This window comes from Nipponia nippon, unplaced genomic scaffold (assembly GCF_047370975.1).
Source record: "Nipponia nippon isolate SJK-2023a ecotype South Korea unplaced genomic scaffold, ASM4737097v1 scaffold_28, whole genome shotgun sequence".
NCBI lineage: Eukaryota > Metazoa > Chordata > Aves > Pelecaniformes > Threskiornithidae > Nipponia > Nipponia nippon.
Genome location: NW_028262345.1, coordinates 4,405,730 through 4,536,534, shown reverse-complemented (window position 1 = coordinate 4,536,534; position 130,805 = coordinate 4,405,730). Strand labels below are relative to the sequence as shown.

At 58.8% G+C, this 130,805-nt stretch overlaps 5 protein-coding genes across 13 annotated transcripts in view; 4 read left to right on the top strand and 1 right to left on the bottom strand.

Moving 5' to 3' along the window:
- Positions 1-8,542, top strand: part of TBCEL (tubulin folding cofactor E like) — a 24,300-nt gene extending 15,758 nt beyond the window's left edge. For 4 of the 7 annotated variants that reach the window (XM_087763592.1, XM_087763595.1, XM_087763596.1 and 1 more), the window contains exon 9: positions 4,067-8,542. In XM_087763592.1, coding sequence (XP_087619718.1) covers positions 4,067-4,385 — 319 coding nt within the window. In that variant the 3' untranslated portion in view covers positions 4,386-8,542. The remainder of the gene's footprint in view (positions 1-4,066) is intronic. The other 3 variants (XM_087763597.1, XM_087763600.1, XM_087763599.1) reach the window with 2 other exon arrangements.
- A 2,886-nt stretch (positions 8,543-11,428) lies between these two features.
- On the top strand, positions 11,429-40,558 carry TECTA (tectorin alpha). The gene is made up of 24 exons (XM_087763605.1): positions 11,429-11,534; positions 13,063-13,127; positions 15,567-15,700; positions 17,028-17,315; positions 21,333-21,470; positions 22,374-22,539; positions 25,000-25,412; positions 25,712-26,282; positions 26,830-27,422; positions 27,765-28,338; positions 29,556-30,166; positions 30,406-30,967; positions 32,369-32,568; positions 34,126-34,509; positions 34,829-35,115; positions 35,201-35,481; positions 35,633-35,743; positions 36,059-36,261; positions 36,983-37,146; positions 37,268-37,516; positions 37,818-37,980; positions 38,282-38,369; positions 39,061-39,177; positions 39,631-40,558. Exons 1-24 carry the CDS (start codon positions 11,443-11,445, stop codon positions 39,729-39,731), a joined length of 6,555 nt encoding a protein of 2,184 aa, XP_087619731.1. The 5' UTR covers positions 11,429-11,442; the 3' UTR covers positions 39,732-40,558.
- Positions 40,559-55,375: 14,817 nt separating this feature from the next.
- SC5D (sterol-C5-desaturase) lies at positions 55,376-62,474 on the top strand. Of its 3 annotated transcripts, none has more exons than XM_087763601.1 (5): positions 55,376-55,938; positions 58,922-59,139; positions 60,172-60,304; positions 60,733-60,833; positions 61,140-62,474. In XM_087763601.1, the coding sequence occupies exons 1-5, from the start codon at positions 55,929-55,931 to the stop codon at positions 61,563-61,565; spliced, it is 888 nt and encodes a 295-aa protein (XP_087619727.1). In that variant the 5' UTR covers positions 55,376-55,928; the 3' UTR covers positions 61,566-62,474. The 3 variants fall into 3 exon arrangements, with proteins under 3 accessions (XP_087619727.1, XP_087619728.1, XP_087619730.1); XM_087763602.1 differs by lacking the exon at positions 55,376-55,938 and adding an exon at positions 57,952-58,045; XM_087763604.1 differs by lacking the exon at positions 55,376-55,938 and adding an exon at positions 57,954-58,049.
- A 12,821-nt stretch (positions 62,475-75,295) lies between these two features.
- SORL1 (sortilin related receptor 1) lies at positions 75,296-128,574 on the top strand. The gene is made up of 48 exons (XM_087763236.1): positions 75,296-75,487; positions 86,036-86,152; positions 86,461-86,586; positions 87,127-87,288; positions 88,691-88,758; positions 89,090-89,270; positions 91,265-91,366; positions 92,327-92,496; positions 92,664-92,856; positions 93,047-93,164; positions 93,703-93,776; positions 95,495-95,583; positions 95,690-95,868; positions 97,266-97,452; positions 98,543-98,671; positions 98,912-98,997; positions 100,707-100,879; positions 101,106-101,237; positions 101,764-101,855; positions 102,651-102,897; positions 103,381-103,519; positions 104,201-104,374; positions 104,550-104,663; positions 105,205-105,327; positions 105,993-106,112; positions 108,577-108,702; positions 108,925-109,032; positions 109,504-109,635; positions 109,891-110,022; positions 110,746-110,880; positions 111,263-111,418; positions 112,004-112,153; positions 112,574-112,702; positions 114,199-114,325; positions 114,886-115,055; positions 115,641-115,753; positions 116,088-116,192; positions 117,139-117,211; positions 118,355-118,437; positions 118,723-118,819; positions 119,418-119,602; positions 120,082-120,201; positions 120,303-120,467; positions 121,358-121,532; positions 122,079-122,185; positions 122,876-123,068; positions 123,187-123,399; positions 123,766-128,574. Exons 1-48 carry the CDS (start codon positions 75,296-75,298, stop codon positions 123,831-123,833), a joined length of 6,549 nt encoding a protein of 2,182 aa, XP_087619362.1. The 3' UTR covers positions 123,834-128,574.
- On the bottom strand, positions 77,392-85,759 carry LOC148054994 (uncharacterized). Its single transcript, XM_087763232.1, has 6 exons — positions 85,740-85,759; positions 85,534-85,636; positions 83,393-83,464; positions 82,652-82,737; positions 78,939-79,062; positions 77,392-78,170 (listed from the first exon to the last, which is right to left on the bottom strand). Exons 1-6 carry the CDS (start codon positions 85,757-85,759, stop codon positions 77,724-77,726), a joined length of 852 nt encoding a protein of 283 aa, XP_087619358.1. The 3' UTR covers positions 77,392-77,723.
- Positions 128,575-130,805: the final 2,231 nt, after the last annotated feature.

Here is a 130,805-nt window from a genome sequence, read left to right as displayed (position 1 = left end):
CTGATTCATGTGTTTGTGGCTCTAGAAGGGGAGAATAGCAGGGCAGCTGCGCCCAACAGCTGCAGCAGAGTCCTACCCTTTGGCAAACAGGGCTTGGGCTGACCTGGAAGAACAGCTGGGAGAAGGCAAGGCAGCCCCTCACACTGAAAGTGGTGTATTTGTTTGCAGACTGGGAGGGGAACCAAGATGCGAGTAGCCCTTTGGTCCTGGTGGAATGGGTGTGCCACCCTGAGCTCAGGAGGAAGGGTTTGTGCACGGGAGAGAAGGTAAATAAATAGCTGGCAGGCTCTGAATCTTTTCCTGCTAGACTTGTGTCTCTGGGTGTTGTGGTGACAGGTGCCTTGCGTGTCCAGGACCCATACGTTGCTGAGGAGCAGACAGTGGGGTATAGCTTCAGGCACGCGTGATGCTACTGTTTGGACGTGGACTCTGGGAGCAGGCTGTGTGCACCCACGTAGTTACACAGTACCACACACAACTAGGGTCAGTTTCCAGGTGGGAGCTTGTGTAAGAAATTGCTAATATCTCACCCATCCAAAAAAGCTAGGCTGACCTCGACCAACATGCTAGCCTAATGCTATTTTGGTAAGATATAGGAGAATTACCTCCTGCTCTGATTTCTTAACCTTTAAACGCTGTTACTGCCCTTTTCATGGTCAATGGGCTCTTTGTCTGAATCCCTTCATCTGTGCGGTGTTTCCAAGAGGCTTGTGCAGCTGCTGGAGGGGGTTGTTCTGTTCTGGAGGAGTTGGGAGCTGCTCCAGACTATTTTCTAATGAGACTGCAGATGGCTGAGAGCGTCCCTAGTGCCGAGGGCCGGGTTTCAGTTCCTGGACCTGTACGCAGCAGCCCTTGTAGGAAGGGAAAAACCTGGCATTCTTTGCAGAGGGATTCTGTGCGTGTTTGTTGCTAAAGCTTCCTCTTCTTTGCTCCCAGATCTGGTGTGGTCTCTCTGAAGGTGGATTGTAATTAGAATCTAAGCAGGACACACGCACGTTGTTGCTGGGGGTACGGCATCTGCATTGCAGTGCTGCCTGAGCAGAGGAAGAAGACACACTTGGGCACGGAAAACTTACGAGTGTTAGCGGCCCCCCTCAAGACTGTCGAGGTGCAGCATGCGATAAGCGAACAGCACGCTCTCTCACGGCAAACCCCCCTGCTTGCATTGCGTGTCTTCACGGGCTGCAGCTCGCAGGGATCAGAAGGGGAGGGAAACGGACAGAATAATTTGACTCTCTGGATGTTGCGGGTTAGAAAGGAGCACCGAGCATACAATCCGATATTGGCTGTCTTCTTGAGTGACATCTTCGTGTCTGTGGGTTTTTAATGAGTCCTCTGCTTGTCTGGTCTGCTGTTTATCTGCAGAGTATCACAGACACTTTTAGCCAGGCTCAGTTCTTCAGCATCGTCTTCTCTGGCAGCCAGCGTCTGCCGGGATGATCATAAAAGTCTCCAGGGTGCCTATTATCGGGGTACAAAAGAACCATATGAGCAGTGCGCTTTCGTCTTTATTGATTTGAGGGAAGCCAGTCATTCAGACTCCTAACTTCCTTTGCAGGCTGCAGCTAGCATACAAGGAGCAGGCTGCAAAGCTTGTTCTGCCTTTCCTCGACATGAGAAAGGTTAAGACAATATTGCCTGACCCTCTGCGTATTTACAGCACACGTTTGGGTAACCTTCGCCCACTCGTGGTACTCCTCTCTCTCAGCTTGCTTGGAATTTGTCCCCTTCTTTATACTCTTCCCACCATCAGCCCTGTTCGCTGCAGTTTCCCTTAGTGCAGGAATCGTGGCAGTAATTCTGGTTGGCACGTGAGAAATGGTTGCTGGTCTGCAGCGGAAACTGTGCCGCAAAGAAATCCTCCCCATCGGCGACACGTTGGCTAGTGCTCGCTCTTACCACGGGCAGTAGCCCGGTGGGTAAAATATGGGGAGTGCATTGTCTCCTCTCAGCACTAATGGCTTTTCCATATAAATAGGCCTGATCCTATCAACCAGGTGACTGTGAGAGCAGGACTTTGGACACTGTGCCCTGGCGAAGGCTCATTTTGTCTGTGAGACTGGGGAAGATCCTAGTGCGTTGTGGCCCTTACCTTGTTTCCCGGCAGACAGAGGGTCTGCTGTTCTCCAGGAACACTCCTGCCTTCAGCAGGACTCCCTGGGGTCACCCGGCCTGCCAGGTCCCATCATCTCTCGACAGGGGCTGTGACACAGCACCGATCGCATTCAGCTCAGACTCGGATCAGGAACAAAGAGAGCTTTCTGTATGGCCCATAGTGGAGGGCCTCTGAAACGTTACCTTTTATCGGCAGCTCTCGGTCTTTGTTATTTCAGTCACATTGTGTTTTGTGTTGCTGTTTTGCCTCTTTCCCAGCCAGGCAGGGGAGACGCAGCCTCACCCGATCAGAGCGATACCTGCTGAAGGCGGCGGGAGGGTGAGACGGGCTTTCCATTGCAGGGGATGGCTCCCCTGGACGGACCTTGTGAAGGACAGTCGGAGAACTTGGCTCCAAGGAGAATGTGACGGTGGAGTGAGTGGCTCTGCTAGTAAAATTCCCGTGTTATTTTAGAGTAGGTGCGAACGATCAGTTGGCAAGAAGTCCCCTGTTTGTTGTCAGCTTCCGAACCGTGCGGCAGCTCACCTTGATTTGGTGATCTTGGTGATCCCGTGCTGAGTGGAGCGCAACGTTTGGGACCTAGCTGGTCTCTTGGAAAGCAGCAGGAATGTCTGAAAATCGGTCAGGCCGGGAAGCCTGGGGTACTGGGAATCTAGACTGAGGGCCATATCCTTTGTGCGAGGACTAGCTTGGTTCTGGCACTCTTTAGTGAAGTGTTTTCACTGGAGCAGGAGGCGTAGAGTCTTGTGAGTGTAGCATACTGTCTTTCTTCCAAATCACACTGCAGCCACGGCTGGGGTTTCTGAAATTGTAGGAGCCCAGCAGAGAGTTTCGCTGCTCGGTTTAGCTCAGGAAGCTGTTTTGAGACCAGTCAACTCGAACATCTCAGCTTGGTGATAATTTCACCTGCCTTAGTTAGATGCCTCCTCCCTAGCCAGACGCTCACTCGAGTTCATGTTGGTGCCACGTGTAAAATGCACATGCCCCCACGTGCAGCTTGGCAACTGTGAGACAAGGTGACTGGAGTGGGTGGGCTTTCTGGGTTTTAGTTTCGCCTTTTCAGCATCTTGCCTGAGAAACACTGTGTGCTCTGTGAAGTGTCGTGCTGGCAGGGGAGAAAACAGGACTGGTACCACCCAGATTTATTCCTAATGGATGTCTGTGCAGGTCATGAGACTCGAATTGGGGTGAATGTTGTCTCACGGGAGGAATATTCAGCTCCCCGAAGTATGAGAGATTTGGTGGCAAATAGAGAAGAAAGCTGGGGTTTTCCTTTAGTCACTGCTGGGCGGGAGGCTTGTATGGAGAGAGGCATGGACTTAAGGGCTTTGAATGCTAGCACAGCAATGTTCTTTACTCACGGGAGCCTCACCCGTGCTTCCCACCGTGAGCGAAGCGCCAGTTAAACCGAGAGATGTTTTGGAAGAATCATAGAATCGTTGAGGTTGGAAAGGACCCTTAAGATCATCGAGTTAGCCATAAACCGTTAACTCGATAGGTTAACACAGTTAACCTATCGCTGCCAAGTCCACCACTAAACCATGTCCTCAAGCGCCACGTCTACCCGTCTTTTAAATACCTCCAGAGTCCAGAGACTCAACCCCTTCCCTGGGCAGCCTGTGCCAATGCCTGAAAAGAGCCGTATGCCAGCTAGTCACTGACATGGGGGATGAGGACAGCTCGTTGCTGCCTGGGCTCTGGTTTTAGCTCTCATCAAATAGTTCTGGGCTTTAGATGAATCGCGCCTCAGAATCTGCGCTTACCTTCTTGGCATCTGGTCACCATACTCTCCGTGCAGATCTTCCTTTATACTTCGTGCCTTGTAGCGTCCTTGGACGATTGCAGCTAAAGTGGGGTAGTATCATAATGTGAAACAGAAACTGACTTGTGAAACCTGCACTGGCCGTACGAGCAGCTGTACGGTAACTCTGGACTTGTTTAATTTTTCAGGTATCACGAGCTGGTCACGAAGTACGGGAAGCTGGAGCCCTTGGCAGTCGTGGACCTTCGGCCACAGAGCAGCGTGAAGGTGGAGGTTCACTTCCAGGATAAGGTGGAAGAGATGTCGATCCGTCTCGATCAGACTGTGGCAGAATTGAAGAAGCACTTAAAAACTGTAGTGCAGTTGTCAACAAGCAACATGCTGCTCTTCTACCTGGACCAGGAAGCTCCCTTTGGTCCCGAGGAGATGAAATACAGCTCGCGAGCACTGCATTCTTACGGCATTCGGGATGGAGATAAAATTTATGTGGAGCCCAGAATGAAATAGCCTCTTTTGACCTTGTGAGTGCACGCACGTGCACGCATCTGCCCCCACACATGCATTAAGGAGTTTTTGCAAGGTTTTTATTTCGGTCGGTTGGTTGAGGTTTGGTTGTGTTTCTGTAGCAGGTAATTTTGTAGCCCGGAGGGAGTGCCCTGATCTGAGAACCATGCCCACCATCCACTGCAGGTGACCTTGAGGTGACAATTGACTTCAGTGCGTGTGTTTCAGTGTGTGCAATACCTTGATGTTTTCTTCGATGCTCCGGTATACTCGTGATTTGGCATGAATGGTCAGTTGTTCAAGCTAAAGAATGCTAGGGCCCGTAAGGGAGAAGACAGCTCGGTGCAGGATTTGATCTGATTTTTTTCTTTTTCTAAATTTTTGGGTTTTTGGCTCCACCAGAGCGCCCTTTGGCCTAGCTATCTGACTGTGGCTCGAGCTTGCTGAAGTATTTTTTTGCAGCTGGGTGCTGTCTCAGCCTTTTGTTGTGCTCGAGATAACTGAAAAGATCTAAAACAGTATTCCGCTTGATTCTGAGCTCAGGTATTTAGCGCACCCACTTTACTCCACTGGCTTGGTTTGTATGAGTGCGCAAAATGGGGGAGAGAAGGAGACCCTATTAGAAAGAAACAATGTATTTTCAAAAAGCACGCTCTGTATCCACACTGTCCTAATCGGATTTTTGGGGGAATAAAAAAACTTTGATTTTTGTACCCATCTCGGACAGTGTCTGCAACCTGTAGCACTGGCAGTCTGGAGGCAGAGAGACCCTTGCCGTGTGCGTTGCAAAGTGAATTTTGGAAGGCGGTGGATGGGCGTTGCATCAGAAGGGCTTTTAGAGTAACAGGTCAAAAAGGGGTTGAAGAGCAGATTCCTGCGTTGGCCATGATTCATCCCCGCGATGCTGAAGAGATCCTCCAGTATGCACTTAACCTCGTACCAGTTGGTACTGAAAGTGGAATGGCAAAAAATTCCTCTCTTGGGAGAGAGTAAGAGTAAAGTTGAAGTTTGTTGCTGTTGCACCAGAAATGAAACCCCGCACTTTCCCTGGGGGCCCCTGGCTGTGCAGTCCCTGCTTAGGGTCCGAACTAGGAGAATGTGTTGGCTCGGGTTAGCTTCTAGAAGATGAGTAACAAAGCAACTAGACTCACGTTTATTGTAAAGCAGGTTTTCGCTATCTATATTGGTTCCCCCCTCCCCCCCACCTCACAGGCATTGCGTGCTGCTGCTTAAAGTAGTCCCCGTTTTCTACTGCAGAGCAGATTCCCCTCTTGTGCGATGAAATCCTCCTTCCTTTATATCTCTTGTTTCGCTTTTCTGTGTCCCCCTGACAAGGTGAAGACTTTTCAAATTACCTAGTTATAAGTAGCTGCATAAAAGGTTTTGAAGCTGTGCAGCGAGGGCTCTAGTTACACGTGAACTTCTGACCTTAATTTTGAAACGCTCCCTTATTCCCACGTGCACTTTCTTTCCCATGATGCGTTTGTGCACATCACCGAGCTCCTTTTATATTCTTGGAGTTGTGTATTTCTCTTCATATTTTACCTAGGTCATGGGGTGGGGGGTAGGATGGGGAGGGAACAAAGTATTATCTCATAGTCTTCAGGTTCAGGATGCGGGGACCGTTCGGAGGGGAGTAGTTCCGCATCCAGAGGAATGAATAAAAATGGGAGGATTTAAGACAAGTTAATAATTTGTGCCTCATCCCCCTGCCAAAAATGTCAATCTCCTGGCCCCGTCGAGATGAGCAATAGGAAACGGAGCAAGACTCGCCGTAGGTAGCGTAGAGGCCGCGGCACGTAGCTGCGGAGCCGTGGTACCGGTAAAACAAAAGAGTGGGGAGATGGCGGCAGTGTAACATAAGATAACGCTTTTATAAGCTAGAGCTTTACTGAAGATGTATTTTCCATTTGGGCAGAGAAAGGCATTTGCTGCCTTATAGCAGAAATCTTAAGACAACACTTCTGTATGATATATACATACATACGCATAGGAAAAGTTGTGTTTAATAAGATATTTTGTTATAAAACAAAGTTTTATGAAGATATGGTTGTTTAATATTAGAAGCCTATTTCTCCCCTTGACCTCCAGTTCAAGTAGGTTATCCCTCAGTTGCTGCAGTGTCAGAGGTAAGCGACCGACAGGGATGCAAAAGTATCTCTGACCTAACTCTATAGAGCGGTAATTGCCTATGTGGGTATATTTATGGCATTGTAACTGGTATTAATGAGATGCTGTAATTATTGACCAACTTCCTCAGCACAATTCAATGTCTCAGTTTTGGAGAAGGAAATAAACAAAGACCATTAAAGAATTGAATGGGATGGTAAAGAAGACCCACGTATGTGCTTGTAAGTTTGTTCGCCCACAGAAGGTTAGCCTGTCCGCGGAGGGAACGGTGCTGTCTCCGCGCCGGCTCAGAACTGTCAGTAAATTGTGCTTTTGTGTACGGCGGACCCGGTGGGAACTGGAAGATGGAAAAAGAGAACACCTACTGGCGTACGAGGTCGACAAGGGCCGTCTAGCTGCCGGGGATTTGGTGCTAACACCAAAACCGGCTTCCCCAGTCTGTTCAGGTCAGCAAAAGTCACGGTACGAATATTGCCTCCTTGCCACTTTGTTAGGGGAAGGTTGTTTCTGGACGACGTTCTCAAGCCATTCACCTTCTGCGCAGCTAGGAGAGCACTCGTGGGGTGGAAACCAGAAATCTTGGTTGGCTTCCCAAGGAGAAGGAGTCACGTCTGAAACCCGGGGACAGTTTATGCGTCCAGAGGATTGACTTTGACGAGTAGGGCCAAATGGCGCGCAACCAATGCAGCAAAATGTCCCAAGCTGGCTCGCTTTCCTTTTGTAATATCTTTTGGGAAAGGGTCTCGTATGTGTGCCATGTTACCGCTGAACAGGGGACTGTGTCTTGGGGAGAGAGGGGAGGGCTCTGAGCGAGAGAGGGGGTTTGGGGCCAACGGTGGGTGCCGAGAATCCGGGAGGGTCCCGAGAGGGTGGACGGCGTGATTTAAATCAATGCAATGTCACGAGGGGCTGTGTCCTGGTGTGGTCGGCCTATAGCCGCGTTAGCAAAAGGTCCCTTGTTCTGTCACGTTCCTCTGAGAAAACGAAATAGATTTGCAAGCTTCTCTAGCTTTTGTGTCCTTCTATCCGAGGGCTACTTTTGTCAAGAACTGTTTTGTTGTTCATGCTAGTTCATGCATAAAAGTCTGCCGCGGGCAGTCTATGCAGTGGGAAAAGCACCTGGTTCGGAAGGAATTAGGTGACAGCTATATACCAAAGTCTCGCACGGCTCTGTGTATTGAGATTAGATGCTGTGCCGTTGTGTTTTTGGATACGTTCCTGTTGAATATCCATGTTTTGACCAGATGTTTCGGGCGGATCGCCTCACTGGCGATGTTATGAATATGCATGGCGTGGTGACTGTCCTCTGCTCCCTCGGTGGGCTTTATATCCCCTTTTACTGGGAGTTGCCTACATCCTGGTGGCAGAGGCTACAGCGTGGCTCGCAGTGGCTCGGAGCAGCTGGGAGGAACTGCGCCTAATGGCGCTCATCGCTTCTGGGGAGAGGCTCTCGGTTCGCCCTCGCCTGCTCGGGTCTGTAATCCGAAGAAGGCGATGCGGCGGCTTTCCCTCCGTCGGTTGCCAGTTTTGCTTGTGAATGAGATTCTGTAGGTTCGGTTCACGTGCGGATTTGAAAATGCAAACGAGGTGCTGAAAGCAGCCCGGAGGCTAAAGTATGTATTCCTGGCAGCTGTGCCTCCCTCATTTGAATGTGGCGCTTCCACAGGCAGTAGAGAGACGCCTTCCCCAGAGCAACGTTAGAGGGGCTTTAGCCATCTCGGGCCTTTGCCTCTGTGATTGCTTTTCTGCAGTTACCGGAAACTTCAAATATAATTTGAACGTGAAGGTCTGGTCTTGCTCCCTATTAACGATGCATCCATATGTAATTCTAAAGAAAAAGGAAGAACTGTAAGTCCGTCTCGTTTTTTTTATTCTGGTTTCTCTCATGGGGAATATACTTTCCCGCTCCCACAATTTGCCTTCGGTTTGCTCACAGACTTAGCGATGGAATTCAGGCCAAATAGGTAATTGGTTTGGATCAGTTCAATAAACTTATGTAAGTTTTTACACGAGAGAAGTGTCGTGAGTTTTGCACTTTTGTGTTCCCTGAAGCAAAACGATTCCCTCCGTCTCACCCGCATGCTTAACAGGCACCTTTGGGAGAGTGAAAGCTGCTGAGATTTTTTGTTCTGCTGACTGTTTGTGCCCGCTGTGTGCCCGGCGAGCTCGGGCACAGCCACCTCGCTCGTGCGAGATGCCGCTTGGCGAAAGGAGAAGTCGCAGTGCTGGAAGACCTAGTCCTCCTCTGGACTGCATGTCTCCGTGGTGGTGATTCATCTCCGCTTCCAGGTGAGGAACAAGGCTCCAGCTTGCCCTCCGTTACTTGCTCCGTGTCCTCGGTGGGACCGGCCTCGGGGTTAAAACGAGTCTCACCCTTAAGGAAAGGCTTCTAGTTACTGATGGGGAGGGCAGTACGGCCCACTAAAGCAGCAGTCATGGGCTTAGCCCACACTGGCCTGCACCGAACGCCCCTGGGGAGAGGCAGGAGGAGGAAGGTGCCCCTCCGGATGGGACGCAGCTCCTGGGCAGACCCCTCGCCAGGGCATCCTTCCTGAGCTGGGTCCCTGAAGTGGGAATGCAACAAGGCGCTGCCTGCGGTTGCTCTGCCGAGCTCAGGCAGACGGAGACCTTGTCTCATCTTTTAATGCTTGCTTTTTCCTGAGGTTGGGCATGGGAAGGAAGTTTTCTGCTAGAAGGGAGAAAAAAAAAAAAAAAAAAAAAAAAGTGGTTGGTTGTTCGGCTCCGATCTGCTCAGCACTGCGTGATGGGAGCATCCCCTGCCAAAAGAAAATAGCCTAGAAGACAAAGTCTTCCCCAAAGAGACAGTGAAACCTAATCAAACTTCATAAGTGTAGACTTGCCCAGGACAAACAGGACCAGAATATTAAACTGCCCAAGGAGCAGAGGGAAACCTATTTTCACCAGTTTTCTCTGTCTTACCAGAGAAGAGTCAATTGATTTTCCTGTGGCTGGTAATGTTTAAAATTTGTATGGGAGGGAAAGGAAGAGCCAGGGAACGTGGAGTGGCAGGCTGGAAGTAATCTGCCCCTGGAATATCAGCCAGTACTTCATAATAATCCCCTTGCCCTCCTAAAGTAGTTGTTGGCTTAGAAAAGGGAAAAAATAACTTTAAAAAAAAAAAAAAAAAGCAAGCTTCCTACTAGCAAGGCCATGCTTGGAAGATGAAGAGAAAGCAAACTCTGGGATTTGCTGTGGAGGCGGTGTACTGCCTGGTGCCCTCAGGTACTAAAAGAAACTGCTGAGGTAAGATATGGCACTTTGGGAGTGAACTTACTAAACACACTTCTAGGAGCACCCAGGGTCCTGGGAAAAAAGTCTGGGCTTCTAGGTGCTTCGGGCTTGGCTGCTGGCATTCCTGTTCCCCCTCCGTTCCTGATGAAGGGTGGGGAGCAGGTGTACGGGGAGCGCAGGAGGGATACCTACCTCCTAGTAGGGCAAACAGGCAGTAGAAGGCCCCCACCCAGAAAGTCAGGAGGGAAAATCCTTCTTCTGCCAAGGTTGTGCTGTGTGGTTATGTCCGTGAGAACACGGCTGGTTTCCCACGATGGACTGGTGGGGCTGGAGCACCGCCTGCCTTAACGGAGCCTAAATGCAGGCTGTAAAAGTCAGCTCGCTGACAGGGTTCTGCGGACTGCAGCCTTCACCCCTCGGCCGCTATTCTGCCTCTCTCTTCCTCTCTCATCCAACATTGATGTGAACAAAATTAAAGCAGAGATCTTCTTCTCTCAGGCTACAGATCGAGCTCAGAGGAAGAGTGTGCTTCCTGTCATGCAGTTTGAGGCTTACAGCTTGCAAACCTTTAGCAGGTACCGCTCTCCGGGGCTAGCGGCGGTCCCGCACACCATCAGCAAGGGTGTGCGAGAGCCTCCCGATCAACACGGATGGAAACACTCACCGCCGAGTGCCGAGGAACAGTAAGCATCCCTCGTACTTGCTCAGCTCAGGTGGCCAGTTATGTCCCTCAAGGTAGCCGTGTATCTAGCAAAGCCCCCGGGCTTGCAGAGACTTGCTGTCGTTAGAGGTGGAGGGCAGGGGAGATGGAGATAAAGGCTGGGCTGTGGGTGCCTGGAAGAGAAGGGGGATACTGCCCAGAGAGGACCTCAGCGGCAAACTTCCCCGGCTGCTGCGGGCACTTGCAGGTGTGCCGTGCAGCCCAGGCACCAGAGGCAGGGAAAATCCCTGTGGGAATTGCAGGTTGTATGAGTGAAAACGGTAATAATGCTCACAGCAGTCCTCCAGTGAAACACCTCGCCGGCTCGAGTAAAAACACTCGTCAGTCCTTCCGGAGAGGGTGGAAAGGGGAACAGCAGTGAAACCCTCTCCAGCGGATTTGGAGAGCGCATGCTGCACTGGGTAAGTTTTTCCTCTTCCACCTGTAAAAGCAGAAGTAAGTCGCGTTACAGAAACTAAAGCACGACTTGGATGGAAAAGTAACTCCCTGGAAACTTTGGGGCACTGCCTTTCAACGGTGCTTTAAGCCTAGCACTCTTTAATGCTAATCCTGTAACATTATATAGATGGGGCTTTTTTTTCACTTAGACAAAGGAGGAAGGGGCTCAATTCTTTTGAGCTGGCTTTTTGTTTGTTTTTTTTTTTTTTTTTCCTTCAGCAAAAAGCGATGCTGAGCAGCACAGCCACGAGTCCAGCTCCAGCTCACTGACATTTCCATCTGAATCCACCTGAAGGGGGTGAGCTTTTGGGGAAGAAAGAGGCTTCTCTCCCTCTCCAGGCCAGAGTCTGATCTCCAGATTAGCTTGCTGGTTATCAATAGAGGCAACAGTTGTGATTGCAACTCAACACTCCTGCAGCCCTGGAACAGCACTGAAGGAAACGGACTTTTCAATTGCAAGAGCAAGGGGACTGAGACATCGTTTCAGTCATCAGCAATAATTGGCAAAGGAGGACCGGCATGCGTTCTCCATTGACACAGGATTTCTCCCTGGTCTACCAAGATCGGTCTAAAATTTCAGACCCGATTTGCTCCTCTAGTCTACGAAACAGGTTGGTAATTTTTTTTCCATACCTAAGAAATTGTAATTTCAAATGTGATATGTGAAGTAATGCATTCTTTATTGTCTGTCGTGTGTCCCAAGCGGTGCTGGTCTCAGTCTTGGTTTTGGACTGCCATAGTCTCCACTAGTCATTGTCTGTCTGGTCTCTGCTAATGAAGCCGCAGCAACTCAGATTTATGATCTATACAAAATTCTGTTGTCCTCCTTTCATCTTTCCAGGATAGGGAATGTGGTAAAACTTTTCCTTGGTGGAATGAATTTTGCTCGATGGAGACCACAGTTGCTGGAAGCAGGCTGCGGGCAGCGCTGATACGAGTGGCGCTCTGAGGAGCGGTGACCTTTCCTTCCACCGGGTTTTGCACTTTCCGAGCTCCCCGTAATGGGAGTAAAGTGGAAGTGAGGTGGGACAGACGATGGTGTGTTCCCCGCTGTAGTCCTGCGCTCTATGCGTTATGCATGCGTGTGGGTATACTTAGAAGGAGTTGGATCTGTTGGTCCTCGTACACTATAGACACAGATCTATAGGGAGAACATGAAGAGATGCAGCGTTTCGTAGCCGCTGTGGCCATGCAATTGAAATGCATGGGATGTATAAAGCTGAGAAGGTAGAGAGGCTGGTATCGACACTAAGGCTATATGTAATGCATAGATATAGTTTGCGTCCGAAGCTGATCGCGTACTCCTCCGGCGGGCGCACGCACGCTGGGAGCGCATGATACCTTCCCGGGAGCTCTACGTGAGCCGTGCCTGTGTGTAATGACCAGAAGCGACAGGCGAAGAAATCAAAGCAGGTGTTTTAGCGATACTTTCTATTGGATTAATAATGAGTAACAAATTGCATTAGGCACAGAAGGAATTAAAGCTGGCACAGGATTTCGCTTTCAGTTTCCCAGCCCCGTATCTGCTTCTCTCTCTAACATTGATTCCTGTACAGCAAGGAGTTGCCCAGCTGTGTCAATGTTTGTGCTTCTTCCACACTCGACAAAACCAGAAAGCGATCGTTGGGTTCGCAGCCAGCGCAAAGGATTAGTCGAAGCGCTGTCTGAAGCCCCCTAACTGTGAGAGCACACCGCAGCTCTGCATCGGCTCTCACGTTTGGAGCGGTGCGAAGCTGTTCCCCTTGAAGTCAGGCAGAAGCGTCCTCATGCTAAGCACATCAAGGAGGAATGGCTTTTGAACGATCGGGACAATAGGCGGCGCATGGAGAGCCAGGGCTATTTACAACTTCCAAACGCTGTGTGAAATTAGCAGCAGGTCTTCTGTGTGGTTATGGGCTTACTGTGACAGTACCTGCAGGGCACTTTGTTATCTCCGGGGAATTCTCATTACGCCACTTAACGGAGTGGGCGCTTCGGGTCTGCCTGGCGGATGAGGGACCTCCATCTCGGAAACCTCTGTGTGTCAGCAGGGGTTGGGCAGCTTCGGGAAGCGACAGGGCTCGGCGTCACCTGGGGTTTGCGCAAGGATGCAGTTTCCTACCGATGTGATGCGTGTCCATGTGTCTTTCCTTTCTGTAGGATGAACAAGCGATCGTTTCTCGGAACCTGGGTGGCCCTTTTGGTGATGACTGTGTGGCAGCAAGGTGAGTATCTCCCGCTCGGGCGCTGATGCTCGTCAACTGTGCTGGGAAAGCGGTCACCTCGGAGCAGCGCTGTGCCCAGAGACCCCAGAATTACCGGAGGGCTTGGAAAACACACCCAGCCCCTTGGCTGGAGCAAGGGCAAGAACCAGGGTGAACTACTTATTTCCAACGGGGAGGGAGGGACCACCAGTTTTAAGGGTAAGTGCTAAGTGGGGAGATTGGTGCGCCTTTGTGGGTAAGCTCAGGTGCCAATTTTGCACAAGCGGCAGTTTGCGTCGCGGGAGATGGATCGGCAGCCTGCGCAAATGGCCCTTGCTTCATTGAGAGCAATGAAGCGATGATCGTTTACATTGAACGAGGAGCTGGCATGCTCTGCTCAATACCAAGCTGCCAAAGCCAGTAGGATACACGGGCCACAGAAGCTGTTGAGCTCAGTGAGCGTTTTACGTATGCATGCGTATATCATCTATATGGCTGTGTGTGTGCACATGGGGCATTCCAGAGGTTGCGATGGTCTTGCCAGTCGCTACGGAAGGGGAGTATGAAACATTTCTGGTGTTAGGACTGCTGAGCAGGCTGACCAACCTACATCCAGTAAAGGGCAAATTGGGTGAGCGATAGCCAAGTGTCACGGTTTGTGGGTGGTGAGGTTCCCCTGGGGTGCTTGCAGAGGACATCTGACAGCAGACGTGAAGGTGCCTCTGCTGGGGTCACAGAGCTGCAGTCTGTGGCGAGAAGCCTGTCCCCGCGCTCACACCCTGGTTTTCATAGTGCGTTTTGTTTTGTGAAGAGGTGGTGTTCACGTCTGGGCTGGATGAGGCCCCGAGCAACCTGCTCTGACCTGCTCAGGGGTCAGCCCTGCTTTGGGCAGGAGGTGAGACCAGCTGGCAGCCGGCGACCCCCTCTGAGCCATGGTTTTCTATGATGTTGAAAAGCACAGGAGCAGCTCCCGAGCCTCGTGGGGTAATTAATCTTCGTCATGTTTCAATTCGAAGAAGGGCAAGCGGAGCTGGTAGGGGCAGGAAAAAGCCACTGTAGTTTGGTAATGTGGCAGATCTGTGCTGCATGGCACACAGAGGTGTGGCCGGCTCGAGGACCTCTAGCAAGGGAGCCTCGAGCTGGGAAGTCAGGCAATCTGGAAGCTGTTTCCCTGGGCAGCTGCTGAGTTGCCGTCAGGCTGAGGACAGCTCAGGCAGAAGCTGTGACTCTCTTTCCTTATGTGGGAAATGAGGCCACCGGTTCACCCGTGGGAAATGCCGCTGGGGCAAAAATCACGATCAGCGGGGCCCGCTGAGCTGCTTGGCTAGATGATATGATGCATGCAAAGGTAAGGTAGTGTCACAGTAGTAGTGCTAAAGAAGTTGGCATTGAGAAGTTTTTGCTGAGGTTCCTATTTAAAGAAGAAGTAAAATCCGTGTCTCATAGCTGTGCCTCAGCTGTAATAACTCGTCAGGTGTGTAACAGCTGTGAAACAACTTGTTTTACTACCTGGCAGCCAGGAGTTTTTGTGCGGCTCTTCAGATATATCTGTGAAACCAGGCTTGTGGCTCGGACACCGTCACGCGCCGCCTCCCTTTATGTCCGGCAGGGCACTCGGGCCACACGTGTGCCTTAAGAAGTCGGGACACCAGCAGGGTTAGGCCAGGCTTCCCCTTGTCTCCTTTCTCCCTGAGGGAAGCTGGACCAGTTGAGCCTGTGAAGAGGGGTCAGCTGGCAACCCCCTCTGCTCCCAGGCAGTTTTGAGCAGGGAGCATCCTCAGGGTGGCTAGGAGAAAGCATCCCCCGGCTTGGGCAACACCGGGAGTCCCTCCTGCATCCGTATCGGCGGGGCACAGAGCAAGCTGTCCTTGGCTGGGGCCCCCCTGAACAGCGCAGGGTAGGGCCTAGGAAATAAAAGCATGTCTTGAATCCGGGCGAACAGAGCCGGGATTGTTCAGAGCCCGGTGGCTCATGTCGGCCAAGATTGAATGTCGCGAGGACAGGGCACTGCTTTTCTACATCAAAGAGGGGAGGAGGGGGAAGAAAACCCAGCAAAGTCCCCATTTGCTCTGTGAGGAGCCACACCAGTAGCTAACTGGAAGAAATGGGGGATGAGATGACAGCAGGGGCTGGAAGGACGTGTGCTCTAGGGCCGGAAGTGCCCACTCACGGCTCAAGCCGATGGAAAATGGATTTTAGTCTGGTAAAAAGTGGCAGGCTTGTGTTGAAACATGTCGTAACCGTCTTCTGAAATATTTTTAGGAGACACAATTATGTTCACCAGCCGTGCCTTTTAGCAGGAGACTTAATTTTGCCAGGTAAGGGCAAGGCAGCGATTTTGCGCCTCGCAGGAGGTCAACTTTTGGTGACAGGCAAACCTGGGGCCCCTGCCGTGGCCCCTCTGAAGTCAGGAATGGTCCTGACATTGCTGTAAGGACTCTCTCCTCCCTCTCCTTGCAGCTCACGCCACGGCGAGTCTGTACCCATTCTGGCAGAATGACACGAAAACGCCCAAAGTTGACGATGGAAGCTCTCCCGAAATCAAGATCTCTGTTCCATTCATCTTTTTTGGAGCCCCCTACAGAAGCATTTATGTAAGCGGAGCAGCAGACCTTCCCTTTTTTCTTTTCCCTGCTATTAGCGGCCGCATTTTAAATGCGCGCTCCTCATCGTCAGGAATCAGAAGATTTATTAGCACCTACCTGACAAGTTCTTAGATTTCATGAACTGGTAGGTTTTATGATTAAGAAAGTCAAAGGTATATTTAATGGGCTAATGTTCATGGGGAAGGAATATAAAAGGCAATAAATTGTCTTTGTAGGTGATTAAATAGTACAGCAAAGCTAAGGCCCTGACAGAAGGAACATCATTCCTGTTACATGACAAGAAACAAGAACATGCAGAGACCGGCAGGGGAAAAAAAAAGGGCAACTGGTTGGGCCCATATGTAGGTGCCCGAGACAAGGACAGGCTGCCGCTCTTTTCAGATGATGGCACAGCAAAAGCCTGGTGAAGGGGACACCGGCTCCTCCGGGCTGGGCTAAGAGAGGGTTCACCTGAGCGCATCAAAACAGTGCCTTAGAGGGGGGCCCAAGTCAGCGTGACCGCATGCCAGATCCCAAGCGGGTCCATGTTTTGTGGCGAGCTGGTCTCTGCGGGTATGCCCGGTCCAAAGCGGGATGTAAACCTGCCAGTCCCGCAGGCTCAGAAGAGAGGCAAAGACTCAGTTGTTCCCCTGCCTGAGCGGCTCGTATTTGTACATTGCAATACCGGGAAAGCAGTAATCCCGAGGAGGTTTCGAATCCTTGTGTGGTAGGAGATTTCAGTATCTGGGACAGCAGGGCGACTTGTTCTCCAAGCTTGGCAAAAATAATTGTTGTTTTTGGGAGCATCTTCAGCAGACTCTGGGGAAGCTGCCCTTGGCACCACGCGTCACGCTCCTCTTGGGGAGCCCCAGGATCTGTCGCAGATGACAAAGCCCAAGGCAGCAGGCCTGATGCTTTAGCCTTTTTGCCCAGGAGCCCTCGTGCCGTGGAGCCACCCGTGTCGTACGACTGGGTCTCTCCGTGCTGCAGAGCTGCTCTGCAACAGCTGGGTAAAGCCGGGGCCCCAAGGCAGGGTCCCTGCCGAGCCGGGTGCCATCCCGCTCTGACGGGTGCCTCTCCTGCGGTGTCCCATAGAAGCCCGGTTTTGCAGACTTCTCAGGGTTTTGTCCTGCTTGGGGCTTCCTGCACTCAGCCTTTGGCCACCACCGGTAGGATAAAGTTGTATCTCTGCCTAGACGGTCAGGCTGTTTCACCGGGTGTTATGATTATAAGCCACCTTCTGCCAAAAGTTGCTCACCCCACATATTCTGATAAACCAGCAGCTTTCTGCTACCTGCAAAGGCTTGCTCTAACCAAAGCGGGTCTCTTTGTGCAGGTCAACAACAACGGCGTGATCTCCTTCAACGCGCTCGTCAGCCAATTCACGCCAGAAGCCTTCCCCCTGACGGACGGACGGGCCTTCGTCGCGCCCTTCTGGGCGGACGTGCACAACGGCATCCGGGGAGAAATCTACTACAGGGAGAGCACGGACACTGGGCTGCTGAGGAGAGCCTCCAAAGACATCCGCAAGTACTTCAAAGACATGTCCTCTTTCTCTGCCATCTGGATCTTCATCGTCACCTGGGAGGAAGTCACTTTCTACGGGGGAAGCAGCACGACTCCGGTAGGAGCGATCAGCTGTGCATCTTGACGGGTGGTGTTTGATGGCCGAGTGTACGCCTGTATATATATATAACTGTTCTGGCCTTTGTGCGTAAAACTGAGTGAGTCACTTTGTCTTCTCACTCCTCAGTTCCCTTTCGGGCAGAGGAGCACCACGGTCCTTTTGCTGTCTCCTGCGGGAGCCGTACGAGCCTTGCTCCCTGCTCTTAAATCTCCAGGGAAAGCATCGCCTCTTTTTGGTGTTCAGAGGCAACGTGCCTAGACAAGGCTCCGATGCCAGTTAGGAGTTTTTGGCTCAATCAGACTGTGGTTATTTTTTGTTAGATACAAATGCAGATTTCTTTTTTCCTTTGTGCCATGATACGCAACCTTCGCTTCACCCGTGCTGCCGCAGTGACAAAACAGAGCTATTTGTGCGAGGGCTACAGGCACCTCGGAAGAAAGGTCTTTATAAAGGAGCCAGAGTTTTGGCATTGAACAGTAGCTCCGTCACGATACAAACCACTCGAATCTCCCGCCCACTCCTGTGCAGTCGGTTTGTAAGGAGCGATTCTGTTTGAAGGCACGTTATCGTGGCAGTAACGGGGCCAGGGTGTTGGGCGGGTCCCAGAAGTACCCTGTAGCAGCTGGCCAGGTACCGACAGCGGCCCGACTGCGTGCGGGGCGTCTTAGCGTGCCGAAGTGCGTGCGCTCAGGGCGTGCGCGTAGAGCAGGCTTTTCCCGAGGCTGTGACACAGTGAGCGGTGCCCAGGGATGGAGCAGAGAATAAGGGGCATGCCAAAGCGGGCATGCGCTTGCCTCTTGTCCTGAAGCAAGACTGGAGGGCAGCCTCCTGCTGACCCCGACGTGCTGGATCAGGTCTGTCCACTACAGGGGTCCAGGATAAACTGGTCCCGCACTCAGCCCCAGGGAGAGGGAGTGGGGCTTCCTAACACAGGGGAAGGAGAGCACAAGGCAGTGGGGTTACAGAAGGAATGGGTGGTGGAGGTGGATGGGAAGCCCTTCATTGTCTGGGTGGCCAGCCATAATCTTCTGCTCCATGCTCCCTTCTTCTCCTTGTCACCCTCTTGAGGCGGGGTTTTGCAACTCGCCCTTCCCTCCCCACCGCTCACATCTACCCAGATGGCAATGCAAGTCTGCTTGGTTTTGCACCCGGAGCTCGCCTTGTGAGGCCACGGCAGCTTTGAAATGAAGCTAAGGTCCTTATTTGCTCCTTGCCTCCGCGAGAAGGGAGGGCTGCTCTGGCAGAAAAGGCCCTAGTTCAGGAATCTGTGGTAAATTAAATGATGGAAGTAGCGCGTGCTCTGAGGAGTTGGAAACAGGAAAGAGAAAATGGGAGCTTTAATTTGTATTTATTTGGCAAAAAACCCTTTTCCTTGCAAACTGTGATGGCTTTTTCTGTGGCAGAGGCTGAAACGTGCTCTCCGCAGCATGAATCCAAGAGGGAGGTGAGGGCACCTCGTAGAAAAGGGTTGAGCGGCTGCTCTGAAATCCTGTGCGGATATTGAGATAGGAAGGGGAAAACCTCAGGGAATACTGATAGCATCTTTGCGATGACAGCTGCCCCGTCTGCATGGGGAGACGGATCCAGACTGACCAGAGAGTCACACCAGCGGCTCGGCCGTAGTAGCTCTGTTGTATTTCCAAAAAAGTGCGAGTTGTATCTCAGAGGATGGGCATGCAATATTTTTCAGGCGTTGTTGCTGGTAAGGCCTGAGCAGAAGCTTGGGGCGCAGATAGCGAGCGAGGGATCCCCGCTGTTGTTTGGGGAAAAGGTTGTTTAGGATTAGCCTGCGTACTGTGAGTGCCAAAAGCTGGCTTCTTCTGTCTCGAGGAGCTGGCTCTGATAAACAGTTCAGCTCTTTTCCATTTGTTAGAGAGACTCGAGATTTAATGCATATTTTTTGCCAGTCCTGGTAGCGCTTGCAGAAAAAAAAATGCATATATATATATTTGCAGACAGCAAGCCATATAGAGATTCGTGTATTGCCTGAAGAATTACATTTGCAACACAATGCAATTTATTTTGTTGTAGAACAGCCTTCCTGTTCAATAGCGGCCGGGGCTCCGGGTTGGCACACGGAATAGCACAATGCAACTTAAGCAGGAAATTCATCGCAATGCAGAAAAGCTGCAGAAAACAATTTTGCAAATGCGGCCTCGGGGATGCTGCCGTTACTGTCTCTCGATGACGCCCGAGCAAATGGGTTCAGTTTCCGAGAGCCTTGTTAGATGGCTAGGGTGCTTGATGCGTGTTTGGCCGTGAGTGCCAAACAGGGAAACGTTTGTGGTTCATGGAAGTGCTCCTAATGAGGAGCGCCAGCCATCCGAAACCTCCTGGTACCAGCTCAGCTCCCGCCACCCTCCAAGAGGTACCTGGCCGGAGCGGGGTTTTTTACTCCATTGAAGAGCCCTTGCGGTGCTATCGAAGTGATGTTGCCTTTATGTTTTAGCGCCTTCTGATCTCACAGTCATGGGGAAAGACTTGGCAAAGGTGAGCAAGTGTGCCGAGGAGGCGAAGAGGAAACCAGAGGTGGGAGGCAGAATCCCAGGGAAAGGATGCAGGAGTGGAAACGGTGGCTTCCCGTTAGCTTGCTCTCCCACTTGTCCCGGTGTGAACTGTGCCATTTGCAGCTGCCGTGAGGCAGCTCTGCCCGCACCTCTCGCTCTCCCTGACAGCTCGAACAGGCTGCTTCGCCTCCGTGTCCAAGATTTCTCATGGCAGGAGCCTAACGTGCCTTGGAAGTGACTTCCCGTGTGGCACGCGAGTAGCGAGCGCAGCCGTGGGGTCCCCTCCTCGATCTTCAGGCGTCGGTGCTCACCTCAGCGCCAATAATCAAACAACGGGGTTTGCTGTAAGGCAATGTGAAGTGGTGCACAGTGACCCCCAGCCCCTCAGTGCTCTGGAGGCTTCCCTTCGTCCAGCAGCACATGTGAACTGTTGTTAACATGAAGCAGCTCAGCTCTCGCTGGCGGGGAAAGACCTAGCGCTTCCTAGCGTGAGATGATTCGATCGATGCGCTTTCCCATATGTCTTGATAATTCTTTTTGTGTCTGTAGTCTCCTTCACAGTTTCAAGTGCTCAGGTAGCTGGGCTCCTAGCATTGGTCTTGAATAAATAAAAGAGGGGCAGCCCAAGTTTTGTCCTCCACTGAAATCCTGCTCGCTCAGAGGCAGGAAGAGCAGTCGTTTATCACGGCACGGTCCTGGCGCAGAGCGATCTAGGACGGGCAAGGACGGGAAGGACAGGAAAATGCAGAAATCCGAGAGAAGCGATTGATTGTTAGCTCCCAGTGGTGACCTCTGCCGCTGGATGTGCACGGAGAGAAGGGGATATTTCAAGGGAAGAGGCTTTTTCTGTCTTTCTGTGCAACCGTGAAAGGGAAGAGCTCGGGGCTATGCCGCCCTCGCCGGCTCGCAAAGCACGCCCTTCTCGCGTGGGGCCCGGGCTGGCAGTCACGTGAATGTGTCTGGAGTTTGGGGGGCTGGAAATGCAGAGTCATTTCAAGTGAAAGAAAGAACGCGAGCAAGCGGATTGAGCAGGTACGAGGGGATTTGGCAGCCAAGCAAAGCGCATAATACGCACGGTTGACTTGGATGTAATCCACCGTTAACGGTATTGTAGGATATGAATGCAGAAGGGAAGCGGGTAAGGTAATGCGGCGAGGAATAAAGCTAAGATAGGGTAATGGAAGATAACAGGTCATAACAACCCAAATTCTGCCTATCGCTTTTTCCCCACGAGCTTATTCTCATGCTGCCATCTATTGGCGTTAAATTGGATCGGAGACGGTCTTGTCGTCCTAACAGGTGGAGGGTAGCAGCGGGGATGGGAGCTGGCGGAATCGTGGCAGCGAGGGCGAGCGTATTTCGGGTCTCGTTTGGCTTCTGCCGCTCTTCACCGCGAGGCTTCCGTGTCTCGACGGGCCAGAGACGAACGTGACAGAAGGGGCAGGCAGAAACTGAGATATTGAGAAAAGCGGTAGCCCCTTGTGAATGTGCTAATGGTTTTCAACAGGTAAACACTTTCCAAGCTGTTCTGATCACAGACGGAGTGTCATCTTTTGCCCTATTTAACTACCACGAAATCAGCTGGACCACGGGGACAGCCAGCGGAGGGGACCCCCTGACTGGTCTCGGCGGGGTGATGGCCCAGGTGAGGCTCTCGCTCCCATAGCCCCATCTCTGTCAAGCTCTCAGATGGTTGCCCATAGCTTGCTCGTGCCACTCGGTCCCTCAACATCCCCAGCATTGGCCTTGCAAGCCCACTGCCGGGCACGGTGGGACAGCACCCCAAAAGTTGGTGTCAGCAGCGGTGCCACGGCCGGCCCATCTGCGCGAGGGGGACGAGGTTCCCTGCCTAGATATATCCCAAAGGCTGCAGGTGTTAAAGCTGACTTATCTGCTGGGCTCTGGAGGCCCCCGTGCCCAATCGTGCCTTGACATCCAGTCTGTTTGGGAGGCAGACAAGTTGGGCCTGTTCACAGGTTTAGGGCTTGTGTTTAACAAGCGACCTAGATACGTGGCCTTTGGGTTTGCCCCTAAGCAACCCCACGCACACCCTGAGGACCCAAGCGGAGCGGTATAAACTAGGTGATGTTAGTCTGCGCTAAGACTGTGGGTGGTTTCTGTCCTGCTCTAGCACCAAGCCCTTTCTCTTAGATGGTCCCAGCGCACGTCTGTAGGTCAGGAGGGCTCAGATTCAGCTTCCAGGACTGGCGCAAGGGAATCGGCGGAGCAGCGGAAGGGGAGCCTCCCTCTGTCGCTTCCTCACTTCAGATCGGCCACTCAATACGTATACCTGTAATCTATATGTACATAGATACATATGTACATAAACATACAGAAATGTGTAAATATACATCCATACTGCTTGTAGCACCTGTTGAGCTTGTCACTCACATCCAAAGTACCTGAAAACTGAAATCCCTGAAAAGAGACTTTAAAACTAAAGAAGATATGCGCATAAGTTATAACGGGGGCCAGAGAAGTGTGGAAATGCAGCATCGCTTTCCCGTAGCAACGATGTGTGATGAAAGTTGCTCTCTGTCTGTTTTAGGCTGGCTTCAACGGCGGAAATATCACCAACTTCTTTAGCATCCCAGGCTCCAGAACCCCAGACATAGTCAATATCGAAGAAACGACCAACGTTAATGTCCCCGGGCGCTGGGCTTTCAAAATAGATGGCAGAGAAATAGATCCGGCCAACGGCTGCAGCCTGAGAGGTAAGGGGGAAACGGCATTGTTTTTTTTTCAAGGTTTGGGGTGCAGCGTAGCAAAAGGTGACGCTGCTGGGACGCTGGTGGAGAGGTGCCTGACTGCTCGGGGCTGCTGCGCGGTTTGTCTTTTTGCCAAGGCGTTCCCTCGAGCTGCAGCTGAGGGGACAGAAACAGGCGAGCAGGGTTTGGGCCCCGTGCGTGTTTCTGAGTTGCTGCCGGCAGCGCAGAGTCATCATCTGACTTCCAGCGATCGGTGTCAGTCTGCCCAAGACTAAAGGGCAACGCCTTGAAGAGTGGACGGGGAGGTTTGTCATTGTTTGGCACGTCTTGTTCAGTGGGAGAGCATCCTCGGCAGCGTATGCGAAGAAGCCGTCGTCAGCCATTGTTCTCCCGTTGTCCCAGCTGCCATTGCCTCTCCCAGGGGGATGTCGGGATGCTCAGGGATGGCCGGTCCCGGCTCACAAGGAGTATTTGCTGCAAATTCTCAGTGCGGACACAGCCTGACTTGGCAGCTCAGAGAAAACCGAGAGGGGCCCATAAACACTTGGGAATCTTCTCTGCTTTTGGTGTTGCTTTCAACCACCGGTGAGCAAAACTGTCATCTGTGCTAGGTTTTTTTCCTTCCTGGGATTTAGTAGCATGGTGTTGGTGTAAGCCTCTGTTTCTGCGGCCCAGAAGCAGAACCCTAACCCGAAGTCTAGGGTGGATGGGACTCAAGTATTTCACCGGAATCGAGCGTCACCGAGCCGTCATCTGGATTCTTTTCTGCAACGCTGGTGGCGGCAACGGGAAAGACCCGCAGAGGGCGATTTCCTCTTGCCCCCAGACTGGGAAAGCTGCTGGCATGGTTCTGTTTCCCCTGTTTCCGCAGGAGGAATAGTGGGTTTTCTGGGCCGGACAAATGCCTTGCCCCCCTGCACCAGTTACAGTGTCTGCACACGTGTCACCAACAGTGTGGGGATAGAAAGGGATTAATAAATGCACACAGCGACTGCACAGGGACTCTACTGCAGAGAGATTATTGCATTACCATTTGACAAATAAAACTGTCGGGACCGTCTGCTGTGCTGCGGGAGTCTTTCTAGCAAGAGAGAATTGTCACCGATGGATGCTGGACATGTCACTGCTCTGAGACACGTGGCTTCTTTATGTCCCGGTTTAGGGCTGTACCAAAGACAGCTCGCGAGACCCCGAGGCTCTTGCAACCCCAGCGGACGTTTTGGGTCCAACCGCTCCAGCCGCTGACCCCAGGAAGAAAGGCTGGACTTTGCAAAGGGGCTGAAAGCCAGTCTCAGCTTTGCAGGTGACGAGAGCAGCGTGGGTAGGCCCCGCCACCGGATTCGGGTTTCACGGTGGACAGCCGGTTGCCCTCAACGAGAGGAGGTGCAGCGCGAGGCGTCGGAGGCGCGGGGGCCTGCCGTGCCTAACGGCGCTCACGTGCCAAATTCCCTGCACCAGGGCGGTTGGCGCGGGAGCCCTCACCAGTGGGTCTGGCTAAGAGGAGATGTTGTTTGTTGCATGGAAATGGAAGATGGCTTTTTTTGTAGGAGGCAGGGAAGCGAACAAAAAGTTTAGGAGAGGTAAATTCAGGCGGCGCGCACGGCAGAAGCCACACGCGTGAGAAGTGTGAAAGACGGCCATATGGAGGAGAGGGAAACTCTCATGGGTATTTGCCACCCTTGTTCTCCCGTCTTCTCTCTGCCTCTCATGCCTCTCACCAGACAAACCTGCCTCTCTTTACAGTACCGCCATGTAACAAGTCTGCTCAGTCTATTGCTGTGTGATCACTCATCGTTTCCTGTCGTCGCTGGTGTATGGTGTGGAAGTTACTTATCAACAGCTCTTTGGTTTCATAACTGCTATGAGCGCTTTCTGAATGGGAGAGAACTGCCTCTGGGCCGCCGACGGCAGAGCCGCTCTTTGACCGGCAAAGTTATGTCAACGGCGGAATTACGGAGACGGCGACAAAGCTGAAGGAAGGCGCGAGTACAGCGACAGCACTAGAAATGGCCTCCAGAAGGCCATTTTTTTTTACCAGTGGACTTTTCCTTGGAGAAAAGAGCGCAAACGGCTCTTGCGTCCTGCAATACTGAAGCAGAACGAGGGCGGCGGGTGTCCAAAATGGAAGGAATAGCCTTCAAGTTAGCCAGCCTGCACGGTGCGGCACTGACCCCGCAGTCGTGACAGTGCTCGCGCCATCCCACGGACTTATGGCACGGGTAGGACTCGAAGGGGACGCACCGTATCTTGAAAACGAAGCTCGCGATGGCAGCGCTTTGCTGAGCGGCTCTTGCCGGGAGTCTGCGCCAAGAAAGCAGCCGAGAAGCCCGGCAGCAGGACGCCTTGGTGGCGGTCTCGATCGTAGGGCTGGCAGACCCCTCCGAGGACTGACACGGTGCAGTTAGAGCGTGTTCCTCTGCTTAGAGAGCTAACGTAGCGTGGGTTTTTCCCTTTCTGTCTTTCTAGGACAATTTCTCCGTCGAGGGGAGATCTTCTGGAGCAATGCTAACTGCACCACCAAGTGCCGCTGCCTGGACTTCAACAACGAGATCTTCTGCCAGGAGATGGCTTGCGGCCCCTTTGAAGCGTGCGAGCCGAAGACCAAGTTCTTCCAGTGCGTGCCGGTGGAGAGCAGCACCTGTGTGGTGTTCGGAGATCCACATTACCACACCTTCGACGGCTTCCTCTTTCACTTCCAGGGTTCCTGCTCCTACCTCCTCGCCAGGCAGTGCTGGCCAGGCTCCCAGCTGCCCTACTTCAACGTGGAGGCCAAGAACGAGAACCGAGGCGGCTCCTCCGTCTCCTGGCTGAGGGATATTTTTGTGGAGGTCTACTCGCACAAGATCGTCCTCCCCAAAGGCAGCTTTGGGAAAGCGAAGGTAAGAGCCCCGCTGAAAGGGGAGAACTTGCCGGGTTCGCTCCTCCGAGGCGGCGGCGAGACCGCGACAGCAGCCCGGGGACCGTAGAACGGCACTTCTGGGCCCCGCGCGTCCCTCGGGGAACGGGCACGGGTGACGGGCGTGGCAGCAAATGCCTGTGGCTTACCGACGGCTGTCCTTCTGTGCACGTCCCTAACCCTGAGACCCTGTAACGAGGCTGTACGGCTCCTGTCTGCGTCCCAGTGTGAGGGCTCTGCTATTTTGTGCGCCGGCTCAGTCGTCTGGTGTTATTCCCGCAGGTAGATGACTTGGTGGTGTCCCTACCCATCTCTCTGGAGCTAGGCGCAATAAAAGTCTACCAAAGCGGCTTGTCCACAGCCCTGGAGACCGACTTTGGCCTGCTGGTGACCTACGACGGAAAACACTACGCCTCCGTGTCCGTTCCGGCCACGTACATCAACGCCACGTGCGGTCTGTGCGGGAATTACAATAGAGACCCTGAGGACGATACCCTCCGCTCGGACGGGAGGTTGGCTGCGTCCGTGCCGGACCTGGGCGAGAGCTGGCGAGTGCCGCACCCCGAGCGGAAATGCTCGCCTGGCTGCTTGGAGAACTGTAGCCTCTGCGACGCCGCCACCGAGTCTCTCTATTTTACCTCTGAATACTGCGGCTTCATCAACAAGAGCGGCGGGCCGCTGTGGGAGTGCGGCGCCGTCCTGGACCCCACCGCCTTCGTCCACAGCTGCGTCTACGACCTCTGCGGCGCGCGGGACAATGGCACCGGCCTGTGCCAAGCCATCCAGGCGTACGCCACGGTGTGCCAGGCCCTGGGCATCTCGGTGGGAGAGTGGCGCGCTCAGGTGGGATGCGGTAAGTGTTTGCCTGCTCCTGCCGGGAGCCTTCCCCTCTGGAGGAGGGCAGCGATTTCAGGGGTCTGCCCGTGTGCCCAGCAGCGCGTGAGACGAGGGGGGAGAAATCCAGGGCGAGAGCCGATCGGTCCCTCCTCTCCGCGGCATCGGACTCTTGTGCCTGCGAAAGGGCGGCACGAGTCAGGCGCGAGGCGGGAGCTTCGCACTGCTCCGCAGACGGTCGGCTGCTGTGATGAGAGACGGAGGCTGGACCAGAACGGAGCCTGGCTGATGGCACGCTTCTTGGCCCCCCCCTCCTCTCTTGTGGCATTAAAGAGCTGAGGGTGGCTCGATGGCTCTGGGGCTGTTTTGGAGAAGCTATGGCTTGCACGAGCGGAATGGCTGGGGGAGGCACGGGAGGGAAATGGAGGGGCCAGTTCTACCATCAGGCGGGGCTCCCGGGTCACTCTGTGTTGTCTCTGTTGTGGGTCAATGGGAAAGAGGTAATCGGCCCCAAACCGTGCCGTAATACGGTCCTCCTGCCGTTTGTCTTCCCGCTGCACCCACAGCGACGGCCGTGCGGTGCCCGGAGCTCAGCCGCTACTCGGTGTGCACCAGCAGCTGCCCCGCCACGTGTTCGGACCTCGCAGCCCCATTGGCCTGCTCCTTCCCGTGCGCCGAGGGCTGCGAGTGCAACGAGGGCCACGTCCTCAGCCAGGACCGCTGCGTCCCCATCCAGAAGTGCGGCTGCGATGTGGATGGCCGGTATTACGCCATCGGGGAGTCGTTCTGGGCGTCGGCGGACTGCACGGTGGAGTGCGAGTGTGAGGACGGCGGGGAGGCCAGGTGCTTTAACACCACCTGCCCCGAAGGAGAGGTCTGTGCCATTGAGAACGGCTACCGGGGCTGCTACCCCAAGCGAGAGAGCCTGTGTCTGGTGGGACAGAACCAGGTGCTGCGGACGTTTGACGGTGTCGCCTTCCCCTATCCGCTGGAGCACTCCTACACGCTGCTCAAAACCTGCCCGGAGAGACCGGACTTCATCGAGGTGGACATCAGCCAAAAGAAGCCCGGATCCGCTCCCAACGGGCCACGCGTCGTGCGGATCCAGGCGGTGGGCCAAGAGGTGAAGATAGGAGGCGCCAGCCTGTCTGAGATCAAGGTAAAGGTGCTGCCGCCAGGGCGGCCCACCCCGGGGCGGGAGGCGGCGGCTCGCGCCATGATCTAATGTCCCTTTGGAGAAGGGCTCGCGGGTCCGCGGCCCCGGATCGTTCCCCCAGGTCAGGTCCTCAAGCGCTACGGCAGCACTTGGAGGAAGCCCGTGTGGATGACCGCTGGGCAGAGGCCCTTTAGGTGCCTGCGAAGTTGTTGTCGGGCCTTGGAGGGTGGGGTCCAGGTCAGGAAGCGTCGAGCGTACTCAGCGTGGCGCGGCCAGCAGACGGGAAGGGCCGTGCAAAGTCGCGTCGCCCTTCCTGAAGCGTCTCGATCCGCTCGTTGCTTGTAGGTGAACGGTTACGACGTGGAGCTGCCCTACTTCCACCCTTCTGGCCGCCTGGAAATCTACCGTAGCGACAACAGCACTGTGATGGAGTCGGAGGGGCTCCTGGCTATCGGCTACTACGATTCGGGCCTCCTGGAGATCCGCCTCTCCACCGTCTACTTCAGCTGCACCGGGGGCCTGTGCGGCTTCTTCAACGGCAACGCCAGCGATGAGTTCTGCCTGCCCAAGGGCAAGTGCACGGACAACCTGGAGCTCTTCCTGGAGAGCTGGACCACGTTCGACGAGATCTGCAACGGGGAGTGCGGGGACCTCCTCAAGGCTTGCAACAACGACTCGGAGCTGCTCAAGTCCTACAGGAGCCGCTCCAACTGCGGCATCATCAACGACCCCACCAACAGCTCCTTCCTGGAGTGCCACAGCGTGGTCAACGTCTCGGCCTACTACAGGACGTGCCTCTTCCGCCTGTGCCAGAGCGGGGGCAACCGGTCGGAGCTGTGCGACTCGGTGGCGCGCTATGCCGGCGCCTGCAAGAACGCCGAGGTGGACGTCGGTCAGTGGAGGAGCCTCAGTTTTTGCCGTGAGTCCGCCAAAGCTTTTAAGTACCCGGGATGGGCAGAAGGGGACGTAGGCACCGCCGACCTCGGGCAGAGTCTTCTTGTCAGGGGCTTGCGGGTGTGCAGAGGTAGAGCAGCTTTTCTCAAGAGATGCTGAAAAGTACGGGCTCTCTTTCCCCCCACCCCTCTCATCTCTGGTGGGTGGCCCTTACCCACAGGGTACTCCTCCGTGGCTGAGCCGGAAGACGCTCAATAGCGGAAGGGCCGTTAGGGCGGGAGGTCCTGACCCGATGGCGCTTACGGCGGCATTAGATGTCCAGAGTCATATGAAGGGGTAGCGGCGGAGGTGCCTAAACGCTGGCAATCTGGGACAGTTTTCCTAGTCTCTTCCCTCCCGGCGAACCAAAGGTCGGCTTTGCCGTCGAAAGAGCTACGCCCGGTAGAGCCTTCTGCCGCGAGGGAGGCCAGCGCGGACAAAGCGCTCTTCCGCGCAGCGTTACGGAAGGGAAAGGGGAATGGCGGTAGGAACGCAACGTCTCCCGAGCCTGAAGGCGAGGCAGCGCCGCCCCACGTACCGACGGTAGTTTCTAAGCGGCGCTCGTGCCGGCGGGGACAGACTTTCCAGGGAGGCGATTTCAGGGTGGCTTTTCAGGAGGCATCGGGAGTTTTACGATGCGGTGTAGGAGCATTCTAGAGCCGCAGATGGTGTCTGACAGAGCTGTATGCCACCACCAGGGGATAATTTGAATAACGCTTGTTTTTAGCTGTCGCTATAAACTTGCCGTCGATGGGAAAACATTCGTAATTCAGAAGCGAATGTGAAGAATCCCCAGCGTGGAAGTACGTGGCAGGGAAGCGGCCCCCGTCTCCGCCACGGAGGTTTGAGGGAGGCGTCCTCTCGGGAAGGGGGGAGCAGCGCATCCTCTCGGTTCTGGGCGGCGGCCCGAGGCCAAGCCCTGGCCTCGTACCCTCCGTAATAGCAGGAAGAGGTGTCGCTCAGACCGCAGTGGGACAGAGCTGTAATGTGAGGAGGGCGATGGCTGAGAGGAGAAGGGCTTGCAAAAGGGACGGGAAGAGCCGGTGGCCGGCGAAGCGCCGGGACCGTTTCCCCTGTTGATTTTTTTCCCCCTGAATCGGTCGCCGCTCACCCCGTTCCCACCTTTGGCCTGTTCCCCCACCCCGCGCTGCCCCGGGGCTGCCGGAGCTGGGAACTCACGCTCCGTGTTTGTCGGCCCTGCAGCTCTCGCCTGCCCAGAGAACAGCCATTTTGAGGAGTGCATGAGCTGCGTGGAGACCTGCGAGACCCTGGCCGCGGGCCCCGTCTGCGCAGACGCCTGTGCGGAGGGCTGCCGGTGCGACGAGGGCTTCGCCCTCCGCGGCACCCGCTGCGTTCCCCGCGGTGAGTGCGGCTGCAACTTTGAGGGGCACCAGCTGGCCACCAACCAGACCTTCTGGATGGACATTGCCTGCCACTTCCTCTGCTACTGCAACGGCTCCGACAACAGCGTGTACTGCGAGAACGTCTCCTGCAAGGACGACGAGTACTGCCTGGAGGAGAATGGCCTCTACTACTGCCACGTCCGCACCGACGCCTCCTGCATCGTCTCTGGCTACGGACACTACCTGACTTTCGACGGCTACTCTTTCGACTTCCAGAGCAGCTGCGCCTTGGTCCTGTGCACCACGATCGCTCGGCCGAGGGCGGAGCGCTCAGACACTTTCCCGGCGTTCACCGTCACAGCCAAGAACGAGGATCGGGACACCTCTCTGGCCCTGTGGGTGAAACAAGTCGAGGTGGAGGTCTTCAATTACAAAATCGTCATCCACCGTGCCTACAAATATACCGTGCTGGTGAGTGCAGGGCCATGAGGGCCGGGGTTATGTCTCCCTGCCACAGCTCCCAAACGACGGAGCGACTCCCTAGGCATGAGGCCTTGCGGCTCGCAAGGTTTTCCGGGGCTTCGGGAAGGCCAGCGCTCGGGCTCGTGCCTAGGGTGCCGCCAGGCGCCGGCTTTTGGAGGGGACTTTCGCGTCGGCTGCCTTGTTTTGGATGTCGGGGCGATGCCCCTAAGATGTTTCTTTCCCCGTAGATCAACGACGAGCGTCTCTACCTGCCCTTGAAGCTGGGCCAGGGCAAAGTGAACATCTTTGCCTTTGGCTTTCACGTCGTGGTTGAGACTGACTTTGGGCTGAAGGTGGTGTACGACTGGAAGACCTTCCTCTCCGTCACCGTCCCGCGCAGCTTCCAGAACCTGACTTACGGCCTCTGTGGCCGCTACAACGGCAACCCTGAGGACGACCTGGTGGCAGCGGGCGGCACGCTGGCCGCCGGCGTCGCCGACTTCGTCCAGAGCTGGGCGAAGCGGGACGCGTTCTGCCGCGTGGGCTGCGGCGACCGCTGCCCTGCCTGCGGGAAGGTGGAAGGCTTCTGGAAACCCCAGCAGCTCTGCAGCCTCATCCCGAGCCAAAGCGGCGTCTTTGCCAAGTGCCACAGCAAGATCAGCCCCGGCTTCTTCTACAAGAACTGCCTCTTCGACACATGCGTCGACAGGGGAGCCATGCAAACGGCCTGCAGCTGGCTGCAGAATTACGCCAGCACGTGCCAAACGCAGGGCGTCGCCATTACCGGCTGGAGGAACTTCACCTCGTGCTGTAAGTGCCGCCCTGTCTCTGGGCCCTCCTTCTTCCCTAGAGGTGCTTTCCGGGGCCGTCCACCGTAGCCGTAGCACTTGCCGGAGCTCACCCCGTAGCGATGCGGTAAAGCGCCACACGGAGCGCCAGAGGGGAGCCTATGACCTCCGGGCCATCGACCCGGACCAGTCCCGGGTCCCCACGGTCAGCGCCCGGGGACGGCCCCGCTGGGTATCCCCTCCTCCCTGCAGGGGAGTAAGGGGGCAGTCGACGGAGCGGAGAGCTAAAGCGGCACGGTAAGCGTGCACGTAGCCGCCGCCGAGCGTGCTGGACCGACCTGTACGCGGACCAGGGAAGGGGAGGCCGGCAGCCCGGCGGCCGGTCCCTCCCGTGCTTGCCGCGTGGGGCGAGGGTGCGGGACCGGGCCTGGGGCGCTATGTTCTCTTGGAGTCGTCACGAACTGCGTGCGGCATAGCGGGAGCAGGGATGGAAAGGGGGAAGCCTCGAGGTCAGAAGGTACTAGCCGTCCCTCTGTTGTTCAGCAGGAACTGTATTAGTCAGCCTCAAAGCCAGGAGTACGTGTTTGCTCTAATGAAGCAGCACGCTCTTGTCAATAAGATTACGATGCGACGTTCAATTAGACTCCTGAGGATGGGGGCCGTGAGCCTCTCTGGCAGCTGATCTATTTGGCAAATCAGATAGGAAGTAAATTGTCGTAGCTAACAAGACTGAAAATTAAAGTAATGTTGTTCTTTCCTCTAATGAGGAAACTCGTGGCTCAGGAGGCACCACTGTCACACAGGGCAGGGGCAGCGAGGCCACCGGCTGGCACCCCGCATGCCGGGTCCGAAACGGTCCCTGCCGAGCCGGTGGGGCGCGGGGAGAGGCGGCCTGGCCGGGTGTGAGCAGCAGCCCTCGCAGGCTTCACGCTCTGACAGACCGGCAAAACCACGTTTCCCAAAACGTGTCCCCACGCGGAGAGTGTGGAGGCTCCGTACGCCGCCCGAAAGGCCCCGGGGCCAGCACGAGCATCCCTCCCGGAGGGGGATGTTAATCTGGTGTCAGGGAGTAGGCTTGTTTGCGGGAGAGCAGAGAGCACGGGGAAAGGGCTCTCGGGAAACTGGCATGCAGGGGCTCAGAGACAGCGGTGAGTAACGGAGAAGCGTTGCTCAACTCGGACGGGGCAGCTGGCAAGCGGCGCAGGACAGAGGGACGGAGGCTGCCTTGTCCCTTCGGTTGCGTGCCTGGGAGCTCTGGGTCCCTCCCCGGGCCACGCGGTCCACGGTAGCCACTTCGGCAGGGGAGTGTAGCTGCCCAGGGACACCAGCGGCGGGGATTACGGCCCCGCGTGTGGCTGGCCGCCGGGTCGGTTTTGTCTGGGGAGCTAATCTGTATCCGTTTTGTCCTCTGGCAACGTCGCAGCCGTCAGCTGTCCGCCCAACAGCCACTACGAGAGCTGCGTGTCCCTGTGCCAGCCCCGATGCGCCGCCATCCGGCTGAAGAGCGACTGCAGCCACTACTGCGTGGAGGGATGCCAGTGCGACCCCGGGTACGTCCTCAATGGCAAGAGCTGCATCCTTCCCCACAGCTGCGGCTGCTACTCGGACGGCAAATACTACGAGGTATGCAGCTCACGTCCTTCTCTCGACCTTTCTCCCGCTCTCTCTCTGATATTCCCGGGCAGCATCGCGTGCCCCGAGCGGAGACGGTGGTCGGGCCAAGCCGGTACCGGGTGTCGCGCCGGGTCCGTTTGCCAGGGCGGCAGGGTCGGAGACTCGGTCAGAGAGAGTGCTCTGCAGGACCTGGAGACGGGTCCTCTCATTCGTCAAAGTCATACGTGCTTGCTGGTCCACGGCCGTGCTCGGGGATCTCTCTGAAGTCTGGCGTGTTTGCGCCGAGCGAGAGCGGGCGGGGAACCAGGGGCAGAACGGGCAGACGCGCGTTGAGCGGAGGCGGAGAGAGGCGACGCGGGCTCCGTAGCGAAGCCCCGGCGACGGCCCGTGGGGTGTTTGCTGGCGTTTGCTGGGGCCAAGCTGTCCTGCGGTCTCCCAAGTCCTCCTCTGAGCTGCAGAGCCGATTACTGTCTCTCCTGCTGGAGGACTCCTTGCATCACGGCCGGGGTCCAGCTCCGATCCGAATACCGGCGTGCGCTCGGGTCAGGCGGCTTACACGTTGGGGGCGCCTCTCGCGCGCATGTCTGGTTTCCAGCCCGAGTCTCGCATGGCCGCTCTTTCGGAGCTCCGTAGAGCAAGGTGTAGAGCAAGGAAGCCTCAATCCAAGGGCTCCGCGGGAATTATAGCTCCCGGAAGAGTGGAAAGGTGGAGGCGGTAAGACTCCGCAAGGCGAGAACCCGCTACTGTGCTGGTGATGGAACCGCCCGCGGTTGTCGGCGAGGGTAGGGGTGACGCAGCGGCAGCACCGGGCTCTCGTGACTCCAGGGGTACCGAGGGTAGAGAGGAGAGGGACGTCCTCCCACGGTGTGCGGCGTAGCGAGTCTTGCTGTGTGACAAAATCATCGCGTGGTTGTTGGGTGAGGGTGACTCGGGTGTTTGGCAGGGATTGGGGGGGGGAGAGGCGGGAAGCAAGGGCAGTGCCTGGGGAGACGGCCTTTGGTGAGCGTCAAAGCGCGCTACCGTATGACCACGTAGTGCTAGGTATTCCGTACGAGACGGGCTTACCGTTTCACATGAAGGTGACTTAGTTGTAGGTATTGGATGTTACTCGGGAGTTTGATTCGGCAGGGCGTCGCGCTGGCGGCGCTGCTCGTATTACAGTGGATTGTGGTTTGTGTCGGTGAAACGGGTCAGCATAAGGTGTCTTTGCCAAGCCCCGCACCCGTAACAAGCCAGTATTGTGGTTCTGTTGTGCGGGGACCCTAGCAGACGGGCTGGCGGACGGCAGGGCACAAGAAAGGGGTCAAGGAGGTACTTAGCGCCCCGTGGTTTTAGCGTGGGTACGAGAGGCGAGGGGGTTGCGTTGGCAGCGGAAACGTGCGGCTTCCTCGTGCCCGCGGAGATGTCGCAAGGTAGGCGCGAGCTGCCGGCCGGTTCTTTGTGCCTTTTGCCTCCGTCCTCGGTGCCCGCTCTGGCTTGCCGTGTAGCGGAAGGGCGCAAACGGTGGCCCGAGCGACCGCAGAGGGGAGGGCCGCCCTCCAGGCCAGCGAAGGGTCCCTCTTTTAGCCCAAGCAGCTCTTCTGGAATGGGGACTGCACCCGCCGGTGCCGCTGCTTCCGGCGCAACCTCATCCAGTGCGACCCGCGGCACTGCAAGTCGGACGAGGAATGTGCCCTGCGCAACGGTGTCCGCGGCTGCTTCAGCACCAGGAGCTCCTTCTGCCTGGCGGCGGGCGGCGGGGTCTTCCGCACCTTCGACGGGGCCTTCCTCCGCTTCCCTGCCAACTGCGCCTTCGTCCTCTCCACCATCTGCCAGAAGCTGCCCGACTTCTCCTTCCAGCTCATCATCAACTTTGACAAGTGGTCCTCGCCCAACCTCACCATCATCTCCCCTGTGTACTTCTACATCAACGAGGAGCAGATCCTCATCAGCGACAGGAATACTGTCAAGGTAAGGTCCCGTCAGGGGCATCCGCCCTCTCCGGAGAGGGGCCGCGGGCCGGGCGGCCGGCCGCCGAGCGGCGGAGGATGGCGTGCGGGGCCGCGCCACGGTCTCCGCGCGGGCGCCGGAAGGCTCCGTCCCGGTGGCTTTGCGTCCCGGTTGAGGCAGCTCTACGGGTCCGTCCTGTGTCGGGCTTTGCGGAGGGAGGCCGGCCCCGGCCAAAGACAAGGTGGTGCGTGTTCACGGCTGGGATATTGGGAGGCAGTCGCAGAGCCATTGGCGGGAGGGGACGGGAGGGACGGCAGCCCCGTGTCCTTTCCCGCGCCAGGTGAACGGCAGCCATGTGAACGTTCCCTTCGTCACGGGGCTCTCCACGAAGATCTTCAGCCAGGAGGGCTTCCTGGTCATCGACTCCAGCCCCGACATCCAGATCCGCTACAACGGCTTCAACGTCATCAAGATCACCATCGGGGAGCGGCTGCAGAACAAGGTGTGCGGCCTCTGCGGCAACTTCAACGGCGACCGGACGGACGACTACGCCACGCTGCGGGGCAAGCCGGCGGTCAGCAGCGTGGTGCTGGCGCAGAGCTGGAAGACCAATGGCATGCAGAAGAGGTGAGCGGTCGGATGGCCCTTCCCCGCCGGGCGGGAGCCGGGCCGTCCACGACGGGGGCCCCCGTGACACGTCCGCCGCCCACAGCTGCAACGAGCTGCAGTACTCGCAGTACGCCGCCTCCTGCGACAACGTCCAGATCCAGGAGCTGCAGAGCGACAGCTACTGCCTGAAGCTGACGGACATGAAAGGCTTCTTCCAGCCCTGCTACGGCCTCCTGGACCCCCTGCCTTTTTACGAGTCCTGCTTTCTGGACGGCTGCTACAACCGCAAGAAGGTCCAGCTGTGTGGCTCGCTGGCCGCCTACGGCGAGGCTTGCCGCACCTTTGGCATCCTGGGCACCGAGTGGATTGAGAAGGAGAACTGCTGTAAGAGAGCCGGCGGCCGTCCGGGTCGAGAGGAGCCGTGTCCCACCGGGACAGGGGGACAGGGGGCGGGGGCGGCCCACGGCGGTCGTAGGCGCCCGCCCTGCGGTCTGAGGATAAAGATCGTGTTTGCGCTCCGTCTTGTGCCGTTTAGCAGGAGTGGTGGAAGATCCCTGCGTGGGTGCCGGCTGCCCCAACCGCAGCTGCGAGGTGGACAACGGCGGCGAGCTGTGCGGCTGTATGGAGCCTCCCCCCTACGGGAACAGTGAGTGCCCCGGTCGGCGCAGGCGCGCGTCGGGCCGCGGGACCGCCGGGGCTTAGGGAAGGGAGGCGCCGAGGGCCGGGACTTCTGCCGAGACGGGGTTTCGCGACCGTGCGTGGTTTGGGACGGGAGCAGGTTTTCTGGAGCGCGCGTTACGGGCGTCTCCGACTCGGGAGCGCTTTGGGCAGCGGCGACGTTGGATGGGCAAGGAGCGCTGCAGGAGACGAGCCCGGCCCGTTTCTGGCGGCGGGGAGGAGGGCCGGGCGGGCCGGCGGCGCCATTGGCGGTGATCCGAAGCCGTCTCGTCTTCTCCTCTAGCCACCCGTGACATCATCGACGCGGAGGTGACCTGCAAAGCCGCCCAAATGGAGGTGTCCATCTCGAAGTGCAAGCTGTTCCAGCTGGGCTTTGAGCGCGAGGGGGTGCGGGTCAACGATCGCCGCTGCCCTGGCATCGAAGGGGAGGACTTCATCTCCTTCCAGATCAACAACACCAAGGGCAACTGCGGCAACGTGGTGCAGGCGAGCCGGGGCACGGGGCGCGCGAGGCCGGGAGCGAAGGCCGGGCTGTTTGTCTCGGGCGTCTTTGTCGCGCACGCGACCTCGAGGGCGGAGGAGGCGGGGGGAGCGCGCCTTTGAGAGATGGCTCGATGGAGCGAAAGGGACCCGAGCGTTATCCAGAGCCCGGGATGCACGAGCAGCTCCGACCGTCGATCGGGGCGGCTTGCGGTCGGGCAGTAGGTCGCAAGCAGGCTTTGCGTGACGCGAAGTCGCCGTCACCCCGCCGACCGGCGTCCCGGCCCAGAGCGTGCAGGAAGGGGCGGAGGAGTAGCCGAGAGGCCGAGGAGAGCGGTCTGCGTATCGCGAGCCGTCGCGCACGCAAGGATCTCGTCGGTGTGGGGCGTGTCGACGCGGTGCGGCTTGCTCCCAGCCGGGCAGTCTTCCTCCGCGGCGGTGGCCTGGCTGGACGTCGGGGCGAGGGAGCGTTTTGGCGTGAGGGATGCTTGGGAGGTGCTTTCACGGGACGGGGGTCGGGGAAGACAGAGGCGGGTCTCGTGGAGTAAGGATGCTGCCCTGCAGTTCCTAGCCCTGCCGTACCGTACCGTTGTCGGGCCGGAGGCGGCGGAGGGGCGGCGGGGCCCTCGGTGTCACGCACGCAGCTCGTTTAGGGGCCGAGGCATCCGTTCGGAGCAAAGGAGCGGAGATGGCCGGTCTCGAGCGACGCTCGGCGTTCCTTCTGCAGTCGAACAGCACGCACATAGTGTACAAGAACACGGTGTGGATCGAGAGCGCGAACAACACGGGCAACATCATCACCCGGGACCGGACCATCAACGTGGAGTTTTCCTGCGCCTACGAGTTGGACATCAAGATCTCCCTAGATTCGGTCGTGCGGCCGATGCTCAGGTAGGAGCTGGGGCGAGACGCGCGGGCCCGGGAGCACGCGGAGGGGGTCTGAAGCGAGGCGCCGAGTCGGGGGTTCGTAGCCTTTCCTCTGACTGAGCTGGTACGGTTTTGTCATCGTTAGCGTGATTAACCTGACGGTGCCGACGCAGGAAGGGAGCTTCACGACCAAGATGGCCCTGTACAAGAACTCGTCCTACAAGCACCCCTACCGGCAGGGCGAGGTGGTGCTCACCACCCGGGACGTGCTCTACGTGGGGGTCTTTGTCGTCGGGGCCGATTCCGACCACTTGATCCTGATGCTGAACAAGTGCTACGCGACCCCCTCGCGGGACAGCAACGACAAGCTGCGCTACTTCATCATTGAAGGGGGGTGAGCGACCGCGGGCCGGGAGGTCCCGCGTGCCCCGTCGTTTCTCGTGGCGTCCGTCGGGGAAGGCGCTCGACGGGGTGGCGGCGGCAGTCGGAGCGGGCGACTTTCGGTCCGGGAGACGGTCGACCCAGATCCGGAAAGGGTGGGGAACGGGGCAGCCGCCGTTGGTAGCAGGAGTCGGTTTGCCAAGCGTAGAGGCGGCCGGAGGCCGCACGTGTGACGGAGTCCCGGCCGCAGCGAGAAGCGGCCTTCGTCGCGTCGCCGACGGCAGGGCCGGGGTGAGCGTCAGTGCTTTGCGCAGGTGCCAAAACATGAAGGACAACACCATTGGCGTAGAGGAGAACGGGGTCTCGTTGACGTGTCGCTTCCACGTCACCGTCTTCAAGTTCATCGGGGACTATGACGAAGTTCACCTCCACTGTGCCGTCTCACTCTGCGATTCAGAGAAATACTCCTGCAAAATAGTAAGTGGGGCAAAAGGCGAGGGACGGGTGGCTCGCTTTGCGGGGCTCCGGTGGAGCGCGGCGAGCCCGGCCGACCTAGCGTCGGAAAGGCGGCCGGAGACGGAGCCCGGGGGCGAGGCCGGGAGGCTCGCGTGTCCCTCTAGGTGCTGGGAGGAGCCCCGCCACGGGCAGGCCGCCCGGGGACCCGTGCTCTCGCAGCCCGGTTGCAGGGTCCCTTTGGGAGCCTGCCCCGTCGGAGGGGGCACGGAGGGGGCCCGGGCAGCGGCCGAGAGTGACGGAGGCAGCCTTTATCCTCGTGTAGAACTGCCCTCAGCACACGAGGATGGCCGGCGTGTTCGCCGAGGAGCCCCGGGAGCAGATCCTGTCGGTGGGGCCTATTAGGAGGAAGCGTAAGTGCGCGTGGCCCCGAGGAAGGCAGCGGGGGTTCGTCTGCCATCCGGGTCGAGCCCGGCGGCCTGCCGCGGGGCGCCGCCCGGGCGCAGCGGGATCGAGCCGGGGGCGCCGGGGCGAGGGAGCGTGCGTGCGTGCGTCCTGCGGGGAGAGGCCGTTCCTTTGAGCAGGAATCGGGACGAGCACACGAGCGCGCTCGGCACGGGGTTTGCTGCCGGGACGCGAGGGCTGAGGGTGCTGGGGCACCGGTTGGGGGGGGGGGGTGGGGGTGGGTGCGGGCCGCGTCGGGGGTCCGTGTCGCTCGGGGACGCGCGTTCCTAGGGGTCCGCGGGAGACGGCGCGAGGGCGGGGCGGGCGGCGGGAGCCCGGGGTGGCGCGGGGTTCTTTGTTTCTGGCCGCGTGGCCCCATGCTGAGGGGGCTCCTCTTTGTCTTCCTGAAAGGCCCCCTGGAGGGCCGCGAGTGTCAGACTAGGCGCTGCGTCGGGGCGACGGGGCACGACAGGAGCCTCGCTGGGTCCGAGCGTCGTCCCCGTGCCACGTGAGGGCGTGCCCGGCAGGGAATGGGTGCGCTCTCGTGGGCCCCGTCGTTGCAGCGGGGAGCGTGGGAGTGCGGGTCTCGGGCAGCCGAGGATGGGGGTCTCGGGGTCTGGGACGATCGCTGAGGTGTCCTCCTTTGCTCTCCGTGCCCAGGATCGGACTGGTGCGAGGACAACGGAGGCTGCGAGCAGATCTGCACGAGCCGGGTGGACGGACCTTTGTGCAGCTGTGTGACGGGGACGCTGCAAGGGGACGGCAAGAGCTGCAGGGGCAAGTTCCGGGGCTGGTGCGGGACGATCACGGCGAGCGTAGCGGGGGGGTTCGCGCGCCCGAGCCGAGGAGCCGTGGGGGCGAGCGGTGCGGTGAAGGCGGCTGGACCGTGCGGCGTGTCGCAGATAAGAGGGAGGCGGAGGGCAGGAAGCCGGGTGCGGGCCGTTCCAGGGGCCCGAGGTGCCTGGCGACGTGGCATCCGAGGGCCGCGAGGCCAAGGATGGCGGACTCGGAAGAACTGGCAGGCAGGCAGGCAGGCAGGTAGTTGCAAGGGCGGCGATGGCGTATAGCGTAGCGCGGGGTCGCGGCAGGGTAGGGTAGAGCCCACGGGTAGGGTAAGGGGCGTGGGGGGAGGGGGGATCAGCGATGAGATGGGGCGCCCGGGAGGGCGCGGGACCGGCGCGGTGTGCGCCGGGGCCGTGGCTCACGCGGGTCTCGTTGTTGTGTCGGCAGCCTCCAGCTCTTCGGGGGAGCACCGTGCCCGAGCGGCCCTTCTGGTGGCGGCCCAGCTGTGCCTGTGGCTGCGCATGGCTCTGCGGGACCCGACCTCGTAGGTGCGGCTCCGCCGCCCAGCCGAGTACTGTTCTCGCGTCAGCCTGAGTCTTTGTAGGGTAGGAGACGGCACCCCCCCCAGCGGCCAGGCTGCCGCCGACCCGTCGTGATGCGCAGCGGCAAGAGAGGGACTCGACCGGAGAGAGACTGGACACGGACTCGGCCGCGAAGGGGGCGCGTGGCAGGCGCCGTGATGGAGAAGCAGAGCAGGACGTTTGCCGGCATCGATGCGGGACTTGGGGTTGTTTTTTGCAGGTTTCTGGCGTCGGTGTGGGACGCAGGGGTTGTTTTTTTTTTTGCAGGTTTCCACCATCGATGGGGGACTTGGGGTAGGGTTTTTTCTTGCAGCTTGCCATCACCGATGGGGGACTCGAGGGGTTTTTTTTGCAGCTGTTTCCCAGGCTTTCCCTGGCAGGCTCGTAGCACGTGCTGGAGGTAGCCTGCACCCCGGGTGCAGTGTCCTCGCATGGCCGGCCGCGGGTCTCCACCGTCCTCGGGAGCTGCTGTCGGCGCCTGGCGAGCGCACGGACTCGGTCAGAGGTAGGTGTCGCGGCGCGGGTCACGGGCCAGAGCGGCGTGTCGTCGGATGTCGTGATGCCTCGGGAGCGCGTCACCCCCCGGCTCTCTGGAGCGGAGGCGTTGTTGAGGCACGCGGCCGAGGGCCGAGCGCATCCCTGGGGTCCAGGAAACCCAGTAGTGCGTGGCGGTGGCGGGAAGCTGGTCCTGATGTTTGGAAAGAGGTGCTTTCCGGCAGGCAGGAGCGAGAGCCCGGGAAAGGAGGGGCACAATTTCCTCCCGCGTTTGCGTGGTGCGCCACGGCCGAGTTGTTTGTGTGGGCGAGAGCAGGGTTGGGGTCTGTGGGCGTGGGGCGGCGGTGGGGTGCCCGGCAGGAGAGTCGAGAGTGGCCTCGGGTGCCGGTGGGTGGGGGGGGCCGTCGGTGTCGTGTCTTGTGTTTGTACTCTGTGAAAAGGCTGCGCGGGAATAAAAAGCGTTGTAATCCTTTGGAAGCGGCGCAGTCCCGTGCGACGGCGGCGAGGATGGGGCGCGGCAGGTGGGGCCGGGAGGACACTGGGGCTGGGGCGAGTCTCTGGGAGGGGCGGGGAGCGGGGGTTTCTAGGTGCCGGACGAGGGCCGTGTGTAGGGGCGAGAGGCAGCCGGCGGGAAGCCCGGGAGGGAGGGGTCTCGCGAGGGGAGCGGGAGCAGTTGCGAGGGGTGGCGGCGGCGTGACGTAGCGGAGCGGGTCTGGCACGGGAGCCTGCCCGGCGAGGGCCCTTTCTGCCAGGGCCCGCACGGGGATGGAGCGGGGGGCTCGAGAGGAGCGCCGGAGGAACGGGAAGCATCGGCCAGCCCCCAGATCTATGATAGTATTGGTATTGGCGAGGCTCGGGGGAACGAGTCCCTTGACTGGAGCGCCAGGCTGGAGGGCTACAGGCTGCTCCGGAGCGATAGGCAGGGCAGGCAAGGCGGTGGTGTCGCGCTGTAGGGAAGGGAGAGGTTTGAGCGTGCAGTCCTCGTGGCTAGCGGTGATGCGGTTGAGAGGAGGGAGGGGTAGGAGGATGGCAGAGAGAGGAGTTGTGGTAGTGAGCATCTCCTATGGATTGCCCGGCCAGGAGGGTAGCGCCGAGGAGCGATTGCGGCCGGAGAGCTGCCCGGCAGAAAAGGACCCGGGGGCGCCGGTCGACAGCCAGCGGAGTAGGAGCCGGCAGCACGCCCGGGTGGCTGAGAAGGCCAAGGGCATCCTGGCTCATGTAGGGAGCAGCGTGGCCGGCAGGACCAGAGAGGCGATTGCGCCCCCATACTCGGCGCTGGCGAGGCCGTGCCTCGAGTACTGCGTAGAGTTTTGGGAGGAGCGGCGGAGGGAGCTGGGGTTGTTTAGCCTGGAGAAGGGGAGGCTGAGGGGAGACCTTATCGCTCTCCGCAACGGCCTGAGAGGAGGCCGCAGCCAAGGCGGGGGGGGGGGGGGGGGGGGGGGTGGTCTCTTCTCCCCAGTAACGCGCGATGGCACGAGAGGAAAGGACTTTGAGCTGCGCCAGGGGAAGCTTAGGTTGCGTATTAGGAAAACCCGTTTTACCAAAAGGGCGGTCAGGCATTGGCTCAGGCTGCCCAGGGAAGGGGTTGAGTCCCCGCCCCTGGAGGCATTCAAAAGACGGGCAGATGTGGTGCTTAGGGACAGGGTTTAGCGGCGGCCTTGGCAGTGCTGGGTTAAGGGTTGCACTCGATGACCTGAAGGGTCTTTTCCCACCGTGACGATTCTAAGATGAGGTGCTGCAGCGTGGCCAGAGAAGGGCAACGAGGCAGGGGAAGGGTGTAGAGCACAAGGCTGAAGAGGAGCGGCCGAGGGAGCTGGGGGTGCTCAGCCCGGAGAAGAGGAGGCTGAGGGGAGACCCGCTTGCTCTCTGCAACTGCCGGAGAGGAGGCTGGAGCCAAGGCGGGGTCGGTCTCTTCTCCCAAGCGACCGGCGGTAGGATGAGAGGGAATTGGCCGCGAGCTGCGCCAGGGGAAGCGTAGCTTGGACGTCAGGGAAAAAAAACCTCTTCACCGAAAGGGTGGTCAGGCATTGGCTCAGGCTGCCCAGGACAGTGGTGGCGTCCCCATCCCTGGAGGGATTTGAAGGACAGGTAGATGTGGTGCCTGGGGACATGGTTGAGCGGTGGACCGGGCAGTGCTGGGTGAACGGTTGGACTCGATGAGCTTAAGGGTCTTTTCCGCCCCTAACGATGCTAGGAGTCTGTGACTGTAGGCGAAGCGGTCGGTCCAAGGAGGCAGTTATCCTGCCGTATTTGGCGTCGGCGTGGCCTCGCCTCGTGGGCGGCGCGCGGGTCTGGGCTCCGCCATTGAAGCGGGACGCGACGCTCGTCGAGCGCCTCCAGAGGCGGCGAGGGTGGCGGAGCTGGTGAAAGGGCCGGCAGGCGCCTCCTAGAAGGAGCGGCCAAGGACTTTGGGCTCGTCTGGTGCGGAGGGAAGGAGGCTGCGGGCGACCGGCTTGCTCTCGACAGCTTCCGGAGGGGAGGAAGCGGAGAGGGAGGCATCGCTCTCTTCCCCCCGGTATCCGGCGGTAGGACACGCAGGAAGGGGTCAGTCGGCGTCAGGGGAGGCGTAGACTGGACGTTAGGGAGCTCGTCTGTACCGAGAGGGCGGTCGAACGTTGCGGCCCGCTTCCTAGAGAGGGTGTCCCGGCTCTGTGGCCGTCAGCGTTGAACAGGCATCGGGTCCGTGTCCTGAGCGATGTGCCTTGGGTTTCGGTTGGCCCCGAACGGGTCGGGCGATGGGAACGCGAGAGCGTTGTTGGGCCCTTCCAAGTGCAATACTCTCCTCTAGTCTCTTCTGTGTCTCAGGAGAGGGTGTGGGTGCTCTCGGAGAAGGCTCCCGGTGAGGAGCGCCTGGCTGCCGCGGGGCTCCGGCGGGACGGGGGGCGAGTTGGAATGCGATGTCGGGGCACGAGCGGGGTCGCGGTGCTGGCCGCAGGCCGCCCCGGGGTGGCGCGCACGCCCGGCAGGGGACGGCGGTCTTGCGGACCGCCTCCGGCTGGCACGGAGGCGGCAGGGGAGCGGCGTTGGACCGAGGGAGTCGGCGGGGCAGGGGACGGGCGCGTGTCGGTTGGCAGAGGGTCTCGGAGGGAGGCCGGGCAGCGTGGGAGGTGGGTGTGGTGCGGGAAGTCTGGGTGGTCGTGTGCTGCCAGCTGGGTCCCAGCGTGTGGCTGAGGGGCGCGTAAGGGTGGAGGGTGCGTGGCAGGGGCGGAGGGGGTAGGAGATGTGGGGGTGCAGGGTGTTGGAGGGGATTGTTGCGGGGTGGAGAGCGGTGCTCGTGCCGAGAGGTGCACGGGTGCTGCGACAGGCAGGTGAGGGCTGAGGGGTCTCTCTCTGCTAGAAGGGACTGTGGGTTGGAAGGGAGAGGCAGAAAGGGAGGGTGGTGGGTGGATGTTGTTTGGGGGGGGGTTGTCTGCCTGCCTCCCTGCCTGTCTGTCCTGTTTCTTGGGGTGGTGGGGGCTGGGGCCGGTTGTCTCGCGGTGGCCGTCTTGGGATGTGGCGTGCCTGTTGGCGGGGGGAGGGGGGGGTGGATAGGGAAGGCGGGTAGCCGTGTTAGGGGAGGTGGCGCGCGGTCACAGGGCTGAGGCGGTAGGGGCAGGGGAGCGGTGTGCCTGGTCTGAGAGGTGGTTGGAGGGGGCGTTGCTGCCTGTGGGCTGCAAAGGTAGCATAGAGGTGGGGGGAGGCGGGTTGTGTCGCTCGAGCAGGGAGCTGGGGCGGGCGGTGGCGGTGGGAGCAGCGCGGTCCTTTGGTGGGGCTTGCAGGGAGGAGGTTTTGGGGGGAAGGGGCTTCAGGGCTGGTGTCGACGGCGGCTGTGTGCGGTGGGCAGGGGCAGCGGCTCGGAGGTGGGGGCTGCGTTTGGCATGTGTGGCGGCAAGCGTCGAGGGGGCTGTTGGGGTGGCCGGTGCAGGGGAAGGTCGTCTGGTGGCACGGGGCTGACGGGTGGGTGTCTGCCTGCAGCTGATGTGTTGCAGAGGCCTAGGTGCATGTAAGGGAAGTGCTGTCTGGCGAGGCGGGGAATGGGGGGGGGGGGGGGGGGGGGCGTGCTGACTGGCTGGGAGCGTGAGCAAGGCAGGCAGAGGTGCGGGGTCTGGCGCTGTGAGATAGGTAGGGATGTAGGGGAGAAGGTGTGGAGGAGGTTGGGGTCCTGGGGACGGGAGGAGGGCAGCTGATTCCCTTGCCTTGAGAGAAGGGGTGGGTAGTGGGGTGGCGTGGACTGTTGAGGGGGTGCCTGTTGTTGGAGGGGAGGCGTGAGTGTCCCGGACTGTGGCGGTAGGCGAGGTTGGAGGCGGGATGAGGCCGGTCCCTGTACCTCGGTCAGGGTGCCGAGACGGCTGTGGGGGGTGTGCGTGAAGCAGGGCCAGGGGCAGCGGGAGGAGCTGTGCGGTCAGCGCGTGGTGGAGGTAGACGGGGGACATCGTAGCTCTCTTTGGGAGAGCGGCAGCGGTGTTGGCACGGGGAGGTGCATGCCAGGCGACGGGGTGGGGATCAGCGCCCGGGAGGGCTTTGAGGGCCGTGACGGGCGATCTGGTAGCGTGCGAGGGAGCAAGGTGGAGAGCGGTTTGGCGGCGGCGGTTCAGAGGTGGTGTTCCTCTCGGTGGGTGAGTCTGTAGAGGGGAGAGGAGGTGCCGGTGGGGTGCAGGCAAGGTCCATGGGACCACGGGGAATGGTTGTAGGGGCAGCGGCGTGGCGGCTAGCGTGAGGTTGGCTCTCTGGAGGGAGTGGGGTGCAGAGGGGCTTGGCAGTCAGGGGCCATGCTGTGGGAGGCAAAAGTGCTGTGTCGGGCAGGGAGCGGGGGGGGGCGGGGGGCGTGGTGCGGGGAGGTGTCGTCCCAGGGGTGCGGGGGGGGCGCAGGGCCTCCTGTCTAGAAGGGCGCGTGGCCTCGGGGACCGTGGTGTGGGGATGCGGAAGAGTCTCTCAACCGGAGGTGGGGGTGTGTAGGCTGCAGGGGTGTTTGTGAGGGCTAGGGCGGGCCTATCTTGGGGTGTGCCGAACTGGGCGGAAGCGGTAGGAGGTGGGTGCCCTCGGAGAGGCCGGTGGCTGCCTGGGTGGGCAATATGGCTTGGGGGGGGGGGGGGCAGGCGGGTGCCTGGGACGGGGGCTGCCCATGTTGGCGGGCAAGGGCCCGGGAGGCGTGCTGGACGCGGTGTTGGGTTAGGTTCGTGCTGCGGCCGGTAGCTTGTGTTGTAGCGCAGGGTGGGCTGGGAGGCAGCGGGGCGGTGGGGCTGCGTCGGCTGGGTTGGTGGCTGCTTGGTGTGGGTCTAGGAGCATCTGGTGTGGTGCAGGTTGGCGTGTGGGCAGAGTGGTGGGTTCGGGGAGGCGAGGGATAGCGTGGGTGATGGCCGGGCCGGGTTTGGAGAGGGGACCGGGCTGCGTAGACCTGGTGCCTGGCGGTGGCGGCGGTTGCGGGGGGGTGGGCTGAGGCGGCTCGGTCAGCCATGCAGTTGTGGGTGTCGGCGTTGGGGCGGGTTGGCGGGGGGGCACAGATGTGGGTAGGGTGGGGCTCGGGGAGGGGGGGTTTGGCGGCCTCTAAGGTAGCGGTCGCGGTTGTGAGCGTGTGCTGGGGTAACGGAGGCGGTGTGGCGGATGGGGCATTGTCGGGGTTGGTGTCTGGTGGGGCAGGGGGGACTGGAGGCGTCTGGGGCGTTGCGGGTGGTGTGGGTTGGGCAAGGCAACTAAATGTTGTTGGTGAATGTGGTGGTAGGCTGTGTGCGGCCGTTGGAGCAGTGGGGTCCCGGAGGGGCCTTGGCAGTGTCGAAAGGGGTCGCGTCCGGGGAGGGTGCCGTGTATGCCGTTGTTGTTGTTGAAGCGCGGTTAGCGTAGATGTCGGGGGCGGCGGCGGTGGTGTTTGTGGTGGTGGGGGCGTGCGTTAGCGTCGATGGTGATGCGAGCCCTGGGGGACCGGGTGGTGCGGTCACTCCTGAGCGGGAACTGCGGTCGGTGGCGTAGGTGGGCGCATGCTGTCGACGAAGGTACGCGGTAGAGGTGAGGTTAGCGGCGCAGGCAGCGGCGCGGAAGCTGGAGGCGGCTGTGACGGTGGTCTCGCTGTCGGTGGCGGGGTTAGCGCCGACGGTGTCGGCGGCGGGGAGGTGGTGGCATCTGTGTGTGCGCAGTGTTGCGGTTGGTATAGGAGATGAGAGGTGGGAGAAAGCGGAAGGTAGGTGTGCTGGTGAGGAGGTGGCAGTGGGTCACGGGGGCGGCGGCGATGTGCGCGAAGCTCTTGGAGCTGGCTGCCTGGTTTGTCGGGAAGGAGGTGCCGGCGTCGGTTTTGGTGGCGGCGTAGGCAGGGCCGGTGGTGTGGGCGGATCAGGGGATGCGAGTCTCGGTATGGCGACGGGTTTGTGTGGGTACGTATGCAGGCCTGGGAACGTGTGCTGTAGCGGTGCTGAGGTCAGGGCTGGGGTTGATGCCAGTGAGGTAGCAGGAGGGGGGCGGGGCTCGGAAGGGGCTCGTGCAGGGTTGCAGGCGTAAGTAGCGGGGCGTGTCAGTAGCGTTGAGGGGAGGGACGGATGGATGGATGGCCACTATGAGGCTCGCGTAGCGTGGCACGCGTTTGGCGGTGGGCGTTGGTGCTGCTAATGGGAGCGTGGATGGTTGGCTGGGCTGGGCTGAGTGCAGCGGCTACGGAGCAGGGTAGCGGTTGAGGGGCCAGCCGCGGTGAGGGTCGTGGTGGTGGTGTAGGGGATGGCGGGTGGGCTAGGCTCTGTTGTTGGGGCTGTTGGAGGTGTGGGCCGGAAGGGCAGGAAAGGGTCTATGGGAGGGTGGGCTGGGTCCGCGAGCGCCCCTTTGGGCAGGCGCGCTTGGCGGAGGCGGCGCGGCAGCGGTCGCCATGGGGCTGCTTGCCCTTAAGGGTGTTGATGGGGGTAGCGGTGGGGTTGGAGCGAGCGAGGTGTCCTGGGAGTGGTATGTGGAGGCGGAGCTTTGGATGTGTAGATGTGGTGAGGGGAGCTGGGGGGGGGGGGGGGGGGGGCGTGACGGAGGTTGAGGTGGCAGTGAGGGCAAGGAGGAGTGTCGTGACAGGAAGGAGGGAGGGAATGCTGTTGGCTGGGGCCGAGAGGAGCGTGTGTGGGTTTGTAGGGGGGGTAGCTGTGCCCCGGCGGTTGCGTTGGTGGGGTGGGGTGAGGTGGTGTGCCGATGGAGCCTGTGGGGGCGAGGACTGCCTGTCTGGTGTAGGGTAGTGACTGGGTAGGGGGTGGTGGGGGCTGTCGGTCCGTGCCGGTGAGGGTGGCTCGTGGCAGTGGCGGAGGAGGCGGAGGAGCAGCTGCCCGGGTCTGTGGGGTGGGAGGGTGCTCTGGTGTTGGTGCTGAAGGCCATCTGTGGGGCTGTACGGGGGAGCCCAAGAGCTGTGGCGTGGCAGTGGGTGAGGAGAGGCGGCGGTTTGGGGGGGTGCGGCGGGCGCGTGCAGGGCGGGCAGCGAGGGTTGGTGTCGATGTCGGTGCGTAGGGGTGCTGGAGGTAGCTAGGTGTGTGGGTGCTGGCCGTGCTGTGGCATGTCTGGGTGCGTGGCTGTAGAGGAGGCTCTGGGTGATCCGGAGGGTGATGTGGGGTGTCGATGTGGCTCGCTGTGTCGGTGGTGCCAAGTGTGCTGTGCCAGCGGGGATGGTGATGCGGGAGCGGTGGCTGGTGTGCGGGGCGGGTGGAGGACGGGCGTTGCTGTGGCGTGGAGCGTCGGTCTGTGTGAGCTGGGGTAGGTGCTAGTGGGAAGCCTCTGTTGGGGGCTGGTGGGGCTGCCTGCCTGCGTCTGTGCACGTGGGCTCTCTCTGTCTGGCCGTGCGTGCCCGCGTCCCTTGCGCTCTCCCTCTCGTTGTGCTTCCCCCTGGCTGTCTGTGTGCGTAGCTCTGGTCTCCTGTCAGTGTGGGTGGGGATGGTTATGTCTTGGTCTTTCTGGGTTTGATAGTGTCTGCGAGTGTCTTGTCTCTGTGGCTGTCCTACAGGCGCTGCCCCTCTTGCAAGCTCTGCTCTTTGTGCTTGCTCAGGGCTGTCTGTGGGAGCTGGTGTCTCTCTGGCTTTGTGCCTGTGTCTCTGGAGCTGTGTACGTGCGTCTGTCAGCGTCTCTGGCTCTGTGCGTCTGTCTGGTCCTCAGTCTGGCGCAGGCTCTTTCTCTGTGTCTCGGTCTGTGCCTGCGCGCGTGTGCCTGAGTCTGAGTGGTGGCCGGAGCGTCCCTGCCGGTGTGTCCCTGCCTGTGCCGGTGGCCCTGCGTGTCGCTTGCTGCGTGTCTTGTTCGGTCTGTCTGCGTGGTGCTTGCGCTCTGTGTGTCCGTTGCTGTGGCCCCCCCGCCACCTCTGACTGGCAGCGCCTGTGCTGCTCTGCCGCCCTCTTGCAGTGTGCCTGTTTGTTTGTCGCTAGGCGTCTCTGACGGTGCGTCCCTCTCTGGCTCTCGGTGTCTCCCTGTTGCTGGGCCTCTGTGTGTGCGTGTGTCTCTGTGTGGCGTAGTGCTGCCCTGTGCTGTCTGTGGTAGCTTCTGTGTGTCTCGGTCTGAGTCTGGGGCTCGGTGCGATCCCGGTGGAGTGCGGGCGGGATGCTGGCTCCGTGTGGGGTGTCTGCGGGTGCGGTGGGGTGTCTGTGCGGCCCTCTGTCTTTGTGCTGCGCCTCGCTCCTGGGGTGGCTTGGTTTGGCACGCGTACGTCTGTTCTCTGTAGTGCTCCCTGGTGCCCTCTCCTTGGTGCTGGGCCTGTTGGCGGAGCGGCCTCCTGGCTGGGCTCGGTGCGTGTCTGGGTGGCCTGGGTCCTCCCCTGGGCTGGGGCTGCTGTCAGTGGATTGCGGGGCCGCGTGGTGGCTCTGGGAAACGGTGTTGTGTGCTGGGTGGCTGGCTGGCTGTGTCAGCCGTGCCTTGGTAGGAGGCCGTGGGGTGTGTCTGTCTTTGTGCTCTCGTGCTGTCTCTGGTGGTGGGCCTTTGCTCCGTGCTGGTGTCTGTGGGCAGCGAGTGTCTGGGTAGGACAGTTGTGGTCTGTCTTTCTCTGTCTGTGCTGGGGGGGGGGGGTAATGCGTGGGTGCTGGCATGGCTGCTGGGGAGGAGCGTGTGGTTGTGTGTGCTGGTGGTGGTGGTGGCCCCCTGCTTGGGTGCCTGGCTCTCCCTTGCCAGGGCCTCCTCTGGTGCTCTCTGGTGTTGGCAGGGCCTCTTAGTGTCTGGGCCCTGTGTCTGTGTGGAGCTCCCAGGCTGTCGGTGCTGGTGTTGCTGGAGGGGCCTTCTCTGGGCTCCCTGGAGTGGGTGCTGGCTCTGACTGTGAGCGTGCCATCCTTCCGTGTGTGCTGTGTGGCTGTGTGTCTCTGTGGCGGGCTGTCTTGGAGCTTGGGTGCTCGGGGCTTTCTCTGCTGGGTGCTGGGTGTCGTGCCCCTGGGCTTGTATGCCAGCCCCGTGCGCCCTCTCTGTGTGGGAGGTGGCTCTTGGCTCTCTGCGGTGGTGCCTCCAGCCCTGCTGCTTTAGGCAGGCTCTCCCGGAGTAGGTGTGTGGGGCCCTTGGTAGGTGCTGCCTTGGCTCTCTGCCTGCCTGGTGGGGCTCTTGTTGGTCTCTGTCTGTGGTCTGGGGTCTCGCTGTGGTGCTCTGTGGCTCGGTCTGTCTCTTGGGCTGCCTGGGCAGCCTGGGCTGTGTTGGCCGTGGGGCCTCTGGTGTGGCTGGGCTCTGGGTGCCTGTCTCGGTGGTTGCCGAGGTGAGCAGTGGCAGAGGGAGGCCTGAGGTTTGTTGGAGGTCGCAGGCTGTGGTGGAGGGCCCTGGTGGAGGGGGTGTCGGTGGCTGGAGAGGAGGAGGAGAGCTGGCTGTGCTGGTGACGGGTGCTGAGGAGGGGGATGGAGGGGCCGGGGTGAGGCGCGGGCCTGATGGGAGTGCACGTGGTTGTGGAGGGTGGTTGGTGGTGGGGAGAGAGGTGAGGGGCCGCTGGGGTGGCGGGCGGGGAGCTCTGTCTTTGTCTCGGCGCGTCTCTTGGCGGGGAGCTCTCCGCGGGCGGTGCCGCCCGGGGCCGCCCGGGCCGCGGCGCGGGAGCTGTCCAGGTGCTGGCGCCGGCGCGGGGGGCGGCAGGTGGGGGCCAAGTGGGGCCTGGGGCCGGCCCGGGGGGCGCCCGGGCGGGGCCCCGGCCCCCCCCTGCTCCGGCCGGGCCCGCCGCGGGCGCCTGCTGGGGCCCGCCGGGGCCCGCCGGGGCCCCGGTGCGGTGCCGGGGCCGGGGGCCTGGGGCCCCCGGGGGGGGCCAGCCCGTAGCGGCCGGGCCGGGGCCCCGGGCGGCCCCGCAAAGTGCCGTCGCCAAAACCTCCGTCGCCGAATCCGTCGCCGTTTGCTCCGTCCCCGTTCGCTACGCTCCCCCGGTCGCTCTGGGGGCCCCGGGGAGAGGGTCGCCCGGGCCCGCCCCTTCCTGCCCCCGCCGGTTGGCCGCCCCGGGGGCCAATGGCGAGGGCCCCCAGCCGCCGCGGGGCCCCCAGCTGCCGCGGGGCCCGGCTCGTCAGGCGAGACCCCCGGCCCCTCCTCCACGGCTCCGCCAGGCCCTCCGGCCTGCCCCACCACCACACCCCCCACGAGACCCCACCGGCATTCCCCGCCACGCGGGCCACGAGCCCACCAGCCCCGCTGCTCCCCTCGGCCGCCCGTGCGCGCTCCTCCCGAGAGCCCTTCGCGCGGTCACGCCGCGCTCGCCGCCCACCCCTGCTCGCTCGCTCCCCGACTCCTGTCGCTTGGCCACCGAGGGATCCCTGCAGCTCTTCGCACTCGACCCTTCCCCGGCCTCGGGCAGGGCCACCGCGCCGCCAAGCGCCGCCGCGCCGCGCCACGCGCCTCTCCATCCCCGCCGGGACTCACGCCTCCGCTCCCTTCCCCGAGGGCAGCCGACACCCGTGCCTGCCTGCCTGCCCTGCCACCAACGCGCCTCTTCCCACCGTCCGACCCTCCGCTTGCCGCCGCACACAGGACCCCTGTCCTCTCCCTTGTCGCCCTGCTGCTCTTTCGTCCCCCACAAGCTGCCCGCTAGCCTTCGAGCACCGCGCCGGCACCCCGGACAGCACCGCGCCGCCCCGCGCAGCCATACCCTCCTCTCCACGCTGAGGAACACGCCACCGCTCCCCTCACAGCCACTACCAGCACCCGGCCCGAGCCACACCGCCAGCTCCCCTTCCCAGCCTCACCGCAGAGCTCCCGCAGAGAGCACCCAGGCACGCTCCTAGGCAAGCCTCTGAGGAGCACGCACGCACACCGCCAGCAGCACCCCTCGCCCCACCGACGCTCGCCCCTCACAACTAACCCGACAGCACCCGCTGTGCCTCCTCCGCCGCTGCCTCTGCCCCCCAGGCGCTACACACAGCACTGACACCAGGCCTTCACAGACAACCCCAGGCCTTCACAGACAACCCCAGCCCACGACCCTCCGAGCCCGTCCGCCACAGCCTGGCCTCCCAACACCGCAGCCCACGCCTCTGCCCCCCTCAGCCCTAGCCGGACCCACACGCGTCACGCTCGGTGCCTCCCACGGCTCCCATCTCCCCGCGAGGCTACAACCTCCCTGACCTCACCCCAGGACACCGCCGCCTCTGCATCCCACGCTCCCTCCCAGCACAGCTCTTCCTTTGGGACACGCGCCACAGCCCACCTCCACACCGTCGCTCCACAGCCCTCGCGCTCACAGCCGGCCCTAACGCTACCCCGCAGCACCGCCCACAGCACCCGGCCTCCCCACGACAGCCCCTCAGGGTCACGCCGACAGGCCGCACCCGCCGCGCCTCCGACGCCCTGCCTGCTGCCCCCGGCACAGCAGCTCTGCAGCCACCCCTCCCCTGCCTGGCCCCCGCCCACCCCCGCAGAAAGACGCACGGCCCTACCGTGCCACCACGCTGCTCGTGCCCCAGTCCTACGCGCAGCACCGAGCCCCTTGGCCCGCACCCTCCCCAATCGCCCCCGCCGTCCGCCCCCACCACCGCCGCCGCAGCGACCCTTTCCCCACACCACGATCCTCGCCAGCCTCCCCCCGACGCTCCGATACCCGACAACCGCACCAGACGCACCGGCGCCAGCTCCACGCCGAGCGGCACCGGGTCCTCGCGGCCCCGGCGCCGGCCACAAAACCCCCGCCACCGCAGCCCTCTGCTACAGTCCCCCCGCTTTCCCCGCTTGCCCAATCGAGCAGCCCCGCAGACGCTGCACGCTCCGGCTTCAGCAGCGCCACTCGCTCTGCCCCGCCACCCCTCTCCCTTACGCCCACGACAGTCCTCTTCCTTTCCAACGTCTGTCCGAGCCCTCCCGCTCCTGCTTCCCATCCGAGGCGACACACGTACCCCACGGCACCGCTCCGCCTCTCCTTCCCCCCCAGCGACCCGCTCGACGGGCGCAGCTCTCCGCGACACGGCAGGCGCCTCCGGCCACCGCCTTCCACCCCTCGCGCCGCAAGCTCGCTCCGCGCCTCAGGCCCCAGGGCGCCCGCCTCCAACTTCTGCTCTGCTCGCCCCACCCCGCACACTTTCCTACTTCCTTACAGCCTCTCCTCACGACCCCCGCCAACAACCCCCCCTGCGACACCGACAGGCCCGAGGCCCCAGCCACCCCTCCAGCTTCTGACCGCCCTCCCCTCCGCCCCCGCTCCCAACAGGGCCCGCTCCTTCCCACGCCGCAAACCCCAGAGCCCCATGCGCCCCACGCCACGCGAGGCCACGCCACGGCACGCCACTGCCTCGCCATCGCCTCCCCCCATCTGCCAGGCGCTCTTCTCCCTAGGCAGCCTGAGACACGGCCCCCCTTCTGGCCCACGGACACACAAGCGCCCCCGGACCCTGCCCCCGCCCAGTCCCGCTCACACCCTGCGTCCCCTAGCCTGCTCACGTGGCCCGGGCTGCCTTGCCTGCCCCCCGGCCGGCACAACCCTCCCCGACCACCCGGCGCCCTCGGGACGCCCTCCACGAGACTTCTTTTACTCGGCCCTACCACGGCACGCCCCACCGCGCCCCACCGCTTCCTCGCTTGCCTACTCTCCGGCTTTCAGCTACGACAGAGGTCATCATGATGTTCTTCTCCTTGGTAGCCTGCAGAGGCCTCTGTTTGTTTTGGGTGGAGGAGGACACGCGGCCGGTTCAGTTCTTGCTACGTATTGCCACAGAGTCGCTAGGGAGCGCTCCCACTGCGCAAGGCCTTGTCCAGCTTCCCACGCTCCGCCCGGTGCCCGAGAGGCCGGGAAGGGCCCGCGGCCCAGACGCCTGACCCGAGCGGCCCACGGCGGCTGCTCCCCACCACATCACATCACGCTCAGCTTATGCGCAGGGGGAATCGGACGGGGGACAGGCAACGATCGCTGCTTGGGGGACGCGACAGGCTTCAGTCGGCGGGCGAGGAGCCACTGTGCAGCATATCGCTTCACTTCACTTCACTTCACTTCCTGACTGACTGACTGACTTCCTTACTTGCTTCTTCGCACTACAATTGTACTATGCTTACTTCGTTGCACTACTATTATTATTATCGTGGCTATGGCTACTCCGACTGCTCTATTTTCATTCCGCTTCAGTTGCTATTCAACTGTTCCTATCCCAACCCACAGGGTCTCTTCCCCTTTGGCCCTTGCTATGATTCTCTCCCCCATCCTACCGGCAGGGGAGCAAGGAAGCAGATGCACGGGCCTCATTGGCCACCTACGGTTACACCACAACACTGACTGACTGACTGACTTGACTTACCGACTTACTGACTTACTTACTGACTTACTGACTTACTTTACAGACTTACTTACTCACTCACTTACTTACTGACTCACAGACTTTTCCTTAGTTTCCCACCGACTGCCTGCCTGCCTGCCACACTGCCAGACATTCATTCATTCTTTCTTCCTTTCTTTCTTTTCCTTACTTCCTTACTTCCTTACTTTACTTTCCTACACACAACAGACAGCAACCCACCTCCAGTCCCTCTCCATTACAGCAGCCCCACTCAGGCACCGCACGGCCACCCACGGTCCTCCGACCCGGCAGCCCCTACCCTCTTGCCACCTGCGCGCCGCCTCACCCCCTCACAAACAAACAAACAGCTCCGCTCGGCCCCCTGCCCGTGGATCCGGCACCTCTCCACCCCAAGCACCCCACCGTCACGGCCACCGTCACCCTCTGCACGCTCCAAACACACGCCCCTCCCCACAGCCTTCCCCCGCCAAGGCTTCCTTGCTTTGCCTACTCCGGCCCGGAGCTGAGCCACCTCTGCCTCCGGAGCCCCTCCAGCCTCGCACGCTCTCTCCGCGCACACGTACCAACGTACGTACCCAAGCGACCGCGGACCTAGCCGCCAGGCTCCGGCACATCCCCCCCACCCCCCACCCCCCCCCCAACACGCATCCGGGATCCCCCCGTTCCCCAAGGGCTCCGTACGGCGAGGAGCCCTCGCCACGCCCATACAGCCGAGGGTCACCCAGCGCCCCGCCCTGAGGGCGAGGCCCCCTCCACACCGCCTGACTTCCCGCGACAGCCTCCGCGGCTCCTCCTGCCACGCTAGCCTCCTGCCTGCCTGCCTTCTTTCCTGTCCGAATGCCTCACGGTCCTCCCTACAGACTGCGGTCCACCCTGCCTTCCTCACTGCCCGAGAGAGACACCAGCCAGCCCCCTCGGCCGCCGCGCCGACAGGACCCTCGCACGGGCCCCGCCCCGCCACCGGGCACCGCGACGCGCCACCGGGGATCGGCCGCCACCCGCGCGCCGCCCACGTTGTTTCTGCACCCCTCGCCCACTCCCGCAGCTCCATCCTCCAGCCACCGGCACGCACGTCTCGGACTTCATCATCTACTCTACTCTACTCCCCTCCACTCGACGTTTTGCACCCACGCGCCCTCGTCGCTCCGCATCCGGCGCCGGTCACCGCTCTTCCCGCGTGACAACTCCCGCGCGCCCTCCCCCTCCCGAGACCGACAGGCCGCACCACAGTCCCCCGGGAACCTTCTCTCCTCCAGGCACAAGGCACCTGCCTCGACCGGCCTCTCCACGTACACGCCAGACGCACGCCAGACACCCCAGGCCAGTACGCAGGTCAGAGCTCCGTGACCTCCCCCCCCCCCCCCCCCGAGCCCCCAGCTCCTCTGTCTTTCCCCAACCACACCAGCCACACGACCCTCAGCCTCCCAAGCGGCCGGCAAGCACGCTGCCTCATCGCCGCTCCGCCCCGCGCCCCGAGCGCTTCCCTGCAGACCGCCCCCCCCGCATCGCCCCCTCGGCCTTCATCCCGGGGATGGCCCCCACCCGCGTGCCTGCCCTCGCTCCTTGACATCCCACCGGGGGCACGGGCCCTCCTCCCACGCAAGGGCCCCGCAAGACGGCACCGCCAAGAACCACGGGTCCACGCCGCCGACGTCCGCTGCCCGCATCGCACACCCGCAGAGCGACCCCGACGGCACCTCTTCCCGCCCCGCGCCTCGCCGGGCCCTTGCGCCCAACGGACGGCACGGGCCGGGCCGGGCCGCTACCGACTCTGAGGCCGACCGATGGCCCGCGAGGGCTCTCCGGGCCATACAGACACAGCGTAGATTCCTAGCATCCTCAGAGTAGGGAAAGACGGAAAGACAGACCGACCCTTCGAGCCATCGAATCCTACCATTCGCCCAGCACTGCCAAGGCCACCGCTACGCCATCTCCTCGAGCACCGCGTCTACCCGTCCTTGCGAGACCTCCAGGGACGGGGACTCCACCGCTGCCCTGGGCAGCCTGCGCCAGGGCCCGACTGCCCTTTCAGGGCACAAGTATGTACGTAAGTAAGTACGTAAGTACGTCAGTTCGTTCGTTGGTGCGTTCGTTTGTTCGTTTTTCCCGATATCCAACCGAAACCTCCCCTGACGCAGCTCAACGCCAGGTCCCCCGTCCCATCCCTTCTTGTTACTGGGGAGAACAGACCGACCCCCACCTGGCTACTGCCTCCTTTCGGGCGGTTGCGTCGAGCCGCAAGGTCTCCCCTCAGCCTCGCCTTCGCCAGGCTACGCAACCAACCAACCCCGGCGCCCGCCGCCGCTCCTCCGCAGCCCTCTGCTCCAGACCCTACCCCGGCCTCGCTGCCCTGCTCTGGCCACGCTCCAACGCCTCCGTGGCCTCCTCCGAGTTAGTTAGTTAGGGGCCCGACGCTGAGCACGGGGCTCGAGGGGCAGCCCCACCAGGGCCCGCTACAGGGGCACCGTCACCTCCCCGGTCCTGCTGGCCACGCCGTTCCCGATCGACGATACAGGCCACGATGCCGTTGGCCCTCTCGGCCACCCGAGCGCGCCGCTGGCTCGCGTTCAGGCAGCCGTCCACCTACGCCCCCGGGTCCTTTCCCGCCACGCAGCTCTCCAGCCGCTCCTCCCCCAGCCCCTAGCTTTGCCTGGGGTTCTTGCGACCCGAGTGCCGGACCCGGCACGGAGCCTCGCTGACCCTCGCGCAGCTGGCCCCGGCCCGACGACCCGGCCCGGCCGGGTCCCTCTGCGGGGCCTCCGTGCCCTCCAGCCGATCGACGCTGCCGCCCAACTTGGCGGCGTCGTCTCCAAACTGTCAGGCGCTGCGCTCCATCCCCTCGTCCAGATCATCGAGGAAGACGCGGAACAGGACCGGCCCCTACGCCGAGCCCCGGGGAACACGGCTCGTGACCGCCCGCCAACCGCATTCGACTCCGTTCGCCGCCGCTCTCGGGGCTCGGCCGCCCGGACGGCTTTCGACCCGGCGCCGAGCGCCCTTCTCTCTCTGAGCCGCGAGCGGCCAGCCTCTCCAGGAGAACGCTGCGGCGGACAGGGCCTAGGGCCTTCCTACGGTCCGAGTAGACAACAGCCGCAGCCTTCCCCTCATCCGCCAAGGGGGCCTCCTCGTCCTAGAAGGAGACCGCGCTAGCAACGCGGGACCTCCCTTTCCTACGCCCGCGCTGCCTGGCCCCGATCCCCCGGGTGTCCCGCCCGCGCCACGTGACGGCGCTCCAGACGATCCGCTCCCTGCCCTTCCCCGGCGCCGAGGTCGGGCGGACGGGCCGGCGGGTCCCCAGATTCTCCTTCCGACCCGTCCTGCACAGGGGCGTCCCATTCGTTTGCTACCTCCCGGTCCTCCGGGACCTCCCCGGCGGACCGGGACTGCCGCTACAGACGGGACAGCGGCTCGGCCAGCTCCTCTGCCAGCCCCCCCGGCATCCTCGGCCGCGTCCCGTCCGGCCCCTGGGCCTCGCGCGCGCGTAGAGGAGCGGGTCCGTGCCTGGCGCCTCCTCGACAACGAGGGCTTCCCTCTGCCTCCCGCCGATCTGCGCCTCCCAGCTCGGGGGCCGGAAAAGCCCGAGGATGACCGGGCTGACCGCTCCAGACGCTCCATCTCGCCAGGCCCCTCGCCAGCCACGGACAGGCCCGAGGCCAGGCCCGCCCCGCCGGGCCACCTCCCGGCACCTCGGCTGCCGAGTCACCTCACAAGCGACAAGCCGCCAAAGAGCACGGGCGCGATGCCCGCCCCCAGCCCGCCCCAAAACATCCCCGGCCCGAGGAAGACGCTGGGCAATGCCGCGCCGTCCCGTGCCGCCCGCCGCCCCTGCCGCCGCCGCACGGCTCGGAGCCTGCACGTCTACTAGGCAGGCAACAGACCGCGCCGCCTGCCCGCTCGGCGGCCCCGCTCCGCGGCCCCCACGGCCGCCGCGTACAGGGACGCGGCGCCTCCCGCACGAAGACCACCGCGGCGCGGTCCCCGCCGCCCCGGGCCGCCCCCTCGGGCACCGGCCGGCCCCCGGCGGGGCCGTCCCCGCGCCCCGCCCCCGCGCGACGTCACCGCCCGCGGTGGCGCGAGCCGCTACGGCCGTGACGTCGCGTGGCGCTACCGGGCGGCGGCGCCGCCTCGCCCCGCCCACCGCCGCGCCGGGACCCGCAGGCAGGTACCGGGGTCCGGGGCTCCGGGGACGGGGGACCCGGGGGGAAACGGCGGCTCCGCTCCCCGGGCGCCGCCCCGCCGCCACCGCCACCGCCGCCGAGCGGGCGCGCACCCACCCGCGGGCGGCGCTCCCCTGCGCGCCACCGCGGTCACCCACGGCTCGGACCCGCGGCGCGCCCCGATCCCACGGCCGCGCGTCCCGTCCGTCCCCCCCGCCCCGGGCACTTGCCGGCTCCCCCGCGCCTCCAAGCCACGCGGAAGCCCCCCACGCCACGCACCGCCGCAAGTGACGTGCCCCTCGGCTCCCTTGCCGCCGCCCTCCCCGCCCACACACGGCCCCGTCCCTGCCGGCAGCTCGCCACACCGGCGCCGGGACCCCCGAGGGGCACGGCTGACATCGTCACCCCGCGGGACCCAAAACCAGACCGAGAGCCCCGGAGCGCCACGGACCGCCCCCCCCCCCCCCGCGCTGCCCAACACGCAGGCCCTGCTCCCCCCAACCTGCCTCCCCCTACCTGTACGGCACGGGACCCCGCCGTACGCGCCCTCGCCCACGGCGCGAGGACGCAAGAAACAGGGCAGCCCCCCTCACGCCAACCCCATCCGCGTTGCGCCCTTCGTCGCCCTTCGTGCCTGCATCTCCCAGACACCCCGCGGGGACCCGGCGACGGTGACCCGGACGCACAGCCGACCTCCCTGCCACCACGACCCGCTAGCCCCCGCCACCCACCCTGCGGCAGACGCTCGCTCCTCGGCAGCGCCCCCGTCCGGGCCCCCGCCGCCCCGCGGACGGGACAGGGACCGGAGAGACAGGGGCCACCTCCCGCGCCCCTGCCGCGCCCGGCAACTTCAACCCTCTCTCTCTCTCCCCCCCAGGGGCCGCCATGGATCTAGTCCTGGACGCCGCCGACCGGCACCTCCTCACGCCCTACGTGTACCCCGCCGGCTGGCCCGAGGGCGAGCCCTGCCGCCAGCTCCTCAGCCTCTTCGTCATCACCAACCTGGGGGCGCTCGCCCTCTACCTGCTCTTCGGCACCCTCAGCTACTACTTCGTCTTTGACCACCAACTCAAGACGCATCCCCAGTTCCTAGAGGTGGGTGCGCGCTGCCATCCCCCCCCCGGCACCCCGCCTCGCCCGGGCCCTGCGCCGCACGCCGCTTCGCCCCTCCCGCGGGCATCCCCCGCGCCGTCCTCCATCCGCTCCGCGTGACGCGCGCCAACGCCGCGGCGTGGGCTGCCACCACTGCCTGCTTGCGGAGTCCTACCGCTTGCGCCTCCAGCGATGCTTTTCCCCCACGTCCCGAGCCCCGCCCCGCCCACCGCTCCCGAGCCCCCGCTGGCACGACTAAACCGTGCCCCTACAAACTCCCTGGGGGGACACGAGGAGCCCCAGACCGGCTCGGAGTCCGCCACTGGCAACGGGGCCCGGCCGACACGCGGCACCGCCCCGTCCTCCCCGCTCCGGACTTCCTTGGGCGACCCCCCCCCGCCCACTACGTGCCCGGCCCCTCAGAGACACCCATCGCGTCCCACTCTCCGCCCTCAACCGCCGCAAACCTCCTCGCGCCCCGCGCGGCAGCAGCCCCGGGATCCCCGCCCGCTCCAACGGCACGCCGTCCCCGCACGCCTCCGACGCGACCGCGCTCTCCCCGGCTCCCTGCGTTCCCTGGCACGCGTCGCTCGCTGGGGGATGGGAGCGCAAGCTCCCTCGCGGCGGCGCCTGGCCGGCCGCAGGCACGCGCCCGTGCCGGTCTCGGCGCCCTGCTGCCGCCGCTCGACGCCTGCCCGACGGGCGGCGGCGACCGCCCCTCTCGGCCCGCCGGCGGCCGCCGGCACGGGGCCCCCGGTCACCCCTGGCCAGAAACAAGTACCGCTTCTGTGACGCCCGAGAGCCAGCAGCAGGCCCATCCTGCCCCGTGCAGACCCACGGGGCCGGCACGCCTCGCCCCGAGCCACAGCGTAGACATCACGGCGAGGCGCCCGCGCCGCGGGCCAACCGGCGGCTGAGGCGCCGGCCCTCCCGGCCTCGCGAGGGGCCGGGCCGTCGGGCCTCTCGGGTCCCTGCCCCCGTCCCGGTCCGCCCGCTCCCCCCCGACCCCTCTCTCCCGCTGCCGTCCCCCCGCAGAACCAGGTGCGTCGGGAGATCGCCTACGCGCTGCGCTCCCTCCCCTGGATCAGCGTGCCCACCGTCGCCCTGTTCTTTGCCGAGGTGCGGGGCTACAGCAAGCTCTACGACAACATCGAGGACTCCCCGTACGGTGAGCCGCTCCGCCGCGCCCCCGCCCCGCCGGGCCGGCGCCTTCTCCCCGCCGCCCGGGTCACCTCCCTCGGCGCCCCCCGTCCCCGGGGCGGCCGGCACGCCCCCCTTTCTGCCCGGGACGGCGCACCTCGTACAAGGCCCGCCCCGTCTACGGGGGCCTCGGGCCGGCCCCGTCTCGTCGGCCAAACCCCGAGTTCCCTGTAGGCCGACGCGGCGAGTCGCCGACCCGGCCCGCTCGACGCGTGCCCCCCTCCGCACCAGAAGGCCGTCCCTGCCCCGGGCGCGGCTCCCGACGCGGCGGCCTCCGGCCCGCTTTCCCCGAGTCGCGGGAGGGCGTCCGACCCCCGCGCCGCATCTGCTCGCCGCGACCCCCGCGCCCCGCGTCGCCCCTCGCGGGCGCCGACCCTGACGTCCCTGTTCGCCCAGGCTGGTCGGGCGTCCTGCTCAGCATGCTGTCCTTCCTCTTCTTCACCGACATGGGCATCTACTGGATACACCGCGGTCTCCACCACAGACTCTTCTATAAGGTACGAGGCGGGACGGGGGGCTCCGGGCGAGAGCCCTCGCCCCGCGCGGGGGCCGCGGCCGCGCCGCTCCTCCCGGGGCAGGCGCGCCCCGGGGGGAGCGGCGGCCTCGGCGCGGCCCGACGAGGCGTCTCCTCGCCCCGGGCCGCAACGCGCCGGAGGCCGCGCGCGCGCGCGCTCGAGGGCGCGCGTCCCCCGCCCGCCCTCCGGGCGGCGACGGCCCGCGGCCCCCGCGGCTCCCGGGCGGCGAGTCCGGCCCCGGCCGGGGAGCCCCCTCAAAGGGACCGACGGCGCGCCCTCTCCCCGCAGCGTTTCCACAAGCCCCACCACCTCTGGAAGATCGCGACGCCTTTCGCCAGCCACGCCTTCCACCCCGTCGACGGCTTCATGCAGAGCCTGCCCTACCACGTCTACCCCTTCCTCTTTCCCCTGCACAAAGTCACCTACTTGGGCCTCTACATCTTCGTCAACGTCTGGACCATCTCCATCCACGACGGCGACTACCGCGTCCCCCGCCTCCTGCGACACGTCGTCAACGGATCGGCCCACCACACCGACCACCACTTCTACTTCGACTGCAACTACGGGCAGTACTTCACCCTCTGGGACAAGATCGGCGGCTCCTACAAGAGCCCCGCGTCCTTCGAGGGCAAGGGCCCCCGCGACTACTTGCGCAAGCTCCGAGAGAAAGGCCCGGGGGCGCCCGACGGCCCCCCGGCCGCCAAGACCGAGTAGGCGTTCCCCCCCCCGGCCCGGCCCGGCCCCTCGCCGGGACGAGATTCCCCGGCCAGGTCTCGCCCCCGTTCCTCCCCGGCCTCGCGAGACTCTTTGCCCGCGGGCAAAGAGCTCCCGTCCCCCGACGGCGCGACCGGCGCCGAGCGACGCGCGGCGAGCGCTCCCGCCCCCCTTCCCGAAACGGCGGCGTCCGGCCCCACCGGTGACTCGCGGCCTCGCTCTGCGCCTCTGCCCTGCCCTGGCCCCGCTACCGCCGCCCCTGCCGGCCGCCTCCGCATCTGCGCTACGGTCCCCGCGCTGCTGCTTTACAAGAGGAACGAGAACGCGGCCCCGGTACGACGAGAGCGTTGCGCAAATACGACGGGAACGTAGCACGCGGCAGGGCCTCCGTCCGTCCGTCCGTGCTGCGCGCCGTCGTCGCCGATTCGCCGTCGCGGGCTCCGTCGGGACGAGTCGAGTCCGGTCGAGTCGGGCGGCTGACGCCGCCGCTGTTTTTGCCGAGCTGCGTGTCGCGAAAGAAGCCGCGAACGCCTACCTTTCGGAGTCGGCGCGGGCCGTCCCGACGGCTCCTCGGCGCGGCGAGGGCTCGGCCTCGGAACGCGGCAGACCTCCTCGACGCTCGACGCGCTCTCCTCCTTCCGCTCGCCCGGAGACGTCCGGCGGGGCGCTCGCGGGACGCGTCCCAGAAGCGGCGTGCCTGTGGGACAAAGACGCGCGTTGAGTCCCGCGGGTCCCTCGAGCTCCCCGAGAACGGGACGGGACGGGACGGGACGGGGCAAGGCGGGGAGGAACGGGCGCCCCAGGGTTCGTGGCCGGCTTTCCCCCTAAACGTCCGCCGTGCTTCCTGCCGAAGCCCGGTCGCCCCGCCCGCGGGTCCGACCCGCGCTCAATAAATCGCGCTTCCCGGCTCGGCTGCCGCTCGGTCCCTTCGCCCTCGCGCCCGACGCCGCGCAAAGCCTGCCGCGGGGCCCTATTTCTCCCCTACGACGCCCCCCGCACAGCCCCGTACAGCCCGCACCGCTCCGGCAGCAAATACGCACGTCGCTCCCTTCCCCTCTCGCCCGTACGGCAAAGGGGAGAAGGAAACTACTGCCGGCGGCCAGCCCCCCCCCGACTTCTCCTCCTGCCGTTCGGCCGCCGAGACGCATTAGTCCGCGGCAGCGGCCTGGGCCCTCGCCCCCCTCTTCTCTCCTTGCCCCCCGCAAATACATCCAGAGCCGCGCAAAACCGCGAGGACGGGCCGGACCTTCGCCGGGGGGCGTTCACGCTCGGCAGGCGGATGGCATCCCCCACGCGCGCGGGAGCCCCGACCGCTGGGAGCCGCTCGCCTCGGAGACCGGAGGCCTGCTGAGGGTCGAGGCGAGGCCCAGATCAAACGCGGCGACGACGTGCCCGACCTCTGCGAGGCGCCGTGCCGACCGGGGGCCCGATTCCCTCACGACAGCCGTCCCTCGGGAAGAGCGCCGGGCCTTCGCGCCGCCCCGTCCCTCCGCCTTCGCCGAGCCTAGCGCGCGGCGGCGGCCTCGCTAACGGCCTACGCCCCGCGCGCGCGAAACCGTCGGGAGTAACAGCCAGGGGGTTCGGGCACGTCTCCGCCTCGCGTCAGGCGGTCCCCGGGAAGACTCCTGGGGAGCGAGGGCGGCCGAGAGCCAAACCGGGCTGCGCGGGAGCCGGCGGGCGGCGCGAGCCGTGCGCGGCGCCGGCGTACCCCGAGAGCTGCTTTCCTGAGCGAGGGCTGCCTCCCCTACGGCCGCGCCGAGCCCGGCCTCGGCGATGCCTGGCCCCGACCCGCCGAAGCCCCGGAGAGCGGAGCGGGGCGGGCGCCCCGTCCCGGGAGCCGCGGGGCGAGCGGCGACCGTCGGCGGCTGGCACCTTGTGGGAAACTCCTACGACTGCAACGGCGCCGCCCCTGGCCGAAGGAGACCTTCCGCCCTCCCGCGGGCCTGACGCTACGCGACCGCAGCCCGGGTGCCTCACGCCCGTGCGGGACGAGGGGGCTGCGGCTGCGGCGCCGCAACGCCCGCGGACGGGGAGACCCGGCCCTCCCGCTCGCGCGCGTGCCGCGCCGAGGCCGCCGGCACGGAGCGCGTCCTCCCCTGCGGCCTCGGGGCGCCGTGCCGCGGAGAGACGCGAGCCTGCCTTTGGGACCCCGATGCTGCTGGTACCGCAAGACGGAGGTGTCGCTCGCGGCCCGCCGGAGGCGGGAACGGCACCTGCGCCGGCAGCCTTCCTCCCCCTCTCCCTCGTTGCCCCAAACGCACGCGGCCGGGAGCCGTCGGAGACTGCGTAAAGGCGTGGCGGCACGCCGAGGACGCTCCCCTGAGACGCGCAGACAGCTACGGAGCCGGCCGGGAGCGCCCTGCTGCGGTCCTCGCGTCGCCGCCCGCCCGGCTCGCCCCTGCCCCGTCACGCAGGCTGAGAGACGGCCCTCGTCCCTCCGTCCCCTGTCTCCCGGGGGCACGCGACCGGGCGACGCCGACGCCTCCCGGCAGGCCTCGAGCGCACGCCCGCCCCTCCGGACTCCGCCGCGTCCCCTCGCCCCAGATTCGCGCTCCCCTACCCCGCGCCTCCCCGCGTTCCCCTCTAAACCCTGGCGCCCCGGCGACCGAGGAGACCCCGGCCGCCCGCCTACGGGCGTGACCCGGTTAAGCCCCGCCAAAGGGGCTGGCGTTCACCACGCTGACAGCGGGGCCGGGTGGCCGGAGGCACCCGACCCCTGTCTCGGGAGGCCTCTCCCGCCGCCTGCCGTTTTGCGGTCCGACGCAAACAAGGCGGAGGTGGACCGAGACCTCTGAACCCGAGAGCGGCGGCCGGGGTGCCCGGACCGAGGACCGCAACGAGAAACTCTCCCTCTCTTCCACGTGCCCGACCCGGCCGGAGGTTCGCCCGGTCCCCGACAGCGACCGCAAGGCACGCCTCGGGAGCGGAAGGGTTTGCGGGTTTCCCAAACTAGCTGCGTCTCTCTCCCGCGCCGGCGTGCCCGAGAAACCCCTCGGCGCCGTCGCGTGCCGCCAGGTGAGCTGGCCTAAGCGCCGGTCCCCGGAGCGCCGCGTCTCTCGCCCGCCCGCCCCCTCGGCGCGGCGCGCTTCGCCCGAGAGCCGGCTTCGCGCCGGCCCCCGAAAGAGCGGCGCGCCCGCCGCGCCCGGTTGGCCTTAGAGGAGACCCGATCGCCTGAGCGGCGAGCTGGCCGGCGCGCTGAGGAGGACGGACCGACAGCTGGATTCGGCGCGAGAGGGTGGGCTATACGCCGAGACGGGGAGACCCGTGGCGCGGTGGGACCGGCGGGCGAAGCCCCGAGCGATGCGCAGGGACCGCTCAGGCAAGAAGCCGGCCCGAAGCCCCGTGGGGACCGGTCCGGCTCAACCGTGGAGCTCCGGCTTCTTTAGACGCCTCCTTCTCGTTACACGACTGCACCCCGCTGTAGGGGAGAGGCGGGCGCGGGAGCGCCAGCCACCTGTCCCGTAGGAAGCACGCTACTCCGGGGAAGCCTGCGAGCCGTAACCCCCGAGACGGCCTCTGCTCGCGCGGTTTTTCGCGCAAGTGCCGCCGCTTCCTATCGCACCGGGGCGTCCGTACCCGACCCTTCCCAAAGGAGCTCGGCGCGGCCCTGACCGCGCAAGATGCTCGCCGGGAGAGAGCGCGACGGAACGGGTCCCGCGGCTCCTCCGCCCCCCGTCCCTTCCCGCGCCGGCCCGGCGGGACGGGCTCCTTTTGCGACGCCGCGCCTGCCCGGGGACGGGGGCAAAGCCGCCTCTCTCCTTTCCCGAAGACCACGGCCCCGACGGCAGCCGCCGGCACCCGCTCCCGCCACGGGGGCCTCGCGTCGCCGTGCCTAGCCCCGCGCCGGGCGGGCGGCCGGGCCCGGCTCCCGCTCCGGGCGCCCGCCGCCACGGTTCCGCAACGTCTCCCGGGCCGTTTCTCCAAACCGACGTTTTATAGCCCTTCAGCGCTGAGCGTGCGCTGCTGCCTTCGGGCATTCCTCGAGCGAGAAAGACGGGGCGCGCACGAGAAAACCGCGTCGCGGTCGAGCCCCTCGATTGCTTTCGCAGCGCTCGCCGGGATCGTCGGACCCGTTGGACGGCGGCACCGAAGGGCCCTGAGGCCACGAGAACGCCCCAGCCCGAGGAGAAAAAGCATCGACGCGCTTCCTAATAACCGGTCGCGTGACCGGGCGGACGCGCAAACGCCTCGTTTAGCCCCTTTTCGCGCAGCCCGTTCTACGCGTAGAGCCGCAGGTTCCGAGTTGCCGCAGTTTTTGAGGATTAGGGCGTACGTTCGGAGGAGCCCTCGAGCCCAAAAGAAAAGCCCGCGGCGCTTTGCGGCAGCCTCCGCTAGGCGCGAACGCGCCTTGCAAAAAGCCAGGGCTCCCCGGGCTCTGCCGGTACAATCCCCGGGCCGCTCGGCAGACATCCGATCTCTTCCCGTAGCGACAGCGAGCGCCGGCCCGGCAACGGGACGCTCCCGCCCCGACCGGCAAGGACCCGAACCGCCGCAAATCCGCGCTTACCGACGGCATCGTGCTTCGACGCGGAGAAAACGGCGGCGAAGCCGGCTCTGACCTCCTCCCGGCCGTGCCTCGCGGCGGGACCGCGCGGCAAAAAAGCGTCCCCGTCCCCCGCCGCCGTGGGCAGGCACGGCCGCTGCCGTCGGCCGCCCGCGACCGAGAGCCGCGCCCCTCGCCGCCGCGCGACGGCCGCGCCACGCCGACGGCCGACATCGAGGCTGCCGCTCGGTCCCTGCCCCCTCGCACGGAGCCCTGCCGCGGCCCGCCCGAGGGGACCCGGGGTCGCACCTCGCCTCCCGGCAGCCCCGCCGGCTCGACCGGGTCGGAAGGAGGACCGAGAGGCCGCCACCGCCGCGCCGCTCGCCTTCGCCGCTCCTTCCCGCAACCCGTCGCGTCCGTTTATCCTCTCCTTCCGCCCTGCCCGGGCCGCCGCTGCCGTGACAGAGGCTAAGCGAGGAGCCTCCGTTGCGGGAGATGCTAACGCGGCGGCTCGTACGCCGGCCTGACGATTACAAGTAGTTATTAGCCCGCGGGGTAATTTCTACGTGAGGAAACGACGGCGGACGCAGCTAACGGCTGCCGCTTCGCACGCTGCGAAACCCGTGGCGAGGCGGGCTTCTTAACGACCGCGGGCTGGACGACGGGAGCGCGATTTACGGCGAAGGTCTGTGCTTTCCGTGCCGGAAACGGCAGCCCGCGTCGTCGCTCCTTTCCCTTCGCCCGCGCGGCATCGGTCCGCAGAAGGGCCCCCCGCTCCCGGTTGCGGCTCCGGCTTTCGGCGCGCCCTCTCGACCGCGTGAGGCGGCGCCGCTCCGCGTCGAGGGACGGGGATTTGCCGGCCCGCTCCCGCGTCGTTCGCCAGCGGCGGCAGGTGGGATTCGGGAGCCCTTCTCGGCGACGCGTGGATGCGAAGCGCTCCCCGGCCTCGCCCGCTCCCCTTCCCCGACGTCCCCGTGCGCTTTGCCCGACATCGGAGCCTTTTCTGCTGCCGCTGGTGCCGACCGGGTGGATTTCCTCTGCGCCCCGGCTCGCTGCTCTTCTCTGCGATAGCGTCCCCGTCCGCCCGCGCCCAGAGCGCGTGCCCACCTTCGTTCGCCTGCTACGCGACGCCCTTCCGCGCGCCCGTAAGCGTGCGTTCGCGTACCGCGTGCTGCACGCTAAACGCCACGCTTCCCGGAGAGACCCCGGGCGCAACAAGCGACACGCTACGCGCGAGCTTACTGCTCGGATGCCTCTGCCGAAGCCCCGAGCCACGGCCTGCAGAACGCCTACGTGACCACCGTCCGCCTCCGAGGAAGGCTCCGAGACCGAAGCCGGGAGCGGGGCGACGCCTTCCTTAGACCTGCCGACGGCCGCCGACGGCGCAGACACGCCGTCCGTCTCTCTCGTCGGGGGCTAGGCTGTGCTGCCCGCCCGCCCGGCCTGCCTCATTTCGGCAACCGTTTGACGGGCGACTCTTTGCACGTCTGCCCGCGCCGCCACGTTCCCGCGCCGGCATCTCCGCTGCGGCGGGGGCTGCGACTGGCCCCGCATCCTCGCTCTGCGCCCCTCGCCTAACCCCTGAAAATGGATGCGTCTACTCGGGAGCCCATCCTGCGGTAGCAGACGGGCACGGCCGTCCTCGGCGGGCGGCCGCGGGCCCTGGCTAGCCCCGTTCGCAGGGGCTTGCCGACGAGCGGCGGACGCTGCCCGTGGCGTGCCCGTGATCGGGCGGCGCCCTTCGGCGAGGGTCTGCGGAGCCCCCGCGCCCCGACGATCGCGCCCTTTGCCTCGGCCGAGGTATCCGGAGAGGAGCGTCCCCGTGCGCGCGCGCCCTACGCCGCGTGGCTTTTCTTCGTTCCAGAAAATATTTACGCGCCCGGTCCCCCGACGCAGACGCGTCTGTACAAATCAGTACGATTCGCGTGTGCGCGCGTATAGATACGCGCGCGTCTTTCCGTACGCGCGTGCGTCTCTAATAAACGCTTAAATACAATATATTTTTATCTAGAGAGATATTTCTGTACGCAGCTAAACGCAAATATAAATACGCACCTCTGCGCAAACGTATACGTACGCGCGTGCGCGTTTACCGCAGATACGTATACGTATAGACATACGCGCTTTCCATACGCGCGCGAGCGTACGTATATAAAGCCCGTGAACGATATTGACGGACGACTGACTCCGGGCAGAGGCGTCAAGAAGCCGCCGGAAAGGAGGAGGTTCCCTCGTCACCGGTCGGGAGAGCTCGAGAGACCGGCAGCAGACCTAGTGACGCGTCGCGGTCCCCGGCTATCTCCCTTTTTTTCCCGGCACGGATCAAACCTGCTACCTGCGGATCCGCTCAAAAGCCCCGCGGACAGGCGGCAGGGCTGATAACCTCCGCCTCGTCTCCGTTCACCTACGCGGAGGGGAAAATCCGACCCCGGCACCTCGGGCGCGGCCGTCCCCCAAAGGGACGGCGCGCTCCCGCGGCACGGACCCGGCTCTCGCGAAGCCCGTCGGCCCTCGGGGCGCCCGGACGCCTCCCCGTGCGCTTCCACGCAGACGGAGCTTTGCCGATTTCGGACGCGCGGAAACGCGGCGCGGCACGTGCCCCGCGACTTGGAAGCCTCCGGCCCTGTGAGGAGCTACCCTTGCTGACAAAACACGTTCGGGATGTGACAGACGATCGGTCCCTCTCCGGGTACGGTATCCTTCCAGACCCCTACTGCCTGACACCGCTTCGCAAGCGGGCCGAGACGAGGTCGGAGCCCGCCGCTCGCGTACCCAAAGAAACGTGCCGCGCGCCCTCCGCCAAAGTACCTTCTGCTCCGTTTGCCGGGCCTGCTGCCCTTCAGAATCGCATCCGCCTCGAGGCTATCCTTCCCGTACGGCGCTACCTTCCGCTGAAGGTAACCGCGACCGACGTTTTGGGAGACCGATTCCCTTCCGGGACTACAAAAACGCCGGTCTGCCCAGAAAGCAGCTCCCCTGTAAAAGACGACACGCTTCCACGCCTCCGTCTCGAGCGTGCGGCTTTTTGCCACGGGCTGCGCCCAGACTAGTTAAAACCCCTGCCCTCCTGCCGAGCGTCCCCAGGTTCCGCATCGGAGCCTTCTTACTGCACGAGGGACTTTGGGCCCCGGGTTTCAACTCGCGCCCGTTTGCTCGCCCTTCGAGCGGAGAATCGGGGACGCGCTCGTGCGGGGAGCCCGGCGGCAACCCGCGCCGTCGCGGCGCTGGGAAGCGGGGGCCGAGACCTCCCTCTGCCGTCATCGGGGCGATGCCTCTCCAAAATCCCCTGGCCCGCCTCTCGCCCCTGCCGCTTGCCGGGCGGGCGCCGGACACGGGCCTGGAGGGACGGGGCCGCAGCTTCTCGAGCGCCGTGTCGGCCACGACGTGACCGTACCGGGCTCGCGCTGCCGGCCGCGCCGTGTTTTTCCCTAGTTTACGTGGGCTTTGTTCCCAGCTTGCCTGTCGTTCGCCAGACCGCGAGCGCCTACGGACGGAACAAAGCGACGAGCGGCTGGGCGCGACACGGTCGCCCTTGCCGCGGAGACCGTGCGGCGGGGCAGAGAGGCGCTGCGACCCGCTCGGGGTCCCGGGGGAGCTGAGCCGCACGGCTGGTACGTGCGTCTCTGCGTTACCCTCTCTGCCAGCCACGCCGTAATCCAGATTACTCTTTTTCACGAATCCGGTTATTCCACCTGAGACGCAGACCTTCCCACTCGCCCCCCTCGAGTCCAGCTGATGAGCTCCGGCCCGAAGGCGGGGGTCGCCACCGAAGAACCTTTACAGCCGGGGCACGGGCCACGGCTTCCCCTGCCTGCGTCCGCTGCCGGACTTCTACCCTTCTTAGACACGGATAGAGACGGGAAGAAACCCGAGCCTGAGCGAGTCTGGCTAAGCCCAGAGCATCGTCACGCCGCAGGCCGCTGCCGGCCGGCAGCGCCCGGTACCGACAGACACGGGTTTTGTCCCGTCCCGTCCGTCACCCCGATTAGCCGGCGCCTCCGTCCCTGCCCGCGTTCGCCGCCCCTTCGGCCCGTCCCCTTTCCCTCCTCGGCTGTCTCGGGAGACCGCTCGCCCTTGCGGCGATAACGAGCGGCTGTGCTGCAGCTCTGCGAGCGGCGAGATCCGAGAGCCGTGGGCAACGGTTACTGCTCTGGATTTCAAGGCAGGGGTTTCTGGCTTGAGAGTACACAGAAAGGAAAGGAAAGGATTAGCGACCCACGGGGCTCGGTTTGTGCCCCGTTGAGAGAGCGGGCTCCTCTGGCAAAAAGGCTGCCAATTGTTCACGGCAAATCTGGAAGACCCACGCAGCGACGCCTCGGGCGACTGCTCGGAGCGGTGCCTCGCGGACCTGCCCAAAGGACGTGCGCGGTGGCATGCGGACGCCGCTCGGCCGTGCCGAGCTCCCCGTCCACGCCGGGCGCGGTTGCTCCTCGGGCTTCCGCGCTCTCGGCGGACGCCGGATCCCAAAAACGCGACGCGTGGCGGCCCCGAAGGTCCCGTCCCCCGAGACCTTTGCTTCAAAGGCAGGTCCTGCCGAGACCAGGCGATTTCCTCTTTGAAAGCGCCCTGCGTCCTACAAACCCCGCAAAGGGGCCCGCTTTCCCAGGAGAGACGTGCTCTCTCGCTTCCCGGATGAGTCGGAACGACGGCGAATGGCCAGCCCTGCTCAGAGACCTGCCCGCTCGACGCGCACCTCGGCTCGCTCCCGGCGCGCGCGAGCCGCACGTGCGGCCCTTCTTCCCGCGGCGGCGACGGGCTCTCGCCCCCGGCGTCCCCGCGCGCCGAGCTCTCCGCCGCGTCGGGGCCGAGATCGGACGCCGACGGCGGGGCGGGCCGTTTCGCTCCCTGACTCGACTCCGACGACGCACGATACTGCCTTTAAACGACTCTATCGGCTCTCTCGGCGAGGCTCCGCGGGGGACGGCTGTTCCAGCCCCCGCGGTCCCCTAAACCCTCCGGGACCTGTCGGGCTGTGCCGGGGAAAGGCGAGGGGGAGAGAGGAAGGAAAACCGGGGGGCCGGGGGCTCCTCGCCATGCTCTCGGAGCTCAGGGCGTTTGCTGCTGATGAAATCCAGATGTACCCGAAAAGAAACGCCGCTCTGTTCCCCCTCCCCTCTACGGCAGGAGACGGGTTCTTTCTTCACGAAACAAAAAATACCTTGGCAAAGGAAACGTCGATTTCCCTCCGCAAAGAAAGAGCTATTCATCTGTTAGCGTTTACCAGCGCTGGGTTCACCCGAGGGCTCCTCGCTACCGCTCTCTCCCTCGCTCCCACCGCAGCGACCTGGCGGGGTCGAGTCCCGCAGGGGGAACGGGGACCCTGGTCGGCGCCGTGCGCGAGCGGGCGGTCGCGTCGCTCGACGTGCCCTGCGAGGAGCGCGACGCGGAGGCCGGGAGGAGGCCGGCGACCCCCCCGTAGCCCGATTTCCTCCGTTTAGAAACGGCTACGAAGCCGCTTCCTCCTTTCTTACTATTTCTTACCCTGTTCTTCCTCTGTTGCTTCTGTTCGGGGGGATTTGGCAGGGCAGAGCGAGTCGCTTCGTGGGAAACGGGACGGACGCTCGGACGCGGCGGTGCTTTCGGTGACCGCTGCCGTGCCCTTTTTGGGTCCCTCTCCCTCGTCCGCCACGTCTGCGCCGGAGAGCGACCGGCTACGGGGATTCCTGTGCGATAAAGCTCCCTTATTGACTCTGCCCTTACCCTCCGGTCCTCCGGAGGGACGTTACGCCGAGTCGAGACCGCCAAAAGCTTTATGAGGAGGGCTTATAATTGCATTGACTAGATAACTGAAATACACTGACCGGGTTTCTAGGTGAAAGCGCCTCGGGGAAAGCGCCGGACGACGTTTCTGCTATTAAAGCAGGCAAAAGGAGGGGGAACGAGAGCGCCTCGGGGCTGTCCGCGGGACTTAGAAGCTCGCGTTCCTTCGCCGCCGGGTCACGTGCGTTTCCTCTGAAGATTTCCCGACAAGGTTAGAAACGCCGGAACGGCGCACGAGGCGGAGGAGACGCGACCCGTTAGTCTGCTCTCGGCCGCTCCGAGACGGAAGAGGCTAAAAGACAGGTAAGGCCTATTCTCAGCAGCAAGACTACGCCCTGAAAAACACCTCCGGCTCGCAGAGACCAGCTGGGGCCGAGCAACGGGCGCGGCTCAGCTCTCCCGCTGCCTCCTACGGTCGACCCCCTTCCCATCTGCCTCGGCAGGGGCGACCTTCGGACGAGCGGGGCGCGACCCCTCGGTCCGTCGCGGCGGAAAGGACGGCAGACCCCTGCTCGCGCAGGCTTGCCCGGCTAGGCGAGGGAGCAAAAGACCGCGCCAACGGAAGGGGAGGAAAACGAGACAGGAAGGATCGCCCGGCATCTGAAAGCGAGACTCTCTTTTTCCTCGCACCTGCCTAGACTCCCGAGTCACGGTCTCCGTCAGACGAGTCGCGTAACTCGCGTAACACGCGTAACGCGGCCCAGGCACGGGCCGCAGCATCCCCGGTGCTCGGCGTGAGCGGAGCGGGGTGCAGATGAACCGCCTCGGATGCGCAAGCCGTATATCCGCTTTCAGCACGGCGCTGAGATGAGCCAACAGCTCCCGCTGACCGCAGAGCCCGAGACGGAGCCACGCGGGAGGGACCCTCCGGCCGGCAGGACGCGGACCGCCGGGAGCCTGGGCAGAGCTGGCCCCGGTCCTTCCTCGCCGCCTTGGCGCAAACCCGCTGCTCTCCTTCTGCCTCGAGTCTCCGCTCCCCGTTCCCACCCCGGCTCCGTAACACCCCTGGGCGCGGCACTGCCCAGCACCACAAAAGCCTGCGCGTTACAACGATTTCCGCCGGTACGGCCACGCGAGCCCTGGGCGGGGATGGGGCAATTCGCTCTCTGGAAGGGGCACGCGAGAGGTGCCTCTCGCGGCCTGCGGCAGCGCTGCGCAAGTCCCCGAAGCTGGGAGCCCGGCGCTTCGGCCCACGCCGATGAATCGGGGCTGCGGCCGCCGGCGGCGGTCCCGCACCGTCCCTGCCTAACCGCGCATCGTCGCCGCCGCGCCGACGAGTAACGCGGGCGCGTCGTCTACGCTGAATGTTTTGTGGGTGAGCACGCGGCTAGCTACCTCGACCCTGGGCAGAAAGAGCTGCTCCGTTAGCACAGCTCGAACCCGCCTGCTGAGCGCAAAGGGTGGGAGAGGTGACGGGAGGGCCCAGAGGGACCGCGGGGGCCTCTGGCTTTCCCACTCCCACCGGTGGCTTGGGTGAGACAGCGCGCGCCTTCCCAGCTCTGCACAGACAGGAAGATGGCAGAAACCGGGGGGGGAGAGCTCTGAGGGCTACCGGAACCGTACCGGGGAAAGTCTGCCGCGATAACGTACGAAATCGTTTACGCTTTTTCCCTCTCTGCTTTTGACGTCCATCCACGCTTTCATCTTCCCATCGAGAGGCAGACGCAGCTCCTCGCCGCACCCAACCCACCCGCCTCTCCGCAAGGACCCGAGCCTACATTCCTGCCTGCCGAGCTAGCCTCTTCTCCTCGCGGTGGGCCTGACCGATCGCCGGGAAAACTGCTTACCCTAAACAGCCCGCCGGCGCCGCAAGAGCGCTCGACAAACGCGCTAAACGCGAAGCGTTACGGCTGACCCGCGGGACAATCTCCCCAGCGTGGACGGACTGCGCAGACCTCGTAAACCTTCGGTTACAGGAAACCAAGGTCTTTACCGGCCGCTCTTCTTTCCCACGGGGTGTCAGACATAGCGAGGAGCCTCAAACCGATGCTCGAGAACACGTCGCTGCACGAGGCCGGTAGACCTTTAAAACCCACGGGGGCTTCCCGGGCATAGCTGCACATCAGTAACTGCCTGAACTACCGGAGACGCTGCTTAGAAACCGCCTTGGAGAAAAAAAAGGGACCGGGCGCGCGTGCTGCGAGCGGGACCGCTGGGCACGGACGCGAGCGGCAAAGAGCTTCCACGAGGTTAGAAGAGCTTCAAAACCGCAAGCGGAGCAGATCTCACGCTGCGGGCCGCTCTGCTTGCAGTCAACAGTGGGATTCCAGAGTCCAGAACAGCTACAGCGTCCGGACAACCACGTCGCCTGTCTGTCCCTGCTCACCTAGCTCAAAACGCTTGATCGAACGCTCGGTACGCCAGGAGCGCTGCCCAGCCTGCTCCGACAGCAAACCCCTCCCGTCACGCAGGCAAGGAAGGGCGATGCTCGTAGAGAGCACGTACGCCTTTTCCCTCCTGACAGAGCCTGCAGGTCCCGCTGCGGACGGGCCTCCTGCTCCCAGCGGGGCCACGCTCGGCGGCACCGACAGAAGTCCGGGGCGTCCCTGTCGTGACGCGCGGGGCGCACGGTTACTCCGTGAGCGCGCGATAGCCGCTGGCCTAGGACACGTGGGCGTCTGTGCATGCAGCCGCAGGTTTGGCCTCTGATTTCGAACGTCCCCAAACCAGCAGACGACCAGTAAGAGCAGTAGATCATCGGTAGGAGCTGCGCGTTGCTAGCTGCAGCAACAGAGGGGAGTCGGGCTTTGTCCCGGCACGTGATTTCCAGTGCTGTCCCCATCCTGGATCGTGACCCTCGCTCGGCCCGCCCCCGCCGAGATGCTCTGGGGCTCCCCGCGGGGCCTCTCACGTTTATTACCCCCTACGCGGCCGCAAGCGACATCAGTGACAACCCGGGCCCGGAACGCTGTCAAACCTCAGCCCGGACGCTTGCGCGGGCAATCACGCCGCTTCCCGCCGACGCCGGGGTGCTTTGGGCCCGCGTCCCGGGCTGGGGGGGCACGCCCTGCCAGGGGTGTGCGTGGGCAGCAAAGAGCATCTAGGCTTTGTTGGGGGGGTGGGAAAACCTCACGCGTCCCCCAGAGAAAAGAGCCTGCAACTCCTTTATTTTACGCTACTTTGACTTTATTCGGTTTAGCTTCGTTCCGTTTGACTCGATTTCACGTCGCGTCGCTGCGCTTCGGTTTATTGCGATGCTTTTAACTTCCTTTCGCTTTATTTCACGAGGATCCCAAGGCATCCTCCAAAGGGAAGAGACCACGCCACAGAGCCCGGGTTCGGGGAGGGGGCCCCGAGCGTCCCCCGAGGGGAGCGGGCGGCGGGGGCGGGATGCGGGCGCGGAGGGGCGCGGGGAGGCGCGGAGCGGCGCCGCTGCCCGTTGCACATTCTCTCCGGGCGGCGGCGCGGCTCTCCGCTCCGCCCGGCTCCGGCTCCGCTCGGCTCGGCGCGGCCCCGCACGCCTCGACCCGGCCCCGGCGGCACGAACATGGCGACGCCGAGCAGCGGCGGGGTGCGCCGGGCCGCCCCGCTCCCCCGCCGCCTCCTGCCCCTCCTGCCGCTGCTGCTGCTGCCGGCGGCGGGCGGCCATTCCGCGCTGCTGCTCCGCGCCCCGCCGCCCGCCGCCGCGCCCCCGCGGAGCCGCCGCGCCGCGCCGGAGCCCATCCAGGTGTACGGACAGGTGAGCCGGGCCGGGGGGGACCCGCCGGCCCCGCGGTGCTCGCGTGGTGCGCGGTGCCCCCCCCCCCCCCCCCAAATACCGCGTTACATCACCCCGCGCCGCCCCCGCCGCGGGCAGTTGCGGGGAGCGCTTGCGGGGGGGGGGGGGGGGGGGACGAGGGGAAAAGAGGGTGCGGAGGGCGGCAGCGCTGCCGCCAACTCCGGGCACAGCCGCTCGTCCCCGGTCCCCACGGTGCTCGGTGCCGCGAGTGGGCTGGCGGGGAGCCGGCCGCGCCGCTCGGCCTCGGCGACAGCGCGACGCGCTGCAGCCCCCCGCGGCTCCGCTGCGGGGTGTGCGCGTCTGTCTGCGTCGCGCACTTGCTGCACGGAAAATAACTTGCACGGCCGCAGGGGCTGGAGCGGATCCCGCGGGGGGATGGCCGGCATCCCCCCGGCGCCCGCGGGGAAGGGTCGGTCGCGGCGGCGGGGGGGGGCAGGTTGCTGGCAAAGCAGCCCTGGCTACGCCCGGTAGCTCGGTTGCTGCCCGCAACGTGCCCCGTTCGCAAAGCGGCCGACGTTTAGACGTGCAGTACCGCTGATCTCTGCCTACAGCTATTCCCGCCTCTCCCCGTTTCTCCCTGATCCGTCTCAAACTAGTGGCGCTATCGGATTTGCATTTTAGGCTTGCGGGTTCATCTCCAGCAAGATGAGCAGCGGTAGCTGCCGGGCGGCCAAGGGCACGCGCTAGCGAGACGAGCTGGGTCAGGTCGTCCCCTCTGCTAGTTCGCCAGATGGGAAAGCGAGTCCCTCCGGCTAGGAGCGGGCAGGAGGTGGGCAGCAACTCTTCACCTAGAGACGCTCGCAAGCTAGGCAGAGGGAGGTGACTTCTGGTAGAGGACATTGCTATTCGTGAAGCACCGTGCCCTTCTCCGTAAGAAGGGCTCCTCTCTGCGTTTCCGATCCATCCTCCGCTGCTCCTTGAAAAAGAGGGGGAGAGGAGTCGCTCATCGCTGAAAAACATAGAAACTGCTATTTCTCAAAGTATCCCTGCTCGGACTCGATTCCTTGGCAAGTTTTGCTGCCGGGACCGTAAAGGCTGCCCCTCGCCGCCCCTTTTGCAGACACCCGTTGCCTTAGGGGCGATGAGGAATTACACCCAGGCTGCCCGGGCGCTCGCTATGGAAAGCTTCGGCCTTAGAGAGTCTACTTTATTTTTTAACTTTCCGCACGCTGGATTGCGCTAAGTTGTCCTACTTGACCCTCCTCGCTCACGCTGCCTGCGTCTCATCACGTGCCCAAAAGGCTGCCGGGAAGGTGAGCGGGAACCAGAGGACAAGGCACGCTTCAGGCAAGGCTTGGAGCCTTCGGCGACATCTGCGTCGCCTCCTCCGCTAGCGCTTTCCCTTCCGGGTGCCCTATAATTGCCCCTTTTTGCTACTTGCAGGATGAGAAAGAGCCAGCCACGAGACGGGACTAGCTCGAGGGGCACGCGCGGGGCTGGTGCCGCTCCTAAAGCCCTGCTCCTCCCTTTAGAGGATGGGGAAAAGCTGTTCCAACTTCCCTTGAAAATCTGCTTCGCCTCCTCTACCTCCTCAACATTTGGCTAGTTTTAGCTTAACACCGCTACCCCGCTTTAGAAAAACCGCAACGCTCGTCTCTCATCTACGGAAAGACATCTGTAGCGTTTTGCCTTCTGTCTCCCTGTGGCTTTCATCTAGCCCGCCTGCCTGGCTCAGCTAGGGACTGTCCTCTATCGCCTGGACACGCGGCGGCAGATCTGAGAGGGCGCGGGAGTTCAGCAAAGTCTGCCGCTGTTCGGTCTTTCCTCGTTGCCTTAAGCTTTCAGAGAGGATTCGCCTGGAGAACAGAGTCGATCCCGCCGGCGGCGCGGCACACGGTTTCAGGCTAGCGTACCAAACCCACCCCTTCCGCTTCTTTGGGGCGGCACGCACCAATTTGAAAGCCCGGGTGCTGCGTGTCACTAAGAAGAGTTTATTGACGCTATACAACAGTTCCGAGTTCGCCCGAGCGCTACAGTGCTTTAAATCGGGGCCTGCTCTAATAGAGAGAGCCCGCGCGTCCGAGCCTCTGTTACAGATCCGACCGCGCAGAATTACTAACGCCTAGGAAGCCAGAAAGCCGCGTAACACCGCGCTCGGGGCTCTCGTGCTGTGTCACGAGCGCCGAACGATCCCTGCTTCCCCCCTCCCTCCCCTAGGTCTCTGGCGCTTCTCTAACCCCAGCAGAAAATAGCGCAGTCACAAAAAGCAGTCCTCTTTCAGGGACATCATCGTAAGAGGCAGCGCTCGGACCGAGCATCCTGGTGCCGTGCGGCTGCTGTCCCTTATCTGGGACGCGTCCTGCTCCCGTTCGCTTGGCAGGCCGCTCGGCCATATGCTAGGCCCTGGCTCGCGCCCCGAAACTCCCTGCCCTTCCCCGGCTCTCTGCCGCGGTCCCGACGCCGCCTCGTGGGACGGCTTAGAGCCCAGGCTCGGCTCAGAGGCGAAGGAAAAGCGCGGCGCGGGAGGTCGGTGCTGCCCCTCGCCGCCGCGGGTGATGTTGCCGGGGGACCGGAGCGAGAGGGAGGGGCGCATCGCCCCGTCCAGAAGCGAGGAGGGGAAGAAAGTCCAAACCCTTTGGGGCTCCTCGGGAGCCAAACGCAGCTTACTCGGCACCGTCAGTAACAGGCTCAGAGCCCTCTTGCCCTAGACACCAAAGACACAAGGACAAAACATTACTTGGATTCCTCGTCCGGATCCTCACCACCGATCGCAATCTTGCCGGGCAGGCTCGCGCGGCTACGGCAAAGCTTTTCGGGAAACCGAGTGAACGACGAGACCGGTAGCCTAAACCCCTGCGCCTTCCTGGCTTTTCCCTGGCTTTTCCGACTCCAAAGCACCAGCAACCCCGAGACCAAACGCACGCACGCACGCACGCCTCCAGAGACCGTCGGCTTCGAGACAGAGCGGGTTTTGTTCCTTTGCGTGGCCCTCACCTCTACGGGACTCTTGGCGAGCGTTACAATGGACAGACCGTTACGAAGCAGGCGCCGACACGTGACGGGTCTTTTCTAGGACACCGCTGACGCCAGAGAAGCATCCCCAGGGCGAGACGACTGCTGCCCGCGTCCCCCCGGGCCGGCGGCGCTCCCCAAACCCCCTCCGGCAACCGCGGCACCGTACCCTGCCCTCCCTCCTCTTCCTGGTGATAAACCCCGGCTACCGAAGCGGTGGCTCATCTGTGGCCTGCCCTCCTGTCCCTTAACAGCCTCCGTGCTCTTTCCTACGCATCCCTGCTCAGACCTGGACGCAGGCACTCGGCTCCCGAATTTTACATTTCTAGAGTGCATCCCCGCCATCCCAATAAATCCCCTCCCCTCCTAGGGGAAAGCCAGCCACGAACCACATCGCCTGCGAGGACTTCGCTTAGCGCAACAAACAAGGAAAAGAGCAGTAGCCGCTTTGGCTGCCTACCTGCGTGCCGGGTCGAAGCGTCTTCCGTGACCCCGAGGCGTGCTGTCTCACGAGTGTCGTGTCGTAGCCGTGGCAGACGGCGAGGAGCAGTGCGGGGCGGGATGCCAGCCTCTGTCTCCTGGTCCTGAGGAGTAAGAGAAAGGATCACCGTTACGGACCGCATTTACACCGCTGGGCTGCTAATACAGGCATACAGGTCGAACCTTTAGCCGCAGGCATCCCCTTCCCTTCTTTGGAAAGGGCTTATCCAAAACCTCCCCCAGAAGCACGCAACTCGCAAGAAACCTTTGCCTTAAACCGCGCTGGGACGAAAGACATCTTATCTAACCGCTGACGGCTCCTGCGGCAGCCAGCTCGCCCCGCGTGCTGCCGCTGCGAGGCCTCGAGCCTCTCCCCGCGGCTCCTAACCCGCGCACTGCTGTCGCCTCTGTGCCTCCCCATCCCCTGAACCGGCGTTATTGCCTGCTGTAACATCAGCTCAGCCCTCTCCCTCCCGGGGGGACCTACTTCATTGCTCTCAAGCTGCCTGATGCCAACCAATCCCGCCTTCGAGAAAAAGGACCAGGCTTCCGTCGTTTCCAGGCCATTTGCTACGAAATGACCTTTTATCAGCCCACCTACTTAACCTTGACACCCCCTGCCCCTCCGCACCGATGAAGACCAAAGATGACTTCCTCGGCTGCTAGCACTTAGAGTAGCACAGCCCGCATTAGATTAAAATCAATGCCACACCACGATGCCGCTCGGTGATCTTAATCTTTAAGAGAGAAGTTTTTCAAGACAACCGAGAAGAAGAATTCTCCCCCCGTTGACGTAACGCTGCCGCGATGACGTTGCGCAGGAGACGTTAACGTTGCCATCTCTGGCGCTGCACGCTTGCAGAGTACCAAGCAAGCAAAGCGCTCCCCGGGAGACGAGCCCCTCGCTAGAGCCGCAGCCACGAGCGGCTCGCGGGCAGAGCTGCGCCCAGGCTTCGGGAGTCCCTTCCCGCGGCCCTCGTGCCGTGCGCTGCACTGGCCCGGGCCGTGCTGGCGAGCTGCCCAAAAATCCTGTTAGCGCACGGTCAAAATAGTGCCTGAGCAGAGAGAGCCAAAGCTTCTCTTCTTTTGCGGCCGCTAGCCCGTCCCAGGTGGAGAGCCCACCTTAGCTCCCTTCCCTCACAACCTGCAAACTGGCAAGGAGCCTTTCTTCTTTCAGAGAAGACAGCAAGTGCTTCGCAGGGTAAACGCCATCCAGCTGTACGAACGGAGACATCAATCACCCTGCGTCGGAACTGAACCGTACTTAATTTTGACCTAGTTTGCCAGCCCGGCGGAGACCTTCCCAGATTAGACTTTACCCTTCTGGAGGTGCCGTGGGTGGCGATGGCACGTCCCGGCAGAGGGCTGGCCGCAGGCCCCCAGACCCCCCGTCCTTCCTTCCTCACGTTTGCGGATACCCCTCCCCATCGCCGCGTCTGCCCGGGGCACGGGCACCCCTGCCCCTTCCCCAGCCGACCCGGGAAGGTTCCCCGCTCCCAGCGCTTGCTTGTGAGAGCTTGCCAGGAGAGACGGGTCTCCGGAAGCCACACGGTTCCTGCTCCCGGCACCGCAGCAGCCGCGAGAGGCGTTTGTGTTTTTATGCATTACTTCCCCTTCGGCAGGTTCCTCGCAGACCCTGCTGTTGGACTAAGCGAGCGTCGCGGTGTCCCAGGGGCATCGCTTCAGCTTTCTGTAGCTGTAATGACTAGCTCGTGGCGCGCTTCACCGGCAGCGCTTTAGACCTTTTCTGCAGCTTTCCTCCGTGCTGTGGTTACGGGGGAGTGACTTTCATCGGCCCTTAGCCAAATTTGCCGGGACAGCGTCGATTCCCCGTCACACCCTCTTTCCCCCCCGCCGTCAGTTTAGAAAGAGAGCCCACCTCCGGGACCTTCTCGCTGAGAAACCCGCTCGTTTCTGGGGTAAACGGGGCTCCCGCCTCGACCCCGATCTTCCCCCTCCTCCCTTATCCTTTTCCTTTCTCCTAGAAACGACAGCTAACGGAGAGCTCTGTTGATGGTGGTGGAGAGAAAACAGCCCTGCAAGCAAACGATTTCAGTATTAACAAAATTAACATGGGTCTGGCGCTCTCCGAAATGAGTCACCCGTGTTTCACATCAATGATTTCAGACCCTGGCGTTTTCAGTCCAAGCCACGAGCAGCGCTACGGCAGGCACAGACTGTATTTTAAAATATCACGGCAGGGCTAGAAACAGATGCTCGGGAGCCGAGCAGAAGGTACAGTAATGAAGCTTTAGTGGGAGCGCACGGGGAATGCGGCGTGCTGGGAACGCAGTAGCCACCCGCGACGCTCGACTCGTCCGTGATGCCGGGCTATTGCATAAGCCTTGCCGGGCGGGGGGAGGCAGGGGAAGCGGGGACGCAAAGGCCCGGCACTCGTCCGCGGCGGCTTCCGGCGAGCCACAACGATGAGGAGCCTGGTGAGAGCACCTTTCCTTTAAAGCCCTGCGCTAACCTAGCTGCGGGTTCGCTTCTGACCCCTTTCAGCAATAGCTTTCTTCAGCCCCATCCTCGTTCCCCCGGCTACCGGGTACAAAACGTTTAGCCGATTCCTCTTCGGCAAGCACCTCCTGACAGCCTTCAAAAGCCAAGATCTGAGCTGCTGGCAAAACTTTGACGGTTTCGGCAGCTGCTGGTGGCCACAGAGGCCCTTTGCTCTCCGATACCGTCGCTTATTGAGATGTACTAATAACATATTAACTCTTCAGAAATCTCCTAGGAGCTGCATTTGTTTGTAGGCACCCCATTTTCAGTTACATAACAAGGATGGAAATACACGTACATTATCCCTAGGAGTCTCTTTTCTGCACAGCCCCAATTTTACAGCCTTGAGCCTCAGCCCCCGAGCAGTCGTACCGCATCGCCTCCTGATTAATAGCGAGCGCCTGGGTCGAGCTGCAGTCCGAGCCCTATAGCTGGAGCGGTAACCCTCGACAGAGCAAAGCCGTCGACGCACACAGTTAGCTCCCGAGCCCGCTCGGCCCCCAGAATAGCCCCTAATGCCGTCCTGACGCTCGTCACTGCGCGCGGGTGCTAGGTGTTATAACAAGTCAGCAAGCGAGCGATATTTCTGCTTGCAGTTCATCACAGCTAACGGCACGATTTCTGCACGGGGAAGTTACGCTTCCTACGCAGAGCAGCTCAGCCTCGCTGGCGGCTCAGAGGCTGGGATTTCGAGTCCTCTGGTGACGGGAAGGCCGGAGATGCTGCCAGCAACCGTACGAGTAGGTACGGCGAGGTGCCTGCACCAGGGTCGATCGTCTCCTAGCCAGCCTGTACCATTTTGAAGCCCAGGGCTTTCGCTCACGCTGCAGTTTGTCACGTGCGAGGGGCGAAGTGCCTCTGCCGAGCTTTGCGACCCAAATCCTGCCGCAACCTCTCGACTCTGGGCACAGGCAACCGAGAGGAACGCGACGGGAAGGGGAGCCGGCGCTTAGGCGTTGTGGGCGCCGAGGAACGCGGGATCGGGGCGCTTCCCCCGGCCCCGGGCGCTCGAGGAGCTCGGCACTGCACGCTACGCACCCGGGTCTGCTCGCCTACCGACGGTCATTGCCTCCGGAGGCTCGGCAGGGCACCGCTACCGTCTCGGCGCAGCACCGTGCCTCCAGGCAACGTTCCCCCTCCCAGCCCAGCCAGGCTCCAGCTATGCCCCTTGAGCCGCGCGGGAGCTCGTACCTGCTCTGGGGTGCTCCCGCGGGACGGCAGGTCTGGGGGCTGTCTTCTCGTGCTGTTTCTGCAGGGAATTCATTTATTGGAAGATACTGTTAACAAAAAAAAAGTATATAGCGTGAGCAAAGCTAGCAGCATTAACTACTTTAACTAGAGCTACAAGCAGTCTCTGCTACTTCTTGGCTCCTGGACTTCGTTTGGCACCTTACATATTAGGAGGACGACTTAGAATTTCATGCGTATTTCACATACACTTAATCACTTGGCAAAGACCAAAACATTTCCCCATTAAGTGGAAGTTATGCTAAATGCTGTTTCCATTAGGCACCAGCCGTTGGCCGTTCATAGGTTAAACTGGTTCCCGAGGAAGGTTTCCTCCGTCAGGGGGACTCTGTGACAGCGGGCCCCTGCCAAAGGAGCCTGGTCCCAGCAAGCAGGGCAGGGTTACACGTGTCGGGGATAACGGCCGCCTTATTGCAAAGCTATTTCACAAAAAACATCCTGGTCAGTGGGACATCAGGTGCTTTTCACCCGGGACACGATGCGGCGCTGCTGCCTGGACAGCAAAGACTCGGGGTCCCGTTTGTTGCTCCCCTGCGCCATTCGGTCCCCGCAAAGCTCCAAAGGGCCGCAGCAGGGCTGCTTGGCCGCCGGCTGCGATCTCCCGCGCTGGGAACCGGCAGAGACAAACACGTGAGGCTCCCGAACCTGAGACGCTGGTGCACGAGCCCTTCCCCGGGGACTTACAGTATAAGGCAACCTTCCGGTGGCTTCTCTTTCTTTACACCCCTTAGCAAGACATGCTCTAGCAGTCTTTAGCTACTCCTAAACTTTCTGCTGAGCACAGCCCCTAGGCACTCGGTACTGCTCTTCCTCCCTGCTACCGGGGAACCAAATCTCACTCGTGCCCAGTTTGGCCTTTATATAGGGGCTCTGCCCTCATTAGGCTGCCTGAGATCACATGGCTCCTAATGAGTAACGAGGCTCAGCTGGCTGCCCCGAGCCCAAACACAGTGCCCCTGCTCTTTGGGTTTCACTCCACTTCCCAGGTCTCCCTGCTCCGAGGAGGGGGCTCGCTGTCTCTTTTGGCTCACAGGAAAAAAGCTGTAGAGGTTTATTGCCGAGGTTAAAGCAAGGCACGGGTAGAAGCCACCTGTGGTTTTTCTGATTTTGAAACTGTCCTAGGGTCAGATTTCTCGCAGCAAAAAAAAATGCAAAGCGCGACCGAAACGGCCACGGAGGCGGCGACGAGCCCCTCTTGGCCGAGGGGAGCTGGGGAGGGCGCGCACAGGGCGATGTCTGGCACATCTAGGCTTTGGCTTTCCTTGGGGGGAAGCGGGCAAATCTCCCTTTTGAGGGGCTTTCCCGGGGAAGGGAGGCCGGGCAGGGTTGCTCGCTTCTGTCTTTGAATGCACAACTATGGGATCCCCCTCGCTGTCCCCTTCCCCTCCCAATAAAAACAAAACTCCAGACGGGCTATTAAACCCAGCCCTTTGCCTGAAGCCAGCGGCCTCAGCCTGGGCACAGCTGGGAACCCAAAAAAGCTGCACCCAAAATAACTAATATAGATGTAGGAGATCTCGATGGGGTTATTCTGCTTTTAAAGGAGGGGAGGGGGATAGGGGCTGGGACTGCAGAGCTGCTCTGGATTTCAGACCCGAGGCTGTACGCCCGCTGCCTCAGCGGGCATCAGCAATTCCTTCTTCTCCGCCCTGTTTCCCTGCATCCTCAAACAGCGTCGCTTCTTTTTTTCCAGCGGGTGCGCAAGGCTACCGCTGGCTTGCTTCGTAGCCAATGCTGCTGCCTGACCTAAATCTCCGCTGTGTTTGCTCTCCGGGTGCTACGGCCTGGTTTGCCCGGTGGGGGGGGGTCTCTGGCCGGGCAGGCGGGGGTGCAGCTGGGGGCACGGGCCCTGGGGGCTGCTCGCTGCCTCCCTGCCAGGTTTTGATTTCCCCCCGCCTTGTGTAAGCCTATTGCATAAGAGGGATTTGAGGGCTTCTGTTTTACTCACCCTCCCTCTTCCAGAATAAAGACCTTGTTTTTCCAAGTGCTTTACTTGCCAGTCGCTGGCAGACGTTAAACTGGCCCCTTACCCCGAGCAGCGCTCCTCGCCGATCCCGGGGCCAGCGGGAGCCACGGGGTATCAGGCCCAAGAAGGGCTTAGTCCTGTATTTTTACAGCTTCCCAAGGCCACGAGCTTCGGGGTTACCAGCCGGCGCCTGAGCTGCGGCAATGGTGGCTTGCCGGGGACTCAGGCACGCGCGTCCGCTGCTGCAGCGATCGGGGCGCCCGTCCGTGGCCGAGCTGCGGCCGCTGCTGAGGTACTTCGCCTGGCTTCCCCGGCAAGGCTGGCCGTTCCCGCTCGCTGGGAGCCGTCGCTACAGACCCGGGGTTTTCCCAGAGGCGCCTGCACCTTCAGCTCCCGCCGCAGCGATGCTGCGATAGCTTCCCCATAGAAACCGGCCCTTCGCGACCGGCGCGGTTACAGCGCTGCCAGATACAGCTCACGCACGGGGAATAACGGGACTGTGTATGACTGCGTCTGTTTCGGAAACCGGCACGTCCTTTCGGCTACAGAAGAAGTCGCTGTAGAAGGGCGACTCGGTTTCCCTGTGGCCCTTGGCCTAATCAGCCTGGGTTTGAAATCACTTCTCGATCCTTGGTTTTAGTTTTCATTCTCATTGTTCCTCAAATCCTGTTTCTCTGAGGAAGAATAAAGGGAAAACTGACCCCTTCAGGCACACGCATTTTGCCAACATGTTCATGAGAGACGCTGCTTTACGTGGGGCCGTGCTCCAACGTCACCCCCGCCCAGGGCAGCCTTCTCTTTAACTGTTTGGTGGCTTGCAGCGAGTGCTTGAATACCACTGCTGCGGCGGCCTCCGTACAAGCGACAGCAGCCCCGGCTCGGCGGCACGGTCTGCGTAATCCCCGTCGCGTTGGCAGAAGTCTCCGACCCCCGTCACGATGAGCTGCCGCCGGTTTGCTCGGCTGCGGTTTAAACGAGGAGGGGGGCTCTTTCAATGAGACTGCGGGGAGAGGTGGGAGCACCGCCTGAGAAAGTGGCGGTGGAAAGATAAAGCCCTTTGCGCACACCCAACAGCCGTGGGCCATCCCGATGCGTTTTAGTGCTCTGGGCTGGAGCTGAGCTCAGCCCGATGTGCCCACAGGCACGCTTCCCGGCTCCTCCGAGGTCTGAAGAGCCGGACACACGATGCCGCTCTGCTTTTTCCTTTCCGGCCTGTTTAACTTCTGCCCATGGTTTGAACGAGTTTCCCCAGACTGCGCATTTCCGAGGAGGAGCGGTCCAAGCGGGTGTGGGCAGCTGCTCTCCGACTGTCCCTGCGGGCGAGGCTTTGGCTCATAGTGCCCTCTTCCTTGGCGTTGCAGGTCAGCCTCAACGATTCCCACAATCAGATGGTCGTTCACTGGGCGGGAGAGAAGAGCAACGTGATCGTGGCGTTGGCCAGAGACAGCCTGTCTTTGCTGGGTCCCAAAAACAGCGATGTAAGTAGTGCGACCTGGCGTTGTCCCGGGGCGCCTTCTCTGGTTCTGTGCCGGCGGCTGCTGAGCTACAGCCTGCCTTTCTCTCGTGCGCTGGGAAGATGAAAGAAAGGCCCGTGAGTTTCAGTTCAGAGGCAGAAAAAAAAATATGTTTAATATCCTCTGTGTTACCCCACGGGTTCGAGCCCTGAAAGGCTGGCTCGGGCAATCTCTAAGGCTTTCCTCTCCTGTAGTTTTCTGAACTTTTACCAAATCCGCCAGGAGGGAAACAAGAGCTTTGCGCTCTTCACGCTGGGGCTTCTCCTTTGCAGGTTTACGTGTCTTATGACTACGGGAAGAGTTTTAAGAAGATTTCGGAGAGGTTCAGCTTCAGCGGGGGGAACAGCAGCGAGGTGGCCATCGCCCAGTTCTACCACAGCCCGGCCGACAACAAGAGGGTGAGGATGCGGCAGCCGGCGCCCAGTGGGGCTCGTAGATGGGGCAGCGATGCTTAACGCCGCTGACAGCGTGAATGCGGCACGGCCCCCGGGCCAGGGGACCTGGGTGTGCGGCCGCCCGACCCGCATCCGTGGGTCACGCTGAAAACCTGCCTCTACACGGGCCGAGTGCCCACGCAGGCCTTTCCGCTGCAGCGGCCGGGAGGGACGAGCCCCTCCCGCAGGCAGGGACCGAAGGCCGTTTTTGCACGGTCCTCTCGCTTCCCAGGAGAGCCCCTCGGGCCATCCCGGGGGGTCCCTGGGGCAGAGACGGGATGTGCCGGGCACGCTGCCGTACCTCCTGTACAGCTCTGCGACGCTCAGGAGCATCGGAGCGTGGCAGGAGGGGGAGCGGCTGGGGCAGGCAAATTCCTCCCCTCCAGAGTTTGCCCTCCCAAAGGCTCCCCCAGGATGCCTGCCTTTCTTACGACTAGCCCAAGCTCTGCTCTGACCTCCTGGAAGCTGACCACCTGCTGTCCTTCTCGGTCCCTCTCTTCCCAGTATATCTTCGTGGACGCCTTCGTCCCGTACCTCTGGATCACCACCGACTTCTGCAACAATATTCAGGGCTTCTCGATTCCCTTCAGAGCAGCAGACCTCCTCCTGCACGGCAGGAACCCCAACCTCCTCCTGGGCTCCGACAGGTCTCATCCTAAAAAACAGGTGAACGCTTCTGTTTAGCCGGGAGGGCCAGCGTCCTGCACCCTGCTGTGGCATTCCCCTGGCCCGTTATGTGTCCCACAGCCCTTACGGCATGCCGAGAGCCACCCTGCCTCGTGCCGGCGCCGCATGGGCTCGTGCTTTGACCGTCCAGGGTGTCTGATCTTGGATTACTGTAGGCAGAGCTGTCCCAAATTGGCCAGGACACCCCTTTCCTTCAGAAACCAGGTCAGCCTGGTTTCTGACCTCTGGAGCGGTGAGGATATAGAACCTGCGGGATGGCTGCCTTAAATGCTTCCTTTCCTTCATTTATGCTGGTCCTTCATCCACACCGCTCCTGACCGTATCGATCTCCCCGACTAGCGTGGTCGTAACTCGCCGTGGAGCGCTGGCAGCTGAGGCAGGACTGACCTCTGCAGTATTTCATGCGGGCACGTGGTTTGGCTTTGGGTCTTGCATAACAAATTGCTTCTTGAAAACAAACGCTTTTTTTTTTCTCCTGGAGCTTCTGGGTAAAGTCGGTAAATAATTACAGCACTTTCAGATAGACACGGGCAGCATAAGCAAAACCTGGAGACGAAACAACCATCCCCCGACACGTGAACGGGGACAGTCGAGCAGGGTACGTGCACGGTCGTAGCAGGGTGCGTGCTGGACGCCGCCGGCGCCTTCCTGGGGGGCCAGAGCCGGCTGGGAGCGGTGCCTTCCCTGGGCAGGCTGCTGGACCGACTGTCGAGGCTGGAGTCTGGCTGGCCGTATCCGCGTACCTGCAAAAAAGAGGCAAAAATTGCAGCTCGGGTGCCACCGTAGCTCTTGGAAAAAGATGGGCAGGACTCAGGGACACGTGCCCTTCGAGGGACGGGATTAGCAGAGGAGCTGATGCGCCTGCGGGCTGGCGTGTTTATCGCCGCCGCTTTCGTTGGCGCACTGAAAGATGCTATCCCTCCTCTTGACCTTTGCCCTACTGATGCCCGCGGATCTGCAACAGCAGCGTGTTGCTGTGCTTGGGGTTGTAACGGCCTCCGAGGGGGAGGCGGCTCTGCCCAGATATTTACCCTTGCTAATGCGCTCCACGAGTACATTATAACAAGTTATTTTTTTTTCTGAGTTACTGTAAAAACCAGTAAAAAAAACCAACTGTAAAACTGGATCAACAGACAGTGGGAAATCCTTCTGGTAGGAAACTAAAGCACAATTTTTTCCCGTTCGGGTTATTCTCCTGCCGCTAGAAAGATTGCTGTTCGTTTGGGTAGCTGCCGCGTAAAGAGAAGTCAACAAAGTAGTTCACGGTTTTGCGACGGATGCGTGTCCGTCCTGCCTTTGCTGCCTGAGGTTGGGTCTCTGAAAGGGTTGGGTCTGTTTGGTTACCCAGTCCCGCTAGCATCTCTCACCTTTGTCGTTGCAGCTCTGGAAATCGGATGATTTCGGCCGGACCTGGATAATGATTCAGGAACACGTGAAGTCTTTTTCTTGGTACGTGTCGCGCTTGCGTGTTACGCCCAGCTCCCCTCTTCCCTCGCCTCGCTTGCTGCCCTGCGCAAACCAAGGACCCGGGTTACCAAAGCACGCTCCGGCCCCCTGCTCCCCTCGCCCAGCAGAGACCCTGCGCCACGGGGACGCGGCACTGCGATGTGACGGGAGAAAGCCGCCCACATGCACGCCCGGGGGTGCTCCACGTTCCCCCTGGTTCTTGCACGCCCACCCCGTCGCTTGAAAGGGCTCCCGCTCCTTGGTACCCGCTGCCTTCTGCACTGCTCTGTAAGCCCAGAAATAACACCACCACTGCCTTTTTTGTCCTTCCCAGGGGAGTTGAGCCCTACGATAAGCCGAATACAGTGTACATCGAGCGGCACGAGCCTTCTGGGGCTTCGACTGTCATTCGCAGCACCGATTTCTTTCAAAGCCGAGAAAATAAAGAAATAATCCTGGAAGACGTTGAAGACTTCCAGCTCAGGGACAAATACATGTTTGCAACAAAATCTGTGGTAAGCGTCACGCGAGCAATTCACCGCCGAGGGTGGCGGTCGACGCGCCGGTACAGTACCACCATGGCCCCAGCAGGCAGTAGCTCTGCTTTCAGCTGGGACCTGTGCCTAAAGCACGGCGAGAGCGTTTGCTAGGGACGACGCTACTCGCTGCTGTACCTTGCAGCCTTCGGACCTCGCGTTTAGCTTGTTGCGGCGGTGTCGCTCAGACTACCTGCAGCTGCCTTCCCTGCTCAATCTAGCGCTGCCGCGGACGAAGCAACGCCTACCGATGCCGCTCTCCCGGCGGAGCTCAGAGCGGCGGCGTTCCCGTACGCCTGCTTTCAGCAGGCTGGGCAAAAATAGGTCAGACTGCAAAGTGCTGGGTCCCAGGGAAAACCGCAGGATGCCTGGGAAGGCAGGCGAGGCGGGAGTGGCAGGGGAAGGGGGGATGTGGCTCGGCAGCTCAGTGGTTAGGAGGCCGCTTGTCAGAGAGGATTACCATCAAACATGGACTAGGTCCAAGTAGCCTGACGTGCTCCAGCCTGGTAAGAGCTGGATTTTCAGTTTGCTTTCCTTAGAAAAGAGGATGCGGGTAAGCAGCAGCCGTCTTTCGGTCCCTCTACAGCCCAGGCACGCTGTACTTTGTGAAGCTTTCACTGAGGGCAAGCCCTTTACAGATGATCAGAGGCACGACACCGGAGGGGTAGAGTCCTATTCCTTCTGGAAGTTAAGGAGCAGTTTTCTTTTTAGAAGATGCCAGCATTGCTTTTCCCCCTGCTGCTGCCATTGAGTCTGTTTTAAGAAGCAACCTTTGCCACTTAGGGTGACTCCTTGCAAAGCCACGTAGGGTTTCCTAGGCAGTAAGCCGCGAGCGTGTCGCCTCCGGCCACCCGAGCGCCCGCAGCGGTGTCCGATGCTGGCAGGGGACGTGTTTGCAGAGCACTTTCAGTTTCTCAGAAGTCTCTCTTGCAGGTAGTACAGCCTGCAACTCTTAGGGCCCATCCCCTTGGCGCTATGCCTGATCTGAAGCCTGGTGTGGTTTCCAGAAGACTTTATCTAGGCTCACTGTTGGTGTTGGGGTGAAGCCTGGGGGATGGTCCGTGTCCCTGCAGAGAAGCCACCGGGCTCAGGGAGCAGCGTCCTGAAAGGATGAGGCAGGTTTGAGTCGGGACCTTTCCAAGGACCAACTCAATTTGGGGGTTCTTCAGAGTTGTTTCTGCTTCTGGAGGACTCAGGAGTCACAGGGGCCACCGTCATGCCTTCTCCTACAGCTCTACTGGCTGGCGTTACACTAAACAACATTTAACTCGCCCATATTCCCTGCCGAGGCAAAGACCGATGGGAAACACAGAGGCTGGGAGGGAGGCCGGCCTGCTGCAAACCGCCGATTTGGAAATTATACCCCCAGGTCTGGAATCAGGCACTTGCGTCAAACCTCGGCCGCAGCAGGAGCGGTGCTGGGGAGCAGACAAGCTGGGTGGCGGAGGCACGGGGGACTCTGACTTCTGCTCCTCTCCGTGGGAGGCGCGGTTGCTTAGGGATACGGAGCCTGGGAAAATCAGGCCGCTTATTTTTGGAGCCTAAATCTGGGTTTAGGTTTGTACCGTTGGCATCCCGTATGAAATAAGCTGCCCCCAGCTTTTTACTTTTTTGGCTTCACACTGGTGCCTTTCATTTTGTGCAAATCGTTAAAAATAGGAAGGAAAGGACAGACGGCTCTGCAGAAAGAGGAAGAATTAAAACCAGCCTCCTTACCTCCACCCGACTGGCCAGAAAGGGCAGTTTCTCTCCTTGCCGAGCGCTGGCTGCGGCAATGTAAACCGTGAACGGGGAGCGCTGCTCCCCACCGTCAGCCCCAGGCAGCTGCCACGCTTTGCCCGCACGCAGGGAGGGCGAAGTCCCAGGCACGCGGTTTGTGGGTTTGCCCCAGTCTGCCTTTCGGCCACTGCTGGAGACGAGGGCGATGTCAGGGACGAGAGCTGCTCCTAACGTGTCCCTCTGCTCTGCCGCAGCGTTTGCTAGGCAGCTCGCAGCCACCTTCGGGCCAGCTCTGGGTTTCCTTCAACCGCAAGCCGATGCGCGTGGCACAGTTCGTAACCAAGCATCCGATTAAGGTAAGCGGTGATTTCCGAGAAGACCTCCTCTTTCCCTCCTTTGCCAAGGATGCCCTCAGATGTCAAACAGCAGTTCTCTGTGTTTCACCAGGCACTGCAGGAGTTGGAGCTGGGAAGGGACCTCCTATGACCCTGCTCGGGGGGGTTGGCTGAGCAAGAGCTCACATTAGGATGATCTTGTGGTTTACCTGATGGTGCTTTAGTGGTTCACGGCTCTGGAGTTCCCAGAGCACTGTGCAGGGCCGGTACCATCCTGGGTGTGAGGCGATCTGGAAAAGAGACAGCCACCGACTTCCTCCGGCACTGGTGATGGAGGCTGGCAGCAAAGCCCTGATACCCAGAGAGGGGCTGATCTCAGTGCTCCACACTTTGCCTCTGCTTTTGGGGACCGTACCTCTTCCCATGGCGCGGGGTGCTAGGTCGCCGAGCACGTGCTCGTTCCACCGGCATGGCCCGGAGCATCCATCTTCTCTGCAGGCAGAGGAAGCCTGGGGGGACGGCCAGGGTTTGCAAAGAGTCTGTGATCCGTGAACCAGACGTGCCCTGGTGTCCCCAGGCTGGCAGGGATGACAGAGAGCACGAGAAGTACGCTGGGCGTTTGGCAGAGCAGCGGGGCGTGCTCCCGGCTGCGAGATGCCCCCGGCCTCGATGGGGTCCCGTCATAGAGAGAGATGCGGCGCCGATGGGGCTTGGCACCCAACGCTGCTTCTGGGGTGCTTTGCCAGTGGGTTGTGCGGGGCGGAGGGCGAAGGATAGCGATCGCTGGAGGAGAAACGCAACAGAAAAAGCAGAGGGAAGATACCTGCTTGCCCAAGTGGAAAAAGTACAAATGGGTGGAGGGAAGACTTAACTTCCAGCTAGCTGAGAGGAAATGCTAAACCAGCCTTTAAACCTGTACATAAACCCTGCTTGTATGCCCACACGTATGAAGCCTGCTCGCCTGTCATTTACATCCCAAAGGAATTTTATGTTGCCGACGCCTCGGAGGACCAGGTATTTGTGTGCGTCAGCCACGATAACAACCGTACCAACCTCTACATCTCGGAGGCAGAAGGCCTGAAGTTCTCCCTGTCTTTAGAAAATGTGCTCTACTACAGCCCGGGAGGAGCTGGAAGTGACACCTTGGTCAGGTAATGTGGGATGCGCCTAATCGTCTGCAGTAAATTGGCCAAAGCCTTCGTAGTTTTTGGCTGCGTTTGATCAAAGCATCTTCCCGATCCCTGGGCTTGACAGGCCCCTGCTCCCCAGACCCAGGGAGGCTGCAATTCACTGATCCCACCTTTGCATTTCCTCACAGGTATTTTGCCAACGAGCCCTTTGCGGACTTCCATCGCGTCGAAGGCGTGCGGGGCGTCTACATCGCCACCTTGATCAACGGCTCCTTCAGCGAGGAGAACATGCGCTCCGTCATCACCTTTGACAAGGGGGGCACCTGGGAGCTGCTGCAGCCCCCGGCGCAGACGCGCTACGGGGAGCAGATAGACTGCGAGGTAGCGCGGGGCGGGAAGGGGCAGGGAGGTGACCGTGGGAAAAGCTCCGCGCAACAGAGGCTGAAACGGCAATCCTGCCGCGAGGGAGTCCCTCCTCGCCTTTCCAAGCAGAGAGGGCCGGACTAGGCGGGACGAGGGCATGGGCGAGCACGGGGCAAAGGTTTAATGCCGCTGTGTTTTGCTTTTCCAGTTTTCTCAGGGCTGCTCTCTCCACCTGGCCCAGCGCCTGAGCCAGCTGCTTAATTTCCAGCTGCGTAGGATGCCCATTCTCTCCAAGGAGTCGGCACCGGGGCTGATCATCGCCACCGGTACTGCTTTCCTTCCCACAGCCGCACAGGGGCTTGGGGCGCGTTGTTGTCAGGACGCAAAGAACTTGGCAGCGTCTAGTTTATACGTGCAGGTTACAAAAATGCAATTAAACTGTATGTTTTGCTGTCCCTTCTCCGCTGCAGTCCCCGTACAGTAATTACAGCATGTATATTTTACTGCAGCACAAAGACATGAGAAAACTTGCCCGCTTTATTCCGATCCTCTTTCCTGCCGCTATCCGCGTGAAGAGTTTCTTGAACATACAGAAATACCTGTTTGTCTCGCTCTTTTACTGAAGAAAACATTTGCACATTTTGTTTGATCATGTTTCTAGCCATAGTTTTTTACCCAGCTCCTTTTAAAACTTGTAATAGTCTAAACTACTTGCTTTTGAAGGGATTAGTTTCTAGTGTGAAGAATCAGCTCCTCAATCGTTGTCATTTTGCTCACAGATAAAAATAGGTTAGAGGTATCTGGCTTCATTATAAGCAATTACTTTGCATTCCTCAGGAAGAATAATTTCTCCCATTCTCCTAGGCTCCGTTGGCAAGAACATGGCAAGGAAAACCAACGTCTATGTCTCAAGCAGTGCCGGAGCAAGGTGGAGAGAGGTAAGGCCGCTCTTTTGCTTGCCAGCTTGGCCAAGGCAGCGGTGCAGCAGGTAGGACGTTGAAAGCTATGTCGATAAGTGGCGTGCAGCCTTCGGGCATTAAAGCTGACCTCCACGTACGCATCCAAGAGCTGTAGCTGGAAGGTGCTGAATGTCCCTTGAGACCAAGGCAAAAAGGCCTTTAGATGAAGGACCAAGCGTGGGTTGGCACGGAGATGAGCCTCGTGGTGAAAGCAGTGGGTTCAAACGCAGGAGAGTTTCCTTCTCTCTTTCTTTTCTTCAACTGGCAGGACTTGCCCCTGGCACGGGGCATCTGGCCCCTTTTAGACAGGACTGACTTTGTACGTGAGAGCGTCTGGAGCAGCTCTGGCATCTTCCAGAAAAATGGAATGTCGAACTCGGTTTATGGGGAGTTCGATGCTGTTTACTAAGCGGGTGTTCTGGTCTGCGGCAGTATTTGTGGTCTGCCTGCGCACTCTGCTGCGAGTGTAATATGCTATTTCAACATCTGCAAGCTATTTAATCCCGTGAATTAAATGGCCTCCTTTTCCTCCCGTAAGTGCTGCGCGGTCTGGGTTCATGTCTGGGCAGCGGCAGTGGGGACACGCCACAGGTCTGGCTGCTGCCAAAGCCGACGGTGGTTCAGAGGCTGGTCCCGGCTGAGAGCGGGCGCCTCCGAAATTCAGCTGGGGAGCGGCCGTGGGGACACGTCGTGTCTCCTTGCGGGAGCCTTGCAGCAAGACAGGAGCGCTCACGGCCAGGGAAAGCTATCCGAAAGCTGAGACTTTCAGGTGCCAACCTCCCCTGGCTCGCAGGCAGCTTTGCACTGAAGTGCAATTAAAACATGCCAAGGAAGCGTTGACCCACGGTTAACAATGCCGAGCTCCTGACTTATTCGGGCCCTTTGTATCGCGAGCAGAGGCGCGGAATGACCCAGCAGCGCGGTTCCTCGGCTGAGAAGCAGTAATACAACTCCTTCCTCTCGGCTTTGGCAAGCAGCAGGCTGAAAGGCTCATTGCTCTCCAGATCACTGGTATGGTCTCGCAGCACAGAAAAGAAAGAAACAATGCGTTCGGTGCCCTGCGCGAGAACGTCCCCAAGCGCGTTAGCATGTACTATGAGCAGAGTCAGGCACGTACAAGCTCTCCGTTTTCATCCTGAGCTGCGCTGGGCTCCCCAGGTAGGAAAGCAAAGGTGATTTTGTGTTGGTGGTCGCTAGAGCTGGAGGGGAGCGTGACATACAAGTTTCTTTCTACGGGGTGGATTTTTGCATGCCACAGCCCCGTTTCTCTTTGAGCGTTCAAAAAACCATACAGCCTGAAAACCAACACTTATCTGCGGTCCTAGGAAGACCTCGCAGACGTGACAAAGAGTTGCAGACTGAGAGGTGGGGAGCGATTAACTCTGGCTTCACATAAGGGCGCTTTGTCCATTAAATCTTTCCCTGCGCACGGCATGGGAGGAGGAGAGTCCGGGGCGCAGTGCCGCTCTTAAACACAGCTATACATCTAGAGAAATAGGGCTGGCTGCTCTTGACAGCAGATGTCGGCCCATAAACACTTGACTCTGTGGTGCCTCCAGATACTTGCCTCAGCCCAGATGACCCGAAACGTTAGCACGGGTCAGGCGGCATTTTCTGACAAAGGATGCTTTCCAGCCAAGCTTTTCGCTTAATTCAGCACAGCTCTGATGCACCCCTCGGCACCGTTTCTCTTCCAGGCGCTGTCTGGACCCCACTATTACACCTGGGGCGACCACGGTGGCATTCTGGTGGCCATCGCGCAAGGCACCGAGACCGACCAGCTCAAGTAAGTGGCAGGGCAGGGGCATTGCCGCTAGGGCTCGGGCTGGGAGACAGTGCCCTGCGGCGGGCAGGACCTGCCCCTGGCAGCTCTCCCCGTCCTCTTTGTCCAGGTACAGCACAAATGAAGGGGAAACGTGGAAAACGTTCACTTTCTCAGAGAAGCCGGTGTTTGTGTATGGCCTGCTTACCGAGCCCGGGGAGAAAAGCACCATATTCACCATCTTCGGCTCGTACAAAGAGAATGGCCACAGCTGGCTGATACTGCAGATCAACACCACTGACGTGCTGGGTAAGGGGACGGGCGACAGAGCCGTCGCTGATGCTGGTCGTGCAGGCGGGAGAGCCGTCCTGTCTCCACCCAGCCGCTTTGCAGGTTACGCACGCTAATAAACCCTCGCCTGAAACCAGTCGGTTCCCGCACCGCACAGCCTGCCCCAAGCAGCCCTGTGGGTGCAAGTGAGATTTTGCCATACCGTCTCCGGGGACCTGAGACCGAGGAGGGGGTGCGGGAGAGGTTTTCAGAAGCCCAAATCAACCTAGAGACCTCAGGCTATGAACCAAGCTGTTTAGTCATCTAAGGCACCTAGAGTCCCACTGACAGGCACGGGAAGTTGGGTGCCTACATACGAATCAGGCACAGAGAAAACCTTTGTTGCTCTTGCCCTCTGTCCTGTTTTCCAAAAGACGCCATAGAGAGATGCCGTCAAGTCCTGTTAGCAGCAGACCGACCCTGCTGCCCCGGCCGTCCCACGGGAGCCGGGGGAGAGAGGGCATCGGCTGCGGTAGCACCGTCTGCGTTCAGGTGCCCTGTCCCTTGCGTCTCATGTCCGTGTGGACCCGGCTGCTGAAGGCGTTCGTGTCCTTTGCCCTCTCCCCATCCCTCCTCCCTCCTCGCTGAGGGATTTGTTGAAAAGGAAAGGGGAAAAAAAAAAACAAAAACCAACCTTCTGAAGCCTTGTGCCTATGAATGTTTTATAGCCCATTTCAGCTTTGATTGCGAGGCAGCATTTTAATCAAAGAGCAGTTAAACCCAGCAGAGGAATTTGCTTGACTAAAATTTATAACTGATTCCCTTGATGTTTTGTTAGAAACAGATCTGTTTGGTAACCAGAACAACTTCATTTAAATGAGGCATTGCAAATTCACTGTCACCGCGACAGAGCTGCTTGTTGCCTCCTGTCACCAAGTGCTGCTGCACATTCTGAGCTGAAATGCTTTGCCTTTTCTTTCAGGCCAGGGCTAGAGCCTTGCAATCAGGGGGAAACCGCTCATTTTGTGCCAGAGAAGGGCAGGGAGAGGAAAGGGGCAACAGGCGTTATCGTGGTGCATGGGTGGGTGGCAGCACGCCTTGCTCTTTCTCCGAGCATCCTGGGTCTTGGTGCCACTAGCCATGGCAAGAAGCCAAGCTTAATGCAGCCTCCTGAGAAGCAGGGCTGGCTGCTCGGAGCCTGCGGCTCCCCCCGAGAGGTCTTTCGCACCTCCTCTGAGAGCGAGGCTCTCTGCGTGTCCCCGGAGTGCAGCGCAGCGCTGGCGCAGGACGCGGTACCGCGCTTTGCGCGTCCTTGCCGGGCACGCATCGGCAGCCGGGACAGAGGGACACCTGTGGCTCTCTTGCTTTTAAACCCTCGGTCTGGGTTGCAGCAAGGGCTGTGCCTTTCTTTACCCCAACCTTGTTGCTTCTCTTAGGGGTCCCTTGCACAGAGAACGACTACAAACTGTGGTCACCCTCCGACGAGCGAGGCAATGAATGCTTACTAGGGCATAAAACCGTTTTCAAAAGGAGGACTCCTCATGCGACCTGTTTCAACGGGGAAGATTTTGACAGGCCTGTCATGGTCTCCAACTGCTCTTGTACAAGGGAAGACTTTGAATGGTAAATGCCGATTAATTTCTTCCAGTCTGGATTGTAAGTCTGAGATAAGTATCTGTGACCAATTGCTCAAAGTGAACAAACATCCAATTTACTTAGCTCTTTGTATCGCTGCTTGATTTTATAGCAAAGAGAAAACTAAATAGACTGAAAACATCCTTTCATTAATAACAGGGCATGAGAGTTAATGTCTTTAGAGCCTTTTGGGAGCCTCTGAAAGGTTCTATCGAAGAGGAAAGTATCGTGACTCCATCACCTTCTTTCAGATGATGGCGGACAATTTCCCATCATACATAGAGATCCTCTGCTAAAATGCTTCGTGACCCTTCAGCCGCAGGGATGCAACTGGCCCTGCTATACCATTTTTCTCTGCAATTTGCACTTTACTGACACTGCACAGCTCTCCAGATTAGGAAACACTCTGGCAATCTGATGCAAATGTTTGGGCTTAGTAAGTGAACTGTTTTTCAGGGACTGGACTTTCAGCGGAGCTCAAGGCCAGACCGCTCGAGTGCCCAGTACATGCAGTTAAGGACAGGGGTTCAGAACTGCCTGTCCGATGCCGAGACAGAGACTGGAAAGGAGTCTGGCTTGCCACCATGACCAGACTGGGAATAGGGCTGGTGGGATCCGATTCCTGCCTCGGAATCACAGCCCTGGACTCCTTGCAAAATCAGACCGACATAACCTCTTCCAGGGTGTTTTCCAAAGAACGGACGCAGCATAACTCCCGTTTTACCGACAGGAAAAGCCAAGACGCAGACCAGTGAGCTAAGCCAGCTAACAGGAAAACTGGGGCTTGGAGCCAGGTTTTGAGGGCATGCTGGCTCCTCTGTGCCTTGCTGCCTCACCTACCCTAGTCTGCTCAGCCACTGGCAGGCTTATTTGCAAAATGTTCTTTCAAGACAGAAGCTGTCTGGCTCTAAGATATTATTGTGCAACTAACTACTGATAATATATATGAATGGACTTCTGAGATACTTTGGGTTCTTCAAACTTGTATGCAAAAATAGAGGAGTGACAGTATAGCATGGCTGCATTTTTTCCTTCTCCTTCTCCCCCTTCCCTCCTTACATCTTTCTTCTCCTTGCAGTGATTTTGGCTTTAAACTGAGCGACGACTTATCGTTAAAAGTTTGCGTCCCTGACCCTGAATTCTCTGGGAAACCGTACGACCCGCCAGTCCCTTGCCCTGTTGGCTCAACTTACAAAAAGACTCGAGGGTATGTGTTGTACTTGGGAGGGGAACCTCATCTTCCAAATGCCGGGAATTTATGCTATCGGTGATTAAAAAAAAAACGCAGAAACCCCAAAACCCACACACAAACGCCCCACGAGTGGCAGTAAACAAATTGCGTGTTTGGACGTACATTGCAACTAAGCACCGCTGCTTATTCTAGCTGCTCATGATGGTGTGTTAACAGTTACCATGAAATAAACTGCCCGGCCTGTGTATGTTGCAGCTACCGAAAGATCTCTGGGGACACTTGTACAGGTGGAGACGTTGAGTCACGGCTCGAAGGGGAGCTGGTACCATGCCCGCTAGCCGGTGAGTACATACAGGACTGCTTCGGGCACAAGGGCTTCATTCATAAAACCATTGGCTGGTGCCTGAAGGACCACACACAAATTCCCAGGGGGCTCTCAGACAAAACCTATGACACAGGAGCTGAAATGCAGCGGTGGGTCACAAATCCGTCAGCTCCTGTCCTGTCCAGGGCCTGGAGAGCTTCTGAGGGACCTGCTCAGGAGCAGCGTCAGCCTGCGGTGCAGAGCCCTCTCTGGTCCTGAAGTCACGGGAGGCTGAAGCCCTCAGAGCAGGCTGCGGGCAGGAACCCTCTTATCCCGGTCACGTCCTCGCTGCAGCGGGTTTGAGCCCAACCAGAAAGACAGGAGATAGACCAAAGATACCCCCATCCCGGGGAAACGCTTGGGAAGGCACCACCCTGAGACAGGCCACCGTACGCAGTTGAACGATGGCTACGTGGGGCCAGACTAGCGCAGATGCTGCCCTTGAGTCCTCACGCCCGTGCCCGCCGGACTTTGCCTCCGTCCTTATTTTCTCCTCTCAAACGTATGAGGCACTGAAACAGTCTCGTGCTCCTGTGCTGCCAAAGTTATTTGCATTCTGCTTTAATTTAATCTGCCGTCACAAGCTGCGTGATTAGCATGCTGCTGCGCAGCGGCTCGAGAGCGAGCCTGAGACAGGGAAGAGCTCGTGTAAGGGATGGGACGGCTGAGCCGGTGCTGCGGGCAGGGCGAGCCGGGGCTGTGGCTGAGCAGAGCTGCAGGGCTGCAGAGCAGCCAGCCCCGCCAGCGTGAGGTTTCCCTGCACCGGCCTGAGATTTTTCAGGGTGCAAAAGATATTCCAGGTGCAAAACGGCCTGGCGGGTGCCTGGGGAAGCGTTCCCTCTGCTGGGATTCACGCCAATGCTGTGCTTAGTTTTCCTCCTGACATGTTATTCACCCCTCCGAGCCCTCTTGAGCTACTTGGAGAGCTGTGTTAGTCATGCTGAGAAGGGCCCTGCTGATTGAAAAATAAACCTGCAGTCCCCACCGGGCTGGGCTTTGAAGTGCCGTGTTCCCAGAGTATTTGCTGATCGTCTTCAGATACGTGTTGGCTCGCACCATGGTAACACTTTCACGTACCGTATCTGTTTCGTATCTCTGTATAATCTCATTAGGGATGCACAGCCAGAGTTACTTACTGACATTAGCTTTACTCGTTAATAGTATTATTGGACTTTACCGGTAGTGTGCTAATGCCCGGGAGACTTTGTCCCGGACCAGGATCCCATTACGCTCGATTCTGCACAAATTAGAAACAAAACCCCCTCTGGGATATTTACTGTGGTGCCGGTGTCCCCTAGGACTCGCAGATTTACATCACTCCCACCTTTTTTATGAGATTTTTGAGAAACAGGAGATCACTATTTTGTTTTTAATTGGCAGCATGCTAACATGGGAAGGAAGGGGTCACGACAGTTTTTGCCGTCCTTACCTCCTCCTTCAGGCCCTGGAACAAACAACGGCCCCAGCGTGTTCCCGGGCACGAGCGCGCGGGACCCGCATAAGGCTATTAGCGCGTTCTCATTAACCTAATCCCCCTGAGACAAAGCGCCTTTCACTCCGTTACGCTGAGGTGCTAAAACCTGCAGTCAGGGCTAAGGAAAAAAAATACCTGGTATTTTCTTTTTGCCCCTTGAGTACCCTAAAACGGCCAGAGGCGTCTAAACAAGGCACTGCCTGTTCTTGCAGAGGAGAATGAGTTCATTCTCTACGCCACCCGCTACTCCATCCACCGCTACGACCTCGCCTCCGGCGTCAGCGAGGAGCTGCCCCTGGCCGGGCTGCGAGGGGCCGTCGCCCTGGACTTCGACTACGACCACAACTGCTTGTACTGGGCCGACGTCACTCTTGACATTATACAGGTGAGGCGGGGAGCGGAGAGGCCGCCGCGGTGCCGGCCACCTGTGGCATCGCTGCCTCGCACGGGGGGCAGGTGTTGCATACACACCCTGAAATACAACTGTTTATCTTGGGTACTCCTCCTCTTTGAGCCATCTGTTACAGCTTGCCTCGCACACCTGACCGCGCTCACCTTGAGGCCGCGGAAGTTCCTCATCTTTTATTCTGATTTTTTTTTTTTTTTTCCAGCGTCTTTGTCTCAACGGCAGCTCTGGGCAAGAAATAATCATAAGCACCGGGCTGGAAACAGTAGAAGCTTTGGCCTTTGAACCTCTCAGTCAGTTGCTGTACTGGGTCAATGCTGGGATTCCCAAAATTGAGGTACGGCTACGCCCACCCGTGTTACAAAGAGGTGATTGTGTCAGTGCATCTTTGAGGCGGCCGGGCCCTAAGTTGGCTGCTGCCCTGAAGTCCCATTGCTGGCGGGGCATTACCGACCGCTGACCCTTGTCCCACGTTCCACTTTATCGAGTCTAAATGCAAACAAGGTATGATAACATTCAGCCCTGCGTACTTAAACCAAGGTCAGTTTGTGAGGCCAAATCGTGCAGCAGAAATGGGGGGAAAACAGCAACATCCTTGCACGGTACACCCAGCCAGCGTGGGGTACAGACAGAGCGCTGTGACAGCCGGCTGCTCGCTCAGCAGCACAGAATTGTCAATAAATACACCGATCTATCCTCTTTTATCACCTGCCACACAGTAACTGCTCCCTGCACTCACAGCAGCTATTTTATTAGGGAGCAGTAGTTACCTGCCACAGATTTCGTGTAACTTCAACCAGTGCAATTGCCCTCCGAATTGCCCGCAATAAACACACCCCACCTGGTTTTGGTTACGACTCTAGGTTGCCAATCCAGACGGAGACCTGCGACTCACCGTCCTCAATTCCTCCATACTTGAACGACCCCGAGCCCTCGCTCTAGTTCCCCGAGATGGGTAAGAAAGCAAGCACCGCAAGTAGTCGGGTGCCTTGGCATTCCCCAGGGAAACCGTGCTGGTACAGCCCCTCCTGCACCGCTACACCCATAAGAGGCAAACACGAGGAAACACATAAGAGACAAACACGAGCTTTCCGTGCTGCACGGAAAGCTTTGCGAGGCTTGGCCCCAAAGGGTGCGATGGGGGGACGGGAGCGGTGGCGGGCAGTGCGGCGGGGTACAGCTCACGGTCCTGCCCCGTGGAGCCCATTCTTGCCATCGCGTGCCCAACTAAGGCGCCAGCCGCCTCGGAGCAGAGGTCACAAACAGTTTTTTTCATTCAGTTGAACTGCTGTTTTCCTACCCATGCATACCCACTAGCAAATAACTTTTCCTGCTAGTAAAACTGGTCTGGTCAACGGGGAAAGCTGCAGTGATGCATGCAAATTCACTGCACTCAAATTCAAGAGCCAAATGCAAGTTATATCTTTCTGAGTACAGTTTTGCTGCGGCTGCTGCGCTGCAAAGGTAGCGCTGGCAAACCTGAGCTGTCTTTAGCTGTATGCACTAAAGCGGAGCAGTTCAACGCAAGGTGACCTACAGCTGCACTCACACCACAGAGCCTGCAGCTAAATAAGCCTCTCTGCTGCTTGTAGATCTGCCAGTGGTGTTCATTAGAATTGCAAAGAGCTCCCTTTCCAAAGGCATGTCTTGCAAGGGACGCGGAACGTTAAGTATTCCAACCTCTGCTTCATAACCCGTTTCCTTTTGATGTGCTGTTTTGTTATTGAGTAACCTTTCTGCCTCTTGTCAGGTTGATGTTCTGGACAGACTGGGGAGACTCCAGGGCTGGCATTTACAGAAGCGACATGGACGGGTCATCGGCTGGGTGCATCGTTTCGGAGGGCGTGCGGTGGCCAAATGGCATTTCTGTGGATGACCGCTGGATCTACTGGACCGAAGCCTATATGGACAGGATCGAGAGGGTCGACTTCAACGGGCTGCAGAGATCTGTGATCCTGGACAGCCTGCCTCACCCCTACGCTATTGCTGTATTTAAGGTATGTGTGCGGCGGCTCGTTTCCCGTCGGTGTGCATTTCCGTAGCATACACGCTCGGAGATTGTTGCACGTATGGGGCGGGCAGCGGAAGACCATTGAGCACGCTGGATTCGGAGGGTAGGAGCAGGCATGATGCTTGCTCTCTTTCTGCTCCTGGCACATTCCCACGCACCCCTGAAACGAGCAGGCAGGTGCAGTTGAAACTGGGACCTACATCCAAGAGACGTGCAGCTTTCCCAAGCAGCTGTGCTGTGCTATCTTCCCCAGACTGTTTGCCACTCAGCAGATGTGACTGCCGCTTCTGTTCCTGCTGAAATCCCAGCTCAGGTCTTCCTCATCTTCCTCCCCTTGGGTTGGGGAGACTTTGCGCTCTCGATTGCCCCGCTCATCCAAGCGGTTAGGGTGGCTTAGTGCAGGTAACCGCTGACAAGCACGGCCCTGGCAGCAGTGCTCCTCGCAGTAAGAGCAAAGCCTGTGTTTCAGAATGAAATCTACTGGAATGACTGGTCACAGCTGAGTATTTTCAGAGCATCCAAAACCAGCGGCTCAAGAATGGAGATCTTAGTCAGCCGATTAAATGGGATCATGGATATGAAAATCTTTTACAGAGGAAAGACAACAGGTAATCGCATGTGTGTGCAGATGATCTCTCCTGCTATTTAGAAATGTGTTGACCCCCCATGTCGACAGGCTCCCAGGCCACCGGGCCATCCCAGCTCACATTTCATGAGCCTGAGTACATCCTCCTTCCCGCAGGGCTTGAAGCGCTCAGGCGCCGTCGTAAGGAATGTGTTTCATGAGCGGTGCACCCGGCTTCTCGGCTGCCATGAGAGATACTGCCCGTAGGGCACTCGGCTGTGGTGGCACCTCATAGTTCAGGTCACAGACCATGACCGTTCTGTGCAAAGTGCTGTACGGGCCAAAAAAAGTATAGGGTCTCAGAGCTGCACCAACTCTGTCTTCCACTTAGTCGTCCGTCTGGGCTGCTATAAGGTAGCGGTGGCCCCTGCACAATGAATGCGCTGAAGGGATTGACTTCATTTTCGGATGGGTATAAGACCATCAAAGGGCTTCACCGGTCAGCAGCCTGCAAGAGACTGGGAGGACCTTTAAGGCCCTTGATCTCCCTGGAGCAGATGGCTCTATGCATTTCTAAGCCCAGCCTTAGCGCTCGGTGCTGCAGCGCTGGCTCCTTAAGGGGGTCTGACCCCAAAGCCTGGGATGGCAGGTGAAATTGGGCTTCCTGTGGTGTCCCCAGCCCTCTGTCCTGACGGTGTCCCCTTCCTCCCTGCCCTCGTGCCAGGGGAGAACGCCTGCATCGCCAAACCCTGCAGCCTGCTCTGCCTGCCTAAGTCGAACAACGGCAGGAGCTGCAAGTGCCCCGAGGGGGTGTCCAGCACCGTGCTGCCCACAGGGGAGGTGAAGTGCGACTGTCCTCACGGCTATGTCATGAAGAACAGCACTTGCATAAAGGAAGGTAAAACCACGCTCGGTTCTTGCTGCTGCTTTATGTTGAGAGGAGGTTTCTGCTGTCGTGAGAGGTCGGCACGACCTTTCCGCTGCCCTTTGGGCGAGGAGGAGTACAGCCTGTCTTCTGAAAGTGCAGTGTCATGCCTCATGCCAGCTTGTTTTTGTTTTCCCTTTTGCACCAGAAAACACGTGTCTGCCGAACCAGTACAGATGCTTCAATGGGAACTGCATAAACAGCATTTGGCAGTGTGACAACGATAATGACTGTGGGGACAAGAGCGATGAGAAAAACTGCCGTAAGTGTCCCGTGGTGGCATTCGCCCACCCAAATTTAGATGTCTGCTGTGTCAGCATTGCACCTGAGCCGAGGGTCTACGCTCCCTTCATAGTCACGGAGAGCAAGAGGCGTTCTGGGGGAGCAACTTATCTTGTCCTTTGGTAGATATCTGAAGCTGGTCGGATGAGATGTGTCCTGCAAGGGCCAATCTTTCCCCCTTGACCAGCTCAGGTGTGATTGTCTAAAGTTCGGTGAGATTGATGCCAGTGGATCGGATGATTCGGATGATTGATGCGAGCGGACATCACAGCAGCAGGAGCTTCCGTCCTGATCCCCAGACAGACACCTAACCCCGGTCTGCTCTGCTTTACGCAGGGTGGTGCCTAATAATGACATTAACGTACAATAGCAGTAACTTGGGCTGCATTGAGCAAAGCTCGCAGGATGCCATCCCTCTCCTTTCGCTTCCCTGCACAGAGTACAGGCCCTCGGGCAGCAGAAACCCTTTTCTAACCACCAGCTTAACCTCCTTCTCCTCCTCTCCCTCCCCGCTGCGTTAGCCACCACCGTGTGCGACGCCGAGACCCAGTTCCGCTGCCAGGGCTCAGGGACCTGCATCCCGCTGTCCTACAAATGTGACCTGGAGGACGACTGCGGGGACAACAGCGATGAAAGTCACTGTGGTGAGTGCCCTCACTCACACCTCCTTCCCTGTCCCTATGCAAAGGCGGAAAGCCCAGCAGTGTTTTGGGCAGGGCAGTACTTGTAGACGCTGTGGGGCAAGGCAGTGCTTTGCCAGATCCCTCTGTTTATCCTGGCTAACGGCCGCCTCCTCCCATCATTTACCGGGTACTGGGAAATGAGGGACAGAAGAGTGAGACCGTGTGCTGCTTCTCCCTCTCGCTGCGGTCTGGCAGGGAGAAATCTGTGCCATTATCGTCCAGCTCTCCCGCTCTGCTCCCTGGGTACTCCTGTGACCCAAAGCCAAATATTTGGTAGAGATTACAAGCTGACCTTGGCAGCTGCCCAGCAAGCGCACGGGAGGCGTGGGTTGCTTGGTGTTGCCGTGTTTGCGGCCATGCACTTCCAGCTTAGCCATTCGGAGAGGTGGGATGCTGAATTGAAGGAGAGAAGAGACTGGTAAACAGCAAGGCGGTAGCTCTTGGTCGTTTAGGGCTAGGGACGAGGCAGGAAAACATGCTTTCAAGACGAGCCTGCTTTGCAGGGCTGTGTAGGCTGTCGCCTCTGAGATATCAGCCTCCTCTTCTCGGTCATTAGCCCATGCGAAGCTTTCCTCCTCCTCTCCCCTGGCCCCGACAATACCTGAACTGCGTGTGCTCGCTTGCAGAGGCTCACCAGTGTCGAAACGATGAATTCAGCTGCAGCTCGGGGATGTGCATTCGTCTTTCCTGGATGTGCGATGGTGATAACGATTGCCGGGACTGGTCCGATGAAGCAAACTGCACTGGTAAGCACTTTGCTGTCATCAATAACCTTCTGGTGCAAACACTCATTACTTACAGCCGGAGGTACTGTCAGACATCAGCCAACATCTTGTGCCTCAGTTTCCCTGCTTCTTAGCTGAGCCACCCAGCAGGGCAGCCTGCAGCTCAGCTCGGGGTGATGTAAAGCTCCGAAAGCAAAGGGTTTCTTTCCTCCAGTGCCTTCAACAGGCCTTAGGGCTCACCGTGAATTTGCTGACAGCTTTGCGATGCTCGCACACTGGTCCAGCTTTGCTTTTTAACTTGCAAGATTGCACCGACAGGCATGCCTTGCTGCGGTGGCCGCAGGGCCGTCCCCCTTCTTCGTACCAGCTGGCGGTGGCCGTGCCTTTGAGGCTCCGTTGACTGGGGAAGCAGGTCTGTGGCTGCCGGGCAGCCAGAGGATACTTCTGCACAAAAAGGGCTCCCTTGTTGCACGGAGGCAGCAAGCAGGCCAGTGCGTGCTGATCACGTTTCACAGCTTGAACTCTGACCATTTTCTTGCCGTTAAATACGTTGCAGAAAACTGGCATGTTCTTTGCAGCTTCTCCACAATTAATTGATCTGAAGGAGAGGCAGATTTAGTTCGGGAAGTGGCTCCTCTTCTAGCAGCCTCGCTTTGCTCCATGGGTTTGGAAATCTAAAGAGGGTGTCATGAGTATGGAGTGACACGTGGAAGATCCGCTCTTGGTTTTGCTTACAACTCATGTTGACGCAACCTGGTTGCCAGAAATAGTATTGTTCCCAGTTTATGCCTCTCGTGCAGCACGTCCTACCCCCATGAGCCTCGTTCTCTATTTGCAGTTGAAAGTCACAGTACTCAACTGTCCTCAGTACCACCGTGTAAAACTGATGTCCCTCAGCAGTGTCCTAAATTTAACACCCAGATAGAGCCCTTTCCTCATTAGAAAAGCCAACAGAAAGCAACGGATTGGTCTTTTCCTTTAAAAAAACCCCAAACAAACAAAAAGCCAAAAAACAACCACACCAAAAATCTAAGTATTTGCATGAGAAGAGAGTTCTGAGAGTAGGCAACGCTTTAGTCCGTGAGTGAAAGGCATAAGATCGTACCTGTAAAGCATTACACAGGAGAGTTCAGATAACAGCAGTGGTTTCCAGGCCATGTGGCCGAGATCAGCCCATCAGAGCAGATGGGCTGATGGGGCCAGGGGAGCCCTGCAGGGACCATGAGAGCCCCCGGGGATACCGGCAGCGGCTTCGCTCCGGCTACAGCCCCAAAGCCACTGGGACAGACAGCGGGACTGGCTGCTGTTGTGGGGCTCTGGCACGAGGATCTAGGAGATCCCTTTCAGGCCTCCGAGCTCCTGTGTGCTCACCCCCTGCGGCATTTGCCGTGCCTTGGGCATACGGGGTTTATAGCGTGGCACCGGGGATCCTGGTCGTTAGTATTCCGAGTGCGCAGCTATATAAGAAGATTTAATTTATATTGGTATCACTTATCTCTCATATGCGTTTCTCTGGAGAGAATTACTACAGGAAAGGAACTACTTCAAAAAGCATATCGGGTGTGTAAAGCCTAAAGTTGAAATTATCTGAGAGGATCACAATTATTTGAGAAACATTTCATCTAACTCCACCAGCTGCAATTATTGCTCTTATCTAAAATAATTACATTTCACACTGAATACCTAATAGAATATTACTGCCACAAGATTGTAGTATTTTGAAATATCTGCATGCGCGTGTCACTCGCTAACCTAAAATTCGGTAGCGTGCAATTTAATTAAGTTGAACATTGCTTTTCTTCTCAATAACGAGTGCTCTCCTGGTTGAAGAGTAGTATTTGTCTCTAGAGCGACCACATAGCCTAGGTTTCAACCAGGATACCCCAGAGGAAGATATTTTTGTGACAGGAGCCTAAAGAAAGCCAAACTCCCTTGGAAACCCAAGGAAAACTCTGTTTCTCATTTGCTTTGGCAACATGGAAAAGCCTTGACTGCCTTAATTAAAGGCTGTCTCCGAGTCTGTCCTGCCCTGCCGCTCTGCCAAGGCTCGCTTGCTCGCTGTGACGTTTCTTGCCATCTCTGGCAAGACACCACCAGCGTCACCTTTGCCCACACACACCAAGGACCGAGATGAAAGGGAAAGAGGCTCCTGACTTTGGGAGAGCTTTAGGAGGGCTCGCTAGCCTCCGAAAGCCATCCCTGAGGCACAGCAGGCTGGTGAGCAAGCACGGCACGGAGAGGACAAGACCACGGTGTGACCCAGGGAGAACCCGGACTCCCGGCAGTCTCTTGCCTGGGACCCACGGGGTGGTCGCTTGCACTCTGGAGCTGCACTCAGTGCTGGGACCTGCCACGGCATGAAGTCCTGGTGCAGGCGGAGGGAGCAGGGGTGCGTGGCGGCGGGGCCCAACTCAACGCACGCTGCGACTCAGTGGGGATGCGGCAGCACCGCATGCTCAGGCGGTCTCCCCGGCTCTGGTTTCAGCAGTATATCACACCTGCGAGGCCTCCAGCTTCCAGTGCCAGAACGGCCACTGCATCCCGCAGCGCTGGGCCTGTGACGGTGACGCCGACTGCCAGGACAGCTCTGATGAGGACCCTGCCAACTGCGGTAATGCATGCTGCGTGCGGAGGGGGCTCTGTCACAGGGCGGGAGGGATTTCTACAAACTCGCTGATACAAACCTGCAGCACACGCGGGGGGATGATTCCCATCCCTCCTAAAGCAGGCAGACACAGGGAGAAGGCAAACAGGGCTGTGCCATGCTTTTTGTAGCTAACTAAAGGCAGCTTTAAAAGAAAACACACAACATCCACCCAATTCTGAATTTCAGAAAAAAAGTGCAATGGCTTCCAGTGTCCAAACGGCACTTGCATCCCAACCAGCAAGCACTGCGATGGCATCAACGACTGCTCCGACGCCTCGGACGAGCAGCACTGTGGTGAGTACCGGAGCCACGGGGAGCTGGTGGGGCCCTGGCAGTGAGGGCTGACAGCCTTCATGGCCTGCCAAAGCCTGTCTCGCTGGGAGACAAGCCCTGGTGAGATAATAAGAAAGCCTTAGTTAGCATTCTTAAGCCCCCTGGGAAATCAGCTGGTCTGCGAGTGTCAGCAAAAGGCGCAGTAGGCAGGGTTGTGATGGATAGGGAGGGTGCGCTGTCAGGAGCCGTATTCAGGGAGGTGACCAAACCCTTCCTGATGCCTGTGCCAACCCGCTTGCACCCCGACGTGTTATCGGGCGAGGGCAGCCTGTGCAGGGACAGAGCTCGAGCGATTTGTCTTGGAAACTTTCTGTAACTTCCTGAAATCCGACTGCTGCACTCAAGCCTGTGCAGATCACAGCGGGTGGCATTCCTGTTGCCCAGGACGGCAGAGGTGCCGTCCCCTCCCCTCCTGACCTCCCGTTTCTCCAGAACCCCTGTGCACCCGCTACATGGATTTCGTGTGCAAGAACCGGCAGCAGTGCTTGTTCCACTCCATGGTATGCGATGGCATCATCCAGTGTCGAGATGGATCAGATGAAGATGCCAACTATGCTGGCTGCTGTAAGTGTGATATTGCACATCTTTGCAAAAGGAGGGTTGGACAGAGAATGAAACCGGAGGCATGGAGAGGAGAGTGCATTCCCCAGGATGCCAGAAAGCTGCCGGACGTCCTAAGAGGTGGCTCTGGACTGTAATGGTCTGCTTATAAATCCATGATTGCCTCTGAGTGTGCTCCTTCCTCCTCCTCAATGATCAGCTTCCCTCAAGCCCTTGGTCTTTACACTAAAACTCTGTCTTGCTGTGCCACCCCTGCAGCCCAGGACCCCGAGTTCCACCGGACCTGCGACCAGTTCAGCTTCCAGTGCCAGAACGGCGTCTGCATCAGCCTGGTGTGGAAGTGCGACGGCATGGATGACTGTGGCGATTACTCTGACGAAGCAAACTGTGGTGAGCAGTACCTCAGGGTGTCTCGTCACCGTAGTTCCAGCCTCCTCTGAATTTCAGGAGCATAGAGTACCGGCTTCTTCATGTTTTGCATATGCACTCATGTACATATACATATACGTGTGTGCAGCATTCCATTTGCACATTGAAGCGTGTCTTACATGGAGATCAGGATCATTTCCCTCATATTGCAAGGAGGTAGACCGAAGCACACGGAAAATCCAATACAGCTGGCACATCCTTGTGCTTGACTAAGTCATATGTGACCATATTTACTCCACAGATCCCCAGCCTACAGCAGACAGGCAGTTTTCAGCCAAACTCAATATTTACCACTGTTCCCCGGGTAGCTGCAGAAGCTGTACCCAGCCAGATGAAGCAGCTGCATCTTCATTTCAGAGTTGCAGGGTTTGCTTCTCCATTTCTGCCATGCTGTGTCTGAATTTCGCTGTCAGCTCTGGTTCTCAGATCATAGGTGGTGTCTGGCCATGAAGCACCCAGCACACAGACATAATAGCGGTGGCAACAGGATAGCGAGGGCTGTGAGGAACGGGGATGCTGGAGATGAAGAGACAGGACCCTACCTGTACTGCCCGGGGGAATAAACAGGGTGATGCTCTCGGGACCAGCCGTAGCCTGGCCTGAGACGCTCCCACACCTCAGCTGTGCTGCAGACTGGCGAGATAACGCTGGGACTCACTCACAGCACTCTCCTCTCGTTGTCAGAAAACCCGACAGAAGCCCCAAACTGCTCCCGGTACTACCAGTTCCAGTGCGGGAATGGGCACTGCATCCCCAACCGGTGGAAGTGCGACGAGGAGAATGACTGCGGGGACTGGTCCGATGAGAAGGAGTGCGAAGGTGAGGGCACACGGCGCTCTGCTCTGCTCGTGGAAGCCCTGGCCGAGGCTGGGCTACAGCATGCCAAAGGACCGCGCTTAGCATCAGCTGCTTTCTCGCAGCGGTGCTTAGGGCAGCCTGCGCCAGCCCCCGTGGCTCTGAAAATCCCCCGTGAATGGGCTGTGTGTGCACCCGTGCATCTTTTTTACTCTGTGTTTTTGGCAATCCCAATTAGGAGCTGTGCAGATACAACACAGATGAAAACATTGGGCCTGTAATGCCTTGCCTGCTCCCCACTTCCCTCCGCTAATAGCGGCTTTCAAGTCTGTCAGGAACAGGCACAGCTTACAGCCCGTACGCCGGAGCGGGCCTCTCAGATCAGCTCTGCACGGTGTGTTTTTAGGTTCTCCGGTTCATCCCATTACTACATCGATCCCACCGACGTGTTTACCTAATCACTTCCGATGCAACAGCGGCGCCTGCATCATGAACAGCTGGGTCTGCGACGGATACAAGGACTGCACCGACGGCTCCGACGAGGACGCCTGTCCTACTTCACGTAAGCTTTTCTCTTCCTCAGCCCTTTCCTTTTTCTCTAGGATCACATCTGCAAGGACCGCTGGCCTTTCAGTCTCAGAGCCTTGCCAGATGACAGGGTTAAATTACGCTGTGGTGTAAAAACCCACCGTCTCCTCTCTCCCTGGGGTCAGACCTCCTGCCACCAGCTGGGACACTGCTCGGCCCCACAGGCAGCATGAATTATTGTCACAGCAGGTCCCTGCTCAAATGCCATCGTGTCTCAGGCTGTGTAGGGGCACAGAGAGCAGGGCTGCAGGGTGCGTTTCTAGCTCACACCTATGCTGAAGGTAAAAGCGAGTTTTTTCTCACTGCGGTTCTTGCTAAAGGCCTGCCGAGCTCCGAGTTGGTGCAGGACATTCCCTGCAAACCAGTTGCTTTTCCAGCCCTCTGCAGTCAGGAGAGAGGACGGCTTAGGCGTCATCCCAGCAGAAGCCATTTACCTGCTAGATGGAAAGAGATTGCCATCTAGTGGAGTCGGGACCTGGGGACAGGTTTTGGTCCCTCCTGGTGGCAGTGGCAGCCTGGCCGTGCTTTGGGTGGGTTCCTCACTCCCTGCTGTGTGCAGGACCCAACGTGACGGCCACCTCCGCGCCACTCCCGGGACGCTGCAGCAGGTTCGAGTTCGAGTGCCAGCAGCTGCACAAGTGCATCCCCAACTGGAAGCGGTGCGACGGCCTGCGGGACTGCCAGGACGGCACGGACGAGAGGAACTGCCGTAAGTGCGGGGTGGGGAAAGCGTCTCGCCTAGCTCTTTCCCTTGGGAAGTTCTTTGTGAGGACTGGGGAGCCCCTGAGGAGTTTTATTGCTGGTGGAATCCGTGCAGTAAATGCAGCATCACAGTAAAAAAGGGGAAAAAAGGCCAGACAACCAGCGGCCTTCCCATTAGAAGTCCAGCTGTTGTTTTCAGTGGGATAAGCTTCAGGTTCTTCTGATGCCACCATGTGTGATCATGCCAGAAGATGCAGCCAGAACGAGATAGCCCTATGACTGATACACTCTGTCTGGACTCCATCCCTGACATGCAGCTACCCCAGCATCATGCCTGCTTTTGAACTAGCACTGGCACTGCAAACAGCCCACTGCTGGCAAGGGAACTTTCCTGCCTTGAGTCCTGAAACCGTTCTGCCTCTTTCAGCTACTCACAGCACCCTGTTGTGCCCTAATGGTTATAAATGCGAGGATGGAGAGGCCTGCATTATGGCGACAGAGCGGTGTGATGGATATCTGGACTGCTCAGACAGCAGCGATGAAAGGAACTGTACCGGTAAGCAGCAGCCCTCTCCCATTTCTCATGCCCTGCTCCGTGTTAGCACGTAGAGGTGCTCTCCTGGATGCGTGCCCTTTCATTCACAACATCCTAGGTGTATCTGCCTCCGTTCAGTTGTCCAAGCTACCTCCTCACCCACTTATAACCAACTGGGACAAACTTTCTGGCCAGTTTCTATAATGATGATTTGTCTCCTAGCAGCCTCAGACACAGAAAAACAGCTGTAGGACGGGTAGGAGCAAAGCTATCTATTTTACGTGGTCTAGGAGTGAAGCAATAGTCTCTGGCTCTATCCTCCTTTGCAAGGTGACCCTGGGAGCCATGGCACATGCCCCGCCACCATCACTGGTCCTCCCACCCTGGCCTGCGGTGGCCCCGCAAAGGCAGGCGGGATGCACGCCACAGCCCGCCCTGGGCAGATAACGGCGATCAATGGCTGTCTCTGGCCAGCCATGAGATTCAGCCACTTTCCTACTGAAGTGCTTGGGGGTTTGAGCATCAATCAGGTTTTAGGTCTTTAATTAAATATTGATTGGGAGAAGCTAGCAGGTTCAGGGGAGGGGGAAGGAGCTGCCGAGATTCACGGCTCGGCTGCTACGCCAAAGGGAACACATCTCTTTTCCCTTGGTTAGCTTGCCTTGCCCTGCCTGTCCACAGACCTGCGTGCCTGCTGGGTTTCATTTCCAGTTGGTTAGGGAAAGCGAAGCAGCAGCAGCTTGGCTGCGCTCCACTTGGTTTCTGTGCAGCACTGGGAATGAAGCTGAGCACCCCGAGCAGGGCCAGGCCACAGCGCTTGGATGTGGACTCTGACACACGGTCCCCGGAGGGAGAGAGCAGGGAATGGCCTAGCGGGAGCAGGGTATGGATTTGGACCGTTTCAGATACGCGCCTCCAGTCCCCACCACTGCCCGTGCTGGATTTCACAGTGCTATTATCCTTTAAGTGCCTCTCCCAAGGTCAGGCGGCGGTTCAGCCGCAGAGCTCGTGTCAAGGCAATCCCCAGACTCCTGACTTAATTACCAGCCTTCACTTGGGTCCTTCTGCTGAACACAAGATGTGATAAGGAAAACCACACAAAGAAAAGCCCTGGATGGCTTACAGTGACAGCACAGAGTCATCGCATGAGTAGAAGAGCAACTTCGCTTACACTGATCAGTTTGCACTCATACACTTCCAATTACATCAACAGCCACACTTTATGTTTCCTTGGGGGAAAGGGGATGCTGGCACGATGCCGCATAAAGACAACCAAGACATTTTGGGGAGAACTAAGAGCACCAGGGGTATGTTCCTGCTCTGAACTGCCTTCTCTCCGCTGATAACGTCTGCCTAAATTACACGTCTAATTTGGATGGTACAAATCAGTCATATTCGGTCATATTACTGTTTCTACCTCCACATGATGTCTGTGCTATGAACATAACCCTTGTTTTTGTTCTGGGCAAAGGGCTTGTTTCCCTCCAGTAGACTAACTTTTCCCCTTGCCTGCTTAGATGACACAATCGTGTACAAAGTCCAGAACCTCCAGTGGACGGCCGATTTCTCCGGCGATGTCACTCTGACGTGGGCTCGGCCAAAAAGAATGTCCTCAACCTCCTGTGTCTACAATGTCTATTACAGGTACACCACCCATAACACTGCGTGACCCATTGCTATTCGTATCAGGTAAAGGCTAGGAGAAGCATGAGCACAGGTTATTAGTGTGCCCATGTTATCAGCAAAGTACTATACAGAATCGGGCCTGAACGCCCGAGCGCTGCGGAATCTAGTTCTGCTTGGAAAATCTTCTAATACTTAGTTGCAAAGGAAGCCCAAAATAGCTGTAACTAGGGGGCATTTGTGGAGAGCTGTATTTGTTTCCCCCTTGACTGTTTACTCGGACAGTAACATGGCTATATTCAGTGCTGGTTTTTGCATGGGTCTTGTCTTTGTGGGACCACTAGCAACGAGAACAAAGTCAAGAAATTAGAGCACAGCAGTTACAGAAAACCTCAGAGGACGGCGCTTACAAGTCGCTGAGTTATGTTTAGTTCAGGCTTTAAAAGAGCATCCTTTCAAGCAGGTGGTGTGGTTTTACTGAAAAGGAAACTAAGCAGTAAGCTCTTAACTTACAGATAGATGGTTTCACCTTTTGTTACTAAACACCGTCCTGACCAGAGGGGTGTGACTGTCTCATGCAGGACGGTCGGTGAAAGCATTTGGAAGGTTTTGGAAACCCACAGCAACAAAACCAATAGCGTTTTGAAAGTCCTCAAGCCTGACTGTACCTATCAGGTGAAAGTCCAAGTGCAGTGTCTCAGCCGAGTCTACAACACCAACGACTTCATCACCCTCCGGGCACCTGAAGGATGTAAGCAGACCTGCACGGTCATAGCAGTGACCTGATGCATTCCTCTTTGGCTTAGAAAGTAGATACCGTGGAGGTATCCCCGTTACAAACAAAGGAGTCTTTCCACAGGCCTGGGAATTGTGCTGGACTGGGAAAAAAAGCTGCGGGTTCCCTGCCTAGAGTCAGTCCTGTGCCGAGTCACCAGCCCGCCCTCTTTCTTGCCCATGACTTAGTGGTTTAGTATCATTGGGAAGTTCATCTCTTCTCACGGTGCAGTGAGGAGCCCATGGGACTGCTCAGTACTGCACACAAGGAGCAAGATCTTTCTAGCTGCAGAGTGGAGGTCAGATTAAGGAAGGGATGCAAAATAAAGCCAAGAGCTTAGCAAAATCCTAGCTTCACCACAGTCACTAAAAAGGCTTTATTGCTGCAGAGGGGGACGAAAGGGACCCAGGACACAACTGCAGGAAGAAGACATCTCCCATGGGCCAGGACGGTTTGACCATTCCCCCTCTGTCCCAACCTTTCAGGGAGCCCCCGCTTTTCCCCATGTGATCCGGACACACCAACTGCGACTGTCACTAACAGCTCTGTTTCTCTCCCTAGTACCAGATGCTCCCTTTAACCTTCAGCTGTCCCTGAAAAAAGAAGCTGAGGGCGTGGTGACGGGCTGCTGGAGTCCCCCCGTGAATGCTCACGGCCTCATACGGGAATTCATCGTGAGTCTTGCTGCCCAGCGTGGCCGAGTCCAGATCGGTGGTGGGACAGGGAAGGCTGCTGAGGGCAGCTGGCCTTTCTGAAGACATCTATCTCTGCAGAGGGGGTGGGCCAGGAATAGGACATTTCGTAGAGGAAATCTGACAGCATTGGGCAAGTTGGGAGAAGAAATGCTGCAGGGCTGTAGGCGACACAGCCCTCAAGTTGACAATTTCATTTCTGGCTCCCTTTCTAAGCTTTCATACTTCTTTCTACTGACATTTTGACACAGAGGGACCTGTCACCCTGTGGTATTGTTGACTGTGGAGCCCTCATCCCTTGTTTTGGTGCTCCTAGGTGGAATACAGCAGGACTGGATCCAAGGAGTGGTCGTCCCTTAGAACCACCAAGAACTACACTGAGATCAAGAATTTACAGGTCAACACGTTATACACTGTTAGAGTGAGTATTTTCAAAGCTCTATCTATGCATGCTCTCATTTCTTTTCACTAGATATTCTAAGTCCTGCAGAGTCAAGTACTTGCTCAAAAAGTATGTTGTTACAATTCTGCCCTTCAATGCCAACCCACAATGGGGGCTTGGCATTTGCGCTGCCCTTGATTTGCTCCTTCTCCCAGAAGGCCAGGCTGTATTATGAAATCTGCGCTACTAATTGCCCATTCCAATGTCACTGCAATTGCACCGGATCTGGGCCAGAGATAAATTTGGTCCTGACCGTATCACTGGGAAAAGAAGCAGATGTGCCTGTGGGGAATGTATGTACATGGGAGAAGCTGGGTAATTACAGACAGAGCTAATAAGAATAGGAAATGAAAGTCTGCATATTGGGCCCTGGGAAACGTATACTCTGCCATTGTCCATCCTCCCTGTGCTGAAAGAGCATGGCTTCTTGGGGGAGTTCACTGGGAGGTGGGATAAACCCCTCTCCCCGCCCATGAATCAATGTTATTCTCACACTCGGTTGGAGCGAGTCTTTCCTTCCTTGGTATTCCTTCCCATACTAATCTGTTCCCAAATAAATCTTTGGAACTGGATTCAGCACTGGCATGGACTTCACCGGCACGGTTCTTACCTACGCTACGGTCGATAGAGTCCAAAGCTCCTTATCTTTGATGAACTCCTCATAAAAATCTCATAAAAGAGTGGTTATCTGCAAAGAGGATGCACCTCCCTCCTCTTAGATTCCTTTAATTGACTTAAAGTAGCCTGTTTTATCTCTGTAATAAGCATTTTATTGCCAAGTAATTAAGCTATTGTTTGCTTCAAAGTCCTTTTCCCATGAGCTCCGCCATGTCCGTAACCTTGCTCTAACCTCGTTCTCTGTTTGCGTTATACAATGTTGGCGGCGTACATTTGTTCATATTAACTAACCCTCTTATTTGAAAAGGTTGCTGCGGTAACTAGTCGAGGAGTGGGAAATTGGAGTGATTCCAAGTCCATAACCACCATAAAAGGCAAAGGTAAATGTTGTCGTGTCAGTCAACAGCATGCATAACCACCTCCTCCTTTATTCTTCCCTATTAAGCATTTTACACTATTTAACAACTTTGCTGTACCATTTCGCTTAACTTGATCTGCCTCAAAGTTCAGTGGCAAGTCTGAACGGGTTGCTGACTCTTCCTCTGAACTCGGGCACGTAGGATGGAGGTACAGCCCTGGAAGTGGGTGAGAAGCTTGTCCAGAAGGTGCCCCTCTCTCCTGGACTGCAGGTGGATTCCCTCTGACTTGTGTAGGCTAGGTCCTACCTTTGGATAGGCGAGACACATTACCACTAACTCCTTCGCTGTCACTGGCTGAAAGGGTGCTTGCTCATTCTTCTCCCTCTTAGGTTATGATTATGATGGTTTCTGCATCTCACGTACATTAGACCGCTAAAAGACCGCTAACGCTCCCAACAAACTATCACAACATTACAGTAGATAAATTCAAACAACACAGTAAATCATTTCCCTCCAAACTGGTTTTAAAAAAGCCTTTTGAAATCATTTGTATTCATGCCAAGTTTTTCTTCCAAACCTACATTCTGATGTCAAAATTGTCTGCTAATTTGTTAGATAAAAGTGCATCCTCACTATGTTGACAAAGGAAAGAAAGAAAACACCATGCTACTAAAATTGCAGGATTCAGATAATATGAAGTACATGAGTACCTGATGGTTAGAAAAACAGAGGTAGAAAGAACCGTAACGACTTTCATGTCAGGTTTTGCCTGACCGTTTGGCAGCTGTCCCCACCAATAGTTCCTAATCTCCCTCACCAGTTCCTTTGAAGGCCAGAAGCTGTTACCTGTGATATGAGCTGGTCCCACTGAGTTCAGAAAATACCTGTGTGCAGACCTCTCTGCTTCCAGCCTCTGCCGAGCAAGGCACAGATAAGGCAGCTTTTAGATGGTTAACTGAAAAGATGATGGAGGTACGGCATGTCAGTGCCTTCTCTGAGAGGCACGTGTCTTAGAGACAGGCAAGGTTGGGGCTGCAAAGATGGGGGGTTCCTAGTCTGAGAGATGTCATAATGAAAGCCTGCATTTTACCTGTCCCCTCTCGATAAGTATTTGTATTTCTTTGTGCTGCGGTAACAGCTGTTTCTCCCTTTCTTTCCTTCCAGTCATTCCTCCACCTGTCATACACATAGAGAGCTACAGCGAGGACTCCATAAGTTTCAGCCTAAAAATGACTACTAATATCAAGGTAAATTTTTTACCTTTACTCCTGAAACTAGAATAAAGAAAAAAAGGCCTGCGTGGGGTAAATGATAAATACAGGATGGGATAAGCTGTCACCCATTTCAGTATTGCAATTACTTTTTGAAACTAGTTATTTCATGCCAAATCATTTCTTACTACCCATCAACCATCCCAGCTCTCTTAATTAGGAAGGGAAACACAATGCAAAGACTTTCACCGGTGAGTCTTTCCCTGCATGCAAAAACAGCTGAACCGATAGTTCGTATTGTGTGCCCTTGCTGCTTGACAGGTCAGCGGTTACGTTGTGAACATCTACTGGACATTTGATACACACAGGCAGGAAAAAAGGACTCTGATCATAGAAGGAGAAAAGTCCATCCAAAAAGGTAAATTCTGTGCAAAGTGTAAAATTCTGCTTTAGTCAACACCAAACGGAAGGTTTTACGGAAGGCTATGGGATTATTTTTTTTTTTTCTTTTTTTTGCAACAGAGTAGTTTCTATTTAGGAAAAAATAAATCTTGAGAGGACAAACCAGCAAATTCTTGGCCTCTCTTCTTAGGACTTGGAGATTTCAAGCAGATTTGGGATTTATCCCCCAGAGCTGCACTAGCCTTTTCTCATCACACGGGATTTTGTTTGTGGTTCCTTATCTACTCTGCAAAAGGTCAACCATTGCTTGGGCTTGTACACAGTACATGTCCCTATTAATCAGATTACTTTCTGGTTTGGAAAAATCACTGGGTGTGCACAGTCTAGATATGGGAAAGCATCCCAATACAGAAAAGGACAGGCTAGGTTAGATACCAGAGCCCCAGGTGCTTCTGTATAAAGGAAATTACTCAAAATGAATCGAAACACAAACCAAGAGAGAGGCAGGCTCCTGTCTAAGATTGTTTGATGCTGCTGACCATTTCCTAGTGCTCTCACCCTGCCATTGCAGTACTTTGCCTCACCTAATAGTGCACGTTTCTTTTCTTGCTCAGTGGCAAATTTGACAGCACACACCCCCTATGAAATTTCTGCTTGGGCTAAGACGGAGCTGGGTGACAGCCCTCTGTCTTTTGTACATGTGGTGACCAGTGGAACAAGACCTGCATCACCAAGTCTCAAAGCCAAGGCCATCAACCAGACTGCGGTGGAGTGCAGCTGGACCGGACCGAGGAATGTCGTAAGGCACCGACTCTCTTTTCTCACCAGCCAGGACAGAGTCTAGCTCAGAGCCTCAAAACACAAGCAAAATCTTAAAACAGAATTATTTGTAGGGATTGACTTGCAAGGCCCTGAAAATTTTATGCTCAAAAAACAAGGCAAAGCACCTGCTGCCCCTTAAACAGAAGCAAGGAAAGCTTTCTTGTTGTCTGTTTGTTAGCCACTGATCCAGTGGAGAAGTGGCTGAAATACAGATAGCATGATGCTCCAGTGGTCGTTCAGTTGACTGCTCTGTCATCAGAGCTGAGCCCAGGATTTATGGTGGGGAGAGCAGCAGCGAGTGGGCAGACTGAACCTGAACTTGGGCAGGAGAGAGTGCCCAGAGGAAAAAGGGTCTTTGCATCATGTCCCTAAAAAGCGACAGCCAGTGAAAGTTTGGGTAGGAGCTCCAGCCCTTGCCAAAATCTGTACCGTCCGTGTTGTGCTCTTCCTCCGCAGGTCTATGGCATCTTCTACGCCACATCCTTCCTAGAGCTGTACAGAAGCCCTCACAACGCCACCACAACCTCCCACAACATCACTGTGATCGTGCAGCGGGACGAGCAGTACCTGTTTCTGGTAGGCTCACTTTTCTGTTCCCCCTCCTACCTGCGCTGCGGGCTGTAGTTTGGTACCGAAGGGTGCAGGCACAGCATTAACCACTGTGTCATCCCTTCAAGGTCCGTGTGATGTCTCCCTACCAAGGGCCACCATCCGACTACGTCGTGGTGAAGATGATCCCTGACAACCGGCTTCCCCCTCGGCACCTCCACTCCGTGCACACCGGAAAGACGTTCGCAGTCATTAAGTGGGAATCGCCCTACGATTCGCCCGACCAGGACATGGTAGTATCTCACAGCACCTTCTCCTGTCCCTTTGCATGCAAAACCCTGGCTCAAAGACAGATCCCTGCCCTGCTGCTGATGGAGAACTGAGTCTGAGATCAGGTCTACCCTCCATCTAAATAGTTGTTGTCAAGATGCTGACGCCTCCGGGACCTGCATTTCCTCTCTTCACAGTACTGGCCATTAGCTGTGGCCTACAACATTCACACTGCATTTAAAAAAGAGCCAGGTCTGGGATACCTTTTGCTGGCTGAGTCTGAAAGCAAACTTGAGCATGTGCTGAAACACCATTCTGAGCTTTAGCTTTGCCCTGGAGTCCGGCCTGGCCGGTGCCTGAGCACAGCCCTCGCACCAGCAGGACAGGCGTCGGGCCAGCCGGTCTGTGGGCTCTGCCTCCCGCTCCAGCCGCACCGGCGCAGCCCCAACAAAGCCCGGTTCTGTTTTCTGGCCTGCTAGCGTACAGTCAGGTCTCGCTCCGTTGAAGGCGAGTCATTTTCTCAGCAAGCTTTCTGCTCCTATTCTGGTCCAGAGACTTTAACAGCAAAGGTTTAAAGGTGTGTATCTTCCCAGCAAAACTGGAAACTTTGACAGGGCAGGAGTTTGCATTGCATCCTTGTGATTCATTAAGAAATACAACCTGAGATTTCCTCCTGCCCTCATCTGTTCCAGTAACTGCTTTTTCTCTATCTGTAAATACGGATCTCGGGCAGGGATCCAGCTAGTCCAGCAAAAGGCTTGAAATCTTACTTTTCAGGCTTTCTGTAGAGTGCAGGCATGGTTTAATTTAAATTTTGTCCCCTCGCGTCTAATTCCTACCGTTGTATGAGATTGCTAGCAAGTCTGCAGGAAAGGAAAATCTTTCACTGTGTGTGCCTTTCCTCCCCCTCCAGTTATATGCTGTCGCAGTTAAAGATTTAGTAAGAAAAACAGATAAAATCTACAAAGTGAAAACCCGGAACAGCACGGTGGAGTACACCATTAAGAAACTTGAACCGGGAGGCAAATACCACGTGATTGTTCAACTGGGAAATATGAGCAAAGAATCCAGCATGAAGATCAACACAGGTAAAGGAAAAAGTACTCCTGGGTGGGTGCCAGGGCGAGTCCTTGCAGCACTGTCCACTAGAGGGAATCCAGCACCCATCCCACGCACCATCCATCCCACCGCTCTGCTGGGTGGAGGCTACAGTAGTGTTTCTGCATCGCTTAGTCCTTTCCCACAGCCAAAGCCCAATTCTGAGAGGCCTCCCTGCAGCTCCCAGGGAAGGCAATTAAACCCCCGAACAACAGCAGCGGAGAGGAAGCCTCCCAAATGATAGCCGGGGAGTTTTTCTCCTGCCTAGATGGAGATGGGAAAGACACCCATGTTTGGCTGTGTAAACACCGTGAAGTACCAGAACGGTCCTACCATAAAAACGCACTGAAAAACTCCTACCAGATTACACGCCACAGTATCCTCTCCTCCAGTACGGCCCTTTTCTAAGCAGAGTATTGTGCCGATCCCTAAAAAATACAAAGTTTCAGAAGTGACCCCATTGCTGTTTCTCAGCCAGAAGAAAATTGTCACCAGTGTTAAAACCTAACCCGCCTGCCATTTTTTCTCCTTTGCAGTTCCACTGTCTGCACCGGACGCCTTAAAAATTATAACAGAAAATGACCATATTCTGCTTTTTTGGAAGAGTTTGGCATTAAAGGAAAGTAATTTCAATGAAAGCCGGGTAAGTTGTGCTGTCTCTCCCATCCTACAGGCAGTGTTTCAGAAAAACCTAGAGCAGAGTCACTGCAAGGCTCCTTTCACAGACTCTTTGAAATACACTTGTACTCTCTGCTCCCCTAAGTGTCCTTGATGAGCCCTATACACAGAGCTCACTTCAATTCTTATCATGACTAAGGCACTAAAGCTGATAGATCCAATCTGTCACCTTTTAGGAACATAATTATCTTCTTGAAAAAGGTCAGCTGTCACACGTGTGAAAGGACTGGGAATAGGACACTGCCCCGCCGTGCCGGGAAGCACATCGGTAGCATCTGAGAATTGCCATTATTTAGACTTTGATAGACGATCTGTGACATGTGCTCTGTCAGGGCCGGGGCAGGTAGCAAACTACACCAAAAAAGCCAGCACCGTTACTGGACTCTATTTTGGGTGGTCTCAGGTGGATGCTAAGAACAGAGTGAACCAGACAGACGGAACTCTTCTCCCCTCCCTGAACTGGCCAAGGTCGATGCACACTGACGGATGCCTGGAGGAGGCTCCACATTGCACTCTCCCAGCTGATAGCCCAATGCATTTCATCAAAGCTAGATTCAGGAGGAAAAACAAGTTTCAAAGCCCTGTCAGAAAGAGCAAACCTGACCTCTGCAGCCAAGTGATTTGGGGTTTGTGTCTTTGTTTTCACAACTCTCAGGGTTACGAGATTCACATGTTTGACAGCCTGATGAACATTACTGCTTATCTCGGGAACACGACAGAAAACTTCTTCAAAGTTTCCAACCTGAAGATAGGTCACAACTATTCATTCACCGTTCAGGCCAGGTGCCTGTACAGCGGGCAGATGTGCGGCGAGCCGGCCACACTTCTCTATGATGAACTAGGAACTGGTAAGTCCCTTGCCTTTTCCCCATCCTCCTTAACAAAGACTGACAAAAACCTCACAAACTCACTGAAGAAATGTGCTATCCGTTGCTAACGGCACTTCTTTCCCTCCCTCATCTGCAGGTGAAGACTTCTCTGCAACAAAAACCGGCAGATCCACAGACGTCGCTGCCATCGTGGTACCGGTGCTGTTCCTGCTGCTGGTGACCCTCGGGATTGGCTTCGTGGTGCTGTACATGAGGCACAGACGGCTGCAGAACAGCTTCACTGCCTTTGCGAACAGCCACTACAGCTCCCGCCTGGGCTCGGCCATATTCTCCTCTGGAGACGATTTAGGTACGTAGCCCTTGGTTTCATGCAATGGCATTTCAGCGCAGCCTTAAGGATGTGAACTCGGTGCAAGACCTAACTTCTCGATCATGCTTTGGGCCACCTTTGGCGTAAAAATCTCTATGGATTTGATCTTGTCCTAAGAGTACAAAGCTGGCGCAGGATAAATGTTTTTATCAACTTAAACCACTCCCTCTAATACAAATCAGTTAAAACCTGATTATAACAGATATAACAAGCAGGTAAGAGCACGAGCGAGGCCACAATATACTGGTTTTGAGGGCAGTCGTGTGGCCAGCTTCGGTAGCCTGTTTAGTCGTGCCCTGTGAAACGCTAAGGGCAGCATAACAGCACTCTGGGTTTGTTTTTCAGGAGATGAGGATGACGAAGCCCCAATGATAACTGGATTTTCAGATGATGTTCCCATGGTCATCGCATGAAGCGCATTTCTGACTGTAAAAACCAAATGGTGTAAATATTTTATTTGATAAAAATAGTCGATTGTTTATTTTAAAAATGCACTTTGAGTTGCAATATGTTATTTTTATATGGGCCAAAAAAATTTTAAAAAACCACTTTGTAGTAATCAACTGTGAATTGCAGACTAGGTTGGTTTAGCAACAAATTGCTTTGATTTAACATTAATTTAGTCTTACAAGGCTATGCTTGCTGGGCATGCTTTTAAGTCTGTGAGATATTTTCCGTTGACTAAATTGGCTACTCGTTTTATTTTTCTAAGACAAGAATAAATTTATTTAAAAAAATTTCAGGAGATTATATATGTAGAGAGAGATAAGTAATATAGTCCCTGAAGGTTTTGCTTTTACTTTAAAAAAAATCCTTTGGACTTTGTTTTATATGAAAGTATTTTTGTTGTGTTAATTTATTGGGAAATCTGCTTGAGAACAGATTTCCAAAGTCGTCAGACATTGTACACGTTATTGTGTAGAACATGTGCCACTTTATCTTGCAAGGCAGTAGTATCTTGGCATCCCCATCATCGTTCTTGCCATGATAATAAAACCCCTTATTTTTACATATTTTCCCCCTTATTAAAAGACCCAATCTTTCGGCAATCTCAGAGCCCAAGTCAAGATACTGCAGCACATACTTCACGGTTGAGTTTAGCTTCCTGCTGCCGTACCTATAAGCCAAAAGCGTCCCTACCACGCCGTGCTGCCGAGGGCCATGCAAACCCTTGCACGTGGACGTGGCACGCCACGGGCCATTAACAGGAGGGTTTCTGGGGCTCTGCCCGCAGGAGTGCGATTACTCCTGGGCAGCAGCGCTGCAGCGTCCTTTTGCAGCGCTGTGCAAGCGCCCAGGCTTTGCGGTTTTGACCCTCACTTTCAGGTGTGCAGTAACAACAGTCCATGCCATGCCCCACCTTCCCACCGCTGCCCAAACCCCTTCAGAGGGCACCTGCAGTTACAGAGCTGCTGACCATTCCCATCACGCATGGCCTAATTAATCTATAGTTTACGTCAATAACATCACTGAAAAAACTTACCACTACCTGAAGTTATAGCGCGCACCTTAAGACACACTTCCCAGCTAATCAGGACACCTTTCCTCCGTGGAGCTTCCCTAAGATGCTAATATGTCGGTGGGACGGAAGGGGGAGCCTCCACTGTGCGCAAGTAGGAAACAGCTTCGCATACAGATTTTCCAGTCATACAGAGCAGTAATTACTAAACATCTAAATTCAGTTGGTTTACAGCAGGGATTCAATCCTCCTTCGTTAGGATTTCCTATAAGTAGCTGTAGTTATACCTTCGGCTTTAGAAGTAACATATATATACACGCATATATATAATTTTCCCATCACTAGTCACCTCACGTTTCCAGTAGACATAATGCTGTCTACAGAGCTAAGCAGTAGAAATGTCTGGTTACCATTGTCAAGCTTTTCTTGTGATAGCAAAATGTCGGTCTCACCACGAATCCAACTACTTGCCAACCCAAGAGCGACGACACGAGCGGATGTTCACGGGTCACGCCTGTCCATGCTCTATATATGCAAAGCTTCACACCAGTAAAATACAGCACACTGTCTTGTCACACCGTTTTCTTTGTTTAAACCAAAAGTATTTTTGCAGTGTAAATTAAGTTATAATTGCAGTCTTCCTACAGATGAAATGAGAGAGGCCAACTATGTTTTGATACATGACTGATCCATTTAATTTCACATGCAGAAAATGTATAAAAAGTTGAAGTTCTGTATGGTTTGATACTCTATAGAAATACTAACTCTATTTTCAATTACTGGTGTTATCATTCCCGGTGACAGTTTTTTCCCCCCAAAGCTGGGACCAAACTACAATCATATTTTTATAAGTAGCAGTGGGCTTGCAGAGTTGCAATATTTTTACCTACTTAGTAGGTCAGGTGCTGTTCAGGAGTAAAAAAATTTGAGTAAATCAACCCGGTATATATAGCTCAATTTGCCCAGAAATACAGCTATATAGGGAGACCAGAGTCTGACCCAGAGGCTAAACTATTCTAAAGATATAAATCAAAAGATTTTATACAGGAAAGAAAGCCTAAAAGCAGAGATAAAGAGTACTGAACTCCTTCCATAAGGAAGCAAATATTTCTGGCACAGGTAACGGAAAACTACAGAATAGTATCCCAGAAGATGGTACCTCCCTGGTGAGAATTACTACTGGTTAAATATCACTACTCCCGTAGGGTAAATCCTGCTCGAGTATGGCAAGTAGAATTTAGCCCATCTCATGACGCTGTCTGGGAGACAGATGCCAAGGTGGACCCTTGTAACCACTTTATATTCTGCAGAAATCCCGTGGTTGGATGCTTTTGAGCATCAGCTGGGGGACAGGTCACTTCTGGCCACTCTGAAAGGCTCCTTTGTACCCGTGGCTCGGCGACACTCGTACGGAGCTCAGTCTATTGCCAGCAAAGCATTTTGTTGTAATTCTGTACTCAAAAGCAACACTCCTAGTTACCTGTGCCTCACTAACACAATGTGGGTGGAACAGAGCCCTCTGCGCTCGGTCTGCAGAGTCGCCCCTGCGTTGCACTGGGGTTTGGGGGCATTGCAGCAGGCAGGCTCTGTGCAAAGCGGAGTTTACCTTATGTGCACGGGACTGTAATGCACAGGCACACGCTACCCTCTGAGACTTTCCCTGCATTGCAAAAATCACTGCTGTGCTCTCAGCAAAGCAACTTCACAGGGCTAGTGTATTTTATATAGAGATAGAGACCTCCAAGCCCCAGGCAGGGAGCGAGCGGGACAGATGCAGTTCTGGGTAAATTGTATATTTTTATGAACTTTTGAAGCACGGAATCTTGTTCACAGAGACGTATAGGGGGTGGGAGGGTTCTGGTGTAAATATGGTACCATGGATGTGGACACGTATTTTGTTCTGGTTTTGTTTCAGTAGCCTTATGCAATGTGAATCATTACCCTAACTTTTGGGAGGTGACTTGGGTTTACCTCATAGGAACCCACTGAAATGTTTGGATCCATAAAGAAAAAAAGGAGTGTGAAAAGTACCCTGGTTAGGAGGAACTTCTTCCAGTTAATTTGTGTTTGCATCCATTGCAGATTTCACTGCAGATGCCTGCTGGTACTCTTCAGTCCATTTGAACAAAAGACTAAAGTTGAACACTAAAATCTGGTGGGGTTTTGGACTGTGAGGTTTGTTTTGCTTTGGCTCGGGTTTTTTTTAAGGTTTTTTTCTGTATTTTTTGGGGGGTGGAGGTTTTGATTTTTGCGAGAAGGACAAGGAAGTGCCATTTTCCAGGCTTGAGATCTGAACACTCGTTCAAGGTCAAAAAAGTGACTCTCTCAGCCTGAATAAGTCACATCACTCCTTTGGCCATCGGCTGCCTCCTCTGTAAAATGGAGGTCCCTCAGCGACCTGCACACGTGACCACCTCCGCGGAGCCCAGCACCCGCTCTGGGCACGCACGGGAGCGAGCCGGAGCACGAGCTTACGGCTCCTCTGCTGCTCGGCTAAACCCCAGGTAAACGCTGAGAGGAATTTCAGAGAGGGGTGAAGCATGTCGTGCTGACCACAGGGGAAAACTGTGCATGCAGATATTTCATATGCAGGATAGCTGGTGTGCTGTAAGTTCACGCCCCAGCTAACCCTGCCATAACTTGTTCCATGTGCTCCTACCTTCACACAACATTAGCAGGAGAGAGCTGCAGATTTAGTATGGGGAAAAGACTATTTTCCTTGGACAGAGATCAAGTTACATATAGACGTATACGAGCGCATACCCAGCCAGAAAGGGGAGGAGAGACCATACGAGCGTGAGGGAGCATGTGCCATGACAACGCTGGCTACCAACATCCACGCCATCATCTTTTGGCCTCGTGACCAAAGGACCTTGGTGTTTTCAGGTCACCAAATGGTATTGCTTCCTGCTGGTTTCTAGAAACTCCGGAAGAAGTGACTTGAAAGCTCCTGTCTGGGTGGAGGGGGATCTGCCTCGCCCAGACAACCAACAAGATGGGATTATTTACTAATCCTGTTTCTAGAGTCACCAAAAGCAGCCCCAAACTCATATTGGCCACCAGGGAAACCTCACCTAAGCCAGCGACGCTCACTGAGCAGCACACTGTTTCCTCACAGGGCAGATTTCAGTCCTAGGATCTGCATATGCTTGAAATCTCTTTGTAGGGACAGAGAAGTATTTAATGACAAACTTCACTAATTTGCTGGTGGCAATGTAAAACTGTGTTCAGGAAAGACCAAAACAACATTACCCTAAACAACTTTCAAGTCTCCTTCAAATGGACTTCAGAAGGGAAATCGTGCAATTCGGGTACTCTTGGACCCGGAGAGCATCTTTGTTACTGGAACTAGCCATAACATTTATAATTAATCCCTCAAAATGTGCAGCAGTCTACAAGCAGCCAGTCTATAATGAGTTTTTTAGAGGTAGTGTCAACTTCTAATCTGGTTCCTTAAGTGAAGTTTAACACTATACCATTTGAATTGCTATTCTGTGTCTTTTTTTTTTTTTTCATTCACTGATTTCTGCTATGTTGTTATTGCACAATTTTGAAGGAATTTTTGTCTGTCAATTTTTTTCCACTTAATGATAATAATAAAAATGGACTGGGTAAACAAAACAACTTCCGGTTTCCGAAATTATTATCTAGCCTCTGTGTGTCTAGTGCAATAAAAGGGAGATTTTTTTTCTGAACCGTATTTGAATTTTGTTTTACATTAGAAGGATGTGTTGTATAACCTAACAGGATCATCAGAAACAGAACAATTGAGTTTTCTACAGAAGGAGCAGCACAGTCCTACTAGAAAGGTACCGCTAGCATTCATAATGCAATCACGTATCTGGCTAGTTCTCAGTCCTTTCCTTCAAGGTCAGCACCAGTCAGCAAGCAACACTCTCAGACACCAGACAACATTTCGAGCCCTCCCGAGCTTCACCTCCATGTTTGCAGAACATCATGACCGGCGCTAAGCTGGGCTTGCTGCTCACATTGCACATTATTTCCCTGGTTAAAATCCATTTCCACATCACCACGTGGGGCGTTTGCACTCTTCGGCTGTTGCTGTTTGAAACCCTGTGTATGCACATACATCTGACAGCCAAGCAGCTGAAAGAAAGCAGAATTACTACTCGCGAAGAGAGGTACCAAGCCGGTAGCAGTCGCTTCACACGTACATCATTTTTTAGCCTACGTAATTGGAAAGGCAACATGTGAGCTTGGTGGACATAATTGAGGCATACAAGCATCTTAAGTGTTCCACTTCATTAATGTTTAGCTTAAGGCAACATTAACAAACAGCCATTCCTTCCTCCCGGTTGCCACCTTCTTCATGAATGAAGCTGATTTTTCCCTATTGTTGCTGCAATAGATTGCTCCCCCCAGTAGGTACGTGAAGTTACACCTCATTCCCATGCACCTACTTTCTGCTAAAGCAGCCAATGTGACTCTAAAGCTTCAGTGCTAAGTGTCACTGAGAGAATCTCAACAGAGCAAAGGCTTGACAGAAAAAAGATCTGTTAATGCCTCCCCTCCTAACAAAACTTGCAGATTTTTATGCATAGGAAAGATTTTCCCCCTAATCCTTTACTGCCTTCACCAGAACTGTATTTATCAAGTTACCTTGTGATGAACTGAAGAAATATCGCTGTGAGTGACCCAGCCTCTGCTGCCCACCGTCCCACTTACAAACCTTTCCTTGGGCTGCCTGTGGACTTTTTATATCAAGAACCCACTGGCCCTCACCTGATCCTCATCTTCAGACCCATCACCTGGAGAGCTGCCAGAAAGTCAGGGGTGCAGACTAAACCCACCTGCCCTGGAAGCCTGCACTGGAATTTTTTTCCTGGCTCTTTTCTTTGTATCTTCTCCCTTTTTATTGCTTTTATGACCTTTCCTTATTGTCTAGCCTCTAAATGCAAAAAGCTCTTGAAAGACAAGAGAGTTTCTCATAGCCTCTCTATAGTACCCATGCAAGTAGGTATACCCTGCTCTCAGACACTTTAGGTAATGGTATTAGGCAATGACTCCTAACGAATAATGGTATCTGAAATATTGCTGAGTATGTTGGCAGTTCTCATATCTCCCAGCTTTGCTCATTATGTGACTTCATTTTCTCTTTGAGACCCCAGTTGTCTCTTGTTTTACATCTGAACCCAAGCGTGCCACAGGAAGCATCCAGCTCTCTTTTCCCCGCTGCTTTCAGGCTAGAGAGTCCGAGTCCTGTGAAGAAACACAGCTAGGTGCTCACGCATATTTCTCTGAGCCTCCCTTTCCCCATAGCACCCTCTGAATCAAGCACATCTGACAAAGGGGGAGAGGTCTCAGAAGATGCCACTATCCTATGTGTTCCTTGAAAACAGGAGACTATGCAGAGCAGATAGATCCAAGTGAGCATTCCTGCTGCAAAAGATTTTTCACCACTACGAGATAGACGAAAACCCATCGAGAAGGAGGAGCCCAACCACCGGAGGAGCTCTGGTTGGAGCACACACGGTGCAAACCCATTCGGGAGGCCCGGATCCAGGCTCCCATCACTCCGCTGTTCCTGAAACTACATCTCTCCCACAGCTAACATCGGGGGCTCCTTCCAGCGGACAGACCACAAGCACCGACTTAGGACTTAGCGAGCTGTCTGCAGAAGCAAGGAAACCAGGTGGAAATACAGCAAGGCCAAGACTGTAAAAGCACTTCCCAGCATGGGTTAAGCATTTCGCAGAAGAGATGCGCTCTGATCTTGAGAGAGAGCAGCTGAAGTTCTGGCTCGCGGATCCTCTTTTGAGTAAGCAATCCGAGTTTCTTGTGCCAGACTCCTGAACGTTTGTGTTTAGCCTTTCTCGGCAGGAAAGATGAAATAATTGAGGATATTTCACAGCAGAACTCAAGCTGGAATTCAGGACGGAGGAGCCAAGAGCTCTCAGATAACCCA

Coding starts and splice junctions, on each gene's coding strand:
- TECTA (XM_087763605.1), top strand. CDS start 11,443: ATGCGTTCTCCATTGACACAGGATTTCTCCCTGGTCTACCAAGATCGG. Junction 15,701..17,027: donor CCCCCTACAGAAGCATTTAT/GTAAGCGGAGCA, acceptor CTCTTTGTGCAG/GTCAACAACAACGGCGTGAT. Junction 27,423..27,764: donor CCAGCCTGTCTGAGATCAAG/GTAAAGGTGCTG, acceptor CGTTGCTTGTAG/GTGAACGGTTACGACGTGGA.
- SC5D (XM_087763601.1), top strand. Junction 59,140..60,171: donor CGCATCCCCAGTTCCTAGAG/GTGGGTGCGCGC, acceptor GTCCCCCCGCAG/AACCAGGTGCGTCGGGAGAT. Junction 60,834..61,139: donor ACCACAGACTCTTCTATAAG/GTACGAGGCGGG, acceptor CTCTCCCCGCAG/CGTTTCCACAAGCCCCACCA.
- SORL1 (XM_087763236.1), top strand. CDS start 75,296: ATGGCGACGCCGAGCAGCGGCGGGGTGCGCCGGGCCGCCCCGCTCCCC. Junction 95,869..97,265: donor CAACACCACTGACGTGCTGG/GTAAGGGGACGG, acceptor TGCTTCTCTTAG/GGGTCCCTTGCACAGAGAAC. Junction 100,880..101,105: donor TCACTCTTGACATTATACAG/GTGAGGCGGGGA, acceptor TTTTTTTTCCAG/CGTCTTTGTCTCAACGGCAG.
- LOC148054994 (XM_087763232.1), bottom strand. CDS start 85,759: ATGGCCCACGGCTGTTGGGT. Junction 82,738..83,392: donor CCGGAAGGTTGCCTTATACT/GTAAGTCCCCGG, acceptor TTTTGTTAACAG/TATCTTCCAATAAATGAATT. Junction 78,171..78,938: donor CGCTTCGACCCGGCACGCAG/GTAGGCAGCCAA, acceptor TTTGGTGTCTAG/GGCAAGAGGGCTCTGAGCCT.